This window comes from Tripterygium wilfordii, chromosome 14 (genome assembly GCF_013401445.1).
Source record: "Tripterygium wilfordii isolate XIE 37 chromosome 14, ASM1340144v1, whole genome shotgun sequence".
Lineage (NCBI taxonomy): Eukaryota > Viridiplantae > Streptophyta > Magnoliopsida > Celastrales > Celastraceae > Tripterygium > Tripterygium wilfordii.
The window spans coordinates 2,053,556-2,174,420 of NC_052245.1; the positions used below are offsets into that span (position 1 = coordinate 2,053,556).

Sequence of the window (120,865 nt, forward strand, 5' to 3'; positions counted from 1 at the left end):
CGACAGACGTACAGTCATGTTACAATATTTATTATGTATTCAGGACTAAAGGGGAGTTTTGGGTGATGATGAACAGCTCTTCGTTTTTGTTATTGGTTTGGTAGTTGGTGATTCTTGGTGTTCCTTTGTGTATTGACTGCCTTTGGGAAGTAACACTACGGTTGTCTGGATTTGTGCAGTGTTGATTGTAATTGGTAGAGAGTCTCAATCCTGAGTGTTTGTCAGTGCTAGTGTTTGTAATAATCTGTCCTTGTAATTTTGTCTAGTTGTTTCGAAGTCTCAGCATAGTCGTCTGAAAGATTGTGTGTGTCTATAAGGTGTTTGTTAAAAGTCCCCACTGAATTGCATCAGCTGGGGACCCTTTTCTTTTGAGTCTAAAAAGCTAATCTCTTTACCAAAGATGATGGATGGGCTTTTAAAAGCAAAAAAAAGAAAAAGATGGTGTGAGGCATGACGACCCATATATATCAAACCAACACATCGTGCTGGCCACTTAGAACCCTAAATAACCACTAATGACTAAACACCTTTTTGAGAGATTCTTCATATATGACCATATGACCCAACCCCAATGGCCGTCCTAAGATTCTAAAGGACCCATTTAGATTACGACCTCTTACTTGTTTATTTTAAATGTTTGAATTTAATCCTCTTTTTTAAGCTCTTGAGCTGATATCACCTTGTTGCACTAAATACATACCAAACCCATCCACATTTTGGACAAACATTTAAAATTATAAGTTTAATTAATTGTAATTGATTGATTAATAAGGTATTTTATACCAACCAATCCATCTCGATGATATTATAAATAATTAGTGCCCTTTTGTCTTTTAACATAGAAACCGTAGTCATTACTCTTTGGATATGTACTGGATAAATTCATGGACCATTTTTTCTTAATTATACGTCAAATATAATCAAGACAAGTTTGCATGACACCGCCATTCAATTTGGACCTCTAAATCTACATTTTCAAATGGTTCATATGTTTTATTTATCAACCAACAAATCTTGTCTTCAAAAAAACAAAAACAACAAATCCTATCGTTTCATTAAACTATATAGGTTTCGTTTTGTAGAACATTTGAAATGCTAGTATATATGCTATCTAAAATACATTTATTGTTTAGTTTAATTATTACTAGTACTATTAATGCCGTTCAAAATAATGTGGCAAATTATACACAGAAACATTGTGCAATTAAGCATAAAACATAATCAACAAATTATCAAATTCTTCAATATTTCAATCAATTTACGGACACGTTCAATCAAGAAATATGTTCAACACTAAAAAAAATAAAAATTTTGTATGTAACTATAATTTCTAAAATATTATATATATATATATATATAATATTAGAAGAAAAAACATGATGGGATTGAAGGTTGATCTATTCAATCAATTTTCCATAATATCCAAAATAATCACAAAATGGTAATAATCAAGAACTATTGTTGAAAATAATAATGAAAATCAATTTACTTCATCGCCTATCCAAAATCAAGCTACTCTTTTCCTTGCTATCCATCCTTGATCCCTCCCCCCATGCACGTGCCAAAAAACACATCACACGTGCGAATCACCCCCATCAAGGTCTCCATGCACTAGCCCAAACCACCGGCTGGTCCTTCCACGACAAGAATATTCCGGCGGTATCCGTGGTTGACTGTGTCATTGACCAACCCTCCTTATACCTTCTCAACAAGGCGTGTACATCATCACAAATCTCGTCACTAAACGCCGCAGGACTAAACCCACCTCCAAGCAACCTCCTCGCCCAGCGCGTGGCGCATTCTCGCCTTTCGATCGAATCAGACGGTTGACACGCCACCAAGTCAACGATCGCCCTCCCGGCACCTCTCTCAAGCATCAACCGTTCGTTACTCGCCCTCGGAAAACTCTCATCCAACGACTCAAAATAAACCCTGAAAAATCTCAAACAGTCCTGAAATCCATTAACAAACTCCAGCCCATCAACGCCCACATCAAGATCGGCCTCTTCTTCAACAACGGTCACGATCCTCGGATTCAATCTCCTAAAATTCGAGATCAAATAATCTCGTCTATCATCAACGGCCGTGATTGAATGCAGTGTCCCCACACAATTAATCGCTAGGGCTTCATCATCCCTAACATCCAAATCCCCAAAATTCAAATCAGACAAATCCCCAAAATGATTCACGACATTGAACTTGAAAGGAACCCCCATAAGCCTCGCGAATTTCTCCATTCTACTCCCGATCTCCTTCATTACTTTACCAGATCCCACAACGGCGTCGTTTTTGGTAACGACGACCGTCGTTAGCCTCAAATGTGGGGTTTCGTCGGAACGAGTCGCTAGGGATTCGAGAAGAGTAGGCCATTGAGTGCAGTATGTGTTACTGAAATCGATTATGTGGAGCTTGTTTTCTCCTTCGAAGGATTCGATGATTGCGCCGTTGGATGCTACGTGACCGAATGTAGTCCAAGGGCTTACCTCTTGGAATTTGAGTACTGTCTTCCTTGTTGATTCAAAGGAGCAGGTTTTGTCCGACGCTGAGGATAGAGTGTTGTAGCATCGGAGGCCGGAGTCGGTCATGCGACTGAACAAGGCCTGGAGGAAGTAGGAGGTGAGTTTCTGTTCGGTGTCGCCGTAAGGGGAGCTTAATTCGTTGAGCATCCACATGAGTTGTTGGAGTTTGATGCTGTTCTTTTCCGCGATTGCTCGTGCGGTTTCTAGAAGGATATCGGAAGCCCACTTGCCGGAGAAGTCGAAGGAGAATGGTGTACTGTCAAGTGTGGTGGTGGTGGTGGGAGTGGAGGAGTCAAAGGCATGATGTGAGTGGTGAGAGCGAGAGGGAGTGGGAGTGCTTGTGGTGGTAGTGGTGGGGGTGGTTTGGTGATGATAAGGATAGACGTTGTAGTGTCTAGAAGAAGACGAGGAGAAGTCTTCTTCATCCATGAAAAAGTTGAAGCATTCTTCGTCTTCTTGTATATGGTGGTTATGCTGTTGTCTGGAGGATCTAGAGCTGCTGGAGGTTCTGCTGGTGGAGTTATTGAAAGACAATTGATCAGACTGCTGTTGGTTTTGCTGTTGAAGATTACTAACTAATCTAAACAAGGTATCCATCTAACCCCACATCAATTCAATATACTTTGTATAAGAAATAAGAATATTGGTTGTGGATGGGATTGGGAAGGGTTTCAAGAGATAGATATGGAGGGTTGCTGGTGTTTTTTAAAAGAGGATCTTGAGGTTGGATTTTAGTTGTTTTTTAGAAACATTAGAGAGAGAGATAGAGAGGGGAGCGTATGTTGTGTTTGTGTGTTATTGGGAATACTTCATGTTGGGTAAAAAAAAAAAGAAAGAAAGTACATGCATTTCTTTTGTTGTAACCGATGAGGGGAGGGGGGAATAGAATACTTCTCTTTATGAAGGTGTGGTGTGTTTCTTTCTAATAATCTTAAGGAAGGAAATGAGTGATAAAAATTTCAGATGTTGAGTGGTACAGAGAAATGGAATAGTTATCTGACAAAAGATGAAAAAGAGTTCAGAAAAGGATATCAAGGTCCAGATCACTAATGGGTTAGTGGGTGTTGCTTTTCATATACTTATAGTGTGAGAGAAAGAGAGAAAGGGGGAGAGAGATAGAATGTTATAGGTTTTAGTGGGAGCAGGCGTGCCAAATGGGTTTGAGAGAGAGAAAGAGAGAGACAGAGGGAGACATGAGTAGTAAGTAAAGCTGCCGGCGTGTGAATCGCCATCATCATCAAATTCCCACTTCCAACACAAACCCAATTCACAATTTCACATTCCATTGCCTCCTAATCCCTCTCCAAACTCTGCCAAAATTATTCACACTTTTGTTTCCTTTTCTATACTATATTCACATATTCCCATGTAACTATATGTTTATTCCATTTCTATAATGTATATATATTCTTCTTCCCAAAATTCTAGGGCATGCTCTCCATCTCTCACTTTTTCTCCCACTTCACTTACATATAAATATAATAGTTTATGATCACCACCACCCACTCATCATTATAACTACTACATACACACACCAAAACCAGGCCATTTCTGAAGATTGCCTATACCCATATAGATAGCTCATCGCTCTCTCTCTCTCCTCCATCCATGCATATATATGCAACTTGATCCCCACTACAAATCATTCTATATGCCCACTTGACTAAACTGATCACTATATGTTTGGTTTGTGTTTATCATTATTGCATTGCACCCACACAAGTCCTTGCATGCCCAGTTACCCTCTATTGTCTTCACCTTGTTGTCCTCAACTTCAATCATAATTAGAAGAAAATAAAAACATAAATTTTTAGTCCTTTTGTTGTCTAGGCATGCCTATTAAATTCTTTAGTCTTAGTTCATCAGCAAATCTATGATATCTCTCTCCACTTCTTCCAAAGCATATGCATGGCATGGCAAATTGCACTTTCTCCAAGTTTATAGTTGATATGATCACAAAGGTGTGTTGTCGGTAGACATATTCATTAACGGTTTGATATTGTTGTCCTTTTTTTTTCTTCATCAATCATTAGCAGAATTCCATGTTTGGACTCAAATGTCTCTTGTCTTGTTAAGGAGTTAAGGCAGTTCTTTGTTTTGTTTATTGGAAACCATCATTGCAGACAGGAATATACGGGGGGTATTAATGCCACTTCAACGGTAGTGTACATAGAAAGGGCAGTTTGGTCACTCAATTCCCAAGAAGACACACTCCCAACTTTCTTGTTTTATTTAACTATAAATCAAAGAAGACAAAAGAGTATTTTATTGTAAGAATATTAATATAGATGAAATGTCACTCCTCAACCATTATAGAAAAAGTAGTTTCTTTTGGGTTGTGAGAGTGATAGCAGATTGTTATGCCTTGAGACGGAGTCTTATAAAGACTAAAGATGTAATAGGATATTTGATGAATCTCTCTAGGGTTAAATTGTATGTTTTTGGTAGGTCTTGAATTCAATTTTCATTGGAAGTAATACTCTTGTGATTACGTGTTGGACTTTGACCCAACTTATTTTGTCGTCTAATGAAAAATTTATGTGTACGTGGATCTGACGGCTTGGGTTTAGTCTCATATCAAATATCCAAATGACAAATTTGTATAATACTATCATTCTCGATTACTAAAAAAATGTCTTATAACCAGTAGCCAGTTCTTATCACTTGCACAATTCTCCCCTCCATGAAAAAATGGTCGTCTAGAGAAGAACTCCATCCTCTTGGTCAATAAAAAATATGTGTAAAAAAGAAAACCCTTGGAATTAAGAAGTTTAATTATGTTTATGAATAGTCATATATATATATAAAGCACTCCACCATTGACTACACGTCATTAGTGGACGTGGTATTTTGTCGTTTACTATGCCATATTAAATATTAAACAATACTTTAAATTAATTTTAAAAAAACACCATTTATAAAAAAAGAATAAAGAAAAGAAGAGGCTGACTGGTTGGTCTGACTAGGCAATGATGTAAAAAGAGTATTAATTAATTAAAGTCGCTCAACTTTGTTAACACGGAACCATGCCTTTCACCTTTAATTTTCAGCAACTAATCTCTCTTTAATTAATTAGAGTGAAATGAGATCACCAGACATCTGGGATTAATTTAGATTTTGAAGAGTTGTTAACCAATTAAAACTTCTCTTTAATTATGATTGCCGTGGAGGATAATATATATATATATATATATATATATAGAGAGAGAGAGAGAGAGAGAGAGAGAGAGAGAGAGAGAGAGAGAGAGAGAGAGCATTTTCCTTTCCTTATATACACTTAAATTAAACTGTAGCGGATTAATTAAGATAGAGATGGCTGGCTGGCTGGCTAAATCTCTATACGGTCAGTGGAATCCATATCTTTCAACTGACTTGGCTATTTGTCCTACTATATGTAATCGTCACGTCAAAAAGAAAAATAATTAACATTGTTTTTATTAACAAATAATTGTTTCTTTCAACTTCACCCTTAGTTTAATTTATTTTCTTATCATATGTTGCGTCCCAATTTTTTTTTTTGGCTACCATCTTTTGCATCTGGACTGGACGGTACACAAAGGCAAAATAGACATATGGACCATGATCGTATATGTGCCACATGGGCTGCACATTTTAAGACGTTATTCAGGTGAGGAAGCCCAATGGGCCGGGTGTTCGTTTGAAAAATAGGCTTTAAGTGCCACGGCCCCATGATCGACTCCGCTCCACAAGCCAGTGCTTCATTGGGCGTCCATCCAGTGCAGCCTGATGTGATCATGTAATATATGTCCCTTGACCCTTGGTGCTTGAACAGGGTCGGGTCTTGCCTTGGTAACCCGGGAATTCTTCATCCCGACATGTTCATTGACAGCTGAGCAGCTTTAAATTCAGACCGTAAATTCAGCATGCTACATGCTTGCAACAAGACAGACCGGGGTTGTAGCTCATGCAGAAAATAACGTCGAAATTGTTGGGTGTAGAACTCGAACGTACGACCTCGATCCCTCATTTGCTAAGAGTTATCACAATCAACTTTACCATCTTCACTAAATCTTGTTTGTTAGAAGACATCTCTTCCCACTACCACATTGACTTACCAAACATTGCAAAAGCTGCATGCAAGAGATGCATCTGGTTATTAGTGTCGTGCGTATTTGCCAAAATTCCATAGTTTATTAACTTTATTGGCTTCCGACGCAACTCATACTTGATGATAGATGATTTAACACAACTTAAACGATTTTTTTTAATCTTGAACATCTCATGGTTTAATTGGTGATGCGTAATTTAATAATTATATAGATATTTATTTATTTCCTATCAATTTTTAATAAATGACCCTAAGAAGAATTTTCAGGACGCTGCTCTCAAATCCTGTCACCTTTGCCCTTTCCTGTGAATCTCTCACTCAGCCATTGCCAACAACCTCCAAAAAGGGGAAATTTTCTCCTAACCAATTTTATCCCTCGAATTGAACAATTTTAAACTAAGACTACTATTATCATCCTAAATCAATCGATTTTTTTTGAAAAATATGAAAGTCATGAATTGAAAATATTTTCTTTGTCTCGATTGACATTTGTCCCAATTCACCTCTCTCCCTATTCTCCTCAAATTCAAATTTAGTAGTCACATGTAACCACATCAACGATAAGAGCTAAAAGAGAAAAATTTAAATTTAGTAGTCGCATGCAACCACATCAATGACAAGAATTAAAAGAGAAAAATTAAAAATTAAAAATTAAAAATTTCCTTTATCCATGAAAGAGAATTGGATGAGATTTATATTGATTTAGCTATATCCAATCTAAATCCTTTTTTTTTTTCCAACTCGAAAAGCAAAATAAAAATGTATTTAATAATGAGATTAAGACAAAAGGCTTACATAAAGGCCACGCTTTAAAAAAAAAAGAAAAAGAAAACTTAGTGGACATGACGTATATGCTATCTATTATTGCATCATCAGACCAATTACTACTACTCACAAGCGCACAAAGACGGCTCTATCACGGTCAAGTAAAACCCTACCACGTGTCATATTTTAGGGAATTATTAGATCATCTGTGTTTTCACTGGTGCGTGTTGCACACTGAATATCCTTCGAAAGTGCGATTAGCATCACCCAATCGTTTTCGTCCTCCGAGTTTCTCTCATTCCACTAATATTAATAATCCCAAATTTCCATTTTTGTTTAATCGGGTCGGTAGCTTCTCAATCTTGACCGTCCACGACACCCTGCTCCTGGTCTCTACTTGTGGTTTAGATTAATTTTGATGCCGGAGGCTGTTTGTCTAATTACTTGGAAATATTGGGGTTGTTTTAATAATCGCCCACAGTAATTTTGGTTTTTTTTTTTTTTCAATTTATTTGTTTTTATTATGCAACACAAGTAATGGTGGATACGGTAATCAGCAGCGAGAGAAGGGAAGGGAGGGATTTGCAGGGATCAATAGAAGGCAAAGTCTCCCACCCGTCTCTCTCTCTCCCTCTTTACCTTTCTCTGTGATTCGTAGATCTCTTTTCTTCAATGGGTTTGTGGGAAGCTTTTCTCAATTGGCTTAGGAGGTCAGCTCCTCCTCTCTTCTGTCTCTCTTTAACTTTATATTTCGATTTTTTCATTTGGTGTGGTACATATCAGTAATTGATTCCAAGTATTTTTTTTTAAAAAAATTTTGAATGAGAAAGGAAGATGCTTTAGCTTCCTTTCTTCGAATGTGTTCTTCATTTAGCGTAGTTTTGTGAAGTTATCTGTGTTGCGATGCTTATTAGTTGTGTAAATCATGGCTTTTTTCTGGATTATTTCTTGTTGGTTTTGTTTCATTTTGTATTTTCTTTCGAGAATTAGACGAAGGGTTTCTATGAAGACTATTTTTTTTTTGCTTTCCTTGATTTTTGTCTATTGTTTTATTTGTTTGTCTTTCGAATGGAAATTTACTTACAATGAGCTGTGGTTTGGAAAAGTGTTTGAATCCTTTGTTTGCTGGCATGAGTCTTATGATTGTTGTGCCGATGGCATTACAATTTTCCTTGTACAATGGTCATAAATACGATGATATGAATCTTATCACTATGGAAATGGGGGTTGAGTAACTTGGAAGAGGAAGAAAATAGACAGAAATGGGGATGGGGATGGAGAAGGAGAATAGCTTTCTGGATATTGAAGATCGAGGTCTATGGAATCCCCACATGAATGTCAATGTTTTACGATGCTATACTGAGGATGATATCCTTGTATCTATGTGGATATGCATTTGGGATAGTATCATGGTCAAGTGACTACTCAATGTTTGGAATATGCTAGGGTTTCACCTTTGAATGGTAGAAAACATTGGCCATTTTCTAAAGGTGAATTTTGTGTTTAAGTTTGACGGCATGTGATACCCATTTTGGATTTTATGAAAAACATATTGGCAGATTATGTGGGTACTCACATTGCCACCTTTAGGATATAACTATTTTGGCATTAAGTGTCACGTCTTATTGATCTGATCATGTTTGTATTAATTATTTGATGGATTCCTAGTTAGGTAGTTTAAATGCTGAGGTTGTCGTCTTTGTCACCCAGTCACATAAGAGTACAGGAACTATAATTGTCGTATCTAAGTCACTGTGAAAGACATCAATATCTTTTGTCATCATTGGGGTGACCGGAAATTTGTAGGTAGAAATAAGTAATGGATGACGTATGATTAATGAAGTGTTCAGTTTTTAATTGGATTATCTGATGATAGAATCTATGCAATGGATTACAAACAATTTTCACTGTGGATTCATGGAATTACCCTAAATAGTTGTCAGTAAGGCTTAGATGATGTCGATGACCATTCAGAAGAGTTGGACTTCTCATCAAGTTATCTTTTTGGAATTACTTTCCCCATGGATTTTTTGTTTGAGGATTGAGCTAGTTTTGATAGAAATCCTGCAGTGAGCACGCATTTTCAGTTGAATCTTCACCTAATATAATACCATTTATCACGTGGTGCCCTCTCATTGCGCTGACTGAATATATGATGCATGGTAATTGGGAATTTTATCAAAGGAACCACTTAAAAGTTGTATCTTTCAATTTTTTTACAATGACACTGTGCATCAATTTCTATCAATCCATTAGAGTTCTCCTTGGAATTTGCCTTGAAAGCAAAGAGTAGGAAATGGGTGATAAATACATGACAAGTTTTAATTAGACAAGATAAATGGGAAATCCTTGGCATTGTCACTGCACGGAAACTGCTTCATGCATACATTTATTCTTTTAGGTTTTTTTACCTGCTGCTTTGATGGATTAGCAAATTGAACGGCATATTTTATTTGCTTTTCATACTTGAATGCAGCCTCTTTTTCAAGCAAGAAATGGAATTATCCTTGATTGGACTTCAGAATGCTGGGAAAACCTCACTTGTGAACGTTGTTGCAGTAAGTAAATAGTCTCCAAACCATGTACTAGAATACAGTCCTTTTTTGCAGTTCTTTGGGCTGATATCTTTAATTTATCATTGTCTGTTTTTCAGACCGGTGGATATAGTGAAGATATGATTCCTACAGTGAGTTAGCTTTTCTCACCTTATGGTTTATACTTTATAGAGTTATTTTTTAAGATATTCTTTTGCTAATTGAATATCATTACTACCCTGGTTGGTCATTATATTTTTGCATTTATCTACTCGTAAAATTAAATAAATGTTGTTGCTTTTTATATGCTGTTTTCAGGTAGGATTCAATATGAGGAAAGTAACCAAAGGAAATGTTACAATAAAGTTATGGGATCTTGGTGGTCAACCCAGGTTTCGCAGCATGTGGGAGCGATACTGTCGTGCCGTTTCTGCTATTGTGTATGCAAAAGTTTCCCTTATCTGTTTTATACTGACAGCAAACTCTATCTGGTCCCTTTTTACAGCTTCCAGAAAAGATATATTAAGTTACTATACTCTATCTACAGCCATGTTATGTTTTGATTGCCAGTGTTATAGCGCCCTCAAGGGCTCAATCTTGACGCACCTGGATTGCGCTTTGCCAGTAAAATTTGCAAATGTTTTGTTTAACTTGTATTTCATTCTTGTGATGACTTATCAAGTTGTTAAAACTTTGATGCAGCTATGTGGTTGATGCTGCTGATCACGAAAACTTGAGTATCTCAAAGAGTGAGCTTCATGATTTGCTGAGCAAACCTTCGCTGAGTGGTATTCCCTTGTTAGTGCTAGGTAACAAGATCGACAAGCCAGGAGCTCTGTCTAAAGTGGCTTTGACTGAGGCAATGTAAGATCCATTTAACTATGCATCAAGACTTCCTTGATCAATTTCACTCTTTTTTTTTTCCTGACGGTCGATTGGAATTGAACCTGGTTTGAGCAGTATTTTTTTCTTCCTTACCGAAAATATCTTGTGCTCTGCAGGGGACTCAAGTCAATTACTGACAGAGAAGTTTGCTGCTTTATGATCTCATGCAAGAACTCTACCAATATTGATGCGGTTATTGATTGGCTTGTGAAGCATTCAAAATCAAAGGGCTGAGAGGACTGTTATCCTGTGACTGTATTTCTGTGTCATAATATCTTATTTAACTTGGTTGCTGATTTACATACTTCTTTGCTGGGATAGATCCTGTACAGTAGGTAATTCTGTTTCTCAGTGAGAATGTGAGGTTTTTTCGTGGTTTTAACATTTCATGTATGCTGCTGCTGCTGCTGCTGTTTTGTTTTATTTTCCTTTTTGGTTTAGAGGAGCTATGCCTCGCTGGTAAAGACCGAATCTAGCTTTGGTAGCGGACGGATCTTTATCGCCAGCAGAAAGCACTCTAAAGTACTCTCATTTGCTAGCTTGTTGCCGTTTGTTTTGGCTTCCCTCTGTTGATATGATTCTATCCAAACCGCTAATTTAGAACTGATGGGGATACATAGTTCATTCTGGTTTGCTTGAATCTCATGTTCGTACAGTATATCAAACGTATTTACTTTACAAGAGTAAATGTTTCTTTCAATTTTCTTGATGGATTACAACTTGATGGATTGTAAGTTCTATTGGCTTAGTCATGAACTAGCCAATTAGTCCTACTTCCGCAACGCGTTAGAATAGTACATGCTAGTTCAGAGTTTCACTTGAGCTAGAACTACTGCATTTTATTTGTTTCTTCTGTGAAACATCTTTGACATACCCCATCTCTGCTCCGTTGGTGTGCTCTGCCGTATATATTCGTTAGCTCAAGAAGAATCCATGAGCTCGAAATTTTGGTTCACCAATCACAGCAAGATCTTTCAATCTTTCATTATGAATGTCATCTTCATATGCACCGAAGCCTCAAAACAAACTATTTTCCTTCACCAACAAATTATGGAAAGAAATTTGTCAGCAACAATATGCTATCAATATATGTGTGTGTGTGTATCTATGCACTACTGGAAGTTCTCCTACCATTTTTCGCAGTTCGAAAAGGCGTCCATAATCTTCACCTCTTCTCTTGTATTTCTCTGTCTGCATTGAGCTTCTGAAGTTTACTCATGTCTAAAGTTGTAAGGTTGAACCGAACAATAATGAATATCGTAATTCAGAAAAATTTTCAAATTGTAATAGATAGAGCTTGAAACAAAAACTCTCTCTTTGGGGATAATGTCTGAGAAAGCTGCTACGGTTGTTATTGCTTGAAAGTCAAAAACAAATTTACTACTCAATGAAATAAAAAGCAACAAAACATATTACTAAAGAAATCTTAAATTAATATCTTTGAAGGTTCTTTGCATTCCACGGCCTCCTCTCTCCTGGTTTCTCGCGGTCTGCAAGTTTGTAAGTCTCGTTAAATAATATTTTAATTACTCGGTAAGGACCTTCCCATGTTTCTTCGAGCTTGCTTGGGTGCTGTCCAGGTGCTTCAGCTTTTCGGAGTACCCAATCACCGAGATTGAACTTTTTTTCTTGGACTTCTTTGTTGTAGTATCGAGTAGTTCTTTGTTTGTAGGCTGCCGTTCTAATCCTGGTCTCTTCTCGGGCCTCTTCTAACAAGTCTAAGTTGTTTAGGAGAAGCTTACTATTTTCTCTCTTTGAATAGTCCTCGATCCGAAGTTTCTGAAGTTTACTTATGTCCAATTCAATGGCGGCCAATTTTTTCTTCGCGTGCTCAATCTTATTCCTAACTTTCAATTGTTGCTTCCTGAACCCATCTGTCTTGTCATTTATTTCCTAAAACACACATACAAGAATCAATGGTGAGGATCAAAATTTTCATTCCAAATGAGTTTCAAGAAAAGGAATTTAACTTTACTTTTATTTGGCCTTGAATGAGCTTTTTAGAACCCAAAGAGTTCCAAATCTTTCCCTTCACAGGAGCATCAGCAATTGCCTTTTCCCTCTCACATTCAGCCTGTTTGATCTCTTTGAGGAATTTACTATATACTTCTTCATCATTAATCCAGCATTCCTTCTCGTCGTACAACCAGCTAATCTGCTCCCAGAAAACCCGAAAAGTTTCATGTTTAGCAACTAATGGTAGTCAATGTAGCTAATTAGCAAAATCATCTGTATAGTGTCATCAGTAATGTTTAATCTTACTCTTCTGTCAAGATCTTCCAATGGAGCATCCATACTGGTAGCTCCTCTGCGCTGCATTGCACCGACCTGTCTTAAGAGTGCCTTCTCCTCGGCCAAGTTTCTCGCTCCATGTATCATTCGAGAATGCAATCGCTGAACTCATTTCAGTATTTCAGAAGCACCCAGTATCATATAAAAACTCAAAACTGAAAGAAAATGGAGAGTGTGATTAATTGAAAGTAATGTTGATGGATTCTTACATGGATATTAGGCTGTTCCTCCAATGTTCCTGGATCAATCCCTCCACCTTGGTATGCATGGTTTGTGAAACACATCTTATCTAGACCTAATTTGAGTTTATTCATTTCCACGCTTGCTAAGATTACTCTTTCCCTGTTACTCCAAGCCTGGTTCTCCAGGTTTCTCAACCGTGAAAATGCATCGTTCCGATCACGCTGTTCGCAAATCCCAGAAATTATATATTGTCAAAAGAATCAAAGAATGTCAATTAAATTCGTTAGAACGTGAGGAAGAGTACAATGTAATGCAGCAGTACCATTCTTTCTTTAATCTCTCCGGCGATCTGTGATTGTTCATGATCCATCTGTTCAATCAGCTTTACGGCTTCTTTGATTTTGGCTTGTAAAGTTTGATCAGAAACAGCCTTTGCAGAATCATCAAGTTGAAGCCCCTGACTGCAATCTTGAGTTACATTTTCTATTGCCCGAGGAGTTTCCATTGAATCAGGCTCTGCAACTTCCATGACTGTCATTAAAAGTACAATAAATTGGAGAATTTAACAAGCAAGGAGCAAGATTAGTTCAAACTACAAACATGAAATCATAAAAAAAAATTGACAAGTGGTGATCAAGCCACTTGCATCCCAAGAAAGCCAAGTCAAATCATCCCCCAACAACTACAGTTGTTGTCTACTTCAACCTAAATATTCAATGTATGGTATTTTAATAATGTGTTTCATACTTCCTCCCCCAAGTTGAAACTTGAAAGGCTGTTTTAAAACCAAAACGTACCGGCTGGTTCGATCGATCGAACTGGATAATAAACTCCTCACCGGTGTAATTACACAAAAATATCGGGGTTATGTCGTGCCGGTCAACGCCAATTTTTGACCAATGTTTCAAACGATAATTCGTTTTGGGCCTTTTTGATGGACCCTTCAAGGCTTCAACATACAAGCTCAAGTAGTAGTAATATTGCAGGTCATCCAGAGACCCGAGCCCTTTTCGGAGGCCCAAGCCATTGGACGTAATTAGAATCAAAATGAAGAAGTAAAAAGCCCAATGAACCACAATGGCAAGCAGGCCATGCAACGCCCAGCTGGCCCATATTTCATTTATAATCGAAAACAGGCTATGGAAATTGGAATTCCTAGTTTGATGAAAACATGTCAATATCTAAGGTTTCTTGTATGTCAAGTCTCAAGATCAGAAATTCATGAAATCAACCGACCCAGTTTTTTTTTTTTTTTTTTTAGCGGTGACTCGGTTGATAATCGATTGAGTTAAACATATGTATGTCCAATATTCGATTCCAATGAGAAACAAATTTCTCAATGGTATTTAAAAAATAGTCTCAAGATCAGTGCAAGCTAAGCAGACACAACAAGATCAGGATGCATAAGAGGGTGATTCTTTGTTATTTTCGTTCTTGGTGTGAGAGGACATGCATAAGTGCATGTAAATTGGGTTGTAACTCCCCTTGACCATTCCCTTAGCTGTTTTAGAGAGTTGTAATCTCATTGGAGGGGTTTCGACCCATCTTGGATGTAGGTTATGTAGACCTACAATCTATGACAAGACCAAATCACTCGAGATCCAAGATAATATATTTAGAAACTTCGAATTTTAATTTTGAAATTTATACAATTTACCAAAATTAGATAACTAAAAATCAAACCTCTTTGAATGTTCAAATAAACACAAAATCAGAATTTTTTTTATAAATACCATTGACCTTATTGTTAATTTGTTATCAATTTTTTTGACTTTTTTGAGTTTTTTTCCATTTTTAAAAAAAAAATCATAAATGTTATTGATTTTCCTTGAATCTTGATCCTATTTGTCGCGGGCGGTAGGCTGGCGATGAATGATTTTTTAATTAATGATTTTTTTTTTGTTTTAAATAATATTCCCATTATTGTCGTCCATATAATATTTACCAAAATAAAAGGATCGCAGTGTTCTCCCTCCTCTTCTCTTCTCTCCCTCTGTGAATCCTTTCCCTTCAAAAGTCTACAAAGATCCTCTCCATCGGTCGATCGAGTCATTTGTAACTCCATCAATGGCTGCTATGCTGCGTAAATTGAAGAAATTTCTCTCATTCAGGTCCACCTCAAAAGCTGATCCCAATCGTGCTCAAGCCACCGCCGAACCCGACGATAATGTCGGTTCATCCGCGTTGCGCCGCGCACGTTCATCGGCTTCCACTTCCTCCTTCACATCTCGTCTCTCCCGCAGCTTCAGCCTCCTGCCCTCTAAGGTCGGTTTCCTTCATTATTTTTTGTAATCTGGCTTTTTTGTGTGTTTTTGCTTACTAATTTGGGATTTTTTTTTCTCGCGGAAGATATTTCTTTTTACTGTCGGCGTTTGATTGTTTTTCACCGCGAGAGTTGCGTGATTGCGTTCCCGCGAATTTTTCACGCCCGCCAGTTCTTTACACGCTTTCCAAAATACCCGCGGAGCCGGAATTGTTTACCATACTACGGGTTTGCCCGTTTGGAGGGTTGGGGTATTGGGTTAGGAGGTGTTGAGATTTTTATATATAATCTGTCCCAACAGTCCCGAAACCCTACATGTTCATGGAAAAGTTTTATACTTTTTTTCTTTCTGTCGTTATTGTTTGACATCAGACAATTTTAGGCATGGTTGTTCAAGTTGCGGGAAAAAAGGTCAAAAAAAATGCCTTTTGTTGTTTTTGCTTAATAGTGCTTTAACTTGAAAACAGTATTCTTTTACTTTACTGCTTTATGCTTATGCTATGATTGTAAGCATCTTTTTATATTGTTCTTAGGGTGGTTGGGTTGGACTTTGTGGAAAAGATATCAATTTTGGGTTAATTTGCTGAACTGTATATCTAACACGTTTTCCATATTTGGTTTAGAGAACAACATGCATTATAGGTTTAGGGTCACTTCTTTCACAAATTTTATTGTTTGTTGAAGAATCGTATTCATTACGGGACCCTACTTTTTGTCATCTTCTTGAATTCTAGAAGTTGTCAACGTTTAGATCTGTGTAGCATATATACAGCTGTAGAAGCCGTAAGCCTTCAACCAACCCCGATTACTAAAAATAGAGCGACTTAATTAAATTAGCATTTCTTTTTACCATTCACTATGCAGCTGGTTTTTCCCAAAATCGAACTTTGATGTTGAGAGATCATATGTATTGATGTAAAGATCATTTGAAGTTGTTTTTTGCTTCAAATTGTAATTCTGAATATAAAGTTCTTAAGTAGTAACTAGTAACATATACTTTGTTGTCAGACATGTGATCTGTATTATTGGCATTACTATTGTTCGATATTGTGAATCACGAGTTCACAACCAACAGAGAAAGGGTCTCCGATTAAATTGATTAATCCAATCTTGCTGGCTGTAGTATAAATTGCAATAAAACCATATTTTTGCTGTACAGCTTGCTGCTGCTGCTTCCGAATGGTATGAGACTCATTGTTGCTTGCTTTGCTCACCAGTCACATTGTTTTGGAGTCTATTATGTCAATTAAATTTGCTTGTTTGGATGGCTGTCTGCTGCCTACTTTTTTTTTACCCTCTTAATAATCTGATGACACAATTGTATATTTAAGGAATTGACTTGATTTCTCTTCTCTAGTCTGTTGAGCTATCTAGTTCTTTTTAAGAAGTTTTGTTATGTTTGCATAAACTATTTAGAAAATCAGTTTTTTGAAGGTTGTTGCAGCATTAAATTTTCTGCAAATCTCTTGTGGTTACAGAAAATATGTGCTATATGCTTGAGGACCCTGAGATCAGGACATGGCGAAGCTATTTTCACCGCTGAGTGTTCCCACACATACCACTTCAATTGCATCACGGAGAACATTGTACATGGAAATCTCCGGTGTCCCATTTGTCGAGCTGAATGGAAAGAGATCCCATTTCAAGCCCCTTCTAATGTGCCTGACCTGCGACATAATAACTTTGGGCGGGCTGGAGTGTCTCCCTATAATGGCTCTCCTGTAGATGTCTATGCTTCTGGAGCCCGTCATGACCCGTTACCATCAAATCCACCCCACCTAGAGCCTGATATCTTCTCAGATGATGAAGCACTCCCAACTATCACTGCAGCCCCCGACTCAAGCTGCAACTCTCGGGCTATTACTCTTAAGGCCTTTCCAGAATATGAAGCTGTTTCTACTTCAGATTTTGTATCTAAGTTTGCTGTTCTTGTGCGTATTACGGCACCACCACTTCACAATGATGCTCAGTGCCTCAATCGTGCACCCGTTGACCTTGTCTTGGTGCTGGACCTTAGTGGCAGCATGAGTAGCAAGCTTTCACTTCTCAAGCGGGCTGTCCACTTCATTATACAAAATTTGGGCCCTTCAGATCGACTTTCACTTGTGACATTCTCTTCGACAGCTAAAAGAATTTTGCCCCTCCGAAGAATGTCTGACTCTGGCCGTGAAGATGCCATTAATGCAGTAAATCGTCTTTATTGCTGTGGGGGTACTAATATTGTTGAAGGACTCAAGAAAGGGATTCGGGTTCTGGAAGAAAGGCGTGAACGCAATCCAGTTGCAAGCATTACCCTCCTGTCTGATGGGAAGGACACATACTCCCTTAGTTCCAAAAACCAATGCAACAGTGAGCATAATCTGGATTCTTCAAATCCAAGTCAGAAATTGGATTATGTGAAACTATTGCTTGCTTCCATTTGTTGCAGCAACGCAGCATCCAGAGATGAGTCCCAACAACCAATAATCCCAGTTCACACTTTTGGTTTTGGTTCTCAACATGATTCCACCACAATGCATGCTATAGCTGATGCATCGAGTGGCACATTTTCTTTTATTGAGTCCATTGACATATTACAAGATGCTTTTGCAAGATGCATTGGTGGCTTGCTCAGTGTTGTGGCTCAAGACGTCAGAATCACAATCAAGTCTGTATCACCTGGAGTTAACATTGGATCTATACCTTCAGGAAGATATAAGAGTGAAATTATTGATCAAGGACAGCAAGGTGTTGTTGACATTGAAAATTTATATGCAGATGAGGAGAAAGATTTTCTGATTTATCTTTCTATTCCTGTATCTTCTAATGTTGAAGGCGAGCAAGGGTCAAAACCCTTGTCTTTGCTGGATTTGTGCTGTTCACACAAAAGTTGTGTTTCCATGGAGACGGTACAGGTGGAAGGTGAGAGAGTTCATATATTACGACCCTCGTTTTTATCTCCTATGGACAAGATAGTATGCTTAGAGGTTGATCGGCAGAAAAATCGTCTCTTGGTGGCAGAAGCTATTGCAAATGCACAAGCAATGGCTGAATTGAGAGATTTAGATGGTGCTCAGGCTGTGCTGGCAGAGCAGAGATCAGCCCTATCAACTTCAGCATCAGCGCAAGCAGGGGATGCTCTCTGCAATTGGCTTGAAGCTGAGCTACGAGAAATTCAAGAAAGGATGACAAGTGTCCAATTGTATGAGCAAACAGGGCGTGCATATGCACTTTCAGGGTTGAGCTCACACTCCTGGCAGCGAGCCACAACTAGGGGTCAGACTGTCATTATTAGTGGGCATGGTGGGAACTCAAATACAAACACAACAACAAGCTATGAAACACCTTCTATGGTTAGCATGGTGTCAAAGTCACAGGTTATCAACCTTGCACATGGTGCGCAATCACGTCGACTGAACAAGTCGAGCAGCTTGAGTCAAACATGTTAGATAAAGGTTTAATTTCACATGAGTAGGCCAATTTTTTCGTTGGGGAATTTAACATGGGGTTGAAGGGTTCAATCCAATCACAGTTAGCCTTTTGCTCTTTTTAAGCTGGTTATTTACTGCTTTTAATGTTGATTCTTTTGGGGTGGTTTATATTGTGCCTAGGTTGAATATTACCAGAAAATGTTATTTTGGTCTGTGCAAGGAGAATCAACTCAAAGCGTCATACAATTGTGGGGATCTTTACGACTTATAGCCGACTGTTTTGGGTTCAATCCTTTCGTGGGTGAAATGAAATAAATGCAGATAGTTTACCAAAATATGGATATTATATACACTGCTTGTAGAACAATAGTTGCACTCTCTTTTTAATGCATCAACATAGTTTTTATGTTGATTACAATGTCTATGAACAGAGTTGTTAGCAACCCTGTGCTTGCTTGGTTTTTGTTTCAACATATATATTGTCTAAAAACAGCGCAAGCTTGACGATGAGCGAAGGGAAAGAATGGGTGGCTTAGATCAACCCCAAGAAGCTAATTCAGGCCTTAGTACCAAGGCTTGGTATCATTCACATCAGAGCTCCATCAGCTACAAAAAGTTGAAGCGTGGCAGGAGTGCGTCAAGTATACCAGCATCAATGCTCCACCGAAGCCTCCATTGCAGGCCAAATAACCAGGGAGTGGCAGGGACTATCCAAGACGTCCAAGAGCTCTAGGCAGGATTCTAGTGGAAGAAGCCATCCAGGAAACACAAAAATAGAGAACCAAAAACATTCACAGAACTACTTCAGCACCTCAGGAGCCAATCATCTTTGAGAATATGGAGGTTTTGTGTAAATTTTGACATATGAAATGTCATGAACACTCATTTTGTGCGTTGTAGTTGAAACTTTTTTCAATATTTTGTTAATCTCTTTTGACATGACCGACGTACCTAATGACTTTAACGGTCATTTTGTGATATCTGGGATTTGGGAAATTTCCTATTTTAGATGGTTGATATTGTGAGAAATGAAAATTTGGTTCTCCAGTTGTTGTATATCACGCGTCAGCCCTCGAGTAACAACCAACAAACAGTCGAGCAGTCAAGAGAATTGACTGCAATGACAGGGTCAGTCTCGTGGATTCAAGAAATTAAGAAGAGAACGACGCGAAACAAAAGCCGATAACTTGGTTACGCAGGCGGTCAAGAACCTCGGCCTCGGGAGAGGCAATTACAGAGTCAATTGGGGCTTATCCTCTTTCCGTATTCCGTCACTCTTACAGTCGCCCAAAATTTAAAGTACCACCGACCGTCTCTTCTTTCACTGGGGAACGCGCAAGCTTTTAACCGTCTCGTTCAGTCAGTCTCTCTGGCTATGGAGTTGGTTGGGGGCATGGAGAACTGCTATGTATCTCTCCCTCTTCAACTCATCGAAACCCTAGAGTCCACGCGCTCTGGGTCGCTTCCTCAGGTACTATGTCTTGAGCTCCGTAGTAAAATTTGCAAATGTTTTGTTTAACTTGTATTTCATTCTTGTGATGACTTATCAAGTTGTTAAAACTTTGATGCAGCTATGTGGTTGAAGCTGCTGATCACGAAAACTTGAGTATCTCAAAGAGTGAGCTTCATGATTTGCTGAGCAAACCTTCGCTGAGTGGTATTCCCTTGTTAGTGCTAGGTCACAAGATCGACAAGCCAGGAGCTCTGTCTAAAGAGGCTTTGACTGAGGCAATGTAAGATCCGTTTAACTATGAATCAAGACTTCCTTAATCAATTTCACTTTCTTTTTTTTTTCCTGACAGTCGATTCGAATTGAACCTGGTTTGAGCAGTATTTTGTCTTCCTTACCGAAAATATCTTGTGCTTTGCTATGGACTCAAGTCAATTACTGACAGAGAAGTTTGCTGCTTTATGATCTCATGCAAGAACTCTACCAATATTGATTGGCTTGTGAAGCATTCAAAATCAGAGGGCTGAGAGGACTGTTGTCCTGTGACTGTATTCCTGTGTCATAATATCTTATTTAACTTGGTTGCTGATTTGCATACTTCTTTGCTGGGATAGATACTGTACAGTAGGTAATTCTGTTTCTCAGTGAGAATGTGAGGTTTTTTCGTGGTTTTAACATTTCATGTATGCTGCTGCTGCTGCTGCTGTTTTATTTTATTTTCCTTTTTGGTTTAGGGGAGCTATGCCTAGCTGGTGAAGACCGAATCTAGCTTTGGTAGCGGACGGATCTTTATCGCCAGCAGAAAGCACTCTAAAGCTCATTTGCTAGCTTGTTGCCGTTTGTTTTGCCTTCCCTGCAAAACTAGTGGTTTGGAAGAATCCATTTCAGCTACTCTCAGATTTGAACGAGGAAGGAAGAAACAGTTTCTAAGAGTTCAAATTGCTCTCTGTTGATATGATTCTATCGAAACCGCTAATTTAGAACTGATGGGGATATATAGTTCATTCTGGTTTTGCTTGAATCTCATATTCGTACAGTATATAAACGTATTTTACTTTACAAGAGTAAATGTTTCTTTCAATTTTCTTGATGGATTGTAAGTTCTATTAACTTAGTCATGAACTAGCCAATCCTACTTCCACAACGCGTTAGAAAAGTACATGTTCACTAGTTCAGAGTTTCACTTGAGCTCGAACTACTGCATTTTATTTGTTTCTTCTGTGAAACATCTTTCACATACCCCATCTCTGCTCCGTGGGTGTGCTCTGCCGTATATATTCGTTAGCTCCAGAAGAATCCATGAGCCCGAAATTTTGGTTCACCATTCAGTGCATGATATTTCAATCTTTGATTATGAATGTCGTCATCTTCATAAGCACCGAAGCCTCAAAACAAACTATTTTCCTTCACCAACAAATTATGGAAAGAAATTTGTCAGCAACAATATGCTATCAATATATATGTGTATCTAAGCACTACTGGAAGTTCTCCAACCATGTACAACAAAATAGATCACTCAGATATATTTTTCAAGTTTTTAGCATACCATATATCAGTGAAAAATTCATTTATAACATTCACTTCAATGTCTTCTTGACCTTTGTTTACAAGATCATGTTCTTCTTCTTTTTTTATTTCATTTATATCAATATCATCCTGACAATAATACATATGCTATTAATCAAAATAATTATTAAAAAAATAAAAATTGATATATTTACCTTATCACTAAAACCACTTGATAATCTTAGTTCTTCACCCCATAATTGACTTTACGGAAATGAAACTAGTGAAGTTTTTCTAGAGGCTTCAAGTTAGAAAGTAAATAGCAAAATTCTCTCCCTCTCTGAGTTAGATAATACTCGATGCATTGGGCTGCTTTGAAAGGTATGGGACATATCCAGTTTCTAAAGCCACATAGGCAAAAGCCATTGTTAGTGTACATATCGAATCACATAGCAAGATGTAGAGAAGAGGCATCAACATTTGTACTTGGTTTTCAATCTATTCATCAGCCAGTAGAAAATCTAGATTTCATTCAGCTGGAGACAAGAAAATGAGTAAGTTATATACATATAAATAGAGTTAACATTTTTTATGTTCTCTCTTCAATCTATTTTTTATTTTTATAATCCATGGCTTTTCCTGTTTTCTAGTGTTTACGTCTTTAATTTATTGTAGTTTTGACCAAAAAATAAAGGAAAATTGACACATAACATCATGGTTGGTTGGCTAGACTAACCTGAACTCTTAGTATATGACCTCTCTCGTTGTAATAAGATCGAAGAAAGCTTAAATTTTGGCCAGAGAACCCTGAATCATTTAGAGAAGTTTTAAAGGACTACACAACAAGATAAAAATGGTAACAGAAATCACCTGAAAAACCATGACAATGTCATTAAATTTGGAAGAAAAAATGTTTATTGGATCAGTTTGGCAAACAAACAGTGTTGCAGGTAATTTTAACATGTAAAAAGTTAAATTGACAAGATAATGGATAAAATTATTAACTCTTATGATGACAAAGTTTAACCATAGAGGATCTCTTCATCCAAAGGGATTGGGAGATATTTGTCACTAGAACGAACAAGAGCAAGGGGAGCAGGGGCATGATCAAAGCAAAGTCACACTTAGTCTCTACCGTTCATATTTCTTTTTGAAATATATATATATATATATATATATATATTCGTTTCGAACAAGATGACGGCATGACATGTAGGTTCTAGTAGAATATAATTGATCACCAACACCCTGGTGTGCTTTCTTTACAGTTAATACAATTTCGAAGACAATTGTCTTTTCAATAGGAAGTATGTATAGTAAAAATAAGGGGTTTAAATAGCAATGTCGTATAACATTTACCAAAATAGAAGGATCGCAGTGTTCTCCCTCCTCCTCTTCTTCTCTCCTTCTGTGAATTATTTCCCTTCAAAGGTCTACAAAGATGCTCTCCATCGGCCGATCGAGTCATTTGTAACTCCATCAATGGCTGCTATGCTGCGTAAATTGAAGAAATTTCTCTCATTCTGGTCCACCTCCAAAGCTGATCCCAATCGCGCTCAAGACACCGCCGAACCCGACGATAACGTCGGTTCATCCGTGTTGCGCCGCGCACGTTCATCGGCTTCCACTTCCTCCTTCACATCTCGCCTCTCCCGCAGCTTCAGCCACCTGCCCTCTAAGGTCGGTTTCCTTCATTATTTTTTGTAATCTGGCTTTTTGTGCGTTTTTGCTTACTAATTTGGGATTTTTTTTTTCTCGCGGAAGATATTTATTTTTACTGTCGGCGTTTGATTGATTTTCACCGCGAGAGTTGCGTGATTGCACTCCCGCGAATTTTTCACACCCGCCAGTTCTTTACTCGCTTCCCAAAATACTACCTGTCCGCACTCGTCCACCACGGAGCCGGAATTGTTTACCATACATGTTCATGGAAAAGTTTTATGCTTTTTTTTCTTTCTGCCGTTACAGTTTGACATCAGACAATTTTAGGCATGATTGTTCGAGTTGCGGGGAAAAAGATCAAAAAAAGATGCCTTTTGTTGTTTTTGCTTAATAGTGCTTTGACTTGAAAACAGTATTCTTTTACATTGCTGCTTTATGCTATGATTGTAAGCATCTTTTTGGAAATTGATAAACAAACCCCCCTATTTTAAACCCCTCCCCCTAGGTTGTCACTATTTGTCTTGTCATGTCATGTCTTTTCATCATGTCTCATCTCATATACATACATATATATATATATATAGATATATACATACACACATATAGGACAGAGAATATATATATACATTTATTAATTTAAATGTTTTGATTAAGATTATTTGTTTGCTTTTTTTAATTATCATAATTTTGTAAGACATAGATAATAATTTATTCAAGTACATGAATAAAAGCTTCAGATGAAGATTTGATGAATCCATATGAGTGCATGTACGCATCTAATCGTTCCGCATACGGAGTCGCCCATGCAGCTGCACAAGTATGTCTACAGTGAACCCATTCGGGTGTGATGGGAGGCATTGGATAATTCCTTGTCAAACCAACTTTGACGTAGTGATTACCATTTACGTGCCCTATAGCAATGGCAACGCGTAGATAGGGTGATGGAGGAGCTGTACGTAGTGGTAGATATGTCCAACTCTCTGCATGATGAAGAACATGCAATATCACATTGTATGCAGAAGCAATCAATAGACCCATATCTGGCATTGTCATCCAATGCTCAAATGCCGAACCCACCAATATCTGATCTATAAATGATGATGATATATCCCAATTTGTGTCCAGTTTGTTGAACCCACTCGATCATCGATTGTCGCGATTTGAACACTTGGTCAGTTTGAAATTCACATCTATCGTTAACTTCGATATTATTAACCATCTCGTCCGCATGTTCGTCTTCTTGCTTTATTTCGACTGAGATAAAATCACCCTACAAACAATATAATTTACACTGAGTATTTACAAAAAAACAACAATATAATTTACATCAGTATATGTATTTACCTGTTCACTTGAACAACTTGACAAGTGGTAGTCGAAAATATCACTAAAGTAATCCATATCCACAATAGGTTCACTCTTTTTTTATCTCAACAACAGACTACTTTAAGACTCTCTCTCGTTTTTTTCTCACACACTACTGCTATCTCTTGCAGCTTCTTTAAATGCTCTGCAAACTCTTCTCAATTTATAGCCATATATGTACACATGTATAGTCAGAGAATATATTCTCTGTCCTATACAGAGAATATATATTGAGTTGGAGTCCATGAGAGAGTGGTGGATTGAATACATGAACGGTCAAAAAAAGGGGCTGGCGAGTTTTACGATGCAAGGACCACTAAGCAAAATGTGATGTTTTTTTACAATTTCAAACCATTGAAAAGTCATTCAACGGATGAGATTGGAAAAAGTCATTAAAGTAGTCTAGAGAAGGTAGGAGGGTTGAAAGAGGGGGGTTGGGATAGTGCTTCCCCATCTTTTTATATTGTTTAGAGCACCTCCAACGGTGCATTTGCTCTTGGGCCAACAAAATGCCTTGAAAATTGTGCATGTGTGATGTGACAAGGAATGGAAAACTTTTCTCTACAATGATAGCTCCATTTGTTCCCATTTTTTTGGAGGAAAAGTCGTTGGCATGGGTAAAGTATCATGAAAAGCAAGCCAACACGGGGCAATCCATGCACCCAAACCCCATGCTTGGTCCAACATATTTGAGTCAAGAAAAGTGTATTGTTGTAGAGCAAAGTGTGTCCATGGCCCAATAAATTGTTAAAATCTAGGATCCATGAGTCAACAAACCATGCTCATTGGAAGTGCTCTAGGGTGGTTGGGTTGGACTTTGTGGAAAAGATATCAATTTTGGGTTAATTTGCTGAACTGTAGATCTAACACGTTTTCCATATTTGGTTTAGAGAACATGCATTATAGGTTTTGGGTCAGTTCTTTCATAAAATTTATTGTTTGTTGAAGAATCATATTCATTACGGGACCCTACTTATTGTCATCTTTTTCATTTCTAGAAGTTGTCAACGTTTAGATCAGTGTGGTATATATACAGCTATAGAAGCCGTAAGCCTTCAGCCAACCCCGATTACAAAAAAATAGAGCGACTTAATTAAATTAGCATTTCTTTTTGCCATTCACTATGCGGCTGGTTTTTCCCAAAATCAAACTTTGATTTTGAGAGATCATATGTTTTGACGTAAAGATCATTTGAAGTTGTTTTTTTGCTTCAAATTGTAATGCTTGAATATAAAGTTCTTAGTTGTAACTAGTAACATATACTTCCTTGTCAGACATGTGATCTGTATTATTGGCATTACTATTGTTCGATATTGTGAATCACGAGTTCACAAGCAACGGAGAAAGGGTCTCCGATTAAATTGATTAATCCAATCTTACTGGCTGTAGTATGAATTGCAATAAAACCATATTTTTGCTGTACAGCTTGCTGCTGCTTCCGAATGGTATGAGACTCATTGTTGCTTGCTTTGCTCACCAGTTACATTGTTTTGGAGTCTATTATGTCAATTAAATTTGCTTGTTTGGATGGCTGTCCGCTGCCTACTTTTTTTTTTTCTTTTTTTCTTCTCCTTTTAATAATCTGATGACACAATTCTATATTTAAGGAATTGACTTGATTTCTCTTCTCTAGTCTGTTGAGCTATCTAGTGCTTTTTAAGAAGTTTTGTTATGTTTGCATAAACTATTTAGAAAATCAGTTTTTTGAAGGTTGTTACAGCATTAAATTTTCTGCAAATCTCTTGTGGTTACAGAAAACATGTGTTATATGCTTGAGGACCCTTAGATCAGGACATGGCGAAGCTATTTTCACCGCTGAGTGTTCCCACACATACCACTTCAATTGCATCATGGAGAACATTGTACATGGAAATCTCCGGTGTCCCATTTGTCGAGCTGAATGGAAAGAGATCCCGTTTCAAGCCACTTCTAATGTGCCCGACCTGCGACAAAATAACTTTGGGCGGGCTAGAGTGTCTCCCTATAATGGCTCTCCTGTAGATGTCTATGCTTTTGGATCCTGTCATGACCCATTACCATCAAATCCACCCCACCTAGAGCCTGATATCTTCTCAGATGATGAAGCACTCCCAACTATCACTGCAGCCCCTGACTCAAGCTGCAACTCTCGGTCTATTACTCTTAAGGCCTTTCCAGAATATGAAGCTGTTTCTACTTCAGATTTTGTATCTAAGTTTGCTGTTCTTGTGCGTGTTACGGCACCACCACTTCACAATGATGCTCAGTGCCTCAATCGTGCACCCGTTGACCTTGTCTTGGTGCTGGACCTTAGTGGCAGCATGAGTAGCAAGCTTTCACTTCTCAGGCAGGCAGTCCACTTCATTATACAAAATTTGGGCCCTTCAGATCGACTTTCACTTGTGACATTCTCTTCAACAGCTAAAAGAATTGTGCCCCTCCGAAGAATGTATGACTCTGGCCGTGAAGATGCCATTAATGCAGTAAATTGTCTTTTTTGCTGTGGGGGTACTAATATTGTTGAAGGACTCAAGAAAGGGATTCGGGTTCTGGAAGAAAGGCGTGAACGCAATCCAGTTGCAAGCATTACCCTCTTGTCTGATGGGAAGGACACATACTCCCTTAGTTCCAAAAACCAATGCAACAGTGAGCATAATCCGGATTCTTCAAATCCAAGTCAGAAATTGGATTATGTGAAACTATTGCTTGCTTCCATTTGTTGCAGCAACGCAGCATCCAGAGATGAGCCCCAACAACCAATAATCCCAGTTCACACTTTTGGTTTTGGTTCTCAACATGATTCCACCACAATGCATGCTATAGCCGATGCATCGGGTGGCACATTTTCTTTTATTGAGTCCATTGACATATTACAAGATGCTTTTGCAAGATGCATTGGTGGCTTGCTCAGTGTTGTGGCTCAAGACCTCAGAATCACAATCAAGTCTGTAGCACCTGGAGTTAACCTTGGATCTATACCTTCTATTCCTGTATCTTCTGATGTTGAAGGCGAGCAAAGGTCAAAACCCTTGTCTTTGCTGGATTTGTGTTGTTCACACAAAAGTTGTGTGTCCATGGAGACGGTACAGGTGGAAGGTGAGAGAGTTCATATATTGCGACCTGCGTTTTTATCTCCTATGGACAAGGTAGTATGCTTGGAGGTTGATCGGCAGAAAAATCGTCTCTTGGTGGCGGAAGCTATTGCAAATGCACAAGCAATGGCTGAATTGAGAGATTTAAATGGTGCTCAGGCTATGCTGGCAGAGCAGAGATCAGCCCTATCAACTTCAGCATCAGCCCAAGCAGGGGATGCTCTCTGCAATTGGCTTGAAGCTGAGCTACGAGAAATTCAAGAAAGGATGACAAGTGTCCAATTGTATGAGCAAACAGGGCGTGCATATGCACTTTCAGGGTTGAGCTCACACTCCAGGCAGCGAGCCACAACTAGGGGTCAGACGGACTCAAATACAAACACAACAACAAGCTATGAAACACCGTCTATGGTTAGCATGGTGTCAAAGTCACAGGTTCTCAACCTTGCACATGGTGCGCAACCACGTCTACTTAACAAGTCCAGCAGCTTGAGTCAAACGTGCTAGATAAAGGTTTAATTTCACCTGAGTCGGCCAATTTTTTCGTTGGGGAATTTAACATGGGGCAGAGGGGTTCAATTCAATCACAGTTAGCCTTTTGCTCTTTTTAAGCTGGTTATTTACTGCTTTTAATGTTGATTCTTTTGGGGTGGTTTATATTGTGCCTAGGTTGAATATTACCAGAAAATGTTATTTGGTCTGTGCAAGGAGAATCAACTCAAAGCTTCATACAATTGTGGGGATCTTTACGACTTATAGCCGACTGTTTTGGGTTCAATCCATTCTTGGGTGAAATGAAATAAATGCGGATAGTTTACCGGAATATGGATATTGTACACTGCTTGTTAAACAATAGTTGCACTCTCTTATTAATGCATCAATATAGTTTTTGTGTTGATTACAATGTCTATGAACAGAGTTGTTAGCAACCCTGTGCTTGCTTGGTTTTTGTTTCAACATATATATTGTCTAAAAACAGAGCAAGCTTAACGATGAGCGAAGGGAAAGAATGGGTGGTTTAGATCAACCCCAGGAAGCTAATTCAGGCCTTAGTACCAAGGCTTGGTATCATTCACATCAGAGCTCCATCAGCGACAAAAAGTTGAAGCGTGGCAGGAGTGCGTTAAGTATACCAGCATCAACGCTCCACCGAAGCCTCCATTGCAGGCCAAATAACCAGGGAGTGGCAGGGACTATCTAAGACGTCCAAGAGCTCTAGGCAGGATTCTAGTGGAAGAAGCCATCCAGGAAACACAAAAATAGAGAACCAAAAACATTCACAGAACTACTTCAGCACCTCAGGAGCCAATCATCTTTGAGAATATGGAGGTTTTGTGTAAACTTTGACATATGAAATGTCATGAACACTCATTTTGTGCCTTGTAGTTGAAACTTTTTTCAATATTTTGCTAATCTCTTTTGACATGACCGACGTACCTAATGACTTTAACGGTCATTTTGTTATATCTGGGATTTGGGAAATTTCCTATTTTAGATGGTTGATGTTGTGAGAAATGAAAACTTGGTTCTCCAGTTGTTGCATATCACGCGTCAGCCCTAGAGTAACAACTAACAAACAGTCAAGCAGTAAAGAGAATTGACTGAGAATGGGAGATAGCCTGGTTGATCAGGTTGTCTGTCCAGAACCTTGAGATCCAGGGTTCAAGGTCGTGGGTTCTATTCTCATCGGGGGGTTTGGGATTTGGGTAGTTTTCCATCCGCTGTGGTGCACTGATGGGCATGGCTTAGCGCGTGTGTGGCCTGTGGCCTTTCAAAAAAAAAAAAGTAAAGAGAATTGAGTCTCGTGGATTCAAGAAATTGACGAGCGACCCGAAACAAAAGGGTGCTTGGGGGCTGCCGTAGTTCCCGCTGTAGCACATTTGAGGTAATAAAAAAATTTTATTTATTTTTTAAAAATTATACATGTGTAGTATTCCGTCTAACGAATCCAATGATATATTTTTTGTTTGAAACAAAAATCAAATTCATCGCGATCGAAACATCAAATGTTTTGAGTTTATATTCAACGGTTTAGAATTGTTATGCATTTTTCATGTTAAATTTGATTTTTGTTTCGAACAAAAAATATGTCGTTAGAATCGTTACTCCGAATACTACACATATATAATTTTTCAAAATAAAAATAAAAATATTTTCAATGCCAAAATGATGTTACAGCGGGGCTGCTGTAATAATTTTACAGCAGCCCCCTAAAATCCGAAACAAAGCCGATAACTTGCTGACGCAGGCGATCAAGAACCTCGGCCTCGGGAGAGGCAATTACAGAGTCAATTGGGGCTTATCCTCTTTCCGTATTCCGTCACTCTTACAGTCGGCCAAAATTTAAACTACCACCGACCGTCTCTTCTTTCACTAGGGAACGCGCAAGCTTTTACCCGTCTCGTTCAGTCAGTCTCTCTGGCTATGAAGTTCGACGTGAGCCATGTTGGGGGCGTAGAGAACTGCTATGTATCTCTCCCTCTTCAACTCATCCAAACCCTAGAGTCCACGCGCTCTGGGTCGCTTCCTCAGGTACTATGTCTTGAGCTCCGTAGTCTATCTAATGATGGCAAGTGGGTCATGGCTTGGTCCGGTGCAACGTCCTCTTCGTCCGCGATTGAGGTACGCAAAGTCATTACTCAATTCCACTCAAAGAAATCATACTTCTCTCCGTTGTAGATTTCCTGTTCTGGCGTTTATGTCATAGCCTCAGAATCAAAATTGGTATTGAAATCAAGATGAATGGCTGCTTAGTAGGAATCAGATATGTGACTTTTGGGTTTAGAATTACATAGTTATGGGTGTCGGATAACCCTTTTGATTGGAGTAGGAATGTTGTCGTTCAGTAGTTTTGTGATAAGAATTTCTTAAAATTGATTAGCCCAGAGCTCTGATAAAAGCTCTGGAAGTAATCAATATTATGTCAATATCTTGGTGCTTCCCAGAGACCTAGCATGGAAATTTTCCTGTTTGATAGAATAATGGGGAATAAGATATTGTGTTTTACAAATTGTTTGAAAGAAAATAACCCATGACCATTGGCATTTATATTTAGATATCAAATGACTGTATGCATTCCATGAAAGAAGCATTTTGAGCATTGGTACATTATCCTTAAGCATCCTGACTTTTTTCCCCACCATTGCCTTATCATCAATCACGCCGACCTTTGGATTAAATCAGTAACCTATGCATTAGGACAATCTTTACAACATGAATGTTTTGTGTTGATGGATTTGCCTGATGCATTGTTTTTTTTTTTGAATAGAAAAATTTATTCAAACACCAAAGGGGTGCAACCCACAACTACAACAAGGATGAGTAGTTAATAAGATCAAAAACATTTCTAGGGAAAGACAGACTCCAGAATTTTAGACAAGCAAACCAATTTACAATAAACAAGTCTAGGGAGGATTCCTTATTTTCGAAGATTCTGTTGTTCCTTTCTTTCCAAATCAGCCACATAACTGACATAGGAATGAGTTGAAAGAAATTCTTTTGGTGCTTGTCTTTTCCAATAGAAGCCCACGCAAGTAGCTCTTTTTCTACAGTATTGTGAGAGACCCACCATAGCCCCAACATCTTCCAAACATTTTCCCAGACCTTTCTGGACCAGTGGCATCGTAGGAACAGGTGATTAATAGACTCCGAATCTGCTTTACACAAATAGCATCTATTCACAAGAGAGAAGCCCCTCCTTTGCAGTTTGTCTTGAGTTAAGATTCTCTGCCAAACAACCTCCCAGCTAAAGAAGATAACTCTAGGAGGAGCCTTAGACTTCCATAACCAGAGCCATGGGAAACGATTGTTACCAAGGTGCATGTGGTTCTTTAGAAGCTCTTTATAAAAGGAACTCACCGTGAACAACTTACTGTTTTCCAACTTCCAGCAGATTTTGTCTTCTTTGGTGGGATAGGTTTTTGCACCATAAACCAACTGCCAGAACCTAGTAAACATTTCCACTTCCCAATCTTGGGCCTCACGAGTAAAGGTGATGTTCCAAGAAGTATCTCTATCATGAGTTTGAAGCAACTGTAAGATGGAGGCCCCCTTTTGTGTAGCTAGACAGTGAAGATTCGGGAACAAATCCTTTAAAGAAGTGTCTCCAATCCAGACGTCATTCCAGAAGCTTATAGAGTTTCCTTTACCAGCTTGATAATAAGTCAAAGCAAGCCAGACCTCCCAACCCTTTCTAATGAATTTCCACAAGCTGCATCCATGAGGGTCTCTACTCTGCTTAGTACACCAACCACTATGCTCAAGGCTATACTTACAAGCGATGATTCTCCTCCATAATTGATTCCTACTGGTGGCAAATCTCCATAACCATTTGCCTAGTAAGGCTTTGTTATGCCTGATGCATTGTGGGAGATCATCTGCCTGTTTGCTGACTGGCATGCAGGTTGCTCGACAGTTTGCGGAATGCATTTCCTTGCCAGATCATATGACTGTTCAAGTGCGAGCTATTTCTAATGTTTCGAAAGCGACTCTAGTCACCATAGAACCCCATAGTGAAGATGATTGGGAAGTTTTGGAGCTAAATGCCGAGCATGCTGAGGCAGCTATATTGAAGCAGGTACTCAACTAATATCGAGCAAGTGTGATTGTTTCCTTATTTTATTTCTTAGATCACTATGACTGGATATCTTTAATGTAATGAATTATGTGCTTATTTTAGATGGAAGTGTATCGACTACAGTATGCTCTATATTCTTAGATAAATTCCTGAAGGAGTCTGTAATGAGGATACCATCTGTGTCTGAGAGTATGTAATGCACCATCCCTTCTCTTTTTTTTTAATCCTCTACATTGCAGAGTAGCCTTCTTGATGATCTGGGAGGAATTATGGAGGAGGGGGTCTATAGTTTGCTGACTTCTTTTGGCATGAGTTTCTATAATTAATAGTGAAAGGATGGTGGGACTTGGTGGTTCCTTAGGTATTTTCACATCTACATCTACTTATGACAAGGACATACAACAAGCACACTTGGAATCCTGTTATCTCAATTTACTGTACCATTACTTATAGCTATTTAATAGCGACAGCTGCTAATTCTCAGTTTAACATGAGTTATGATGGGAAAGGGCCAGAAGAAATTTTGTCGTAAAAGTTTCTCAAAAAGAGGTTTGCTAGTGAGCGTTGATTTAGAGTTGACAAATGATTATATGAAGCTTTAGGGAATTAAGAAAGGACACATCCAGGTTTGGCTTTTTGAGTGAAATATTAAAGAATAGGGGAAGAAGAGACATGCAGGCAAACATGTGGCCTAGTGGTAAAGTAACATGGTGCAATCTAGAGGTCACACGTTCAATTCCTGTAAATAGACCCTCTACATATTATGTGGGGGTAAGATCTGCGTACATCTTACTTGTACTCGATCCAGCCCATTGTGGGAGCCTTGTACTCGAGAGAAATAGGGAGAGAGAAAGGGGAGGGGTTTGATTTGAAAAACATGTCATTTAAACTGAATAATCAACTTGATACTCAAAATTATTAATTTTGTATTCATCAGAACAATAATGAAATGTATTAAGTGCGTAGGTTTATTATAGACTTTGATGGTCCTCATTGTGATTTGAAAGGCCACTGACATGATATTTAGATAGTATGTGTACGTTTGTATGTATGTATCCCTTTTCCATATTTATTTTCTGTTGTGCTTTCTGGTGATTCCAAAGGAGTTTTCCTATTCATGTGCAAGAATCAATGTCTGACTTTCAATTTTTGTTTATAACTTGAACCATCTTTTAATGAAATAGGTTCGCGTTGTTCATGAAGGAATGAGATTTCCTTTGTGGTTGCATGGCAGCACTATTGCTACATTCCTTGTGGTTTCGACCTTTCCCAAGAACGCGGTGGGTAAGATTTTTTCAGTTACTTCTTATTTATGCTATTATTATTTGATACTAGTTCAGCTGAGCTTTAATAATGTTCATGGTAGTTCTTTGGAGAGCTTTTACTATTTTCCATCCAGAATTAACCAACATTGTCAATTCAGTGTTTTTTTCCACTAATGAGGCATAAGGATCATGCATATATATTATCATTATTATCGTCTCTTATAACCATGAGTTATGCTTTTGTCTATGTTGAAGGCATATGGTGGTTGCAATTTCAATTATTTATGATTAGAAATGTTGTTACTCTTAGAATGAGAAGCTAGCCTTATAAAATTGAAGATCAATTGTAGTCATCACTCCCAAAGGAGACCGTGACTGTTCGTGGTTATTCGTCTAAGGTAGAGATGGCTTGGGTGTGAGCACTCTGGTATGAAAATAAACAGCATTCGTTTGGGAGATGTGAAGAAGAGAAGAGGAAGGCTGAAAAAGACATGGATGTAAGTTGTAACTAATGAAGAAGGATATTAATGAAATCGGAATGGTGAAAAGTTTGGTTTATACTAGGCTAAATGGAGCAAGAGAATCCAAGTGTCGGACTTTGAACAACTTTTATTATGGATTAATTTAGCTGACCCCAAATAGTTGGAATTAAGGCTTTGATGATGATGATGTACCCTTAGAATGCTAGTTATTGTGGAAAAGATTTCTGTGGTTGATGCACTGGTGAATGAGTTGTTTGGCTCCCTTTTGTTGCTTTTAATTCTATTTAATGCAGCAATATGCTATTTTTCCTCAAAGCTTAGCATCTACAGAACTTGCATCATATAGAGTCAGTTCTATATAATGTGTCGGAAATTCTACTTTGCAAAACTTATATGAATATTATTGTGCATATGGGTTGTAATTCACAAAAAGATGACACTTTTATCTCTTAGTGAAACTGATTTGTTACTTTGGTTCTCAGTGCAACTTGGGCCAGGAAGTGAATTTGCAGTTGCCCCAAAGAGACGGATGGAAAAGGTGAACAAATGTGAAGATTCTTTGGTTCAATATTCTAATGAAAAACATCAAACCTCAAAGGCACTATTGCGTGTTCAAGATTCAGACAGAAGATTCATTCACAAAAGTGATGTCAAAGGTGTTGAACTGGGTGTTGTGCTCACGACTGTTGTATATGTTCATCCAGAAACAGCTAAAAAATATTCTTTGGATTCTCTTCAGTTGGTTTCTATAGTGCCAAGATTATCTTCAAAAGAGAGCATAAAGAATAACTACAATGATGTCTCGAGAACAAAAGGCAATTCAACTCCAAAGGAAGCTGACAATGAACCTTTAACTGGCAATAAGGAATCTCGTCAAGTAATTGTTCGCATATTAGTTTCAGATTCAGTGGCTAAAGGACATGTAATGATAGCTCAACCTCTTCGTCTTTACTTGAGAGCAGGCCTCCACTCATGTATGTTAATTCTTCTAGGCATCTAATGAATTAATCTTGCTCTGAATTCCTTTCTCAACTTTTTTTGCTTTGTGGTTATGTGAATCTAGATGATTTAAATTGCTTTCATATGACCATTTATGGAGAAGTTATTACTTATTATGTCCATAGATGATTGGTTGTAGTTCATAGAATTTGTCATCCTAGTCCATTTAAATTGCTTTCATATGACCATTTATGGAGAAGTTATTACGTTCATATGATTGGTTGTAGTTCATAGAATTTGTCATCCTAGTCCATTTATAAAGATGGGTTTTAAGTTGAGAACATGCACATGCCTGCAGGGGTTTTCTTAAAGGATTGCAACATCCATTTAAAGAAGGATGTCACTTTGCTTTCACTTTGTCCTTGCCACTTTAAGTTGTCTGGGGATAGCAAGGCTCTTGAGAAGAGTGGTTTAGAAATTCTTGAAAACCGTAAGTCTGGAAGCATTATTCAACAACATAGGATGGATGTTGTAAATTGGTCTGTCCATGACAAGGTCTTGGCTGCTCTTGCTTATGATTCTCCTTGTGAAAAGAATGACGAGACAGAATTCCAGCAGGAGAACAGGAAAGGCTTACAGCATCTTCTACATGCTTGGTTTCTTGCACAGCTTGATGCTATTAGCTCATATCCAGGATTTTCTGATTCATTAATTGTGGGAAATGAAACTTTGATTCAATTTGAAGTGAGGGGATGTGACTTTGGCAGTTCTGCGAAAGTACAAGTGTCATCTGATTCTAACAGTTTGATAAACAGAAACAAGACCAGCGAAGAGCCAGTTGAACTTTTGTTTGTTATGACTTTTCCTGAGGATTTACAGCCTGGTGGACAAGTTGTTGGTTACAAGTTTACGTTTGGAAGAAACAATGATAAGTTACAAGGTCTAGATTTGTTGGCTGAAAAGTTGAAATTTGGTGAGCCTATCTCCCTCTATACTGTCAAAGATAGAAAACCTGCCAAAAGCTTTGGTTCAAATATATCCTCCTTGAACTGGATGGGGACTTCTCCCTCTGATGTGATTAATAGTAGGTACTTTTTCTGTAAAATATTTTGCAACTTGATGCTACGTGTCAGAGGCAGCTCTGTCACTTTAAACATTTAGTGCATTGTCATGAATTGTTAAATTATTTTGACTTGCTATGGCTTATGCAGATGCAGACACACACAAGAAAAGTAAAAATCCATGCATCTCTTTAAAATGATCTAAACAATGTTACTATTTTTACTGACTATGACTTAAGTTCCTTGACATACTATTTTGCCTCTATGCAGGAATAATGGTCCTGTTATCTCCTTCATCTGGGATGTGGTTCAGTACTTACAACCTTCCACTCCCTGGACATGTTTTGATATATGGACCTCCTGTGAGTTTGTCTCTATAGTTTTGGAGATTTCATCTCAGCAGTACATAAAGATTCGTAGTGGAATGCATATGTGAAAAGATTCATGCTCTTTCTTTATTTTTGTATTCATCGTTTTGACTTTGTAATTTTATATTATTGCATCATGCATTAGGCAATAGCTTTTGTTTATTGCTCAAAATCTGTATTTATGAAAGTGTTATAATTTTTCTTTGTTCAGTAGTTCTGTACTTGTAAATTTTTTTTTAGAAAATCTGCCAATGTATGTGTGGGACTGCAATACAAGTGTTCTTTTTCAGATGTCACTTACATCTACTGCTAAAGTTTTGTACATGGGGAACACGTCTCCAGTATTCCACCTTCAGAACAAAAACCTTCTTGTTTATGTGTTAGTGTGTTTTGCTCAAATGCACAATTAAGCTTGCAGGATGACATATGTAGTGAATTTTCATATCCACTCCACTTCAGTTACCAAATTTTATTGATTTCCTTGCAAATTTTTTTCATCTTTGGATGGGACAGCCAGAGATTAGCTGAACGTTGAGATTAAATATTAACATTGTAACTTTTTCCCTGTAGACATGATTGGTTACGGCAGTTAGCATTTCTTTGTTACAATCAGTGCATATAATGTATAATTCAGCATATTTGTTTGACTGCTAAAATGGTACATTTCTGTGTCAGGGTTCTGGAAAGACTGTATTAGCAAGAGCAGTAGCAAAATCCCTTGAAGAACATGATGACGTCTTAGCACACACGTATGATTTAATTCATTTTCAATTTCTTTCCTCTAGAACATTTAGATGACAGGCTGACCATTTCTAAGTTGGTCTGTTGTTACTTCTCCTGAATTAGTTTGTAATTACAAGGAATTATACGAATGAAATTCGTACGAATTTTAAGTTGTTTCTGTATCTGCAGAGTTTTTGTTGGTTGTTCTCAACTGGCTTCAGAAAAAGCCTCCACTGTGCGTCAGACACTTTCTAGTCATATATCTGAAGCTTTGGATCATGCGCCTGCTCTTGTCATCTTTGATAACCTTGATAGCATTCTTTCATCCTCCTCTGATGCAGAAGGATCTCAGCCTTCTACCTCGGTCACTGTGCTTACAGAATTTCTCACGGATATTATGGATGAATATGCGGTAATAACTATCTCATGCAGGTGCTTATATATTCCTTGCAAGTTAAAATAGTAGCATGAAACTTTTGTCTTCTGTTGGTCTTGTGTGTATGTTCACTATCGGGAGTACAGTTTAATCTGATCAGTTCTGTGGATTTTTAACGGTATTTCCTCCCCCCCCAACATCCTTTGCTCCTGTGTTGTTTTTCCCCTTGAAAATAAAAATCTATTTCCTAGTTTTCTTAAAGGAAAATTTATTTTCATGAGGTATTCATGTCCTATTTTTTTAGGTAAGTTTATTGGGAGATTACAGATACAATTTTGTACTGCCATCTTTTAGCTGGTTAGTAGGTTTATTGGTTCACTATACAGGAAAAGAGAAAAAGTTTATGTGGAATCGGTCCCATTGCCTTCATAGCTTCTGTGCAGTCCCTCGAGAAGATTCCACAGTCACTATGCTCTTCAGGTTTGTTACTCTTTTTGGATATAATTGAATCACCTCCTGTACTATCACTCTTACCTGAAATGATTGGCAGCTGGATTTGTATTTTCTCTTCTTTATTCTGATACTGGATTTGTGTATTTGGTTATCATCAGGAAGGTTTGACTTTCATGTACAACTGCCTGCTCCTGCTGCCTCAGAACGTGCAGCTATATTAAAGCACGAAGTGCAAAGGCGTTCGTTACAATGTTCAGATGGCATCCTGCGGGATGTAGCTTCCGAATGTGATGGATATGATGCGTATGATCTGGTACTTGTTTGAAGTATTAATGCCTTTTCCAAATAAAGTATTAGGTAGTTTAATTCGTAAAACTTATTCTTCAATGTAAACGTTGATGTCCATCTTATATTTCTAATTGTTTCGATCATCCTTTGGCTTGACTCCTTTAACTCTGCGCTCCATCAAATGGGATAAGGACTATACCGGGGCACTTTGGCCCACCATTTTTTGTTTGTGAACTCGCACATTCTTTTCTTACAATTTTCAATCTTGGATTAAGTGCAAAATCTGATGACGTGGTGGGACAACATTGCGTGCTGAGTAATATTGTGAACCATGTGGAGAACATGGGAAGAAGCTAAGTCCAATAGGATGAGCAATGAACCTCTTTATATATATTTTTTTATTTTTCATGAAGGTCATTTTTGTGAAACAATTGCTAAAATCGTCTGAAGTAGGGAGCTGGTTAATGAGTTGATAGGAGTGCATGATAACAAATTATTTTCTCAGTTGGGATACCCAAAGCAAAACTTCCAGGGATGATATATCCCAGATACTAAAATATCCTGTTCAGCACAGTGTCATAAAACTTAATTATTGCTATTTAAAAGAAATCTTGAAATGCATAAGATGTATCAATGCCGTTTTAATGTTGCTGTTTGATTAGAAACCTGACCACCTTGATTACTTGATAGAATTCTATGTTGTAATCGGATTTTGTTTAAGTAGTCTGGAACTGTGAATAAAATTATCACTGCCAACACTTGTATTCTAAGCATTACCAAGTATCTGCTGGCTTTGGTGTGTTAGTAAGACGGATATGTTCTCTTTTTTCCCTTTTGAAGGAGGAGTTTTTTTTTACTCATCATCAGCCCTTCACCTTATCATAATATAGGTAAATTTATATTAGCTTCACGATGACTTAGAATTGGAATAAAGTTTCATTCTTGCATTTCTTGTTTGTATGATCATCTTTATATATACTATGATGGCCATTAGTTTGGTTGTAGGTTTTAAATTCTAGTGAGTTCGTTTATCTCAAAACTTTGAATCTGTTGTGATATGTGAATATTTCATGGAAAAAAAGAGTTCATACCAATATTGCTTTTCTTACCAGTTATAAATGGGAACTTAGAGTTTTAAATACTGAAGAAAATTCATATTTCAGGAAATATTGGTTGATAGAGCTGTTCATTCTGCTGTTGGTAGATTTTTACCTTTCCGTCATGGTTTTGAAAAGCAAGAGAGGCCCACATTAGTGAGGGATGATTTTACTCGGGCAATGCATGAGTTCCTTCCAGTTGCTATGCGTGACATTACCAAAACTGCTTCTGAAGGTGGTCGCTCTGGATGGGATGATGTTGGTGGCCTGAATGACATTCGGAATACAATTAAGGAGGTGTGTTTTGTTTTCTCGTCCTCCTTGGTCAGCAACAATACTTTTGAACTAGTATTCGAATCTAGTTTGTGCTAATTGTAAATTTGTGTCCAGTTCACAATATAATACTGGTATTACATTTTTTTAATCTTTCTACAGTCATCCTTTATGTTTTAAGGGGAAAGAAGCTGAAAATTGTGGCACATCTTTCATATCTTTAGATCTTAATTCAATGTGATTATACTATTTATGAGCTGCTATTTATTTATTTCCTGATCCATGCTGCTACTTAATTAGTTTATTGATGGTTTGTATCTGGACTATAAATATGTTTCTAGTAGGTTTCTTCCCTCCCCTGCCCCCTTCTTCCTACTGATGCTGTCTATCATTATATAACATGTTAATTTTTCCTTGTACTTGGTCCGAAGATTTTTCCAGTTGTTAACTCACATATCGATGTCAGATGATTGAATTGCCGTCAAAGTTTCCTAATATCTTTGCTCAAGCTCCTCTAAGATTGCGGTCAAATGTTCTTTTATATGGTCCTCCTGGTTGTGGCAAGACTCACATTGTTGGTGCTGCTGCTGCCGCTTGTTCACTGCGATTTATATCAGTGAAAGGCCCAGAGCTGTTGAACAAATACATTGGTGCTTCTGAACAAGCTGTAAGTTGCTATTGACTTTTCATTCCTTCCACATTGCATTCTTTAGAGATGATGTTTCTTGAATATCTGAGTTATTTGGAGAGCCTAGTGAGCTGTGTGGTGTTTGATTTGTGTTATTTATCTTAGTTATGATGCTTCAAAAAGTACTGAAATTTAATTATTCTCGTTTTACTGGGTTGAGAGTTTGTGATAAAACTTCTTTTTAGCTTAGAATTTGTATTCATCAATGTGCCTCGGGGATCACTTAATGTTTCCTGGCATTTTGAGAAATAAAAATGTAAATACTTACTTCTGACAGTTTTTTTTGGGGGGTATCAGGCCAGCTGACAGCAGTTCACTTGTTTGAGAGAAGTTTTGGAGCCAAATTTCACAAAAGGTTGATTCTGGAAATAAATCCTAGAATAAGTTTGACTCATCCTTAGATTGTGCAATTTGATTTACCCTAAAATTGAGCAAAGCCAAACTTAGTCAACCACATTCATTTTGAAGTAGGTCCCGCTGAAACATAAATAAATAAGGAAAAAAAAGGAGGTTTCGTATCATTTTTGAGAAAACAAGAAATGAATAATTGTCTTGGTCTATTAATTTCCTTCAAAATACTATTGATTGGAATTGGATTTCTTCAACTCCGTGGGAGCAATCTATGAAAATGTCATAGGTACCAAATTCATCGGAGGTTATACATTGCTGGAGCCAAATGCATATCTATAGGCGCGTGTGTGTATCCCAAAAAATTATAGTAAATCATTGGCTTTCATATCTGAATCATTGTTCTAGTTAAGCTCTTGATAGATTTAATTGTATGTGGATATGCATAGTGTGGCGCTTTACACTTAATGCCAATTTTTATTCTTGTAGGTTCGAGATATATTCTCAAAAGCAGCTAATGCAGCACCATGCCTTCTATTCTTTGATGAATTCGATTCTATAGCCCCAAAGCGAGGGCATGACAATACTGGGGTAACTGATCGGGTTGTTAATCAAGTAAGCTTCGTTTGCTTTATGTCTTACTGTTGCCCTAATATCAAGGTTGGATAACCTTTCTTCTTCTTTTCTTTTTAGTTCCTAACCGAACTTGATGGAGTTGAAGTTTTGACTGGTGTATTTGTGTTTGCTGCAACAAGGTTAGTTTTTATTTGAAGCAGTATGCTATTATTTGAAGAAATATTTTCATATTATAAGTGTTTTTTTATATCATGAAGAGATAAACAACTTTGTCTGCATTTGAAATTGTTGTTTTGTGATTGTTATTCCTTAAAATATCTAAAACCAGCACCTTTTTCTAGTATCAGTCATGTTAGAGAAGGTGATGGAGTAGTAACTAGTTAGTATTTTACAGAAAATGAAGAGTGCCTTAGCACATTACATGCATGCAGGTAAGGTTGTAGTCTCTTTGTTTTATGATATACCACGGTAATGACATTGATGATTACACACTTTTACAACCAAAAAGATGTACAGTGATGATCTACTAGAAAGAATTTACTATGTATAAGAGTAGAACACCTGTTCATGCAGGAATTTTGAGGATTGATACCACATCAAATCAATGAAACTACTAGTCAATGCTATGTAGTCATGCCAAGTGGTTTTTTAAATGGATAAGAATCAATAACCAAGTATGGCATGGTGAAGAATGTTTAATGAGTTCTTCTAAATTGTTTTGACGTGTCTTCTCATGATGGCTTGTACTCTTGGGAAGCCAGATCTCTAATATTTGAAAAGCATATGACGTCATAAAATTCTTCTATAATTTATGTTGTCCTAATGTGGTAATATTTTTTCTATATCACATGGTATATCATATTGGATCTTTTGACATGAGTTGGACTTGGTATTTTGATTAAGCAGTAGACCTGATTTACTTGATGCTGCTCTGCTGAGACCTGGTAGGCTCGATCGCCTTCTTTTCTGTGATTTCCCATCTCCACGTGAGAGGTTTGACATCCTGACAGTTCTCTCTAGAAAGGTTAGCTACACAGCAGATATGTTTATTCATGTGTTCCGTATCATTCCTGTGTATGTGCTTGACAATCGCATAAAAATTTGCTAATGCACGAAACACCAATAAATCACAGACTTAGTTAAGTGAAGACAACTGTAGTTAATTGATTTGGATAATATCTTGCATCACACGCTTCTTATATTTTACATTTATTTTCCAAATTCTAAGTTTGTGCATACTTTGTATCTTTTTATTGATTTAGTGTACTGTGGAACACTGTTTAGCACTTTCACAAATGAACTACTACTGATTAGTTCTCCCGTTTGCTGAAATATTGTTGTGAGTTGTGGCCACCGTTTCTAATGGAAACACCATGAAGTGGATCTTGTGTGTGTGGCTCAATTCACTGATGATAAACATTACGACTTCTCCTGTGCTACTGACTGATGAGAAAAAGAAAGTGCAACTAGCTCCAATTTTGGTTAATATATTTTTTTTACCAGATACAATTGGCCGGAGATGTCGATTTGGATGCGATAGCTAGTATGACAGAAGGATTTAGTGGTGCTGACCTCCAAGCTCTTCTCTCGGATGGACAGCTTGCTGCAGTTCACAAGTTCCTGAACAGTGCGGATAACAATGAACCTGGGAAAATGCCAGTCATAACTGACACCCTTTTGAAATCTATTGCTTACAAGGCTAGACCATCAGTTTCAGAAGCAGAGAAGCAGAGATTATATAGCATTTACAACCAGTTCCTGGATTCAAAGAGATCAGTTGCTACACAGGTCTCTTCATATCCCCCACCCCCCACGAATCTTTTGTTCTTTAATGTTTCCTTTGCTAGCAAATTTGTCTGTTCTTTAGCATGTTGCTACTTACGAGCTGTTTATTTTCCTTCTCCTGCAGTCGAGGGATGCGAAAGGCAAGAGGGCAACTCTAGCATAACAAATAGTGACGAAACTTAAGCCACGCCAGAGGAGGTGTTCCAGATTTTGTATGTGCTGAATTCTTCTTCTAGATCCAGATCTATTCTTGTTGCACATTCATACTTACATCAATGCAAGTAGTTATTGATATTCACACCATTGCAAATAGTCGTTAAACTTATTCATGCATTCTATTACTATTTAGTGGATATTTAGCGGCAAGTCTCTCAAGCTACTACTTCAACAATGGTTAAATTGGCCATGTAATGGGAATGGACGTGAGAATGATGATTGTGAATGTTTGGTATGTTAGAATGAGAGTCGAAATAAAACAAACCTGAAACCACTAAGCTCTTGAGGGCAGTGGTTTTTTTGATCTGTAAAAGTTATTTAATTGAAGTATAATACATGGTTCTATTTATTTTCTATTTTGTCATGATTTATGGATATGCCATGTCTTCTTCATGAATGAGATGTCAACCTTGTATCAAGTCGAGTGGTCTAGGTAATCACTGTGCAAATCAGTCATAGTCAAGTTTGAAGTCTTGACCATTTTTGGGTTTGATGTGTCAAGTCCGGTAGGCTGGTTCATTGTTCATAGATTCTTATGTATGTTTTGAAATTTGATGGGTCTCCTAATATTTTATCATATATATACTTCGAGTTGGCGTAAACCTGGGTTAATGAAAGATTTTTCAGGTTTCAACTAGGTTATCAAATGTTGAAACATTTTAACTTGGAAATCATAAATTTTAAATTTGTTTCAATTTAATGACGGCAGATTTTTTTAACTTTTAGGCATTTCAACGTGCTTACGTGACGTGTTGAAATCAACATCTAGATTAAGTATCAATCCAGATTAGTACAAAAACAACTGTGTAAAAACTATTATTTCTGAAAATCTGTTACATATAATACCAAAAAATAAAAAAAAAAACAAGAAGTAAACAAAAAAAAATTTGGAGAGGAGACAAAATTAAATGACAAAGGTGGCTTTGAAGTTTCAACAGCAGGCTAGTTTGAGTGAAGGCGAATTGGAACGCCAAGTTCTGGAGCAGGAACCATGTCACCGATGACTTTCTCATTTGGAAACACAAGATCCCACTTGAACTTTGTCACAACATTGTGAATGAAAGTTAGAATCACAACTCTTGCATACTCTTTCCCAGGGCACATTCTTGGTCCTCCTCCGAATGGAACAAATGTGTAGGGTACATTTCCGTCTTCAAACCTCGTAGGATCGAACTTTTCTGGGTTAGGGAAGTACTCAGGGTTCTTGTTTGTTGAACTAACTGTCCAATAAAGCTGCACAGAGACATAAAATTTACAGTGAGAACTTCACAACATGAATTTTTTGACTGACGATGAATGTGATACAGTTCTAGTTGTTGTTAGTTACCTTCCAGCCTTTAGGAATAGTGAAACCAGCATATGTTATGTCAGTTATGGCTTCTCTATACATTCCTTGCAGAGGTGCTATTAGTCTCATGGTCTCACTTGCTACATTCCATGTGTATTTCATCTTCTGCAGGTGATCCCAATCAAGAACTCCCTTAAAGTCTTCAGATGATTTGATCTCCATTTGCTCTGCAACAAAAGGATCCAAATTTAGTTCCACATGACAGAGAAAAACAAGAATTGTATTCATCAAGATTATGTTGAGTTGATAAATGATAAATTACCAGAGAGGATCTTCTGATATACGTCGGGTCTTTCTCCGATGAATTTCATTGCAAATGTAAGTGCTGTGGCTGTTGTGCTATAACCAGCTGAAATCAATCCCATGATTGCCTCAGCAATAGCAGCTGGGGATTTGAACTTGCCTTCCTGACCTGCTCTAATCATGTATGAAAGTATATCTTGCATCTGAGCACCACTTGCCATGGCATCTGTCTTCTCCTTGATTACCTGTTGAATCTCCTCTCGGATTGCCGCGGCTGCCTTTTTTGCTTTATAAAATGCTGTCCCTGGAATGTTCCATCCCATTGTGTGGAATCCATCTGTCAGTTCATCAAATTTTCCAACGAGTCTAGCTACTCTGTCCGGATCATTCACTCCCATGAACAATTGACAAGCCAAGCCCAAGGTATAAGTTTTTGTGATGGAATATACCACAACTTGTTCTTTTCCTTCCCAATGTGTCTTCAAGTGAAGCTTGGTGAGCATATCAATCTTGTCCAAGTACCTCATCACTGCTTCTGGTTTGAGGAAACCGGTGGAACGCAGCGCGCCTTGCTTCCCCGCAGCCTCTTGTGGAGCTGGAGCAGGCTCAGGAGCAGCCTGTTGAGGCTTGTTGGAATAGAAGAGCCTCTGCATTGAGTGTGGGTGCCAAACCTTGACAAGTTTTTGCTCATTAGTGAACATAAACTTGTTACCAGCTGGTCCACATAACACAGCAGTTTTTTCACCAAATATACTGGTCTTGAACACCTGTGATGAGTACCTTTTCATTCTCTCTCCAACAAAGTTCTCTGGTTTGTTGTATAGGAATGGAATTGTTTCGCCGATTATCGGCCATCCTAAGCTCCCTGGTGGAAGCTTTTTGGCACCAGATATGCGTCTGTAAAGAAAGTAACAGGACACAATGAAGATCACTGCAGGTACCAGAACTTGAGGATCCATGGAGAGGGCTTGATTTAAAGGGAAACCCACTAATTGTTGTTGTCTATCAGAACCCAAATGAAGAGAATATATATAGAGGGTTCAGGGAATGACCAATAAATACAGTCAATCTCTCAATGTTCATGCGTGATAAGAAAAAGGTTCAACATTCAAAGATGGCTCTCCTGGTCTATTGAGCACAACAGGATAAATATATTATAATAGAATGAAATCAACAACCAAATGGATTGTTAATTGACTGGAAAGTATTGAGAGAGACCAACTTGAATTGATTACCAACTTTGTGTGCTGCAACTTCTGGGTGTCTCACTATTAGGTTTGATTTTATACGCCGCCATAAATGACCATGACACCTCTACTCATCCTGTTGATCAATTCAATTAGAGTGACTGTCTGTTCTAATTGACGACTTTGTAGTATCGTAGCAAGAAAGATTGTAGGGTAACCCGATTTAAACTGTTGCATGTTGTTTATCGATCTAGATCTAAACTCGGGCCTCATATTCGTGCGCACGGAAGTTTTTACCTTATGAAAATTTCTTATTTAACGACATAATAAGTTGGGTCAAAACTCATCGCGTGAATGAATACCTACTACCTCGCCCGTATTAATGTGTGTTCTCTGTCAAACTAAGATGTTAAAATTTTTTCAGGAGAATTATGTACTTTTTTTTTTCTTCCTTCTTTTTACGAAGAACAATATTATACTAATTTACTCTTTGGAGATTCGATATAAACTTAAACTCGGCGCCGTCAGGCCTGCGCACACAGAAGTTTCTCACATGACAACAGGGTAAGTGGGTCAAAATCCAATGCGTAGCCACAAGAGTATTGCTCGCAGTGAGAATCAAACACAGGAGCTTTAGAGTCCATTCAATTTGACCCCAGAGAAATTCACCAATTAGGCTATCATCCTAGTGGTTAGAGAATTATATACCTTTTGTACTTCTTCTCACCAATCTAATTAAATATGTTACAGTCAAATAATTTACAGGTCTAATACTTCTTCTTCATGCTTGCAAATGACCGTCATTACACTGACCACTGATTTTCCTGTAAAATTATTACATCCTCCTTGTGTCTTTTACTGTACAAGTTGAATTGACTTCCAGCGTCAATTCTGTTATTGGGCTTCCTGCTTTGGGCCACTATTTTCCCGTTTGAGCGTTTAATTTATCTTCTCAAGTGGGTCTTACGTCTTTTACGGCATTACGCCATCATCAACCGTTATTGGGCTTCTTCTTTGGGCCAGTATTCTCGGGTTTGAGACTTGAGCCTCCAACTCCAAGACCATCTTAATGGACTACGGAAGAATGGGCCAAGTGTATAAAGATATTACGGCTTTGCATTTGGGCTTATTAGTAAGGCCCCCAACTTGTAATTTTCTTTCTGGAAGACATCTGCCGGATCTGATAGTTTACTTGGTTCTTCGGCTTTGACTAGTAGTTTCGTTTTTCAGTATCAACACCAGGCTTGCTTTTAGCGACATAACCATAGTTTTTTGGTTCATCGGAAAATTCGAAATGGATCAAACAACGCCCTTATCGTCGAATCTATAGCCTTTTCAAAGCCATCAGCGAGCAATCAAGCATGGTCAAGCAGGAGAGCGCGGTTCGCACCGTTCTAGAACCACTGGCTCACTTTGACCTATCGTCAACCCAAACCCAAACGTCGATCCGATCTCTTGCGGTCTCCACAGTCTCCAATTCGCAGACCCTAATTTATGTCGGTACCGAGTCAGGTTCGCTTCTTTTGCTATCCTCAAACCCTGAGGACACAAGCAAGGAGGAGCCCGCTCCCGATGTGCCCCAAAAGAACAAGCCTGGTCCAGGAACCGTTTCGTTTATACGGAGTGTTTCAGTAGGCGAGTCATCGGTGGAGTCCGTGATCGTACTTCGCGAGATTGGGAAAGTTCTAGTGCTTTGCGATGGCTACTTGCATTTGGTGGATGCTCTTTTGGGGCAATCGGTGAAGAGATTGAGTTCGGTGAAGGGAGTAAGTGCCATTGCAAAGAGAGTGCGAAGCAGTGAAACGGAGAGTTCGAATTTATGGGAGACTTTCGATATTGCAAAGGATAATTCTTATTCAAGTACTAGCCAGCGTATTTTGCAGAAATTGGGGGGCGGAATTAGGGCAAACGGAACTATAGTTAAAGAACATGTGCAGCAAAGTGAAGGCAATTATGTTTTCTCAATTGTGATTGGTAAAAGATTGCTTTTGATAGAGCTTGTTTTGGGCAATAGAGCTGGGAAGAGTGACCGAGAAGTTGATGATGTGGATTCGGCTTTTGTAATTTTGAAGGAAATTCAATGCATTGATGGGGTTAAGTCAATGGTTTGGCTTAACGATTCTGTAATTGTTGGTACATCAAACGGCTATAGCTTGTTTTCTTGTGTAACTGGACAAAGTGGAGTGATATTTTCGTTACCGGATGTTTCAAGTCATACGCTGCTTAAATTGTTGTGGAAGGAGAGGAAGGTGCTACTGTTGGTGGACAATGTAGGGGTGGTTGTGGATAGTCATGGACAACCGATTGGTGGAAGCTTGGTTTTCTACATGACTCCAAATTCAATTGGTGAATTGTCTTTATATGCCATAGTTGTGGGGGATGGGAAGATGGAGTTGTATCATAAGAAATCAGGGAATACTATTCAAACAATTACTTTTGGTGGGGAAGGAGTTGGGCCATGTATTGTTGCTGATGAAGAAGATGGGGGTGGGAAGCTTGTTGTGGTGGCTACGGCTACCAAGGTATGTGAAGCATGTTGTTGAACTGTGCTAGTATTCTTTTTAAACACCTATATGCATATGTCTAGTTATATATTTTTTTAAAAAAAATTGATTATTTTACGTTTTGAAAGGAAGCAGTTTATATGCATCAAATAGAGACACCCAGGGGTTGCAACCATGTTACAAGATATTTCACGTTACACAAAAAACTAATATAATATACTGGCAGGACAACATCATTTCTATTACTTAGCCACTATACCCATGAGATAAATCACTTAGAATACTTGTGCACCTACAAGGAAACACGAAAGTAAAATTCTGGTACGTCAGAACCATGTTTGACATACATAGTATAGTATCAGTATGTCGGAACCTTGTTTTACACAATGACCTTTAATATCAAGGTAAAGTAGGGTTTTCATTACTTGAGCTGAGTTTGAGTATGCCCGAACCATAATGAATGCTTTATTGTTTCATTCTTATATTTCTTTGCCTAAATATTTTGATTTGACTGCTCAAATTGTGGGGATATTATGTAACATGTGATTATAAGTCTTGGACTCTCAGGAAACAAATTCTGTAATCCTGGGTTATTGCAAAAGATTTTTTTTTAAGCAAGGGCTATGGTGGCCTAGTCGTTGGGTTTCTTGGTTGCAACCTAGAGGTCGTAAGTTTATATCACTGACAGCCTTTTCCCAGTTGATGGGGCTGCATAAAATTTACCTTCTTGGACTCACTGACATTGACAGAGCCTCTGCCCTTCTCTTTCATTCTTTCTTTTCCCAGTCGTTGTTGCAATAGATCTTTGAAACTAGCTGTACTTTCCAATTCTTATTTGTTTGAGGATATATTCTACAGCTGATTTTTTTTGTTCATATTTTCAGCATAATTTGGTGTATTTATATTCTCACTTAAGGGAGGATTGTAATATGTTTGTCCACAATCCGCATGCTTATGTTAAATTGAGCATTGATGAATGGTTCTGTTTCGTTATGAGCATTGCCAGGTTATTTGCTATCGGAAAGTACCTTCTGAAGAACAAATCAAAGATCTTTTAAGAAAGAAAGACTTTAAGGAAGCCATCTCCCTGGTTCAGGAGCTTGAGTGTGAAGGTGAAATGTCAAAAGAAATGCTCTCCTTTGTCCATGCCCAAGTGGGATACCTTTTGCTTTTTGACTTGCATTTTGAAGAAGCAGTGGACCACTTCCTGCAGTCCGAAACAATGCAGCCTTCTGAAGTGTTTCCTTTTATAATGCGAGACCCCAGTCGCTGGTCGCTGCTGGTATAACTTTTGCATGCTCATGTTTGTGATTTTTAGGTTTCCTCATCTTCTACTGCTTCTTACAATGCTTAGAAAGAAGTTTTTATTCTCTATTGCTCCTAGGTTATGCTATCATAACTTGTGAGGAGGATTGAGTGGGACTAGTGGTGGCAGTAGGCAAAATAGAAGTGGCTCATAGAGTCATAATGGATGAGAAACTTAGTTTTAGTTTCCATTTAGTCGATTTTCTTAAAACAAAAACTGTCAGTCTCTTGATGATTATTTTGGTTACTTGCCCTAGCTTTAGAGATACAATTTCCCCCTTGTTGACCGCTCTTTGGTTTATCAAGTCTGTGGTTTGTTTTTGAACATGGGGCCACTTCCTATATCCAATTAGGCCACTCATTCTCTACCTCTGGGTCGTGTATCGTAGGTAATAAACTGGATAAATGATTTGCTGACTGCCAAAGGTTGCCAGTGGGGTTTGAACTTGGGATGAGTATGGGAGCCCAAGTTGTGCTCCCACAAAACTGATCCTTGGTGAGTTTATGAGTTTGTTATTCAAATAATAACCTTGAGGGGCCTTGGTAGTTCTTGCCAAAGTTTAAGAATTTCTAAATTCTAAACAATTTTCCAGAGGAGTAACTAAAGGGTATAGTATGCTAGAAAGCAGAATAATTTCTAAAGTTGTTTCATTGGGTTGAACTTGCTTTCAGGTTCCTAGAAACCGGTATTGGGGTTTGCATCCTCCCCCTGCTCCTCTTGAAGATGTTGTGGATGATGGCTTAATGGCAATACAGAGAGCTATTTTCCTCAAAAAAGCAGGCGTCGAAACTGCAGTAGATGATGAGTTTCTATTGAATCCACCAAATAGAGCTGAATTACTGGAGCTGGCAATCAAAAACATTATTAGGTATCTACAGTACTACGATTGCAGATAATGGTTGGTTTGTTGTGGCTCTCATTGAACCCGGCTGTCTGTCCTATTAATTTTCTACAGGTATCTAAAAGTCTCTCGTGAGACAGAATTGACTTCTTCGGTGAGGGAAGGGGTTGACACACTTTTAATGTACCTCTATAGAGCGCTAAATCTCGTTGATGATATGGAGAAGCTAGCTTCATCAGGAAACAGTTGTGTTGTGGTATGTGCAAGTTTCCTTTTTAAAAAAGGTTTTTATCATTCTATAGTCATAGAAAATTTGACTTCTGGATTATGTTTGAACTTTATGCCATAATGGTCGGTATGGGAGATGATACCGATATGGGATACGTCACTGAAGTACATATGCTAGAAAATTTGAATTTAATATTGGCGAGTCTGGATGGAAATAATATGAGGATGATCGAGAATGATTTATTGGAGATTTTGTTTTTCTTTTCGTTTTTAAGTTTTTAAGAGGGAGGTAACTTGGGTACAAATGATGCTTTGTATGTTAATGCTCGAGTTATAATGACTTTAGAGAAGTGCGGAATCTGGATCTGAAGCTAATGGTGCTGGTTGACTCCTCTACTCTTAGATTTCATCATTCCTTTCCTGGATTCAAGCATTAAAAAAAGAAAAATTTGCAAGCCCAAGGAAATAATGAGATTTTTTTAATGTTGACCGGAAGATACACATGATTAACGCCTTAATATCGGAAAAAAAGGGAGTATTTGGTGAAAATGATCTAGATTTTCGGCTAAATTCGATGGAATTGTTCTCTGAAAACATACGATTGACGGTCTTTGATCTTTATTGACTGGTTTAATTACTTCATATGAATACATTTAAACAAATAGTATTTTGCTGAGGCTAAGTTCCAAAATCCCACGAGTTCAAAAGAAGACGATATAGTAATATTGGGGGTTGGATCCAAATATCATTTTTTGTTTGTAGAAATCTTATTTTAGCCTATTATTTGGTGATGAATAAAATAGTCTAGTAGGCCTCAAGTCAGTAACCAGTGGAATCTTAGTATTCCAATGCATTGCAAAACAGAGAGGCTGTTGTCAGGAGCTTGCTTGAAGGATGACCCTACAACTTGCATGGGCGGTGCAGGAGGAGTTGGAAACGTTGTTAGATGACTCTGGACATTTACGGACGCTTGCTTTCCTCTATTCATGTAAAGGGAGGAGCTCAAAGGCTCTTTCCATTTGGCGAATTTTGGCAAGAAACTATTCATCTGGTCTATGGAAAGACCCTGCTTTGGGGACTGGCCTACAGGATGGCAATACAAATGTTCTATCTGGTAGGGATGTTGCTGCAGCCGAGGCATCAAAAATTCTGGAGGAGTCATCTGATCAGGATTTGGTTTTGCAACATCTTGGATGGGTATGCAGTATTTATTCTAGGGTTTGGTAATTTTCACTTAGTTATGATTTATAAAGGCGGTTTATGTTGTGAATCCAGTGGCTGATTAGGAACTTGGTGCTTTCTTGATAGATTGCGGACATTAACCCGGTACTAGCGGTAAAAATTTTGACATCAGAGAAGAGATTGATTCAACTTTCCCCTGGTAAGACTCAGGCTTCACCATAAATTTGTGTTTTTGTCCTTTTTCTTATTATTTTCGTTGGAATTTTTGTCTGGCTCATCGTTTATAGTTATTAAGCTACTTCTCCAAAGTGTGGTATCTTTTGGGTATATTATTATATGCTTGTAAAGCCCTAGACTTTGATATGTGGATTACTCTAAATGTTGCTATTACAGCCTTCAAACATCTTAGTTGATCTTCACTCGTATGTTTCCTGTCCAAATCAGTCACGGAGTTGTTCATATATTCAACTTTAGATGCAATATGCTCATATATGCTAATCACTGAGCTTTTTTCTCTCCAAACTTGATTATGCTTTTACAAATACATTCCCGTTTGTTATGGTTATCATTTGAAATATTCTGGAGATGTGTGATCCAAGTAGAAAATTGAGATGAAATATACTTCCTCACTTTCTGTAATTTTGTTTCAAGTTTTGTGTTGTTCTAATTTGTTATAAATTTGCCATTCCAGATGAAGTCGTTGCAGCCATCGACTCTAAAAAGGTTGAAATTCTACAGAGGTATATTCATCATATATCCTATAATACATCCCATTACCCATTTATAACCACACGTTTCAAGATTATGTTAGGGGCTATCTGATTTTCCTTTTGGTTTGATAATTTGTCCCTGTTATTTTTAGATTTTATTGGCTTCTTCATACTCTAGACTTTTTTATTCTTTTATTTTCTCTAAGGTTTTCCCTGCTCTACAGTTTTGTGTATTTTGGCACTTTTTTTTAATGATTTTACTTAAAGGAACAATTCATAAATGAAAATAGTTGTTACGCTAATGTCGCTTGCTGAGAAGTTTCTCTTCAAATGCTTTAATGTTCACTTCTAGTTGATAAAATTGTCACATTTGATTTTGTTTTTAGTCGATGAACGTTGTGTTAAGCTTTCTTGTATGCTCAGGTACCTCCAGTGGTTGATTGAAGATCAAGACTCAAATGACACTCAGTTGCATACGTTATATGCACTCTCACTTGCCAAATCAGCAGTTGAATCCTTTGAAGCAGACACCATATCTCAAGACGCTGGAGGAAACTCTATTTTTCAGTGTCCTGTACGGGAAAGATTGCAGATATTCTTACAGTCTTCAGACTTGTATGATCCAGAAGAGGTGCTTGACTTGATTGAAGGATCAGAATTATGGTTAGAAAAGGTTTGTGTAATTCCTTTATTACTTTGATAGTTTGATTTTGAATCTGTTTATTTTACTGTAGTAGAACAGCTGACATTTTATGCCTTCATTAAATGAATTATGTGTCATTTATTGCTTATGTGCTATCCAGTGAGAATGGATGATGTTGATGCCTTTTTTACCTTTAGATTCCTTAGTACTTCATTATCTTACTGCACGTTGAATTGGTGGTTTGACAGGCTATACTTTACCGGAAATCAGGGCAAGAGACGTTGGTTCTTCAAATATTGGCCTTGTAAGTGGGAACCAATTCCAATGTAGGATGTTTAATCGTCATACGTTGCGATGGTGAAGTCTTCTCAAGTGATATATTTATTTTTGTTCCCTTTTAAAATTGTCATATCATTGTGATGTTTTAATAATATGGGAAGGTATGTCCTCAACTATTATCATACTCTACATGTATCAACAATTGCACCAAGCACATAAATGGATGATTGCTTTCTTATTGAACATTTATATGCGAGACAAGTTGATTTCTAGTAAATGAAAAGTGATACAATGGTCTCTCAGGAAGTTAGAGGACAGTGAAGCTGCTGAGCAATATTGTGCAGAGATTGGCAGACCAGATGCCTATATGCAGTTAGTTTCCTTATTATTTTCTCTATTTCTCTTCCTTCTGAATTCCTTCTTCCAGCTTTCTATAGTTTGTTTGTGATCTTTTCAGGTTGCTTGACATGTATTTAGATCCGCAAAATGGTAAGGAGCCTATGTTTAAAGCTGCAGTTCGCCTTCTCCACAATCATGGAGAATCACTCGATCCATTGCAAGTTCTAGAGGTATGTGCTTTCTCTCTCTTAGAAACATACCATAGCTTTATCGTATGTGTCATTAAGCTAAGTCATACAGTGCCTGTGCCACAAAAGATGAACATTTTTATGCTGTTTGTAAAATATGTTTTTGTCGAACATACAAATTACAAAGCATTGTGTATTTCATTATGTTGACTTGCTAGTGTGCATAGAACAACTATTGGATGATTTTCATTGCCTTTATAGTTATTCAATAAGTGCATTAAGTTCGATCATTATAAACTCATATTTATGCAGCTATAAGAGAGGGAACTTATCCACCGACGATTGCATTTGAGAGCTACTAAAACACATCCTAGTAGGTACAGGAAACCTAGTGGCGGCATATCACACGTGTTATAAAAAGCTATAGCCGATTTGTATCATAGTTTACCTCAAGGAAATTTAGAAGGAAATCCATCTGGCTGTGTACTGATACTTTAAGAAGATATTATTCACTTCCTGTTTAAGTTCTAAAAATACCATTGATTCTCTAACAAGAGACCCAAATCATGTGTCTAGGTTGGCTGCTATTTTGTGTTGGAACTCTGTGTGTTTAGCTTAATTTTCAAATATTACTTTCATGGCCCCAGAATGCTTAATGAGAAGTCTCATATTTGGTGCTGCAGACCTTGTCCCCAGATATGCCTCTTCAGCTCGCCTCAGATACGATATTAAGAATGTTTAGGGCTCGGATCCATCATCATCGTCAAGGACAAGTAAGATCTACTCTCTCTCTCTGTCCCATTCTCTTCCCCCAATAAGATTTCTTATCTTGACAAGTTCATGTAATACTCTCTCCCCCCTCCCCCCCCCCCCCCCCAAGACTCTCCCCACTCTGTATGCATTGATCGCACAAAAGTCGACTACCTTTGCAACATCTTATAGAGAGTATTGTTCTTCTTGGCCAAAGCAACCTATTGAATTCATTTTTCTCTGTCCAAAAAGTATCAAAGAACAACTTTTAGTATTGCTATGATTATGGTTATAGCTAAAATAAGTATATATAATGCTAAACAACCAGGGACAAAATTGGAAGATCAAAGTCTACGAAGAGTCCAAATAAATTTCCTAACTGATCATCTATAAATCTCAATTTTTACATAGATCTCTAATTCTTAACATCTATTATGAAAACTAAGGAATACTTGATAGAACTGGACAAATAACTCAAATGGACACCAATTGAAGAGTGGACATTCTTTCCATCTAATAAGGCACTTTTATAATTTATATTAACATTGGTTAATTTTGTAGATTGTGCACAATTTATCCCATGCTATTGATGTTGACACAAGGCTAGCAAGAATGGAGGAAAGATCACGACACGTACAGATAAATGATGAGAGCCTATGTGATTCTTGCCATGCTCGCCTTGGAACTAAATTGTTTGCTATGTACCCAGATGATACTGTCGTCTGTTACAAGGTCATCACTATCCTCTTTATCTCACTTTATTTTTTTCACGTTGTCTTTGTATGCTTCAGCTGGGTCTTTTTATTGGTTTGCCAACTGACTGAGCGTTTTACTACTAAATGTGATCAAGAAGTTGCCCTTGTATTTTCCGTAATCGATCAAAAGAGAGAGAAGAAAAGGGAGAGATTGAATATGACTGTTCTTTTTTCTTTCCTTTTTGCAGTGTTTCCGTCGTCAGGGCGAGTCCACTTCTGTTACCGGCCACGACTTCAGGCGAGATATCTTATTCAAACCAGGTTGGCTCGTGACCAGATAGGCCATAGATACTCATGGAAGTTGAGATTATAACATGTATCCATGCCACTTCCTGCAATCCTGTCCGCGCAGTAACTATTGATGTTCATCTTCTACTCCAACTGAGAATGAGCATGTCTTGAATGTAATTGTCGTGCAGTTTTGGTTTAGGCTTGTTTCTCAACCAGGTGAGTGTGTGTAATATTTTCTGATTATGCCAGTGACAGATAGAGCCATTTTAAGATTTTACAAGAAATTTTCCTAATAATTATATCTGATATGTAAAAATTAAAGGTTTGTTGTGGAATCGTTACCATGCCGTTAACATTAAAGAAATTGCATTTATAGTCACCGATTTTCTTGCCTCCACCGTCTCCTCTACTCCTCTCCGTCGTTGGCTGTCACCATTGTCAGTTTCTATGTGCAAGGTCTGGCTTCATAAGGGAAACTATAGAGATAGAGAGTAAAGGGAAGAAGGAGAAACAAAGGAAGGAGGGAACAGATATGTGGTAGGGCCAGTTGGGGTATTGGGCTTGTTTGGGAATGTTGTGAGGTGCGGTGTGGTGCTCTGAATTGTAAAACTATGATGTTGTGAGGTGAGTTTGAACGCAAAAAGCTGTTTGGCGCATCACTTTTAAAACTGTGGTGCGGTGAGGTGCTGTGAGGTGAGTTTGATGTATCTAAATTACGGTTATATTAGATGACTAATAACATTAATATAAAATCACTTAAGGTTTACATTGTACATTAATCTAAAATAAAATAATTGACTTAATTTGATTATGTAGGACAATTCAACGTATATTGTAAACGTTTGGGAGTGTTGTGAGGTGTGGTGAGGTGCTGTGAGGTAAAAAGCTGTGGTGATGTGAGGTGAGTTAGAACGCAAAAGCTGTTTGGTGTGTCACAAAAAACTGTGATGCTGTGAGGTGTGTTGCAACTGAACACAGTTGCAACACACTACCAAACTCATACATTATTAGATAGAAGTTTTTTTTGTGATTTTTGGGTGCCTTTAGTCAACTTTGAGGTGTAAATAGTCTTCATCTTTCCTAATAATTATATCTGATATGTAAAAATAAAAGGTTTGGTGTGGAATCATTACCATGCCGTTAACATTAGAGAAATTACATTTATAATCACTCTTATTAGTCCACCTTCATTGTTGGAAAATAAATGGATTTAATCAGACCGAATCATTGAAACGGCAACTGTATTTACAGGATAGTGAGTTTTTTTTTTTTTGGGATTCGAACTCTGATTATTAGGTTGACACGTCGTCCTTATAACTTCAACTAATGATTCAGGAGATATTCTCCTTGCATTAAATAATTAACAATAACTAGACGAAAACATTGTTGAAAATAACTTGGCTGGGTAAAAATGATTTTGTCAAAAAATTACCCGTTGGAGGACTGTGGGAGGGCACGAATGACTGGGCCTGTATTGTTTTTGGGCTGAGCTTTGTTTGAAACGTACATCATACGTGGGCTTAGTTGGCTTGCCAATTGTGGTTTACTTGATAGAGGGCCTTTTTAAAGACGGGCTTTTTGGGCCTACATCTTTCCTCGTTTTTGTCTTGTTGGCCCTTTTCTTCCTCTCTTCTACAACATATCCTTACACTTAAAAGAACCAAAAAAAAATCAAAAAGGCAAAACGAATGTGAGAGGAAAGAGGGGAGCTTCGCAGTGGAAGCGAACGAAGATAGAAGAGAAGGCCCGACCCTCACAGCTCGATTGATCCGTCGTCTCCCTCTAAATCCACTCGATTTCTTCTCTCTCTGGTCGCGGAGTTCCATTTATAGGTGCGTAATTTATCATCTTTTCTCTTTTCTTCAAAAGGGTTGAATTTCGATGATCAATTTTGTAGCTCGATATAGTAGGGTTTTGTGTTAGTATATTTATTATGGACGTATTGCTGCTGCTTTTGGGTACCTGGGACCATCTGAACTTGTTAATTGATTGGCTGTTGTTGGATTGTTTCGATAGAAAGATATCATTGATAAGCATACACACATGTCGGGGATATTACCTGGGGAGTCCTCGCATCAGGTTCAGGGAAGGTCTGAGGGCAGTGGGTATTCGAGGAACAGTCTTGACAGGGAGCCAGAGGAAGTGGGTCGATGGTATTTTTCGAGGAAGGAGATTGAAGAGAGCTCCCCTTCGAGAAGAGATGGTATAGACCTGAAGAAAGAGACTTTTAAGTTACTGAAATAGTGAAATTCAATCTTTTTTATCAGAATTTTGTATGGGCCTGTTGTATTCATGGGTCTATTGTATTAGAATCTCAAGTTTAGAGTGCTTGTTCTTGGTATAAAGATCACTAAGTGTTGCTGACCTTCCTCTGTGAGACTAGTCTAAGCTTTTGGTATTTTTTACGTTGCACGAGTGACTCAATCTTGAAATTCTGGGAGAACAATATGTCAATTGTCATTCTTTTATGTTCTTTTCTTGCAGGACTTCGGAATTTTCAAGTTTGTGTTTTTCGTTGTGAACTAAAGTTACTTGAATGGATGGGATGGAATATATATTGTCCGATTATACAGTTGAAGATGTCAGTTGGCTTTGCTCCCTATCTGAGAGTGAGCTCGTATGTGCTCGATCCTTTTGTACATCTTATGGATATATATGTGCAAGTAACTATCTCATCATTGTTTTCTATGGCAGCATGTGCTTCCCTTACTCATCACAACCATTTAGCATATTATGTTTATCATGCTAGAGGGATAACATTGGGTGTAAATGCTGTGTAGGATTTCCTGATTAGCATAAAGCTACTTGTCCTTCAACGCGCAAAAATGGTCGGCCGTGGGGAACTAGCCATGAAATTTGATCTAAAGATGCTTCGAGCTCTTGGTATGTATTATTGCATGGTCTAACAGAGTCGTTTATATGTTTCACTCTTTATTTAGAACCTAATATGACTTCAGCTATATAAATTGATAGTGTTTGTGTCACATTGCTTATTATGGTAAGTTTTTCATATTCTATTGGTAAGGAATTTTTCTGATATGGATGACTTCTAGTGGATCTAGGTAAAATATTCAAAGTAATTGTGATCATATTTGATACCCTGAATTATCAGTCTTTTGTTTTTATTTGTCTCAAGAATGGACAACTTGGATAGGTGCATCTTGTAAGCTGTTTACTTCTGCATGGCATGTAATTTTATTCCACGTCTCTCTAGTTAATTTTTCGGGTTTCTGTAGGTGCGCAACTCTTTATTTCCTTTTCTTTTTGCCCCTTTTGGTTTTGTGGACAAAAGAGCTCTTTGGTTGCCTTAGATTTCATTTAGGGATATCTTCTCTGAGTAAAACTAGGTTACCATGTCAGCATCTCAATCAGTTGCATTGGTCACTATTATTTTGTCTTACGCAAAACCACAAACTCTCCTTCTACTTAACCAGTCAATCTGATTTTGGTATTTTGGTTGTCAAAGTTTCGCTCTGGTTCTAATTATTGAGTACATTTTTGCAGGGCTCATTTTGATGGAACATCTTAAAGGAAAGCTTGAAGATTTGTCACTTGTTCCGGACTTGCCCCAACCTAGTTTATTTATGGATGGCTGCAATTTACTGAAATCTAAGCTTGAGGGAATTATGAGCATGGAAGAGCTAAAGGCTTGTATCATTGATGATTCACAAAAAAAATGGGCAAAAAGGTTGGTTGAAGCTTCATGATATTGTAATAAATATCGAATAAATGGAAAAGTTCTGAATATAATGCCTTGCCTGTCAATTTTCAGTGGATATTTTATACCAAACCTTGAGCATTTTTTTGTCTAGGCCTTTTGGTTTAAAATCATTAGAATCATTCATTCAGAACCCAAAAACTTCCTTATAGAAATGTGGCATCTCTCATTCTGTTTCATACTTGATACTTTTTTGACCTATTGGACTACCTTGTTTATGAAAGATTATATGCATTCAGTTTGGATAATTTTATGATACAATTTGTATCTGTATGTGTTCATATGTTAATACATAGGGACATTCATTTAGACTAAATTTTGCATCGTATTTTTGATATTGAAGGATGGTCATTTGTTGGTAATAAGTTCAAGGTTTTTTTTTCTGGTAGAGTATTGTGTATAGTTCCCCTAAAAAACATTATGTATACCTTACTTGTAGGATAGTCATTGGTTGGTGATAGATTTGAGGTTTTCTGCATGGCCCCTTTTTTATTGGTCTTTTAATTTCATTTTTCCTGTATGCTGCACTTGTAAATATATACTAGTAGTTAAGAAGTTGAATGTTAATATTTTCTTGGTCCGGTTCTGATATTACAACAATGTATGTCCCAACTCATTCATCTCACATTCCTAGCATCAAATGGCATTTTTTCACTTGTAGAGTGTTCAATGGAACTCTTTTTAACTTTACCGGTATTTAAATGCTTTTTAAGCATGTATTTTCATGCATTTATCTATATGATATACTCATATTTTTGAGTGTCTTCAATCTCCTATTCTCATCTCTCTCGCTCTCTCTATATACACACACACACACACACACACACACACACTTGCAAGCTTCAATGACTAATTGGTAACTTTGTGTGAAGGCCACGTGAAGAATCCGTGATAGGTTAGAGAATAGCGGAATATGAGATCCCAATGTGAGGCTGCTCCTTGGAATCTTAGATACCAAAGTTCCATATTCCATCCAACATTTTCAACCATCTTGCTGCTATAGGCCTTGCAATCCTCATGGGGAGCTCTTTGTTCTGCTGCCATTGACACTATCAAAAGAAGGTTAGATAAAGACATTTGCAGCATAACTGTTTGTGTGATTGTGATCCCTCTCTTTTCCTATGTAGTCTTTTGTTATTTCAAGCTCGTCTTGTTGTTTCAGCTTTGCAGCTACTTAATCTTTTTTGCTGGTTTCTCTTTTCTTTCATTCTTATACTGATAGGTTCTTGTGTAAAATCATTGTACTCTAAATTAATGAGCTTCTGGTAAATTCTATCAATATCTTTCCAAAATCCCTATTTTTCAGATTATAGTGTCAATCTTTTAAAATCTACATTTTCAAAACTGCTCCACTATTGCATTTTTAAAGTTTCATAGCAGTGTAGTGGAGACTGAAAGGTGATAATTCTTTGAGCTTGAAGAATGGAAATTGATTCCAATATTTTGGGCTGGGCCCGATGATTTCGGCCTATCTTGCTCAGCCCAAATATAATTGTTTGAACTGGATCTTTTACTGGGTGGGCTCGCTGGTCAAGAGCTTGCTTGTACGTCAATGCCAGAATCTTTGTGATAGGGATCTAGAGAGATGACTTTTAGTACTACATGTTTTGATAAAATTGAAATATATATATATGATCATGGAGGTGTCATGGGATTCCTGAGGGGACAAAAGATAGAAGGATGATGCAAGAAACCAGTAACTACTCTACTCTTTATATATACATAAAAGAAAATCCTCACCTTTCTCAGGTGAGGGACACCATTCATTTAATGTAAGTGTAAGTGTGGTCTTCGTACGTGATGGGATTCAAGCGTGAATGGTGTTAGATGGATTCATTTTAAATAAAGTGTAGGATCTCGCATCTAGAAACTTTATATGTATATATATATATATATCATTTGCTCTTGTCGAGGATGATGCTTGTTTGCTTTGTGACCAACCAACGCATGGCAATAAAGGGTCCATGGGGTCCCTCCTGTCTTACTCCATAAAGATTTCAAAGATAGCATCGGCTCTTCTGTCCATTTATGTCAACTCATAATATGTGTTCTTTTAGTTGCATGTGCAACCATTTTAGAAGAAATTCATTAGCAGATCGAAGAGGTTATGAATGAAAGAATGGTCAGTCCACTATACGAAATACCCAAATTTTTCTACAAAAAAGTCAAACTCATCATGCCATCATCATTACACTCCACCCCTCCCTAATCCATGCTTTGAAACCCTCCAAATTAAAAGTAAAAGCATTAACATCAAGAAAATTAAAGATGTAACAGATTTACCAAACAATATAATCAAAGATACTCCACCTTGTCCATTTTTCTTCCCCACACACCTCCATAATTTTTAATACTCCATATTGTTTTGTTATGTACATATAGTTTAACAACGGTGCTAGTCGGCCCAAAATTATGGTAGCCCAAATAACCCAAATCTAGGTGGCAGTATGACTCAACTGATGATTGTACAAGTGAGAGAAAATTGAAATTCAAAAACTTTCATTCTCTTATCTCATGGATGGTCAGAGACGGAGAGACCCCTACCTTCTCTCTCTCCTTCCATCTTTCTTATTTTCACGGTGAAAACAAAAATCAATCATCCAACCACCAATCATGGCTGTCGACACACCGATCTGATTTTTTTTTCAATATGAACTAAGAACAATGAAATTAATAATTCTGCTGATTTATATCAACGAAATAATTTATTCCATTGATTTTATCAATGGATTTGGGCTATTCTATTGATTTTATCAATGGATTTGGGCTATTCCATTGATAAAATCAATGGATTGGGGATATTCCATTGATTTTATCAGAGAAGCAAATTGAATATTTTAGAGGAAAACAAAATAAATTCAAAAAAATAGAATGAGAAAGAATTGTTTATTTGGTATGGCTCCTTCATCGTACAAAGATCCTCCTGCAACCAAACCCACATATAGCACACAATGGATTCTCACCCATACCCTTGACCCATTCAAGTGGATTAGTTAGGAAGAACTCATCTCTGCTTTAGAGTTTGCTGTGGCGCATGTGAGCAACAGCTAACTCTCTTTCCCCTTCTTTCTTCTCTCCCCGCTTCCACCACTGGCCGACGACAACTCTGATGTCCGGCAACGTTTGGTGTCGGTGTTGGTCCCAAAATGATTAGACAATAATCATGAACACAATCCAGCCCTCATCAACCGGATATAGTAGCAAGATTGACCAGAAAATCCAAAGGAATTTGCCATGGAGCCGGACCTTCGAACGTCAGATCCAGCAACCTCCGACGTTGCCTTTGCAAACGGGCACCACCACTGGACTCCCCGTATTGAGGAGCACCTAGCCCAACCATCTATCGGTAGGAACAACCACCGGAGGTGCTTGACCCATGTTGTGACCCAGCCACCGACAGTGAGAGGAAGAGAAAGGAGAGAGAGAGAGAGAGAGTGAGTATGTGTATGAGGGGGAGGGGAGAGAGTGAATATTTGTGTGAAATTTTCAAATTTCAAATTTTATCCACATAGGATGCTGATATGGACATGCCAACTAGATTTGGGTTCCTTTGGGTTATCAAATTTTGGGCTTTTTGTCATTTTCCATAGTTTAATGGTCCCGTGGATTGCTCTAAGTGGCAGGACGGATCTTGGTTTGTATGGGTTAATAATTCTACGTATTTGGATTTGATTCCGTGTTTGAAATTATATTTATGGTTGAACTGAAACATGTATTGAGATGTACCACTATTGTTTCTGGAGTTGACTATGCAAGATGGATCCCCATGTGCGCCAACTCTTGAATGGGTTATTTGTCACCAAAAATAGAAAAAGGTATTGCACGTGCAGTACACCATAAAAGCACATTATGAGTCATAGATAAACAAGCTTGACTTGTATGAAATGAAAAATTGTCTTTGAACTATTGCAATGGCTTGTGCATGAAAGCTTGATTTTATTGGATTATACATTGACAATTAGATTGAAGAGTATAATATGTGCACACAAGCCATACAAGAAAATCTTATCGTATCTATAACTTAATTAAGATTATAACACAATGTCGGTTAAAGCTATACTATGAATAATTAGTCACATTTAATTAGTAGATAATGGGGGTTTTAATTTATTGTTAACTAAAAGATTTGCTTAAGCAACAAGTCACAAGTCACTCACTCATGATATATGTTAATAACCCACATATATTCTATTTGAAATTGATTAGTATTCCCTCGATGAGATCATGTCTATAAAAAGTTTGAAAAAAAAATCATAGTTAATTATAATTAGATGGGCCTAATGACTTTGTGTTAAGAGCTTTCGAGGTCAATTTCATCACATCAATTTCATTGATTTTGATTTGTTCTTCATGTCAAGCCTGCAGGCAGGATCTTACATTTGTAATCAAGAGAAGATCTTGGTGACAATGCTTCAATTCACTCACATTTTTCCTTTCTTTTTCTTGCAAGGAAAAGAAATAAAGCTACCTAGCTAGGGTTGATAAATAAGTGTATTTTCTACTCCATAAAAGTGTTAAGAGACATATATATATATACACATACATCTTTTTGTCAACTACAGAATTATTTTATGTTTTCAGTTGCCTCATGATCTGAACAAAATATTTTCTTTGCTGTAATATATATATATAGACACACACACACACACACCAGTCATAATCCTTATCCTTTGACTGAAAATGGCGGGAACATATCAACACAATAACTTTTGCTTTAAGAGGTTTCCTAATTCTGGACATGTAAAATCTGTAGCATTGGTATGTTCCTATTTCTCCTGGAACTCAAGTCTACAAATTATTAAAAAAAAAATGATATTATATGTTTCCTTATGTTTGCGAGGACAAGCATGCAAATGGGGCCATTTCCTGATTTTACTCTTCCTAATCGCATTTTCTTTGCTTCAGAGATTTACATTTGCAAGTGAGAATCTACACAATTCGCACTGCAATATGGTCTGATGTTCTGGGGTGATCTTGCTTTGGTATGTACCTCTTTTATTTTATAAATTGCTTTGCAAAGTACTTGCCCTTAGCCCCATCTAGTCATATAGGTACCTTAATTGTTTCTGCAATGTGTTGTGCTTACATCATTTCAAAGAGACTTGTGTAAGTTTATTTCGAAGGAATTAAGATTAAGAAACCTGCTGTTTGAGCTTTTGATTGTCATCATTCCTATTACTCCTCAGGTCTTAGACAGGCGTATGATTTGATTATTGGATATCAGATTGCATGGATAGAGGTGGCCCTTGTGGCATTATTGACACAAAATTAATCTATCTTAGAAATTTAAAGCTCACTGCAAATCATTTTTTTTTTTTAATAACAACCCTGACCATGGTTTAAATCAATGTTGTTGTCTTAATGCCTCCTAAACTAATATTACCTTAAATGGAATTTTTTACTTTATTGACTGATTTTGCCAACAACCCTCTGTCAAGGTTATTAAGACATTTACTTGATTGGCGGTATCAGAGTTCGAATCCTCCATACACCCCGCTTACTTTTAAAAAAAATCATATATCATTGCTCTCACCAATTCTATAACGATAAAATCGTTTCATTGCAACGATAATGTTACGAATCCCACATTGCATAGGATATGGATTGGTATTACCCTTTAAAAAGAGGTCCCCTCTCCTTGCTTAATAGGTCATTTTTAAGTGAGTGGATGAATCCTGTAACAATTTTTACTAGTTACTAACCATTTTAACCCATTCAAATAAAGGATGGCATAAAGAAATGGTCATTTAACACAAGGTATATATTAATTATAGTTTTTCTTCTAAGTTCACATGATGCTTGGAAGAAAAAAGAAAGGTTAACACTAAGTTTAACTTTCATAAGTTTTTTTTTAAAAAAAATGAGCTATATATGATTCAACAAAACTATAACTAACAAAACGTTCATTCAGTTAGTGGTTTAACTGCCCTGCCGAAAAGAAGAAATACTGATGAATTGAAAAAAAAGTAGAAGAAAATAATAGATTGCAAAGGTTGGCATTCCAATAAAGGACAAACTTTATAATTTATTAAAGATATATATACACGATGGTCATGTAATATTATATATAGCCACATGCAGTCATAAGATCGATCGGTGGTTAACCCAAACAGAAAAAGGCAAAATCTGATAATAATTTAATTAATTTTTTAAAAAAGGCATGGTCAAAAAAATATGTGGGAAGCTGACATCATTATGATTCAAGGTATGGCTCATAAATATAATAAAACAAATTAATTAAAGATCATATATATAGCTTCTAGTATAAACAAAAGGGAGAACTTGGAAAGGTTTGGAGAGAATATAATTAATAGTAATTAAGAAAGTATTTTGCTATCTTTTATTAGTACATTATCCTACAAATCTATTTATTTTTTTGATAAAAGTGATTTCTTAAGACAAGATTATAAATGTGAAGATATGGTTTTTTTTGTCTATGTTTACGGCTAGTCCTAAAATATTAATCCAGCCTGGGGGTCAATTTAGCAATTAATACAAATCATACGGAATTAATAGAAAATATAAACAATATTTGAGGTATTTGTGCAATACAACTACATATTCATATATATCATAGAAAATTATATGCATACATAGAACAAAATTGGGTATGACACTAATCACTAGATGATCATCGTATAGCTAGATAAGATACAAGAATTAATATAAGACCTAGCTAATTTGATTTTGACATGAAATTTAATTAGGTGAAGAAAATTTGAATTTTTTTTTGTATGTGATGACTATATATATAGATACAACTTATCTTATCAATTTTTTTTTTTTTGAAAAGGAGAGGAGGTTTCATTAATCAAAGTCAGCAAACCACAAATAGAGCTAAGTCGAACCCACTTATCTCATTAAACAATAGTGGCTGGTATGAAAAGTTATAGATGTGATACATGTGGTTAAGTGTCCTTTATTGGATATGGGGAAAAATGGATTAGAGATAATGATTTGGGCTTCAATTTTTCATACTTTCAATCGAAATTCGAAAAAGTTAGTTTCTCGATAAATAAAATTAAGTTTGAGGCTTCACGGTTGTTAGAAAATTCAGCTTAAAACACTATAAATTAATATTATCCGTTTTGAGCTAAAATCCAACACAACTTTGTTCATATTGTAATCATCGTCATTGATTCTTAGGCCAAGAAAACACATTGATTGTGTGAGAGAGAATTGATATTTGATTATATGTTGCCAATATGATGTGGGATAAAGTCTTAACATTTCTCCGCACTTGTGGGCACTGGGTTATGCTAGACTCAACAAGTGAACAGGTAGAGGACATATCCAAATGCACTGAGTCTTAGCTCTGATACCATGTTAGAAAATTCAGGCCAAAGTGCCAAACACTATAAACAATATTGTCTGCTTGGGTCAAAGATCCGCACATCTTTGTTCTTATTAGGTCATCGTCATTGGCTTTTAGGTCCAAAAAACATGTTCATTGTGTGAGAGGAATTGAACCTTTAATCATATGTCACTTGATAGAGTTATGCTAACCCGATATGGTGATATGTGACACAGTCTTTACAAAAGATGGTCGTGATTCTCTCTTATGTAAAAGCTTCTACTTGGGGTCTAGTGGTGTACTTGCAAATCCAGGGAGGATCAAAAGTTTTGAAAGAAAAAAAAGAGGAGAATTGCATAATTTCTTCTATGTTGGGTCCCCCTAATGCATGCTTTTGAATTTAATACTTTTTGTGATTTCTCTACAACATTTTTATACTCGTCCCCTCCTTTTCTATACCAAACCCAAAGAACGAAAGAAAGAAAGGCTGTTGAAAGCATGTGTTGTGTAGGGTTGACCAGTACTCACAATGCCATAAAGAATGTTTAGTTTCCATTGTTTGAGAAAACATGCATGCATGTTTTTTCTTTGGAAGACAATGATTGCTTCACCTAATTTACCTACCAACGGAAACTTTGTTTGTCTTCTCTGTTTGGGACACTAAGGAATGCATTTGTAGGAATTAATAACGAATTTTAGCGACACTTGCTTATTCCTTTTTTGGTATTGGTAGCTAGGATTGATTTTATTGATCTAATTAAGGAGACATTTAATGTGAATTGCATGCACCGAGGAAACACTTACATCTTATTATCACAGTTGTTGTGTTGGGCATACGATTCAAGTGATTTTGTGGGTTCCACATATCTCATATGATATATATGAAATTTTGTGCTTAAAATTCAACCAACAACTGGAATAACTGAGATATGAATTGTTGATTATTGTCAACCAAAAAAAAGCAAAATTTAAAAAAAATAAAAGAAAAAATATATGGTAAATGATTTTTTGTCGGCGCGCAGAAGATATAAAGACTAAAGCGAGCCTCTTTTAGGTAGGGTCCACACCAGATTGTGTTGCCATAACTGACTGCCCTCTCTTGGTATTCTTGGCTTGGTTGTATTTGTATATAATCACCATCACCCAACCCTTATGCAGTTGTGCTCCCTCCCTCCCTAAACCCCCCTCCCTTTGTTTACCCAATTTTGCCGTGTGATTATCTTCTTCTTTCACTTGACTCCTTTTCTGTGTGTTTTTGTCCTACGAAAATTATAAATATGACCAATCTAGGCCTTTGTCTCTTCCTAGGAAGGGCATAGGTACCCTACAAACACAATTAAAGGGGGCCAGTTTGTCCATAACTATTGAGAGTGTTAGTGGGTGGGAGGGGACACGTGGCAGGATGAAGGAGAGTGGGAGGAAACAAGGTGCACCCTCACCTTGTGCTGCATGTAAGCTACTTAGGAGGAGGTGTGCCCAAGATTGTGTTTTTCCTCCTTATTTTCCAGCTGATGAGCCCCACAAGTTTGCCAATGTTCACAAGGTCTTTGGTGCAAGCAATGTCAACAAGATGCTACAGGTTAGTTAATCAACTGGCTCTTCTGTCTGTGTGTTTTGGTTAATTAGCGCAAAAATTTTGGTTGAGATTGTGGAGTTGACTGTGTTAAATACAGAAAGTCGCAAGTTGAACTCCCACGCGTCAACAGTTACGACGTTATTTCCTTGCATGTTTGGCTCATGGGAAATTTTGTGGAGTTAACTCTCGTTTGTAGGTTTTGGCTTGATTTTATCTGCCGCCAACGTGCTGAGTTGAAGGCCGAAGTTTAGAGTTGCCCATCTGTACAGTGGGCATGTTGGGATTCTGGGTTACCATTTTTTTTTTGGGTTAATTGAAACTTATCCCTGAAGCTAAAGGCCCAAAATCAATTGTGCAATTTGCAGGAATTGCCGGTGCACCAGCGAGGAGACGCCGTTAGTAGTATGGTCTATGAAGCCAACGCCAGGATTCGTGACCCAGTTTACGGGTGCAGAGTGCAGACAGCAACATTTCCTCATCATGGGTGGGCCTGGCTAGCCCAAGCAATAGTGGGTCACCCTCCTCCAGGCTCATGGGTTCATATGGAAAGTCCATTTTTGAGATGGACTTTGTGGACCAGGCCAATTTGGGAGATTCAATGTGGTCATGATAGCTTTTTTGAAAAGTCATGCCCCAGCCCTACTATATATATACATATATGATGATATATCTAGATTAGTGGATTGTCTTAAGTTTTTTTTTTTTTTTTAATTATACTTGATTTGCTATACACCCACATGAATGTCTTAGTGGTGGTGGTGTGTGTATATATATATATATATATATATATATATATATATATATATATATATATATATATATATATATATAAATATATACTTTTGTAAGAGGTCTTTTGATCTTGACACATATAAATATATACTTTTGTAAGAGATTTTTTGATATTAACTATGTTGTAAATATGACTTTTAAGTTTATATATAGTGAGTAATATAGGGGTACATGGAATTGCGGGGTCTTCCATGTCACTCGGCAGGGGCGGACCTAAGGCAAAGACTATGAGGTCACAATTGACCCCATTAAAAAAAAAATTCATATACTTGCTTATGAATATTACATATAACATATTTCATACATCTTAGGGTTGGAATGTTAAATGTGTCATAACTCATAAGAAATTTTAAAAGGCCCAATAAATGAACTTAATCTAAGCTTGTAAATTATTAGTACTCTATTTTAAAAACCCATAAATTATCTTTTGTTAGAGCTCTTAGTATTGTATTTTCAATTATTACTCACCTTTCTCCAATAATATTTTTGCCAATATTTTTTATTTTTAGTGTTGTTTTCCATACCTTTGAAGAAATAATTTATAAGCAATAAATTTTTTTTTTTCAGAGGTGGTGTTCTCAGACTCCACGAATATTTTTTCGCTTCTTGTATAAACCCAACCCCAACCACTTGGGAGACTAGGTCTGCCCTTGTCACTTAGGATTTATCAGTCAGTTGTTCGAATTGACGATTGAATTGAAAATTGATATAGTGGATTATTTTCGCATTTTAGGTGTTTTTCTTTCAAAAAAGGGTGATTTTAGGGCATATTCCAAAGTTTACCACCAATTGTGGAGCTTTGTGTCAAATTACCACATCATCATGAATTTTTTGAAGCCAATATGTATAGAACTATCCTAACCACATTAAGATGAATTGAATTGTGTAGATTCACAGCAGGCCTTCCATGCCTTATTAGCAAGCAAAAGAGTTTTGATTTCTAGGTTTGCTTAGCAAGAGAGGAACCCAAATCCACCACCAAATGTTGATAGCAGCAGCATTTGGATTGCTTAGCAACAGAGCTATAAACTTGACACTGAAACTGCATTTCAGATTAGCAAATGATACATGGCCTTATCAACCCAGTAGATTGGTCATCAATCATAAGACTTCAAAGATAATAGCCTTGATTTCAATCATACTAAGCTATCAAATTTTTCTGCAGTTCTTTGCAGATGACATGTATGGTAAAATGTGAACAGAAAATTCAATTCCCAGTTTTCTCCATTGTCAACAACAAGCACTACATACATTACATACATATCACAAATTTAGTACAAACAAGCTTCCCATCACTCCACCTCTACCTGCCATCAACTGAAACCTCTTCTTCTTCCCTCCTCAGCTTCTCTACTCCCATCTCTGCCATCATAATAAAAAACAATAGCAACAATTAGACATCTTTACTTGATCTATTTGCATTTCAAATTCAGAATTCGTACATAGAAGCAATTAATCGAATTTACCTTAGAATTTGCAGTCAGACATCCTTGGCAATAAGTTCACCATTAACAAGCTCTCTGTAGGCTGCAATAGGCCATGAAAACCCTCTGAAGACCAACCTGGAAGCCAGTGGCACGTCAATAATGATCTCCTTCATGGTTGGCTTCTTATCATCTCTAATAGCAATCAAGTAACTCCTCCCAACCCATCCAATCCACCCAGCAATGTAAAGGAACAGAATTCCGGGCGTGATAAACTCTCCCCAATGCCTTTGGTCACCACTCACAATCAAGTGAGGCAACCCATCAGACCCACATAGCAATCCATACTTCCCATAATTCTCGAACCTCTTCGAGGTCTTCTCCATAGTTGCCTTGATTGCCAGAGCCGGTGCACTATCTGGGGCATAAAGCTTTAATGAAGATTCGAGCTTTTTGAGCTCCTGCTTCTCACGCTTGGCGAATTGCTTGGACTCCTTGCAGGGTGTGAGGCCGGAGATCTCAGCGACTGCGGGGAGTGGGGCGGAGAGGAGGACGGAGGAGAGTGCAAGAGCAGCAGAGAATGCCTGGAGTGGGTTTGATGTGGAGGTTTTTTCAGAGGATTGAGTGGCTGAGCAGAGGATGGTGGGTTTGGCTGATTTTGGGGTCAATTGAGACCCAATTTTGGGCTTCAAAATGGGCTTAGAAAGATTAGATGGAATTGTGAGAGACATCTTGATCTTCTTCTTCTTCTGAAGTGTGAAGCAGAGAACACAGAGGGAGGAGAGAATGGTTTTAGATCCTGTGAAAGAAGGATTAGTGGTGGAGAGGGAGGATAAGGTGGAAGAACCAGAGAGGCTGAGTTGGAGGGTTGTTATTGGTTGTGAGTATGTTAGATGGACTCCGTCTATCCCATCTCTGTTTTGGATAAGAGATTGATACATTATTGGCCGGTGTGTTCGTGTGCTTTCCATGAACCTATTTTCATATGGTCTCTCACTACTATCTCCATTTTTACATATGTTAATTTTCTATCCTGGAGGTTAATTGTAATTTGTATATTATGCGGGAAGTGGAAACGAAAATCAGAAGGTCTCAAGATTCCAAATGTCAACAATATATTTATGACTACGCGTTAAGTTTTATCCCAACTTATTCAATCACTAGATAAGGGCAAGACTGAAGAAAGATTGTGCTAAATTTGATACATTGCTTCTTATCTATTCAATCACAAGAGAAGATCTCAATTTTCATCTACATTGTCTAAATATAGGGGCATAAGAAATGGTTCAAATATATATATTCCTCACTTTAGGTGGCTCAGCCATTGCAAAACTAGAGCATCCCCATTACGTTTTACAATGAAGACATGCCATACATGCAAACTCAAAATGAAAACTAATAGAAGCAGTTTCCAGGGTCTCAAAGTGCCAGTCGCACAAGGAAATCACAAAACATCTCAGAAATCCTTCAAAAATGGTTATCATGAGAATGCTTCCTGTGCTCCCTATCAGCATAGGCACCCCGAGCCATCCGGTGTCCATCTTCTATGGTATCATGATTATTTGGAAGGTAATTGTGTCGTTTCTTTCCCTCCAACTGCCTATCAGCTGGGCTCCCAACTTTCCTCTTTCGGCTGTTAAGCATAGGGGAAGCATCATCTATCATTTCTCCCTCTTCTGCATTTTCAGTTTCAAGACCCCTTGATGACTGCCCTTTCCTGCCAACATGGATTCCATCTCCAATTTCTCCATGGTCCTTAGTGCCTTCTGAATTCCCAGTTTTACTCCAGCTCTGCCTTCCCTCCCTCTTGACCTCGGCTGCCAATTCAACCCCCTCTTCTAGCTCCCTTTCAATGAGATCATCCTCATCCATAACATCTTTTTTCCGAGTTGTTTCCCCACGAGACTTCCTCCTTTTCTCAAGCGCTGCCTTCACCTTATCCTTGTTAAACATTTTAATAGCATCCTTTGGGGACTGGCCAGGTGGGCCTTCCCAGAGATCCAAGTTTCTTCCAACCACACTATTGGACTTGCGAGATGTCCCATCATCCCTCCAATCTCCCACTTCAACATCATTTCGGCCCCCAGTTCTTTCTTGATCTTCACCCCTCATTCGCTCTGCCCCAGGTTTGGACCTATTTGGATATTCTCTCACGTTCTCCTTGTGAGACAAATGCTCAGGGTGCTGATCATCTTTAGTCTCCGAATCCAACTTGTGATCAGTAATAACACTTCCCATTTCAGTGCTCCCATTATCATTACTTTGATTGTGTGAGGTTCTTGGTGGCACCCCATGGTTGTCTGAAGTTGCCGGTCGTGATGATAGTTGCTTTGAGGCCTGTTCCTCATTCCCAACAGGAGCTTTTGCTGTGGCCCTATGACCTTGCCCACCACCGGCACTCCCTTCTGCTTCACTCCCCTGAGAAGGGGGAACTTTGTTTTGCTCATAAAGCTCCAGCATCTGATTACTAACCTCTGCAACAAATAATAAGCACAAGGATTAATGCCACAAGGATAAGCACAAAGTACACGTCATTGGCAGCAACACACATGGCACTCTTAACTATTAACAGTCAGTTTCTGGTACATGAGATGACCTTGACCATCCACAATAATGTTTCCTGCTACCCTACATCTTTTCATATGATGTTATCCTTTCAATTGGGTTACATCAGATACTAATAACCCCCGAAAGGAAAAGATAGCAACAATCCGTTATTTGGGTGTAAAAGACCCAAGTCAGTCCCATAAGTCAATCCACAAGCGAACAAGCAATGCAGCATTAGTGCCATGGGGCTGTTTAAATTCTGTTCCAGCAGATATATAAGTTCTCTATTATAAAATAAGGGGCAGGACACCGACCCTCCAATTGGCGTGGGGTGACATCAAATTCTTGCCACCAGACCTTCTCACCATCCGATGGAAGCTTCACTTTGAGGAACTTGGCAGCAAGGAAAATGGCACCTGCCGCTATGTGATGGGGCTTAAATTGCAGGCAGAGCGATGTCCTCAGTCTGCAAGCCGCTTTCCATTGTGTGAAGAAGAATAAAGAAGAGAGAGCACTAAACTAAAATTATGTGAAACCTGAAAAGAATATGATAAGCATACCCATCATTGACAAAGTTCCATGCTACTTGAGCAAGGGCATTCTGCGCAACCTTAAATTTCTTTATTGCTTCAACAAGGGGCTTATAAGGGTGATGGACATTGAGGTCAAAACCAAGAGTTGCAAGTACAACCCTCTCGCCAATTAAAATAAGTTCTTTTTGCTGCTCATATACTTCCTGCAAGTATAATGTGGATAAATGAGTAACTTACAGGCACAAAAATAACACAAACAAGAAAAATATAAACATACATAATCTGACGTTGGAGATAATTTACCAATGACGTAGCTGCTCTAGGAAAGTAGATTCCGAGCTAGAACATTTGATTCAAGGTGAAAGATAAAAAGGGAAGAGAAGGGGGAGGGGCATATTCAGATAAAAGAAAAGGAGGAAGCATTCCACTGAAAATAGTAGCCTACAAGTTGCACATTTATATTAAGTGAGTTGAATGAGCATAAGACATCATTCATCAGGTTGATAAAGTACAGGACTAGAATATCCTTTTACATGCAAATTGCTGCTCATGGTTAGGTTAAAACTTTCAAAAGGGAAAATAAAGAGGGACGGCAGGTTACATTGTCATGGAAAAGGAAGTGTCGAAGATAGAACCCTCACTACACAAGAAAAGAGGAGGAATAGGCTGCGGACAAGTGGGGCAAACGTTCAACACGGTGCACGCCATCCTACAAACAAACTGACAAAAGAACCATTGCTAAAAGAACACCTTTTGTTTGATCCTTTGGGCCGCCGCTGGATCCTTTTTGTTTATAATCTCGTAAGAGACAACAATAACATCTTTTAATGGACGAGGAGTCTCTTCTACCTTGCCAGCAAGAAACATACAGACAGTAGCAATGGTCTGTGGAGCAAACAAATATTGTTAGCAACATAATGATAAATTATCAATTCTACCTGACTTATTTTGTTTTTGCTAGAAGCGTTCAGGTATAAATACATGGTTATATGCACATTAATAAAGAAGGCCTGACATATAACACGTTGAAACCACGAAATAGCATATTCACAATGCAAAGGTAAAACATTGGACACATGCGGTCCCATAAGTAGCAGTATCAAAAACATTGTACATTGAATTAACCTCAAGTAAATGGAAAAGGACAAAATGCAGAAAATTTAGTACAAAGATATGAGTCATGCAGTTAAAGCATTTCAAATGATTACCAAAATCTTTTCCATTTTTCATACATCAATAAATTCATAAGAAAAAGTATCCCTCGCATAAAGAACATAAATCACAGGGCTAATGCTGTTCCCACTGGAAGAGGTTCTGCATGAAACACTTTTTTGTCCATGTCAGAGAATTGTTACTTATTTGCAAATATATCAAGCATGAGATCTATGTTCACATTGACAGATCATCATGGGTACTGATTGCAAACAAGTCGATCTCTTTTTTTTTTTTTAGTTCAAATATATCAAGCTCATAAAAACTGCTCTAGCAACAAGTGCATCACATTCACAGAACAGTGACAAAAACTTACAAACAGAAGAAAGTCTTGACACCAAAAGGACACACCATTTATAATGTATCCTACAAAATGCTGAAACTGAATCCAAAACTTAAATTCTAATGTATCCAATACAAGCCAGTCATTGAGCTTTCTACGAACACAGAAATATCATGACTAAATCAAACATCTACAATTTTTTGTTGTTGATAGATTTTCTAAATATAGTGCATTTATTCCAACACCATGTATAGATGGATAGGCCAAGACCGCAGATGAACTGCCCTACAAAAATAAGGCAAAATACATTGGCTTTTCGGTGGACAAATTATACAAAGTACACTAGTGGTTTTGGAAGGAGCTGTTTACTGGTTAAGTTTGGCATCTATGATCTTACACAAACAGCACCCTTTGAAATGTCCATGCTATTTAAATCTTCTGTCATTCTAATGGCTTAAAAAAAAGGTTTTCTAATGGCAATAATTAGCAGTAAAAACTCACTCTTCTGTCATTCTTTGCATGTGATTGACGAATGAAGAACCGGTGACAAAAGATTATTGCCGTTGCAATTGTTACCTGGGGCCTGCATTAGAAATGGTTATGTTGAAATTCCTCCAGAGAGACAAATTTTCAAAATAACATGAAATTCAAAAATCATTCAAATTCATAAGCTCTATGCTTCTCCCTAATAAGCATTGACAAAGCCCCTCAATATTTTGTACACAGGTTGCTTGCAAGAGCAGCTAAAAGTAGATAAAAAGTTAAGAACATAAAAAAGTATATGGTAGCAAAGCAAGGAAGTAAATTTCAAGGGACCAAGCCAAAATAAATTCCATGGAGGTAAAATCAGTAAGAAGCCCATAGGCTTTGGCAACTTATTTAGCATAATAAGAGGTACATGTACGGCCAAAAAAAAAACGATTTGGTCTTATCTGTTATACACCAATCACAAGAACAACATACTTATCCTACATAGTACTAAGTAGAAGACAATAATAACACAATCCAGTCCATTGGAATCCAACTCCCTTCCAATCCAATGTTCAAAATGAAGCTTCCGGCTACTTTAGGGGAATCTCCAAGAACAATACGCATTGAGAGTCCTAAAATATATATTTTTACCTTAAGATCCAACTGGCAATAATCAATAGAGTACCAGCTTGGAATAACCATGGAAAGATAGAAGTATTCAACCAGGGCATATACATTGAGGATTATGGGGTTTAAGATCATTGATGCATTAGTGTACAACCGGTACCTCAGCTGTGGTTTAAATTAAAATTGCACTTATTATTTTTCCTTTGATTTGGTTATGAAAGAAAGAGTTGGATCTACAAGAATAAGTTTGCCATAATTGTCAAGAAGCAATAAGATGGGCTCTTCATGGGTTCTTTCAACTGTTAAATTATAGAAATGGGCTATGCAATAACATACAAATCTAGGCTTTGTTTGCAGTGGTACGATGAGAGGGTAAAATCTACCATGTTGTAACCAGAGTTAACTTTCAAGACTACCTAGTTCGTTGTAAACAGTAAATTGGACAGCCATAGCATGTCAATCTTTTCGTTTAACCAAGTAGATTATAAAACATATATTAAACATCAAACCTTTTGGAAGAGAACCAACTAGCACACTATATCTCCGAAATCAATAGCTTATGTAGATTGTTGAGGCATATACCCGCAATCCCCAAAATAGGACATTTCGAAAAGCTCATGAAGGGTAACAAAATTAGTTCACAAAAAAATAGTGACCAATACATATATGCACCCTTCTTTTGTACGCAATACATATATGTACGTATATGTATTGACATCTCAGACATTATCAAATAACTAAAAAAAAAACAAAAACAAAAACAAAAGGGGAAAAAAACTGAAAGTGAAATGAATAGATCTCTAAATACAAAATCTATTACCGCTCAACAATTTAAAATAATTTTAAATAAATAAAGGAAATTTTCAGGACTCACACTTTTAACCTCATGCCCAAATCCTGCAAGAAGGTGCAGTAGGACTTGCGAAAGTAAGTCTCTTTCTTCAGGTCTATACCATCTCTTCTCGAAGGGGAGCTCTCTTCAATCTCCTTCCTAGAAAAATACCATCGACCCACTTCCTCTGGCTCCCTGTCAATACTGTTCCTCGAATACCCACTGCCTTCAGACCCTCCCTGAACCTGATGCGAGGACTCCCCAAGTAATATCCCCGACATGTGTGTATGCTTATCAATGATATCTTTCTATCGAAACAATCCAACAACAGCCAATCAATTAACAAGTTCAGATGGTCCCAGGTACCCAAAAGCAGCAGCAATACGTCCATAATAAATATATCAACACAAAACCCTAATATATCGGACTACAAAATTGATCATCGAAATTTAACCCCTTTGAAGAAAAGAGAAAAGATGATAAATTACGCACCTATAAATGGAACTGCGCGACCAGAGAGAGAAGAAATCGCGTGGATTTAGAGAGAGACGACGAATTAATCGAGCTGTGAGGGTCGGGCTATCTCTTCTATCTTCGTTCGCTTCTACTGCGAAGCTCCCCTCTTTCCTCTCGCATTCGTTTTGCCTTTTTGAATTTTTTTTTTTTTTTTTTGGTTCTTTAAGTGTATGGATATGTTGTAGAAGAGAGGAAGAAAAGGGCCAACAAGACAAAAACGAGGAAAGATGTAGGCCCAAAAAGCCCGTCTTCAAAAAGGCCCTTTATCAAGTAAACCACAATTGGCATTCGTGCCCAAAAACAATACAGGCCCAGTCATTCGTGCCCTCCCGCAGTCCTCCAACGGGTAATTTTTTGACAAAATCATTTTTACCCGCTCAAGTTATTTTCAACAATGTTTCCGTCTTGTTATTGTTAATTATTTCATGTAAGGAGAATATCCCCCGAATCATTAGTTGAAGTTGTAAGGATGACGTTTTAACCTAATAATCAGAGTTCGAATCCAAAAAAAAAAACTCACCATCCGTTTAATACAGTTGTCGTTTCAATGATTCAGTCTGATTAAATCTATTTATTTTCCAATAATGAAGGTGGACTAATAAGAGTGATTATAAATGCAATTTCTTTAATGTTAACGGCATGGTAACGATTCCAAAACAAACCTTTTATTTTTACATATCAGATATAATTATTAGGAAAATTTCTTGTAAAATCTTAAAATGGCTCTACCTGTCACTGGCATAATCAGAAAATATTACACACACTCACCTGGTTGAGAAACAAGCCTAAACCAAAACTGCACGACAATTACATTCAAGACATGCTCATTCTCAGTTGGAGTAGAAGATGAACATCAATAGTTACTGCGCGGACAGGATTGCAGGAAGTGGCATGGATACATGTTATAATCTCAACTTCCATGAGTATCTATGGCCTATCTGGTCACGAGCCAACCTGGTTTGAATAAGATATCTCGCCTGAAGTCATGGCCAGTAACAGAAGTGGACTCAACCTGACGACGGAAACACTGCAAAAAGGAAAGAGAAAAAAAACAGTACATTCAATCTCTCTCCTTTCTTTTCTTTTCTTTTCTTTTTCTTTTGAGCGATTACGGAAAATACAAGGGCAACTTATTGATCACATTTAGTAGTAAAACGCTCAGTCAGTTGGCAAACCAATAAAAAGACCCAGCTGAAGCATACAAAGACAACGTGAAAAAAATAAAGTGAGATACAGAGGATAGTGATGACCTTGTAACAGACGACAGTATCATCTGGGTACATAGCAAACAATTTAGTTCCAAGGCGAGCATGGCAAGAATCACATAGGCTATCATCATTTATCTGTACGTGTCGTGATCTTTCCTCCATTCTTGCTAGCCGTGTGTCCACATCAATAGCATGGGATAAATTGTGCATGATCTACAAAATTAACCAATATGTCATATAAATTATAAAAGTGCCTTATTAGATGGAAAGAATGTCCACCCTTCAATTGGTGTCCATTTGAGTTATTTGTCCAGTTCTATCAAGTATTCCTTAGTTTTCATAATAGATGTTAAGAATTAGAGATCTATGTAAAAATTGAGATTTATAGATGATCAGTTAGGAAATTTATTTGGACTCTTCGTAGACTTTGATCTTCCAATTTTGTCCCTGGTTGTTTAGCATTATATATACTTATTTTAGCTATAACCATAATCATAGCAATACTAAAAGTTGTTCTTTGATACTTTTTGGACAGAGAAAAATGAATTCAATAGGTTGCTTTGGCCAAGAAGAACAATACTCTCTATAAGATGTTGCAAAGGTAGTCGACTTTTGTGCGATCAATGCATACAGAGTGGGGAGAGTCTTGGGGGGGGGAGAGTATTACATGAACTTGTCAAGATAAGTAATCTTATTGGGGGAAGAGAATGGGACAGAGAGAGAGAGTAGATCTTACTTGTCCTTGACGATGATGATGGATCCGAGCCCTAAACATTCTTAATATCGTATCTGAGGCGAGCTGAAGAGGCATATCTGGGGACAAGGTCTGCAGCACCAAATATGAGACTTCTCATTAAGCATTCTGGGGCCATGAAAGTAATATTTGAAAATTAAGCTAAACACACAGAGTTCCAACACAAAATAGCAGCCAACCTAGTCACATGATTTGGGTCTCTTGTTAGAGAGTCAATGATATTTTTAGAACTTAAACAGGAAGTGAATAATATCTTCTTAAAGTATCAGTACACAGCCAGGTGGATTTCCTTCTAACTTTCCTTGAGGTAAACTATGATACAAATCGGGTATAGCTTTTTATAACACGTGTGATATGCCGCCACTAGGATTCCTGTACCTACTAGGATGTGTTTTAGTAGCTCTCAAATGCAATCGTCGGTGGATAAGTTCCCTCTCTTATAGCTGCATAAATATGAGTTTATAATGATCGAACTTAATGCACTTATTGAATAACTATAAAGGCAATGAAAATCATCCAATAGTTGAGATCTCCTCCGTCCTCCTCTCCACCCCACTCCCCGCCGTCGCTGAAATCTCCGTCCTCACACCCTGCAAGGAGTCCGATCGAGCAATTCGCCAAGCGTGAGAAGCAGGAGCTCAAAAAGCTCGAATCTTCATTAAAGCTTTATGCCCCAGATAGTGCACCGGCTCTGGCAATCAAGGCAACTATGGAGAAGACCTCGAAGAGGTTCGAGAATTATGGGAAGTATGGATTGCTATGTGGGTCTGATGGGTTGCCTCACTTGATTGTGAGTGGTGACCAAAGGCATTGGGGAGAGTTTATCACGCCCGGAATTCTGTTCCTTTACATTGCTGGGTGGATTGGATGGGTTGGGAGGAGTTACTTGATTGCTATTAGAGATGATAAGAAGCCAACCATGAAGGAGATCATTATTGACGTGCCACTGGCTTCCAGGTTGGTCTTCAGAGGGTTTTCATGGCCTATTGCAGCCTACAGAGAGCTTGTTAATGGTGAACTTATTGCCAAGGATGTCTGACTGCAAATTCTAAGGTAAATTCGATTAATTGCTTCTATGTACGAATTCTGAATTTGAAATGCAAATAGATCAAGTAAAGATGTCTAATTGTTTTTGATTATGGTGGCAGAGATGGGAGTAGAGAAGCTGAGGAGGGAAGAAGAAGAGGTTTGAGTTGATGGCAGGTAGAGGTGGAGTGATGGGAAGCTTGTTTGTACTAAATTTGTGATATGTATGTAATGTATGTAGTGCTTCATGTTGACAATGGAGAAAACTGGGAATTGAATTTTCTGTTCACATTTTACCATACATGTCATCTGCAAAGAACTGCAGAAAAATTTGATAGCTTAGTATGATTGAAATCAAGGCTATTATCTTTGAAGTCTTATGATTGATGACCAATCTACTGGGATGATAAAGCCATGTCTCATTTGCTAATCTGAAATGCAGTTTCAGTGTCAAGTTTATAGCTCTGTTGCTGAGCAATCCAAATGCTGCTGCTATTAGAGGTTGTGCGCTAACCCCATCTCCCCCCCCCCCCCTCAACATTTGGTGGTGGATTTGGGTTCCTCTCTTGCTAAGCAAACCTAGACATCAAAACTCTTTTGCTTGCTAATAAGGCATGGAAGGCCTGCTGTGAATCTACACAATTCAGTTCATCTTAATGTGGTTAGGATAGTTCTATACATATTGGCTTCAAAAAATTCATGATGATGTGGTAATTTGACACAAAGCTCCACAATTGGTGGTAAACTTTGGAATATGCCCTAAAATCACCCTTTTTTGAAAGAAAAACACCTAAAATGCGAAAATAATCCACTATATCAATTTTCAATTCAGTTGTCAATTCGAACAACTGACTGATAAATCCCGAGTGACAAGGGCAGACCTAGTCTCCCAAGTGGTTGGGGTTGGGTTTATAGAAGAAGCGAAAAAATATTCGTGGAGTTTGAGAGCAGTACCTCTGAATTTTTTTTTTGTTGCTTATTAATTATTCCTTCAAAGGTATGGAAAACAACGCTAAAAATAAAAAATGTTGGTAAAATATTATAGGAGAAAGGTGAGTAATAATTGAAAATACAATACTAAGAACTCTAACAAAAGATAATTTATGGGTTTTTAAAATAGAGTACTAACAATTTACAAGTTTAGATTAAGTTCATTTATTGGGCCTTTTAAAATGTCTTATGAGTTATGACACATTTAACATTCTAACTCTAAGATGTATGAAATATGTTATATGTAATATTCATAAGCAAGTATATGAATTTTTTTTTTTAATGGGGTCAATTGTGACTCCATAGTCTTTGCCTTAGGTCCGCCCCTGTCGGGTGACATGGAAGACCCCGCAATTCCATGTACCCCTATATTACTCATTATATATAAACTTAAAAGTCATATTTACAACATAGTTAATATCAAAAAATCTCTTACAAAAGTAAATATTTATATGTGTATTTAGTTAAGATCAAAAGACCTCTTACAAAAGTATATATTTATATATATATATATACACACCACCACCACCACTAAGACATTCATGTGGGTGTATAGCAAATCAAGTATAATTTAAAAAAAAAAAAAAAAACTTAAGACAATCCACTAATCTAGATATATCATCATATATGTATATATATAGTAGGGCTGGGGCATGACTTTTCAAAAAAGCTATCATGACCACATTGAATCTCCCAAGTTGGCCTGGTCCACAAAGTCCATCTCAAAAATGGGCTTTCCATGTGAACCCATGAGCCTGGAGGAGGGCGACCCACTATTGCTTGGGCTAGCCAGGCCCACCCCATGATGAGGAAATGTTGCTGTCTGCCTCATCTTGAGATGCACCACCTCAGCTTGCACCAGGGCCAATTGGGTCTGGAGCGCATCGATTTGTTGTTGTAGAGATGATATTGCACCGGCGCACCCGTAGACTGGGTCACGAATCCTGGCGTTGGCTTCATAGACCATACTACTAACGGCGTCTCCTCGCTGGTGCACCGGCAATTCCTGCAAATTCCACAATTGATTTTGGGCTTTTAGCTTCAGGGATAAGTTTCAATTAACCCGAAAAAAAATAAAATGGTAACCGAGAATCCCAACATGTCCACCGTACAGATGGGCAACTCTAAACGTTGGCCGTCAACTTATCACGTTGGCGGCAGATAAAATCAGGCCGAAACTCCAAAAAAGAGTTAACTCCACAAAATTTTCCAAACATGCAAGGAAATAACGCCGTAACTATTGACGCGTGGGAGTTCAACTTGCGACTTCCCGTATTTAACACAGTCAACTTCACAATCTCAACCAAAATTTTTGTATTAACTAACCAAAACACACAGACAGAAGAGCCGGTTAATTAACTAACCTGTAGCATCTTGTTGACGTTGCTTGCACCAAAGACCTTGTGAACATTGGCAAACTTGTGGGGCTCATCAGCTGGAAAATAAGGAGAAAAAACACAATCTTGGGCACACCTCCTCCTAAGTAGCTTACATGCTGCACAAGGTGAGGGTGCACCTTGTTTCCTCCCACTCTCCTTCATCTTGCCACGTGTCCCCTCCCACCCACTAACACTCTCAATAGTTATGGACAAACTGACCCCCTTTAATTGTGTTTGTAGGGTACCTATGCCCTTACTAAGAAAAGACAAAGGCATAGATTGGTCATATTTATAATTTTCGTAGGACAAAAACACACAGAAAAGGAGTCAAGTGAAAGAAGAAGATAATCTCAGCAAAATTGGATAAACAAAGGGAAGGGGGGTTTAGGGAGAGAGGGTTGCGTGATGGTGATTATATACAAATACAACCAAGCCAAGAAGACCAAGAGAGGGCAGTCAGTTATGGCATCGCAATCTGGTGTGGGCCCTACCTAAAAGAGGCTCTCTTTAGTCTTTATATCTTCCGCCGACAAAAAATCATCTACCATATATTTTTTCTTTTATTTTTTTGTAATTTTGCCTTTGAATTTGTTGGCAGTAATCAGCAATTCCTATCTCAGCTATTCCAGTTGTTGATTGAGTTTTAAGCACAAAATTTCATATATATCATATGGGATATGTGGAGCCCACAAAATCACTTGAATGGAGATACCAAACTGCTCAGATCCTTATGATTTTCTATTGGATAATATAATGTATAAGATGACAAGTGTCTCCTCGGTGCATGCAATTCACACTAAATGTCACTTGAAATGTCTCCTTAATTAGATCAATAAAATCAATCCTAGCTACCAATACCCAAAAAAGGAATTAGCAAGTGTCGCCAAAATTCGGTATTAATTCCTACAAATGCATTCCTTGGTGTCCCAAACAGAGAAACAAACAAAGTTTCCGTTGGTAGATAAATTAGGTGAAGCAATCATTGTTTTGCAAAGAAAAACATGCATGCATGTTTTCTCAAACATGCCTGCCGCGCAACTGAATTTAGGTAGTAATTATGGTCAAAACAATGGAAACTAAACATTCTTAATGGCATTGTGAGTGCTGGTCAACCCCACACAACACATGCTTTCGACAGACTTTCTTTGGGTTGGTATAGAAAAGGAGGGGAAGAGTATAAAAATGTTGTAGAGAAATCACAAAAAGTATTGAATTCAAAAGCATGCATTAGGGGGACCCAACATAGAAGAAATTATGCAATTCTCCTCTTTTTTTTTCTTTCAAAACTTTTGATCCTCCCTAGATTTGCAAGTAGACCATTAGACCCCAAGTAGAAGCTTTTACATAAGAGAGAATCACGACCATCTTTTGTAAAGACTTTATCACATATCGTCATATCGGGTTAGCATAACTCTATCGAGTGACATATAATTAAATGTTCAGTCCCTCTCACACAATGAACGTATTTTTTGGGTTTAAGAATCAATGGCGATGACCTAATAAGAACAAAGTCGCGGATCTTTGACCCAAGCAGACAATATTGTTTGTAGTGTTTGGACTGGATTTTCTAACATAGTATCAGAGCTAAGACTCGGCCCATTTGGACATATCCTCTACCTGTCCACTTGTTGGATATAGCATAACCCAGTGCCCACAAGTGTAGAGAAATGTTAAGACTTTATCCCACATCATATTGACAACATATAATCAAATATCAATTCCCTCTCACACAATCAATGTGTTTTCTTGACCTAAGAATTAATGACGATGATGCAAGATGAACAAAGTGGTGTTGGATTTTAGCTCAAAACGGATAATATTAATTTATAGTGTTTTAAGCCGAATTTTCTACCAATCATGAAGTCTCCAACTTAATTTTATTTATCGAGAAACTAACTTTATCGAAATTCGATTGGAAGTTTGAAAAATTGAAGCCCAAATCATTATCTCTAATCCAATTTTCCCTATCTCCAATAAAGAACAACACTTAACCACATGTATTACATCGATAACTTTTCATACTAGCCACTATTGTTTAATGAGTTAAGTGGGTTCGACTTAGCTCTATTTATGGTTTGCTGACTTTGATTAATGAAACCTCCTCTCTTTTTTTTAAAAAAAAATTGATAAGATAAGTTGTATCTATATATAGTCAGCACATACAAAAAAAAAAATTCAAATTTTCTTCATCTAAATTTCATGTCAAAATCAAATTAGCTAGGTCTTATATTAAAACTTTCCAATGAGGGGCTTATCCTTAATTTTTCCTATAAGTTTCTATGATATATATGAATATGTGGTTGTGTTGCACAAATACCTCAAATATTGTTTATATTTTCTATTAATTCCATATGATTTGTATTAATTGCTAAATTGACCCCTAGGCTGGATTAATATTTTAGGACAAGCCGTAGACATAGACAAAAAAAAATAAATACCATATCTTCACATTTATAATCTTGTCTTAAGAAATCACTTTTATCAAAAAAAAAATAAATTGTAGGATAATGTACTGATAAAAGATAGCAAAATACTTTCTTAATTACTATTAATTATATTCTCTCCAAACTTTTCCAAGTTCTCCCTTTTGTTTATACTAAAAGCTATATATATGATCTTTAATTTGTTTTATTATATTTATGAGCCATACCTTGAATCATAATGATGTCAGCTTCCCACATATTTTTTTGACCATGCCTTTTTTAAAAAATTAATTAAATTATTATCAGATTTTGCGTTTTTCTGTTTGGGTTAACCACCGATCGATCTTATGACTGCATGTGGCTATATATATCAACAAAATATTACATGATCATCGTGTATATCTATCTTTAATAGATTATAAAGTTTGTCCTTTATTGGAATGCCAACCTTTGCAATCTATTCTTTTCTTCTACTTTCTTTTTAAAAATTTATCAGTATTTCTTCTTTTTGGTAGGGCAGTTAAACCACTAACTGAATGAACGTTTTGTTAGTTATAGTTTTGTTGAATCATATATAGCTCATTTAAAAAAAAAAATTTTATGAAAGTTAAAATTAGTGTTAACCTTTCTTTTTTCTTCCAAGCATGATGTGAACTTAGAAGAAGAACTATAATGATTTGACAACTGTGATTTTGAAGGTAAATTAATAAAAAAATTCCAAGTTCCAATGGTTAATTTCATCATTGGTTTAGTAAATTAAACAACCGAAAGGAAAAGGTTAAATAATTAATATATACCTTGTGTTAAATAAACATTTCTTTATGCTATCCTTTATTTGAATGGGTTAAAATGGTTAGTAACTAGTAAAAATTGTTACAGGATCCATACACTCACTTAAAAAAGGACCTATTAAGCGAGGAGAGGGAACTCCTTTTAAAGGGTAATACCAATTCATATCCTATGCGATGTGGGATTCGTAACATTATCGTTGCAATGAAAATTTTTTACCATTATAGAATTGGTGAGAGCAATGATATATGTTTTTTTTTAAAAAAATTAAGCGGGGGTGTATGGAGGATTCGGACTCTGATACCACCAATCAAGTAAATGTCTTAATAACCTCGACAGGGGGTTGTTGGCAAAGTCAGTCAATAAAGTAAAATTTCCATTTAAGATAATATTAGTTTAGGAGGAATTAAGACAACAACATTGCTTTAAACCATGGTCAGGGTAGTTATTAAAAATCATAGTTTAGTATTAGAATAATAAAGAAATTAAAAATAGAAAAAGAAGTGAATGGTGACATTGATTATGGAATGCATAGTGACATAGTGAGGACTAAAAGAATTCAATAAAATAACATGAAAATGAGGAAAAGCATGAAAATATAATTTTAAAAAAATAGCCAAGCAGACAAAGCAAAAGTTATTGTGTTGATATGTTCCCGCCATTTTCAGTCAAAGGATAAGGATTATGACTGGTGTGTGTGTGTGTGTATATATATATATATTACACCAAAGAAAATATTTTGTTCAGATCATGAAGCAACTGAAAACATAAAATAATTCTGTAGTTGACAAAAAGATGTATGTGTATATATATATATGTCTCTTAACACTTCTATGGAGTAGAAAATACACTTACTTATCAACCCTACGTAGCTTTATTTCTTTTCCTTGCAAGAAAAAGAAAGGAAAAATGGGAGTGAATTGAAGCATTGTCACCAAGATCTTCTCTTGATTACAAATGTAAGATCCTGCCTGCAGGCTTGACATGAAGAACAAATCAAAATCATAGAAATTGATGTGATGAAATTGACCTCGAAAGCTCTTAACACAAAGTCATTAGGCCCATCTAATTATAATTAACTATGATTTTTTTTTCAAACTTTTTATAGACATGATCTCATGGAGGGAATACTAATTAATCAATTTGAAATAGAATATTATATGTGGGTTATTAATATATATCATGAGTGAGTGGCTTGTGACTTGTTGCTTAAGCAAATCTTTTAGGTAACAATAAATTAAAACCCCATTATCTACTAATTAAATGTGATTAATTATTCATAGTATAGCTTTAACCGACATTGTGTTATGATCTTAATTAAGTTATAGATACGATAAGATTTTCTTGTATGGCTTGTGTGCACATATTATACTCTTCAATCTCATTGTCAATGTATAATCCAATAAAATCAAGCTTTCATGCACAAGCCATTGCAATAGTTCAAAGACAATTTTTCATTTCATACAAGTCAAGCTTGTTTATCTATGACTAATAGTGTGCTTTATGGTGTAGTGCACGTGCAATACCTTTTGTATTTTTGGTGACGAATAACCCATTCAAGAGTTGGCGCACATGGGGATCCATCCTGCATAGTCAACTCCAGAAACAGTAGTGGTACATCTCAATACATGTTTCGGTTGAACCATAAATATATTTTCAAACACGGAATCAAATCCAAATACGTAGAATTATTAACCCACACAAACCAAGATCCGTCCTGCCATTTAGAGTAGTCCACGGGACCATTAAACTATATGTACATAACCAAAGAATTTGGAGTACTAAAAATTATGGAGGTGTGTGGGGGAAGAAAAATGGACAAGGTGGAGTATCTTTGATTATATTGTTTGGTAAATCTGTTACATCTTTAATTTTCTTGATGTTAATGCTTTTACTTTTAATTTGGAGGGTTTCAAAGCATGGACTAGGGAGGGGTGGAGTGTAATGATGATGGCATGATGAGTTTGACTTTCTTGTAGAAAAATTTGGGTATTTCGTATAGTGGACTGACCATTCTTTCATTCATAACCTCTTCGATCTGCTAATGAATTTCTTCTAAAATGGTTGCACATGCAACTAAAAGAACACATATTATGAGTTGACATAAATGGACAGGAGCCGATGCTATCTTTGAAATCTTTATGGAGTAAGACAGGAGGGACCCCATGGACCCTTTATTGCCATGCGTTGGTTGGTCACAAAGCAAACAAGCATCATCCTCGACAAGAGCAAATGATATATATATATAAAGTTTCTCAGGTACGGGATACTACACTTTATTTAAAGTGAATCCATCAAACACCATTCACCAAGCTTGAGTCCCATCACACGTATGAAGACCACACTTACACTTACATATTAAATGAATGGTGTCTCTCACCTGAGAAAGGTGAGGATTTTCTTTTATGTATATATAAAGAGTAGAGTAGTTACTGGTTTCTTGCATCATCCTTCTATCTTTTGTCCCCTCAGGAATCCCATGAAACCTCCATTATCATATATATATATATATATTTCAATTTTATCAAAACATGTAGTACTAAAAGTCATCTCTCTAGATCCCTATCACAAAGATTCTGGCATTGACGTACAAGCAAGCTCTTGACCAGCGAGCCCACCCAGTAAAAGATCCAGTTCAAACAATTATATTTGGGAAAACTTTAGTCACACCCCACTTTTTACTAAAGACACCCCGTCAACTGAGTTTTACAAGGGATGATCAACTCAAATTGGGGTGTCTTTAGTAAAAGGTGGGGTGTGACTAAAGTTTTCCTTATATTTGGGCTGAGCAAGATAGGCCGAAATCATCGGGCCCAGCCCAAAATATTGGAATCAATTTCCATCTTTCAAGCTCAAAGAATTATCACCTTTCAGTCTCCACTACACTGCTATGAAACTTTAAAAATGCAATAGTGGAGCAGTTTTGAAAATGTAGATCTTAAAAGATTGACACTATAATCTGGAAAATAGGGATTTTGGAAAGATATTGATAAAAATTACCAGAAGCTCATTAATTTAGAGTACGATGATTTTACACAAGAACCTAATAGTATAAGAATGAAAGAAAAGAGAAACAGCAAAAAAAATTAAGTAGCTGCAAAGCTGAAACAAGAAGACGAGCTTGAAATAACAAAAGACTACATAGGAAAAGAGAGGTATCACAATCACACAAACAGCTATGCTGCAAATGTCTTTATCTAACCTTCTTTTGATAGTGTCAATGGCAGCAGAACAAAGAGCTCCCCATGAGGATTGCAAGGCCTATAGCAGCAAGATGGTTGAAAATGTTGGATGGAATATGGAGCTTTGGTATCTAAGATTCCAAGGAGCAGCCTCACATTGGGATCTCATATTCCGCTATTCTCTAATCTATCACGGATTCTTCACGTGGCCTTCACACAAAGTTACCAATTAGTCATTGAAGCTTGCAAGTGTGTGTGTGTGTGTGTGTCTATATATATATATATAGAGAGAGAGAGAGAGCGAGAGAGAGAGAGAGAGAGTGACAGAGAGAGATGAGAATACGAGATTGAAGACACTCAAAAATATAAGTATATCATATAGATAAATGCATGAAAATACATGCTTAAAAAGCATGAGTTCCATTGAACACTCTAGAAGTGAAAAAATGCCATTTGATGCTAGGAATGTGAGATGAATGAGTTGTGACATACATGTTGTAATACCAGAACCGGACCAAGAAAATATTAACATTCAACTTCTTAACTACTAGTATATATTTACAAGTGCAGCATACAGGATAAATGAAATTAAAAGACCAATAAAAAAGGGGCCATGCAGAAAACCTCAAATCTATTACCAACCAATGACTATCCTACAAGTATGGTATACATAATGTTTTTTAGGGGAACTATACACAATACTCTACCCGAAAGAAAACCTGGAACTTATTACCAACAAATGATTATCCTTCAATATAAAAAATAAGATGAAAAATTTAGTCTAAATGAATGTCCCTATGTATTAACATATGAACACATACAACACAAATTGTATCATAAAATTATCCAAACTGAATGCATATAATCTTTCATAAACAAGGTAGTCCAATAGGGAAAAAAAAGTATCAAGTATGAAACAGAATGAGAGATGCCACATTTCTATAAGGAATTTTTTTGGGTTCTGAATGAATGATTCTAATGATTTTAAACCAAAAGGCCTAGACAAAAAAATGCTCAAGGTTTGTTATAAAATATCCACTGAAAATTGACAGGCAAGGCATTATATTCAGAACTTTTCCATTTATTCGATATTTATTAGGATATCATGAAGCTTCAACCAACCTTTTTGCCCATTTTTTTTGTGAATCATCAATGATACAAGCCTTTAGCTCTTCTATGCTCATAATTCCCTCAAGCTCAGATTTCAGTAAATTGCAGCCATCCATAAATAAACTAGGTTGGGGCAAGTCTGGAACAAGTGACAAATCTTCAAGCTTTCCTTTAAGATGTTCCATCAAAATGAGCCCTGCAAAAATGTACTCAATAGTTAGAACCAGCGCGAAACTTTGACAACCAAAATACCAAAATCAGATTGACTGGTTAAGTAAAAGGAGAGTTTGTGGTTTTGCATAAGACAAAATAAAAGTGACCAATGCAACTGATTGAGATGCTGACATGGTAACCTAGTTTTACTCAGAGAAGATATCCCTAAATGAAATCTAAAGCAACCAAGGAGCTCTTTTGTCCACAAAACCAAAAGGGGCAAAAAGAAAAGGAAATAAAGAGTTGCGCACCTACAGAAACCTGAAAAATTAACTAGAGAGACATGGATTAAAATTACATGCCATGCAGAAGTAAACAGCTTACAAGATGCACCTATCCAACTTGTCCATTCTTGAGACAAATAAAAACAAAAGACTGATAATTCAGGGTATCAAATATGATCACAATTACTTTGAATATTTTACCTAGATCCACCAGAAGTCATCCATATCAGAAAAATTCCTTACCAATAGAATATGAAAAACTTACCATAATAAGCAATGTGACACAAACACTATCAATTTATATAGCTGAAGTCATATTAGGTTCTAAATAAAGAGTGAAACACATAAATGACTCTGCTAGACCATGCGATAATACATACCAAGAGCTCGAAGCATCTTCAGATCAAATTTCATGGCTAGTTCCCCACGGCCGACCATTTTTGCGCGATGAAGGACAAGTAGCTTTATGCTAATCAGGAAATCCTACACAGCATTTACACCCAATGTTATCCCTCTAGCATGATAAACTTAATATGCTAAGTGGTTGTGATGAGTAAGGGAAGCACATGCTGCCATAGAAAACAATGATGAGATGGTTACTTGCACATATATATCCATAAGATGTACACAAGGATCGAGCACATACAAGCTCACTCTCAGATAGGGAGCAAAGCCAACTGACATCTTCAAGTGTATTATCGGACAATATATATTCCATCCCATCCATTCAAGTAGCTTTAGTTCACAACTGAAAACACACACTTGAAAATTCCGAAGTCCTGCAAGAAAGGAACATAAAAGAATGACAATTGACATATTGTTCTCCCAGAATTTCAAGATTGAGTCACTCGTGCAACGTACAAAATACCAAAAAGCTTAGACTAGTCTCACAGAGGAAGGTCAACAACACTTAGTGATCTTTATACCAAGAACAAGCACTCTAAACTTGAGATTCTGATAAAAAAGATTGAATTTCAGAAACTCAAATTTGTCTGACAAATTTCAATTCCTCTATAAACAAAATCCTAAAAAAAAAAAAACATGGTTAGGTTTTGAAACTTACCGATTCGCAATGCTTTGTTATCCACACAGGAGGCAGAGCAGGCTTCGCGCGAGAGAGACAAATAGAGACCGAACTCGAATAGCCAACAGCCACAAACCAGACGGAAACAAGTCGAAGAAGAGAGTGTTAAGCTTTACAGGAAGAAAGTGGTTTTGGTTCGACATCCGCAGTGCGCAGTGCATCGCATAACCTAGATTGTGTTCTTCCTCTCGAAGAAGAGTCTGGTCTACATGGCTATATGCTTCACGGATGTGGGCTGAGGATATGTCTTCAGTTGTTGGGCCTCTTCTTTGTAGCCTTTGGGCTTAGGAAAGTTTTAGTCACATCTTAAATTTTAGGAAAACTTTAGTCACACCCCACTTTTTACTAAAGACACCCCGTCAACTGAGTTTTACAAGGGATGGTCAACTCAAATTGGGGTGTTTTTAGTAAAAGGTGGGGTGTGATTAAAGTTTTCCTAAATTTTATCAAGCATACCCCTTGTTAAAGCTACCCTTAAAATTTCAAAGGAAAATGACAAAGAGCCCAAACTTTTGGTGGCCCAAAGATCCCAAATCTATGTGGCTCCTAGTGGCATTGTCATGTCACATGACATGTCATGATCCAAGGTGTAAAGTTTTTAAATTTTGAAATTTGAAAAGCTCTCACAAATATTCATTTTCTTTTCTCTCACCCTCATACTCACGTTCTCTCTCCTCCTCTCTATTTTTTCTCTCTTTCTCCCCCATTGCCGGAAACGAAGGTCCACCATCCGGCAACCGATGATGGCGGCCGACCTGTCGATCTGAAGCGTAGGAGCACCATGACTCATCCCTAGTCGTCATTTGCTGCCAACAGTCGCCTATTTCGCCGGAATCTTACCTTAAAGTCGTGGGCAATGAAACTTTTGGAACCCGATCCGGCCACCATAGGCAACCCCTCCGCTAACCACCACCACCATTGAACTTGTCTTGTCGAACTCTACATGTTTCAGCCCTTGGACTGCTTGAATAGTCGTCGAAAAGTGAAACCCTTTTGTGACCCGGTTGTAACCTATTTTTGGAGCATTGAACTGTATATTTTTTGTGGAGTGGATTTTATTTTGGATTTTATTAATTTTAATGCCATTCAGCTGCTTTTAATCTCATACAAATTATTATTCCATTTTTTTATGATTATTCCACTATTTTTAATTATCAAGCAAATTGTTATTCCACTGTTTTAATATCAAACAGATCATTATTCCATTGATTTTGATGTCATTACACTGATTTTGATCCTTGAATACAAATCGCATCTCAACAACTATTATATGCTCTTACATTTTGTTAAATGTTCCATGATTTTTTAACTTGGGAATCGCTAATTCCATTCATAAAAATTAATGGAATAGTTCAAATCCACTAATAAAATCAATGGAATAACCCAAATCCACTGATACAAATTAATGAAAGTTTCTTCAAGAGATATATTCTATCGATTTTTAACAATGGATTTAACTGTTTCACTAGTTCAAAACAATTAATTTAATTGTTCCACTGGTTCAAAATAATGAATTTATATATTCCATTGATTCAAAACAATTAATTTAGTTATTCCACTGGTTCAAAACAATGAATTTAGTTGTTCCACTGGTTCAGAACTGTATTTAATCTCAAGTAGATTGATTGATAAAAATTAAAGGAATAGTCGAAATCCACTAATAAAATCAATGGAAGAGCCCAAGTCCATTGATATAAAGTTTTTGTTCAATAACTATATTTCTTACAATAAAATCATTGGGATGATTCAATGGAACAACATACGAAATCAATGGAATAACCAGATGTCTCAAAAAAAACAATGGAATAACTATTTCGGTGATTATTCCGGCCGTCCAATGGCTGAAACCTGTAGAGCTCAACAAGACGAGTCCAACGGTGGTGGTGCTTCTCGAAGAGGTGGCCTATGGTGGTCAGATCGAGCTTCGAAAGTTTTGTTTTGCCACGACTTCAAACTCAGATTCCGGTGAAATAGGCGGCTGTTGGCGACAAACGAAGGCTGAGGGTGAGTCATAACGCTCCGGCGCTTCAGTTTGATGGGTCGGCGTATCAGATCGGTGGCCGGAGGGTAGACTTTGGGTTCAGGCAAAGAGGGAGAAAAGAGAGCGAGAAAAAGAGAGAGAAAAAGAGGGGAAGAGAGAGAACGTCAGAATGTAGAGGAGATGTAAGAGTGGGTATTTGTTTGAAAATTTTAAAATTTTCTCACTCATTAACCTAGTCATCAGTCCAGTCACCATACCACCTAGATTTGGGTTCTTTTGGGCTCTTTTGGGCTCCTATATTTTGGGCTACCTAGCATTGTTGAATTTCAAAACTTTTATAAAGACACCGAAAGTACATGAAATCTCAAACATTTTAGAAACACACCCCAAGCATAAAACATATTACAGAAACAGGGGATAGTGGTCCCTTGAGCTCGGTGAGGGATTCGTGTAACTCCTAGTAGGTACAAGAAGAACCCAATTAATTGAACTGTTGAACAAACCTGCAATTTTAGATATCACCGTTGCGCACAGAGAAGTAGCCCTCGACTATACCGACGAGGTTGGGTATTGAACCTGCAAAACAGAAGAAAAGGGATGGTAAAGAGTCTGAAGATCATTAACCAACCAAGAGGTAGAAAGCAAATCAACCACCCAACCTCCATCCCATCTCCCTGTCGTTAATAGAGGTCCTCCAATAGCTTGAAACAGATCCAGCATCTAGAAAGAAAGAGTGGAACCCAGTCACCCACCAACACCACCATGACACAAGCAAGCCCTCCAACCTCACCACAAGCAGGCCCTCCAATCTTCGGAAACAGGGCTTTTAGGTAGATGTCTAGTTGCTCCTAAGCTAAGCAAGCACTGAGGCAAGAAAGAGTCCCAAAGAAACACTCAAATCGAAGATTTATTGATTTGACGGGATCGGCCATTACCGGTGGATGCGGCATTCTTCCAAGACATTGTGATTTTGGGGTGTGAAGAGCCTAACCCTAAAAAATGTCATGGTCAACGTAAAGTCAACGGATGTCGGGGTATGTATAGTAAATTTTAGGGGTGACTAAATTTTCCCTTGGAGTTATTATTTGCAAGCACTGGGCTTTCTTTTGATTCTGTTCGGGCCTTTCACATAACCCAGCAATTGGTCTTTAAATTCAAAATAAATATTCTATTATTTCTTTAGTCATATCAATTTGTACGTTGGTACAGTGCTCTTTGTTACAGCACCATAAGACCTATCTAGCCGTTGTAATTATTTTCCCTTTTGAATGAATATACAATTTGAATCATCTTCTTCCTCAGTCTCTCTCTCCTCCTTCATCTCTTCACCATTTCTGATCAGTTGGTCGCCGGAATTTGCTTAGGTGTCAATTATTAATTGTCTATTTGGTCCATAAGGTATCCCCACTTCTCTGTACATTTGAATTAGCCACCTTTGGACCAAGGCCACTTTGTCCCTTAGCCTGCATTATTCTACAGAAGTTACATCCTACAGAGATGCAAACAAGTGGAGAAGAGATTAAAATGCTTGAATAAAATTGCGCAAAAAAAAATTCCTTAATGGACAACTATAAGAATCTTTGATTGATGAACTAATCTCACTTGATGACTGATTAAATGAATTAAAGAATTCAGAAGCTGAACAACACAGCTGGATTAGTCCTTGCAGATAATGTGGACACCACAAGAAATGCAGTCTAGCAGCTAAAACAATGGACTCCTTGTCAGCAGTGATTTATATATAGGACTATTGGTAACAGATCTAAATATAGATGTTCTCTTCTGGTGCAACCGTTCTCTCAGATGACGGATTCTTGCGTCGACTCTAGCAGAGATGCCAATGTGAGTCATCTTCTGGGAGTTTCTTTGTTCCCTCAACCACATATGCTTCTCAGTAACATCTTTCTTGCAGTGCTTCATTTCTTGGATTATATGGTTGTCCATCGGATAGAAAATGCGTTGAATGACAATGTGCAGGAAGTATGGTAGAAGAGCAACAACTACTACAAGCAATGTAACAAGCCAATATATCGGTGCAGGTCCAATACCTTCTGAGAGTAGGTGATATCCTCCTTTGGAGGATCTCAGCGGGAATGCACCGTAGGCAAACAAGAAGATGTACCATAAGAAAATGCTACCCCATACGAAAACATGTTGGATCCAAGTGAAGTGAGTGATAATTAGAGCAATTTGGCAGTTGACGGTCCAGATTACACAAGTATATGTAATAGCACCAAGGTGAGTTAAGTCTGCAACATTGCCGTCCTCTCTGAAAGCAGCAGGGGAAAGAATGTAAATGTTTGCGAGGAATATGACCAGAGATGCAACGATGCCATTCAATATCCAACCGATGATGCGCTCCCATGTGAAGTATATGTTCTTCTGGCCTTGTTGATAAAGGGCTGGAAACTAATATTTCAGAGAAAATGGGTGAATGAGAAACTATAAGCGATACATAGTTGTACGGAGCCAGTACTGTTTATTTGAGTGTATACCTGGAGGCAAACATCCGAAGAAAGATCCTGCTCGAAGACTCCCAGTGATATAACAGGTAAGGATGTCAATAACACATTGAACATCACCAAATACCAATCATCATATAAGACATCCCCTGAGAAACTTGTGTACAGCTCATTGTAAAACAATGTGAGGCCAAATGCTATGTTCTTATATACGAAGTACAGAACCTACACCAAGAAACACAAAACAACTAATTAATCCAAACGAAAATGGGGATCAAATATATTATTCGTTCACAGATGGTAAAGTAAACGTTTACCATCTTCGAGATTCTCTTGTAGCACCAGTGTCCATGAACTATAAGTAATCTTTCCAAATATCGAAATTGAGGCAATGAGAAGTCACTGGCCATAACTGCCTACAAAGATTGCGTGAAAATTCTTCGTATATTAAACTATATTTCTTTTTCTGTACACAAAATTTGGGAATATGTGAGAGAAAAATTGAAGTAGCAGTTTGAACCTGCGGGATCTCATGTGAAAATGATGTCTTGAAGATGAAAAACTATGACAAGGCTTACCTGCATTCCTTCCATGCCACTGATTCCAACACCAATGTCAGCTTCTTGAATCATGCCAACATCATTCGCCCCATCTCCAACTGCTAAAGTTGTCCTTCCAGTGTGTTCCTTTACCAATCGTGTAATCTGGAAGCGCGACATTTGTGTAACAGTAGTGTGAGATTAATTGATCACGGAACAGGAATGATGCTTCAACGTCTAATATTTAAAAATTAAAATTTCAAACTTAATGCTATGTTCATAAGTCAGTTAGTAGGAAACGAAATGTAGGCCTTACCAAAGCTTTCTGCTTTGGAGACACCCGACAGCAAATGACAGAAGAACATTTGACAGCTAGCTGTAAGAATTGGTTCTTTACATCACTTCGCAATCCAATTTCAAGAGCTTTTCCATCTATTACCAATGCAAATGGTTCATTTTTGTGGTCTTCATCACACATCACTTGGTAAGAACTTTCAATTTGCTGTAATATGTCCTCTTTCATAGCCTGAAAACTAGAAAAGAAGAGAACCTATCATTGCCAACTCATTTATCGTGGACGTTAAAAATAGCATATGCTTTAACCAATAAGTATCCAATTCCTATAAAATGGTTAGACTGACATGCTTAGTACTTGTGAATAAATGTTCAGAAACCTACTAGAGAATGTAAAAAGTATTGGGCTCGGAATTTTTTTTCTGAATGGGAAAGACTTTTATTCAAACCCTAAACCTGGGGCCCGGAATTGTTATGACAAAACATATTTTCTCAGTTATGAAAATGGAGCATGAATGCAAATAACTACTAGAGTAATTTGTCACCTTTATTCGGTTGTTAGACTCGGATTCTTTGCTCAAACTTATACAGATTTGCTTCATGTCCTGCCGAAGTAAGCTGCAACCAAACCTGCATATTCACAAGAAAACCAAAAAAGAAACATGCTTCTGCTATCACCCAGTTAATTTTACACTCCTTTATTTTCATTTTCTTCTGTAACATTGTACTACTCATATGTTGAGTTAAGTAACACTGAAATGATTGCAAGCCTTACCCGACATTAATTGCAGTTTCCTTCTTGTCACCAGTGAGCAGCCATATTTTCAGCCCCGCTTGAGCAAGTTTATCAATGCACTCTGGGACCTGAATTAAGTTGAAGAAAGTATGTCAGTCAAAGGTAAAATAGCTCATATGTATACTCCTGGCGTTGCAAGTTACACATTGTGGCTGCTCTTAATGTGTCAATGTATACTCTACCTATAACCCCAGTACCTTCAATTGGCAGTGATAAAGTAAAATACAGTCTTAAAGGTTTGTAGTTGATATGTGCATAGAGCACAGAATCATTCTTAGGATTGAATGATTAAACTTCCAGATTTCAGTCATTTCTTAAGAGAGACACACGGAGAGGTTGGTAGACTAACCCCTTTTTGTAACTTGTCTTCCACTGCAGCAACTCCTAATAAAAGTAAGTCCCTTTCAACCGTTTCTGTTACTTTTTCGAGCAGTTCTTCTCTTTCAGGACCTATTGTAGTTTTTGCTTGTGTAAATATTGCATTCCAATTTTCATACTCAGCAACCTCAAGTTTTCGATAAGCAAAGGCCAAGGTACGCAATCCGTCTTCTGCGTAATTTGAGAGATGTGAAGTTGTTGCCTCTTCATATATCCTGCCTTTATCCGCAAGCCTATCAAAGATAATGCTGGAAAGGAAACCAATAGAAAATACGAGATCAGAATTCAAAAGGTCTGAATGCTTTTCTGAACAATCGTTGAAAGTGAGCAATCCGAAATGGAATGATGAGACAGTATTTGTAACTGCACTATGCGATTGTAGTATTTCACACAAACAGCTTAATCTGAGTTGTTGTCAATCATACCTGTCAGCACCTTTGCAAAGGAGGAGGATTTCTCCATCTTCATTGCTGACTATTACAGACATTCTCTTTCGAGAACTGCTAAACTCCAACAAATTTAAAAGCTTGTATTCCCTGAATAAAGCTTAGATATCAAAATTCAGTATTACAATGTAAAATAACAGCATGAAAATATTAGGGGCATTCAAAGAATCACTCCAAAAGACACATAATTACATGAAGATTACCTCTCTACTTGCTTGCCAGAGCTAGGGTCAAGCTCCTTAACAGCCATCACAGATTGGGATCGTCGACAAAACTGGAAACCCAATTCCTGTGAAGCAATCAAGAAAGCCACTTCTTCCGGTGACTCTGCCTCGTACTTTAGCTTGTCGGTCTGTCCATCTTCAATGGGTATGCCGGTGTGACATAGAGACATGACTCTGAAGAACATTGTTATGTCACACAAGTTTGATCTATATACCCACTTTTTGTTCACGAGTCTGTCATCCCTGAAGTTAAAACCCTTGATAACAGATTTTTTCCCCACATCAGAGATTCTCAAGTTTCCTGTACTTAAGATATCCATATTTTCTTTGCTACCTAGCATGGCCTTTTTGGTGTTAGTATCACCCACAGAGAACTCAAACATTTCCAAACTTTGGCTTGTTGTATCAGATTCATCAACGCTGAATCGATAGGCCTCAACATCAAAGTTCATTCTTTTAGATGCAGCAAGATCAATTTCAGTTATATCTCCCCCATATGAAACTCCTGCAATTGAGCACTTCCTGAACTCCATCTGGTTACATGTCAAAGTCCCCGTTTTATCTGACAAAATCATTTCTACCTGACCAAGTTCTTCATTCAAGTTTGACGTTCTGGCTCTACCTGACTTGCCCGTCTCTTCATCATACAACTTTATATCTTTGTTGATGAACATGGCCTGTAGAACTTTAACAACTTCAATGGAGACATAAAGAGAAATAGGGATCAAGTAGCCATACAATATAAGGGCTCTTATGAACTGCAGGATTGCTGAAACCAACGGATTAGCCGGATTGAACAAAGGATCATCATCCTCCAAAACAAGGTACCACCATTTACCCATTTTAGTTTTTATAACCACAGTGCAGCCAATGGCAGAGACCAAAGAAATCAACACCAGCATTGAGAATAGAAGGTAGATAACTTTGTCCATTTTCCTTTCAATCCGACTACGTTTAGATGGAGACTGCGTGGAGTTTCGAACAACTTTTGTGTCATGCCCACTAAATATAACTACACCATAAATGTAATCAGTATTTTGAAGTTTTGAATCTCTTAAAAGCACTTGAGCAGGGCATAAGGGATAAGATTCATTGCCAAACTCTAGATTCCCCACAAAAGTGTACAGATTTGGATTTGGGTCCTCACACCTCACAGTGGCTTTAAAATTACCGAAATCTTCATCTTCTTTTAGGCAAAGTGTGGATTCCAAGCTTCTTTTAATTTTCAGATTTGTCTCTCCATCAAGATTCATGGTCTCTACATAACAAACACCATCCTCATAGCTGGAAGATAAAAGAAGGAGATCACTTGGAAAATACTCGTTCTTGTTAACTTTAACAACATCTCCTACCGACACTTCTCTCCACAGCTTATCTACAAATGTGCTGTTTCCTGAATGAGCCTTAACAGTTCTAGAATTTACACTCAAATCCTGCAAACAAGGTTTAGGAACAAATTTTAAAACAACATTCATCTATATCGATCATTCTACAGAAGTACAATCGCTTTTGAACCCAATAATAAAAAAAATTTCTTACTTCCAAAGTATTCTCAATGTAACAATTCTTACCTATTTCAACAATATTTTCTCATGTCAGGGATTGTAATAACATTTCAAAGGGGTTAAATTATCTTAAAATTAAAGAAACAAACATTAGCATAAAGTTCGACACCAGGGAAACATATTCATGTCAGAATAGCACAACCATGTAGACCAATGTCCGTGTTGCAGTTCATCTATAGGCACTTGCCATCACAGGCAGCAGGACAGTATCTATCTTCTTGACAGATTAGAGTATGGTTTCATAGTGAAAAATTAAAATATGCAAGTAATCCAAATGCAAACATATGTAAAACCCAAAATAGATTTACACTAAGACTAAAAGCATGTTAGAATCTTGCAGCAAAATGTGGAAAACCATAGTGAATTGTGGTTGACTCAATATTACTAGTTTCATTTCATGGTGGAAGATATACTAACACAACATTCTAAAGAAATATGAGTGTTGATAACTGATAACGTAAGAAGAACAAATACAATAAGTGTTTTTTCATTCTATAAATTACCTGGAAGAACCTTTGCCAATCCTCTACAGCCTCTTTCAGCATGCTAATCCCCACCACAAAAACCAATGGAGCAATCATACTAACTGGAGAGAAAGGGGTCCAAGAAGTGACGGACAACACTGCCGCCAAGAGAAAATAAAGATTGGCTACTCTTCGGAACTGCTCAAAGAGAGCTTTGGGAAGAAAAGTCACAACATTGTACTTGGTTGAGGAAACATAGTTATTGGGGTACTTGTATGGTTTCTTCTGGTGAAGTTGAGGCTCATTGCAGAAAACCACCCTTGAGAATCCTGGCTGTCCAAAAGGCTCCTGAACTGAAGCAGGATCAGATATGCAAGGTCGAAAACATGAGAAAGAATACAGATTGCTCCATCTCAGCTTTCCTCTCTTTGATGACTCTTCCATCACCATAAGATCTCAAATTTTCATCAACCAAAAGAGAGAGGCAGCTTTCTCCCAATCAGATCATATTAAGAACTGAAAATTCAAGCTGACTTTTGTAGTATAGTAGCTAAACAATGAGAGCTTTTCTTCAACATACAACTGTGGAAACCAAACAACAGAACACATAGAAAAGGAATCAATCATTGAATCTAGCTGAAGGTACTCAATAATGTTTTTTTCCTTGACAGTCCCTTTATGGTTCGTTACTCTGAACTGGTCATTGCTGTTTGAGAGACTTCCTATGCAAAAAGTTTGGCCTTTTTTGGATCCAGCAGGCCTGCCATAAGCAATGCCGCCTTTCTATATATCTGAACCAAACTTTCCTTTCACTAAAAGTATGCATCAAAATAGGGAGAAGCACATGGTAACTGCTAGTTTAAACCAAGACTGCTAATATTGTTTTACATAGCCATGCTGCACTATTTCTCCTCCTGTGATCAAACACTAAAATTATTCAATTGAAAGAATCAATAATGCTTTTAATAATACTAAGCAGCACTGTGCCTAACAAATTCATTCATAAAAGCAGAGGATCAGTAGAAGAAAAAAAAACTAAACTACACTGATAAAGAATTAAACAGAACCAGTAAATCAGATATTTTGTCAATCTTGCCCGATTCCTACTGGATTAAAGAACTGAAATTCATGTATTTGGATGTGGGAGAAAGCACAACGTATATTATAAAAGTCAACCAAATCATTTATTACATTAAAATTAATATATTGCCATTTGTAACAACCGATATGGTATTCTGTAGACTTACAGAGAACATAAACGTCATACCATAGAACCTTCCATTGTTTGTTTATTATTATAAAGTTCTGTCTTGTTTGAATGCTGTATTATACTAGAACATGGGGTATCCTTTAAGCTGTCTAGAATTTCTTTTAAATGATTGTTTTAAATTTCTGTAACAGATCAGAATCATTTGTGGAAAGAAAAAAAGTATATATCTTGGATTGCCGGCACGATGTATGGAGATTGAAGGGTTGCTTACAAGATTTTCTGTGTGAAGAAAATGGGGATTTTAGTTGTGCCTTTTTTTGTCAGCATAACAATGAAACTGGCTTTTAACCAGATACCCATTGGCCTTTAGTCATTAGAAGGACCCACCCTCATTGGAAATATAATTATCTGTTGTTCCCAATCCGGAGAATTTATGAACAAGTCGAAGGGTGGTTGTTCATTTATTGTTGGGATTTGTGTATATTTGATGTCACCTCCACAGTGCCCAGTAGCTTTGCATGGATGAACCTTACCAAATAAATAAGCTGAAATCAATGTGCATTGAAAGCACTGAACTGCTTTTTCTGAACTGCACAAGACTGGACCTTGTATACATCAACATCTATGGGACCCTGTATTGATCATCCAAATGAACTTTCTAACCAGATTTTTCTATCTAGAACAGCAGAACTATAAGCATTTTCTTTCACAAAATACTAAATTTACAGTCCAAAAAACTCATTTTTCACAGAATAAGTTCGGCAGCAGTAAATCTTTTAACAGATTAAAAGCAGAACTGCAGACCACTTTGATAAACCTCTGACCATTCAACAGCCAACTCAAAAGAGAGGGGAGTGGGCTATGATGACTTGCCTTAAGAATTATGATGTGAGTAATTTGAAAACAGTTACAATCACATTGCTTTAGAAATCTACTATGGCAGATAAGAAAGCCCAGACTAACAAAAGAAAAGGTTCAAAAACTTTCTTTTTTTGAATTATATTGCTGGACATCACTTTTGTAATTCATGCTCGAAACAACTAAAATATCGAAAAACCCAAATGAAGGAATTCGTGTGAAGCTACGTATTAGTCCACTTTCTTCTCTTTTTTTCATTATGGACTGAAGTGAAAACTTTACCCGCTCAATATTCTTTCTGACAATGGAGGAAGGAACTGAGACCAGAAATTACCGTGATCGGACTGTAAGGTGGCATCGCTACCAGAATCACCAAACACAACCTTGGGTCTAGCATAGCGGATTGCCATGCTCTTATTAAACTCTGATGATGATGGATCCTTGACCAACCAAGAAGCAGGAAGCTTGAGATATCTGCTGTAAAGTGCCAGTGCAATGACTGGTTTTATTGTCCTGCTTGCGTCAATAAGCCATGGGAAGTTAGAAAGTTGCTCTCTCCCAACGTCTTTTGTAAACATTAAACTGAAAGAAGGAAGCTCATAAAGAAAAACTCTAGTTGTGAGATCCAGTTCAACTAGCTCTGAATCAAATTATCACCAAAATTAAGAAACAAGTTAACCCATTTCCTTTTCTTTTTTTTGGTTTTGCCTTGTAAGTACAGGCCATGTGACTCCAACCTAACTCTTCTCTAGCAAGATTAGGCTCCATGGATCCCTTTTCTAAGTTTCTTGTGCCACTGCAATCATCCATCAGCAAATTACAAACACAATAACATTCTTTTCTTCTCTGCTGAAAAAACCGACTTCATAACCAGAGGTTAGGAGCTTTTAGTTCCCAAAACATTGTTACTTAGTGAATTATCCCTAGCAACAAACCCAGAATTGACATATTTCATAGAAAACAGAGGTAGTCTGGTACATAGGGTTATCATTTTGTCTACTTTTGTTCAAAATAATATATATATATATATATATACATATAGAACACCATGCTAAGCAAACTGGAGTCAAAAATGAAGAAAAAATAGCACAACATTTTAAAGAAAGAGAGGATAATGTAAAACCTTCCATTCAAATTCAGAACTTTACTCCACCATAGAACAGCCGGAATGAAATTCTTTTCCAGTCTGCTTGCATCAATCAAAAGCACATTTAGATCGGGCAGACAGGAGCTCTTTATGTAAGGTGTCTCAGAAACCCAAGGCATTGCAGCTGATCTCTGAATAGCATTCAACACATCTAGATTAAAATATGAATTTAATCTTTTCGAGCAATCTTCAGCTGCTGCAATAGCATGGTGGCCTAAGTCAACCCCGATAAGTTGCTCAACTTTACCCTGCACCACATGCAAAATCTATTACATGTGCACATAGATCACTTTCCTTCATTCATAATCTTATATCAGCAGAAATTCATATCGTCATGTTGTCAGTGTCCATTCCTTTTCTTTCTTTTTCTTTCTAAGTAGAGAATTTTAAATTTTCACCACCACCCCCTCAAAAGAATAAAGATAAAAAAACAAATCGGCCAAAAATGCCTATACTCTAACAGGAAAAACAGAATGTAAAATAGATCAAACCAACCTTGACAATCACATTTGGAGACACATATATGAACTTGCCCAAGGACTGGAGGACATCGTGCATAATGAAAGGCACTACTTCCTCAAAATCGGATACATCATAATGCGTCCCAGAAATTGCACTTCTAACTCTCTCTTTAACTTCCTCCTGCCTATATTTTCGGGCAATAACATCAATACCTAAGGCAAGGAAATGGAAATGCAATAAACATACTGAACATTCAATAGCTTACCCACGAATTTCAAGGTTTGAATGTGGAAACAATACTTTCAACTTATAAAAAGATACTTTATCTTCATTCCCTTGAGGGATAAAGAAATGAAAGGAAACCAGATCTGGATATCTGCATTTTAAACAAGCAAAAAATAAATTGAGGAAAGTGCTGAGCTGAATCTATATATATCCAGAATTCACAACATTAGTGTACTATTCACACGCAGAAAGGAACACGCATATCAGAGGACATGAGAATGAATCAAATGATTTGAGATGCAATCAAATGATAACTTACAGCGAGTGAACCAAATATTTTAATACGAATTCAAAATAAAAGCCAAGCAGTTAGAATCGGTAGGCCAACTAGATAGCAAACAGAATGCAGCAGAAGAACAGATTAAATATATTCAATGCTTCAAGCTAATGGCAGAGTGCTCCAAGGGACAAGATTGATGTCAACCAATAAAACTATCAGAAGTTAAGTGCTTAATGAAAATACAATATACAGACTGTTGAACAATATTAATGTACCACCAACTCAGAGCGGCATGAACCGAAAGGATTTCAAGAGATCTGTGATCAAATGTCTCCGTTCAAGAATCTTCCAAATGTTACTTATAACCCCTAAAAACCATTGAAATGCCAAATTTATTAATGATATGCATAAGGATTGAGAAATTTTCAAAGAATACTACAGCTAATACTTCAAATACTTGGCAATTTGCATATCAGATGATAATCCAGAGTCATTTTTATTACTTTGGAAACTCTACATTTAGAGTTTTGGCATATGTTAACCACAGAGTAAACATACATGAAACAGATTCACCTTTGATTCACAGCTAGAAGCAAAGGAACTAATTAACAGAAAACCCTAATCCTTTCACTATATATGAAGACCCCTAAACCTATGTATGCCAATAGAACTAAAAACAAACCTTGAACTTGAGAGAGTTGAGTTAGCAAGAACGGCAAGCAGTCGAAGGTCTAAAGTTTCCATCCATGACACAATATGCACCATCCCATCCTCTCTCTCATCACTCTTGATGAATCTGGAAGTTAACTATAAGCACCAAACACCAAAATTAACCTCATATATTTTCACACAAAGAAACATTGAAAGTTCGCTTCTTTTTTTTTCTTTCATGTTTTGATTCTAGAAAAAAGTATAAGGTCGACTTACCGGAGAGGAAGAAGAATTGGGTTGGAATTGCACCCATTTCCTAAAAGGATCGGAGGGGTCACGGACATGGGTGACGGGTCGGAGCTGCAGCAACCCGAAGGCTACTATGAGTCCAAAAGCAAGAACCTGGAATATAGGTCGTGGATTCGGAGCCGGATCGAGTCCAGGGCGGCGCGGCCGGAGAGGGGGCGGGTTGTCCGCTACTGTAGCCGTTGATCTTCTGTGAGCGGTGGAAGACCAAGACATCTCCACTTCCAGACTCACCAAACAACCAAGAGATCAACTCTTTTTTTTTTGTTTAATGGACAAATAATGGCTAAATAGTAAATAGAGGGAGAAAACAACAAAAGGAAAAATTTAAAATCCTGGAGGCATTCCTTTAATTCCCCATAAACCCAGACCACGGCCTCACCACCAGGTTCGCCACACCAAAACCTATATAATCTGCTGCCTCCTCCCCGTAACTTTCCTTCCGTCTATGCGCCTCAGCTCTGTCTCTGTAGTAACTCACTGTTTTCGCTTCCCCGTAGAAGAAGAAAAAGACCAGTCCTTGCGGTCTGTGGAAGCCACCACAACATGTGATGTGGGTTCATCTATATTTCTTCTCAGTTGTTTCAGTTCACTCCCACTCTTCCGTATTCGCTTCAGTCAAATTCTCGACCGAGAAAAAAAAACTTGCGATCGTTTGTTTTGATTGAGAATGTGCAGGTCTAGGATATGCGTGAAGAATTAGCCCAAATACGTTGCCGATGATAGACTGCGAGACTGCTTTTCGCAGAACGGGGAAATAACTGACACCATGCTCATGCGTGGCTATTGGGTACCAAGCAATCTGCTACATTCTTCTGAGCAATTTTCTCTTTCTATTTACCTTTGTATATTTCTATAGTGAAAATAGTGAAGTGAATACTGGTTGATGATGCAACTTTCCTTTAGTTGATTGTATAATTACAGATTTCCTGAATATCCAGTCTATTTCTATGCTCTCCCAATAGGGCAGTACCCACACCCCAGCATTATTATAGTTACATACACTGCATCACATGTGAATCATCTGCTTTTCGTCGAAGACTCACCTCTAATTTCTCAACCTTTTCAGACAACATGAAGAGGCCTTATACAAGAAAAATATAACCTGATTGATAAATTTTACATAGAAGACAAGTTTGGTTTTCTTTGCTCTGCCTCCACGGTCACTACTCACCATCATCGCCAGACGAAAGGTTTGATGACACAGATGACTCGGGGGTTGTACTTGATACTTTCTGTGGCTGAGATTGACTCTTGAAACTCGGAGAAAACAATGACTGTGGTGCCGTTGGTGCTTCATTGGTTGGACGCCCTTGACCTTGAGCCTCTTCAGCAAGTCGCCTCAAAAGGTTCATGACAGTAGGGAGAAACCTTGATGAAATGGATAGCAGTCCAGCCAACTGCTAACACAGAAGAGTGGAGAGAAAAAATGAGACTTAACCATTTAAGTGTATAGAGATTCCAAATCATGCAAAGCTACTGTCAACAAGAATTGTGAAGAGCTGAAGATAGCTCTAAAAAAGCAACCACCAAATCAGCACACTCCATTATTCAACACTAAGTTATTCCGGTGATTTAAAAGAACAAATGGCTTCAGAAAATGCCAATTCAACCAAATTAATAGCATTAACATCTTAAACTAATCATATAATAATCAAGTGACAGAGCCAGGGTGCTAAGGTTAATAAAGCTCCACATGCTTTGCAGTCCAGGGCTACTTTGGAAAGCCATTTTCCTCTACTGCTTGTACTGATATTTAATTCTAGGGAAAAAAGTGCTGAAATGTGTTTCTAGAACAGCCACTCGTGCAACATGCAAAGGATAATGCCAAAAATACAAACTGAAAATGTGACAATTTGAAAATACATCAAGGGCAAACATCAATATGCGTTAGCAATGCCCATCAAATAAAGGGAAAGCTAATATGCAAAGAAAATTTAGTTTCCTTACAGGGCCATGCCGAAACTCCCCAGCAATGTCCATCTGTACCCATAAAGCTTTTGAAAGCAGATATGCAACAAAGAGAACCAAGAGATAAAGCGGATTCCTGTTTTATTAGCACATGAAAATCAACAAACAAAGTAATTGATCAGGGAAAGAACAAAATAAATAACTAAGGGTAATCATATGGTGAATCGTAGAAAAAGGTAAGATTTTACTTTAAAAGCATCATAAATTCATTAAAGCCGAGGATGAGCATAGCCGCAATAGCCCATGGAGGAGGTAACCAATTGTTACTTTGTCTATGAGCCTCCTGAAGAAAACAAACAGTAAAATTCAGAAAGGAAGGACATGGTGCTGCGCCATAAGAGCAAGGAAACTATGAATGATAAACCTGTGCAGCAATAGCTTGGGTGACAGTATACTCAGTCTCTGTTTGAAACTGCCTCCACAAGGATTTGCACTGTACTGGCGTTATTAGTGTGTCCTTCGGAGAAACCTAGCTCATATTTTTTCGTTAATGGGAAATCAATTGGATAAGAAATATAGAGATTTAAACACACAGAAATTAACAATACTCAATCATACCTCCTCCCATGTGCTTGAGGCAAGGGGGCCAGTATGAGTTCTTATGCTTCGATCTTGAGATGATTGAACAGCAATAGATCCATCCATAAGCAAAGAAATAAGTAAATTCTCAATTTTGTCCGGCCTCTCATCCAAGCGTATGGCAGCCATAACAGATAAAAGTCTAAGAGACTGCAATTAAAGAACAACGGGAGAAATTAACATTATAATACAGTAAGAATATCCTGTTATTCATTCATCAAAAGATTTTGCAAACTACCGCATTGCGTGCATTCCTTGTAATTGCTCTAATGTCTTCATTTCCGGTCCAAAGCCTTGGCATTGAATCATTGTCGTGACTAAAAATTGTCAAGAACCTGATGTATGTTCCAGAAATTAATCAACAATTATGGTAGACTTACGAAGTTTCCTGCTAGGTGATGGTAAAACTAAATCAATAATGCATTCCACAAATCAGTTCTCTACCTCTCCTTCATGCGGATCAGAACATTTCCAGCTTCTTCCCTGGCTTTTCTCTCCACCACATTTCTTGCATGGGTCCTCAAACTCTGAACCATTCTATCAATTGTAGAGTCGTCCAACTCAAAACCAACCATAGAAGCTGAAAATGCTGATACAGCATTTTCAGTTTCACGATGAAGAAGCCGTCTAATTGAAGCCCATGTGTCACTCCCACCAGCTTCGAGTAGTGAACCCACAGGTTCAGTTAAAGCTGCAGAGAGCCGCTCCTGAATCGTACAAATATTGAGTTATTTAACTGTTAAAACACGTATAGAGCTTGAAAATAAGTTATCTTCAGAGAGTAAATTAAAGTCGATGATACTTAATCAACTTAAAAAAGTTACCTCGTGTTTGGCTATGATTTCGGACAACTTTGCACTGCGCACGGAAGAAGCATGTGCGTCAATGTCACGAATAAGTTTTTCCGGAACCTTTGAAGCATCCCAAGAGGCTTGTCGTATGGCAGCATCTGTGAGTTATGTATGCCCCTTTTTAGGTAAGTAAATTACTAGAAAAGATGTTTTAAACTTCTAACTAGGTACAAGTATATCAAGTAAATGTAAGGATTGGGTCTACTAGCAAGTGATTGAATATGTTGGCATAGTTCTCATAATTTTTGAACGAAACCACAGTTTATTACTTATCATAGAGCGTGACTATTCTTGGAGCACAAGTCATAGTCAAACAAAAAGTATTTTACTTTGGACCCTGATCATGTAAATATAGAGTATATAGTAGCCGCTCACATCCTGCGAAGGGCCATTTGGCACTCGATCAATGTTTGCCATCACTAATTTCTCAATCGTCCACGTCATAACTCAGATGATAAAGCAACCTCCACTTACCGAAAGCTACAATCACTTGTATTTTCTTCTCAAAAGTGGAATGTTTGCCATCACTAATTTCTCAACGTTATAAATCACACAATAAAGCAACCTACACTTACCGAAAGTTTCAATCACTTGTATTTTCTCCTCAAAAGTGGAATATCCCCAAGGTAGGGCCTCCTCAGACCACCCCTGAGGAAAAAATTCTAACTACTAGCAGACACTGGCAAATGTTAGAATCTAAATTCCAGGTGCATATATTATTTTCTTCATCATATTGCAGCGAGGAGGCAATTTTCCTCTTTCAACGATAGGAACTTCAGACATTACAGAAGTGCCCCAGTGTGGCATAGAAACAAGTGGAACAAAAAGGAGCAAGCACTGTCCCTCAACCCAGGGGTCAGGCTCAGAAAACCTTCTTTCTTTCTTCGTTTTTTATAAACTGTTGCAGATTTTTCTCTCTCGAACTTACACAATACCTCAAGGGTCTTGGTGACTGGAAGTGAGCATCTCTCTTAGGCAGCAAATAGCAGCTTAATACTTTTGCAGTCTAGAAGAGGACAGGTTTTATATCCCAAGGGAAAATCTCAAACAAGTTTCATTAAGATAGCTGTGAGACTGGATATGCACGGTCAGGAAAAGCTTTCTATTGGCTGGACAAGGTGTCAAATGCATTCAAAAGCTTGTACACTAAATCACATCTGGCTAACATTAATGAAACCAGTAGCAATAGTAGACAGATGTATTGGCTGCAGGCATCAACTAATTTTAATAAAGTAACACTTTTCTAATGCTTTACAAAAGAAGTTGAGAGGAACAATTCTATCTCAAGCACAAGATAAACAAATCAAGAAGACAAGCACAGAGATTAATACTCATTATACCTGTGCATCCCCGGTCAAATTCAAGCATACAAGACTGCCTACAGCTACGAACAGAAGCAGCAAATCCTTCTCCTCTGTTCAGTAACTGTTCCAGTCTAGTCTTAAAATTTTCGAACCCTCTAGAACGCAGATGTCCCAATAGGGTAGTATAAGCAGGATACACAAACTGCACAGTAACCAACAGGTCAATTCAATCAACTAATAAATAAGCTAGTGGGTGAAAATTAAACATGTAGCAAAACAATTCATTTTATTGCACATCAAAGTAACTTACAATGACTTGATTGCTACTCTCTTAACAAGCACATAAAATTATAGTAAATACGCATTTTGATGAGGATCAGAGGTGTCTTTCCTCTTTCTCTCTCTCTCACACACACACACAGCAGCAGTGTCCACCGGCAAAAAAAGGAAGAAAGATCATTAATGCCATATCAAGTGCCATGCTAAACCAGACATGCAACCGAATCGTGAACACAAGTCTTAGAATACAAGCTAACATCACAATGATATGGTCCGTAAGCCATACATCTAGTGCTTTTGATATCAAATGCTGCCGATTCATACCTCGGCAGCATAAGTCTAAGTAAAGATGCATTTTGATTAGGGTTGCTACTTGCTAGTACAATACTCAAATTAGGAGGCGTCCTTTCTTTTTTTACACACACACACAGAGCATCCACATCCACATACAAACAAAAAACACAGAAGAAAAAAACATGATTTCCATATCAATTGCCATGCTAAACCACCAACGCAACCAAATCAAGACTAAAAACATTACAATACAAGCACATAAGCCTTACATCCAGTGCTTTTGTTATCAAATGCTGCCGTTTTGCATTTCGTACACCGTCATCAAAGTAGATTGCCTCCATGTCATATCTGTGGAAAACGAATTTTTACTTTAATGAATGACATCAGAAATTCACAATCAAGATGGACAAATAGTTTGTCCCTAGACTCTAGTTAAAAAATATTAAAAGCTATTCATCTAAAGACATTAACAATCATTAGGACATTTATAGCAGAAACTAGGCACTTGGACTGTTGGATTTCGCTAAAACGTGAGAGATGCAAGCGGTGAAGATTATCACTTCAATATTTCTCAAATGATGACTGATGAGATATGAAATTTAGCAACTAAAAGCAGATATAACATAATTGAACTTTTGATGCTTGGGTTAAACTCTATAACTGCAGAAGAAGCATTCATACATAAAAGGTTGACATACCATAAAATGCAAAATGCACCAGATAAAAAAAGAGAACTTATGACAAGGTAGATCAGAGCATCAACAGGAACTAACATCTGTACAAGTGTACTTACTCTGCAACATAGGTTTCTAAGATTGAACTGAGCTTTTTCCCAAAACCAGATACTGTCCCAGCTTGTACAGCTTCCTCCAATGACAACCAAGCCTAATTGTAGAAATTTACTTAGCAACACCTGATCATAAATTTTTTAACCAGATACATTTTCCGTGGAAAAAGATAGAACCAAAAGAAGTACCTCATCAAACGCCAGGTGTTTGAGCTTCTCATTAGCAATTTCTTCACAACGAATAGTTGCAACCATCACCTGATAAAAGAAAATTGGAAATTTACATTTAGTTTGAAAAGCAACACAATTACTGCTTTACATGCAGAATCATAAGATAAACCTTGTGTGCAGGAAGATCCAGGTCCTTATTCTCCTTTATAACTTTCCAAATCTGTTGTGCGCTAAAAGAAAATCCTGAAGCAGGTATAACACCCCGTCTATCACCAGCAAGTCCTCCTGGAGATATAGAATGGAAAAATCGTTGCCTCAGTTCAGCAACCTGTGAAAGGAGTCGCACGAGTAAATACTTATCATAAACATTAAGGATTGATAAAAATCGGTGTAAATGTTATGAACTTATGATCCGTCAAAAAAATTTAAGTCCAATAAGCGGGATGAACCATGAACTTATAAGACAAAAGGTATTCAACAGACACATTCTACAACAATCTCAGTGCGTCAAAACCATGATAATAATGCAAATTATGAGGTTATATAAGTTGCTGCTTTCTCAAAAGGGCCTACCTGCTCTTTAAACTGCATTTCCTTCTCTTCATAGCTAGACAAAGCAGTGACCTCCACCTTCATGTTCAAGATCAGACATCAAAACAGAAGCTTGTAACTGTCAAGTAACACAAAGATACACCTCCAAAAACACTAAATTAAAGAGAGGTGGAATAACATGAAATATGTCAATGCCTGATCTCCTAAGGACATCTCCCACTGTCCATGAAGCTATGGGCTGAAGCATAGTTACAGCTAGGATTACACCAGTTGTGCATAAATATTCCAAGAATTTTTTTTTTAAAAAAAGTAGAGTGGGATAGAATATTTCTTACATTGAAAAATTCCCTCAGAGGAGTATTTTTGTGAAGTTCGGGCTTGGGAACTGCATCCCATATCTGAAGAAATGATGACAATTAAAGAAAACGAAATGATAAGTTTTTACCTACTTATGATAAAAATGTGTATAGAAAGTACCTTTTGAATATCTTCTCTTAGAATTGGCTCCAAATACTCTAATGGGGTCTGCATGATTAATAAAAATAATACATAGATTTAATGTGGAAGAAAAGGTATTATTAATAAAAACAATACCTATATTTAATAGGGAAGAAAATGCATTACAAGGTTGAAATGAGTGACACTAAAAAGCATCTTGTAATAAATTTAATGAGGTAAGTCCGGACCTTTGTTTTATCACGTATAACAAACAACAGCTTTGTTTTACGGGGACTAAACAAGCGCATCATAACCTGCACATGGAATATAAAGTAATGCATCATCATGTACAATAAAATTACAGAGACATATTGATCAGAGACGAGTGCTAATGGTACCTGAAAAACGGTTTTTAAAAGAGGCTTGTTGGCAGCCTGCTCCCGACCAATATCATGGCACCACCTGTGCGTGATATTCAAAAATATATTTAAAATCTAAACATGAACAGATTCCAAAACATGAGCAGTAGAAAAGCGTGTTAAGACCACTTTTAGCTTCATCTAACTACATATTCCTTTTAAGAGAATGAATAGATCACCAAGTAAAGCCTCATTGATCTGACAACATCCAGATTATTCAAGATGCACCATAAAACTAAACAAAGACCATTTGATTCAATAAGAAAAATGACAAGAAAACCATCAGTCATTCTGTTCCAGTTTCATCGAACTAAGTAACAAAAAAAACATTCAATACAATCTGGAGGATCTCATTACTCAGACATTTAGATCATGGATACTGTTTATAGAGAAAAGTTTGCCGTACTGTAACATCGTCCGGTCAGATTATTTATTTGCCATAAAAATTGTAGGAAGAAGATAAATTGGCCAACCATTTCCATGTCATATCAATTCCCAGTCTTTGGCCAAGACCACCTAGCCAACCTTCTCTAATCACATATATTAGTGTTGCTAAATATACAGGCATTGAGCTTCACAAATTATGTGAAAAAATTACATATCCATAAAATCAAACGGAGTTAACTCTTACATGATAATATGGAGTAATGTACTTCAGCAGAGACCTGACTATACCCTGGCATGGTAATTTTGTGAAAGGATACTATATATTCAACTTACATCAATCTCAAACCAGGCTCAGGAGTTCGTAATTGAAACAAACATAGTGATCTGCCCACCCAGAGCACGGGACAAGGCCACCCTTACATCCAACCAGATGCAAGCAATGACCATGTTCGTCAACAAAAGAAAAGATTGGAAAATATTATCTAGAGTAAATTTTATAAACTCACATGTTTATAAGTACAATATCAGCAACTGCCAAAGCAAAAAGCGCACTTTGTTTTTCAAATGCAGTGTCTTCCTGAAATTGAAAAAGTGAACGAGCGGTTAAATTCCTGGGAAAAGCATGAAGCAGTGCCACAACTGACCATCCACACAAAGTTTAGCGGACTTTTTAAAGCCAAATCCTGAATACACATGAACAAGCAAGCAACCATCAGGAAAATATACGTGCAGACACACAAACAGTACTACTTATGATGCAATTTAGTGCTTCAAAAAATAGTAAAATGTCCCAACTTCAATAGATGCCACTATTATTGTCAATATTTCTTTATTATCATCATTATTATTGCGAAATTAAGTTAGTCACATTCTTTTTGAATGACTAAATGAAAAATAACTTCAGGAGAATATTAATATAAACGGGAATTGAGAAACTTAAATGTCACAATTAAGTCTCCAGTACACGTGAACGTTATTCACATCCACAAACATCATAAAGGACAAAGAGAATAACTTCCAGGCAATGCCATTGACTTCTGCCAAACCTTTCCAACATACCAAGTTACCAACATTACCCAAACCAAGTTGCTCTCCACTAAAGTAGTCTACCCAGAAAATATTAAGAATATGGTCCATGATATCCTCTCTCTTTTATACATGAGCCACCATAGAAGTACATTGACCATCATCAACAAAAATTCTAGTTAAGTGAATTCACATCAAGGAGTAACAAATTCAAATCTACCCACCTCTCCTAACCTGAAACTTGAATGCAACTAATGGAAGTAGTGCAAAAGAGCAACCATAATCATATCAAAGAGTGAGTGTGCATAAGTATTGAGTAAGGGATACACTATACTCCTCCTTAATAAAACCAGGCCTACATTTTGTCCTATAATTTCTTTGTCGAGACTCAAGAAACTAAATTATCAATATAAAGCTGATTACCTCGCCTCTTTCCCTCCCATCGGTACCCTCCAAATCCACAGCAACTGTGAATGGCTCAATCCCAAGACACTTTGCTATCCAAATTCCTTTTGTTGTTTGACTCCTGCAATGTACTTCGATTATTTTTATGTCAACTATATAACAAAGTAAACACAAAAGTAGAAAAGGCAGTATTTAGAAACACAAATAAACATGAAGGGACAAAATCATTAAAATAATTAACCTTCCTTTATATGCATCCATCTCCCTAAAATTGGTGTGGAAGAGATGATTCAATAACGTGCTTTTTCCTGTGCATAAATGAGCAAAAGAAAAGAGGGACATTTACTCGGAGCATTAGGTAACAGAAACTGATTGCTTAAATGAGCAACCTAAAGCACCCCATCAACAGGCACAATCAACTCGAGCTTAAGCAAATAAAGAAAAGCATAAGAAAAACAGCTTGTAAAGAATGCACATAAGGATCGAAACTTCAAAGTGCTCGAATTCTACTTCAAACAACGGACGATAATCAAGTTCGAGTCTTTAGATTAACCAGAAAAGAAAAACTACCGCTACTCTGAGGACCCATGACGGCGACGACGGCATAGGAGAGACCACAGTTGATGAAGCCGGTAGTCCTCGTAAAATTTTCGAGGCCCTCGACATTGAACTGCCCGTTGCCGTCGATAAGTTGCGTGGGGCAGTCTTCCGCCATTGTATTTGTCCACAATTAAAGCAAACAAACAAGCTAGGGTTTCTGCAACCAGGGAATTTAGTCTGGTTAGAGTGAAGCGAGAATTACTCTAATGTCTTATTATTATACTGTAAAAAAATAAGAACCTTGGGGTTTGTGAGAGTACGGGGGAATACAGTGAAAGCGAGAGAGGAGTTTTTATGCGAAGAAGTGGACAACAAGAAAGGAAGAGAATCAGAAACCCGATGAGTAAGAAAGAAGCAAAGGCGAGGATGAAGACAAGAGTTCTTCGGGTCTTCTTTTGCCCACTCAGGTCCCGTGTAGTCAAATTCAAATTAGCTGGTGATGCGTTTTTGAATTGTGTGAAGATTATTCTGATTTTTATTTCATTTCTTAATGATTGTAATAATTTATTTATATTGATGGTAAGATCCCAGGTAATCCTGATTATTAATAATAATGAAAACTTTAATTTAATATATAAAAAATGAGGACTTTATTTTGTCAAAGCCCAATACTGCGATCCAAAGTACCAAGTTTGATCCAAAGCCCAATGCTGTGAATTAAAGCCCAATGCTGTGATCCAAAGTACCTTGACAATTATAGCCGTAAATTGGACCTATAAGTATGCACAGATGTCTGAAATCTCATTACCCAAACAGGTATCGGCACACAGATCATGAACATGGAGAAACTACAGAGCTGTTTCATTGCAATCAGTCAAAGGAAGAATTTAAGCTAATAAAACTGACTACTGCATATGCCTCTGTATCAAAATGGTCTGTTTTCTGGGGTAGTGAAGTGACAGAGTAGTAGGACTTGGGTTTGTTTTGCTTGACAACCCCCCCAAATATTTTCTTCACCATGTGAAACTATTGATACATGTCAGAGGAAGAAAATGAAGGAAAGAATCCATGTGGGTTTATACTTTATGGAGATGATGAGAGAGTAGTGAATCAAACAGGGCAATCTGACTCCAAACCACTCACAAAAAGAGAGAACAACAGGGAAAGAGATAGAATATAGAAAGAAAAGCTGGAATGGGCACTGTATAGCCAGTATAGGGATTAATCTCTAATGACTAATCTCTCTCTGTCATACTTATTGATCTGCATAAAGAAGAAAAAACTAGAGAGGCAACTTTGGTGGTACAGTGGTGCACCCTTTTGTCAGCAAAATACAGCAAGGCTACACAGATTAGCCAACATATAATGACCTCTCTCAATCTTTCACTCTTTCTTCTTCTGAATTCTTGGTGGAAAATAAAGAGAAAGAAGAAGAAGGAAGAGGACCCATCTTTTGTTTTGGTCTACAGCTTCGTAATTATAGAATCTGAAGTCTGAACTAAGCCATCCTTCAGAGTTCAGATTTCCTTTGACCGGTCTCCTTTGAACGGTCTGAGAAGTACTGTTTGCTTGTGTAACACAAACTCTTCCTTATTCTCGTCGGTTGCGTTGAAAGGCGCGTGGCTTTTGTTCACTCTCAATAGACCGTGAATAAGTGGTGCAGATTTGATGCAAAGTTCCACACAACTTGTAAATGTATACTAGCCAGCCATATAGATTTCTCACTTCTCAAATAGAATTAGATGCTTCAGAGGAGGAGACCCAGATGGAATTAAAACAATTAACTTCATTGGAAGTTTTTGTTATATTGAACAAATAGCCTGGACTCCTGAGTCCTGATCATAAGAATTGAAGTCCAAAATGGACAATTATGTGCAGCCCAGATGGGATTAATTATTAATGGAGAGTTTCTAATTGGTCTATGTTGGATATTATGATCATTTTGAAGATGATTGGTTCTTGCTATGGGAAGCCAAAGCAAGGATGGAATTAGCAAGCTTGTTAATGGCATCAACTAAGCTATTCATGCCTTGCCTGTTGATCTCATTCTTGGATTCTTCAATCTCGAGTCTTCTCTCATGGAGACTAAGGAGATCTCTCTGTCTTCTTTCTTGTCTCTCATCACAAGCCTCAATTGCTTCTGCTATTATGGAAGCACTTTTGGAGATTGCACTTCCCACTTCATGACTTGATGAGCTTGTATTTGATGTCCCACTTGTTCCTCCCTCTCCCTCTCCTCTTCCTCTTCTCCTTCTCTTTGCTGGTGAGTCTGAATACTCACTTGTATCAGATTCTGAGCCTTCACACATCTCCAAAACATGAAAATTATTGAACCAAAATCAATCAATACTACTGAAAATTTATGACGTACACTCGTTAACACAGGAAGAAACAGAGAAGAGAAAGTACCTACTGTGGGCAATGATTGATGAGGATGATAAGTGAGAGGAGCAGCTGGTTGTGCTATTGGTGGTTGTTGTGGTGGTGGTGGTGGTGGTGGAGGAGGTGGAGGTGGTATGGGTAACAATGGAATTGAACATGAGACTTGATGAGGTTGCAATAGAGGAGGCAATGAGGGTTGAACAACATAACAAATGTTGGGATTAGAAGCTGATGACCCACCACCACCACCTTTCTTCTCCACCACCTCCACCAAAGCCTGATATATCTGAGGCAACATATTGCTAGGCAAGTTCTTTTCTTTCCTCTCATTCTTCTCAAGTTTCCAATAAGACTCTTCAACACTAACAGTACTATTTCCATCTCCTCCTGATCTTTGAGCTATTCTTCTCTCATAATCTCTCACTTTCTTATAAGCCCTCATGAGATTGTCCCACTTGTCATTGCATTGGTTTTGGCTCCTCAAACACCCTTTCCTGCAACAATAATCCTCAACCCACTTCCATCTCAACTCTGTTGGCTTGCTTGATCTCTCTGCTTGACTACTCTCTCCACTTCTCTTCATTCGTCTCTCATCGTCCATCTTCTTTGCCTCTATTAACACCATTGTTTCACTCACTGTCCAGTTCCCTTTCCTGTAGTCCCTCACTACACTGCCACCACTACTGCCACATTGATCAGCCATTATCAAGTGCATGTAACTCTCCCTAGCTAAACGAGAGAGGAGGGAGGGAGAGAGTAGAAAGTGAAGTGTATGTCTAAAGAAGATTGAGGAGGGCCATGAAAAAATTAAAGTTCACGGGGTCCAAGAGTACTAATCTTTATCTATTTCTCTCCTGCTCTCTTTTAGGAGACTTGGATCTGATGGAGTCAAATCTGGAGAAGTTTTGATAATTTAGACAAAAGACAACCAATGTGGGTCTACCTAAACAAAATCTCAGTCTCTCTCTCTCTCTCTCAACAAACATATCATTCAAAGACAAACAACTACTGTATATAGGTTCAGTGGGGTTTTCATGGTTTGGATTGGATAGTGTTTGCATCCAAAATTGATAACAAGAGAAGGAATCAAAGATATACTCGCAACAAACATGTCATTCAAAGACAAGAACAACTATATAGGTTTAGTGGGGTTTGGATTGGATAGTCCTTGCATATCCAAAATTGATAACAAGAGACGTATAATTAAGCATCCTTCCTTTAGTGAGGAGGTCCAACTTGATTTTTGCACTTGCTAGCCTTAAAATCTTCAAACATCTTGAGAATATATACAACGTAGAAAATCTATAACTACTATTGGAAGCACTAGTACTACTACTTATTCTCCCACAAAAATTAAAACACAGTGAGGGAAAACTATGTACTATGTGAGAGAGAGGTGGGAGTAGAGAGTAATCAAGCATACCATTATAAGAAAAGCCCAAGCAAATCCATTCAAACTGACATATCAACAAAACCCAAAAATTTCACAGAGAGAGAAAGTGATCAGTGAGAGATGGAGGGAGGGAGAGAAAAAGAAGAGAGAGAGAGAGAGAGAGTGCGTGAAAGATGACTACCACTGGCCACATTCGTGGTTTAGGGCACCAATCCTCACACCCCTCCCCTTTTAAAGCATAACGTCGTACATTTATATAGTTAATCAATCAAACCAAAGTTTTTATGGTTTGTCAGCTATACTTTTAGAAGGGCATGCATTTGACTTGAGTTCCAGAGAAAAGCAACTTTCTTAACAGTCGTCAAAGATC

General features: G+C 37.5%; 17 protein-coding genes and 2 pseudogenes across 28 annotated transcripts; 8 read left to right on the forward strand and 11 right to left on the reverse strand.

Annotated features, from left to right (window-relative positions):
* Positions 1 to 1,382: 1,382 nt before the first annotated feature.
* On the reverse strand, positions 1,383 to 5,014 carry LOC120014480 (protein SHORT-ROOT-like). The gene has a single exon (XM_038866444.1). The coding sequence runs from the start codon at positions 3,114 to 3,116 to the stop codon at positions 1,596 to 1,598; it is 1,521 nt and encodes a 506-aa protein (XP_038722372.1). The 5' UTR covers positions 3,117 to 5,014; the 3' UTR covers positions 1,383 to 1,595.
* A 2,865-nt stretch (positions 5,015 to 7,879) lies between these two features.
* LOC120014594 (ADP-ribosylation factor-like protein 8a) lies at positions 7,880 to 11,412 on the forward strand. The gene is made up of 6 exons (XM_038866585.1): positions 7,880 to 8,063; positions 9,830 to 9,911; positions 10,007 to 10,039; positions 10,206 to 10,327; positions 10,590 to 10,751; positions 10,889 to 11,412. Exons 1-6 carry the CDS (start codon positions 8,026 to 8,028, stop codon positions 11,004 to 11,006), a joined length of 555 nt encoding a protein of 184 aa, XP_038722513.1. The 5' UTR covers positions 7,880 to 8,025; the 3' UTR covers positions 11,007 to 11,412.
* A 3,749-nt stretch (positions 11,413 to 15,161) lies between these two features.
* LOC120015033 (E3 ubiquitin-protein ligase WAV3-like) lies at positions 15,162 to 19,361 on the forward strand. 2 transcript variants are annotated; one of them, XM_038867218.1, is made up of 2 exons: positions 15,162 to 15,512; positions 16,989 to 19,361. In XM_038867218.1, the coding sequence occupies exons 1-2, from the start codon at positions 15,315 to 15,317 to the stop codon at positions 18,936 to 18,938; spliced, it is 2,148 nt and encodes a 715-aa protein (XP_038723146.1). In that variant the 5' UTR covers positions 15,162 to 15,314; the 3' UTR covers positions 18,939 to 19,361. The 2 variants fall into 2 exon arrangements, with proteins under 2 accessions (XP_038723146.1, XP_038723147.1); XM_038867219.1 differs by lacking the exon at positions 15,162 to 15,512 and adding an exon at positions 16,307 to 16,692.
* Positions 19,362 to 23,049: 3,688 nt separating this feature from the next.
* LOC120015130 (E3 ubiquitin-protein ligase WAV3-like) lies at positions 23,050 to 28,793 on the forward strand. The gene is made up of 2 exons (XM_038867354.1): positions 23,050 to 23,556; positions 26,658 to 28,793. Exons 1-2 carry the CDS (start codon positions 23,218 to 23,220, stop codon positions 28,479 to 28,481), a joined length of 2,163 nt encoding a protein of 720 aa, XP_038723282.1. The 5' UTR covers positions 23,050 to 23,217; the 3' UTR covers positions 28,482 to 28,793.
* Positions 28,794 to 30,215: 1,422 nt separating this feature from the next.
* On the forward strand, positions 30,216 to 45,191 carry LOC120014773 (peroxisome biogenesis protein 1). 3 transcript variants are annotated; one of them, XM_038866831.1, is made up of 18 exons: positions 30,216 to 30,596; positions 32,377 to 32,550; positions 33,735 to 33,834; positions 34,780 to 35,271; positions 35,595 to 36,320; positions 36,568 to 36,659; positions 37,341 to 37,414; positions 37,578 to 37,800; positions 38,151 to 38,244; positions 38,376 to 38,530; positions 39,669 to 39,899; positions 40,342 to 40,542; positions 41,401 to 41,526; positions 41,605 to 41,666; positions 42,394 to 42,511; positions 42,991 to 43,275; positions 43,397 to 43,484; positions 44,948 to 45,191. In XM_038866831.1, the coding sequence occupies exons 1-17, from the start codon at positions 30,399 to 30,401 to the stop codon at positions 43,433 to 43,435; spliced, it is 3,390 nt and encodes a 1,129-aa protein (XP_038722759.1). In that variant the 5' UTR covers positions 30,216 to 30,398; the 3' UTR covers positions 43,436 to 43,484; positions 44,948 to 45,191. The 3 variants fall into 3 exon arrangements, with proteins under 3 accessions (XP_038722759.1, XP_038722758.1, XP_038722760.1); XM_038866830.1 differs by lacking the exon at positions 30,216 to 30,596 and adding an exon at positions 32,653 to 32,739 and having other exon boundaries at positions 32,416 to 32,550; XM_038866832.1 differs by lacking the exon at positions 30,216 to 30,596 and adding an exon at positions 32,653 to 32,739 and having other exon boundaries at positions 32,416 to 32,550; positions 33,735 to 33,830.
* On the reverse strand, positions 44,276 to 46,135 carry LOC120014774 (beta-amyrin 28-monooxygenase-like). The gene is made up of 3 exons (XM_038866833.1): positions 45,099 to 46,135; positions 44,816 to 45,003; positions 44,276 to 44,721 (listed from the first exon to the last, which is right to left on the reverse strand). Exons 1-3 carry the CDS (start codon positions 46,036 to 46,038, stop codon positions 44,431 to 44,433), a joined length of 1,419 nt encoding a protein of 472 aa, XP_038722761.1. The 5' UTR covers positions 46,039 to 46,135; the 3' UTR covers positions 44,276 to 44,430.
* Positions 46,136 to 47,484: 1,349 nt separating this feature from the next.
* LOC120015015 (vacuolar sorting protein 3) lies at positions 47,485 to 56,601 on the forward strand. Its single transcript, XM_038867194.1, has 14 exons — positions 47,485 to 48,788; positions 49,777 to 50,052; positions 50,748 to 50,944; positions 51,032 to 51,173; positions 52,070 to 52,342; positions 52,454 to 52,526; positions 53,019 to 53,067; positions 53,461 to 53,710; positions 53,929 to 53,984; positions 54,263 to 54,331; positions 54,417 to 54,528; positions 55,170 to 55,259; positions 55,798 to 55,968; positions 56,180 to 56,601. The coding sequence occupies exons 1-14, from the start codon at positions 47,628 to 47,630 to the stop codon at positions 56,270 to 56,272; spliced, it is 3,012 nt and encodes a 1,003-aa protein (XP_038723122.1). The 5' UTR covers positions 47,485 to 47,627; the 3' UTR covers positions 56,273 to 56,601.
* A 1,270-nt stretch (positions 56,602 to 57,871) lies between these two features.
* On the forward strand, positions 57,872 to 61,223 carry LOC120014653. Of its 2 annotated transcripts, XM_038866665.1 has the most exons (6): positions 57,872 to 58,054; positions 58,239 to 58,425; positions 58,707 to 58,839; positions 59,003 to 59,105; positions 59,727 to 59,910; positions 60,813 to 61,223. In XM_038866665.1, exons 3-6 carry the CDS (start codon positions 58,759 to 58,761, stop codon positions 60,838 to 60,840), a joined length of 396 nt encoding a protein of 131 aa, XP_038722593.1. In that variant the 5' UTR covers positions 57,872 to 58,054; positions 58,239 to 58,425; positions 58,707 to 58,758; the 3' UTR covers positions 60,841 to 61,223. The 2 variants fall into 2 exon arrangements, with proteins under 2 accessions (XP_038722593.1, XP_038722592.1); XM_038866664.1 differs by lacking the exon at positions 58,239 to 58,425 and having other exon boundaries at positions 57,876 to 58,054.
* Positions 61,224 to 68,511: 7,288 nt separating this feature from the next.
* Positions 68,512 to 69,521, forward strand: LOC120015716 (annotated as a pseudogene).
* Positions 69,522 to 70,706: 1,185 nt separating this feature from the next.
* LOC120014563 (photosystem I reaction center subunit III, chloroplastic-like) lies at positions 70,707 to 72,003 on the reverse strand. The gene is made up of 2 exons (XM_038866544.1): positions 71,069 to 72,003; positions 70,707 to 70,964 (listed from the first exon to the last, which is right to left on the reverse strand). The coding sequence occupies exon 1, from the start codon at positions 71,995 to 71,997 to the stop codon at positions 71,083 to 71,085; it is 915 nt and encodes a 304-aa protein (XP_038722472.1). The 5' UTR covers positions 71,998 to 72,003; the 3' UTR covers positions 70,707 to 70,964; positions 71,069 to 71,082.
* Positions 72,004 to 72,244: 241 nt separating this feature from the next.
* Positions 72,245 to 78,195, reverse strand: LOC120015190 (cyclin-T1-4-like). The gene is made up of 7 exons (XM_038867465.1): positions 78,024 to 78,195; positions 77,574 to 77,839; positions 76,103 to 76,184; positions 74,857 to 74,991; positions 74,134 to 74,309; positions 73,888 to 74,039; positions 72,245 to 73,500 (listed from the first exon to the last, which is right to left on the reverse strand). Exons 2-7 carry the CDS (start codon positions 77,810 to 77,812, stop codon positions 72,494 to 72,496), a joined length of 1,791 nt encoding a protein of 596 aa, XP_038723393.1. The 5' UTR covers positions 77,813 to 77,839; positions 78,024 to 78,195; the 3' UTR covers positions 72,245 to 72,493.
* A 519-nt stretch (positions 78,196 to 78,714) lies between these two features.
* Positions 78,715 to 80,490, reverse strand: LOC120015563 (vacuolar sorting protein 3-like). Of its 3 annotated transcripts, XR_005471789.1 has the most exons (4): positions 80,388 to 80,490; positions 79,992 to 80,081; positions 79,298 to 79,468; positions 78,715 to 79,074 (listed from the first exon to the last, which is right to left on the reverse strand). XR_005471789.1 is itself a non-coding variant. In XM_038868044.1 (3 exons), exons 1-3 carry the CDS (start codon positions 80,064 to 80,066, stop codon positions 78,982 to 78,984), a joined length of 339 nt encoding a protein of 112 aa, XP_038723972.1. In that variant the 5' UTR covers positions 80,067 to 80,162; the 3' UTR covers positions 78,715 to 78,981. The 3 variants fall into 3 exon arrangements, 2 of the variants coding, with proteins under 2 accessions (XP_038723972.1, XP_038723971.1); XM_038868044.1 differs by lacking the exon at positions 80,388 to 80,490 and having other exon boundaries at positions 79,992 to 80,162; XM_038868043.1 differs by lacking the exons at positions 78,715 to 79,074; positions 80,388 to 80,490 and having other exon boundaries at positions 79,141 to 79,468; positions 79,992 to 80,186.
* Positions 80,491 to 80,495: 5 nt separating this feature from the next.
* LOC120015133 lies at positions 80,496 to 81,415 on the forward strand (annotated as a pseudogene).
* Positions 81,416 to 82,460: 1,045 nt separating this feature from the next.
* LOC120014532 (LOB domain-containing protein 4-like) lies at positions 82,461 to 83,799 on the reverse strand. Its single transcript, XM_038866510.1, has 2 exons — positions 83,390 to 83,799; positions 82,461 to 83,031 (listed from the first exon to the last, which is right to left on the reverse strand). Exons 1-2 carry the CDS (start codon positions 83,678 to 83,680, stop codon positions 82,699 to 82,701), a joined length of 624 nt encoding a protein of 207 aa, XP_038722438.1. The 5' UTR covers positions 83,681 to 83,799; the 3' UTR covers positions 82,461 to 82,698.
* Positions 83,800 to 89,574: 5,775 nt separating this feature from the next.
* LOC120014622 lies at positions 89,575 to 92,636 on the reverse strand. The gene is made up of 5 exons (XM_038866627.1): positions 92,409 to 92,636; positions 91,992 to 92,124; positions 91,726 to 91,828; positions 90,921 to 91,104; positions 89,575 to 90,008 (listed from the first exon to the last, which is right to left on the reverse strand). Exons 2-5 carry the CDS (start codon positions 92,070 to 92,072, stop codon positions 89,981 to 89,983), a joined length of 396 nt encoding a protein of 131 aa, XP_038722555.1. The 5' UTR covers positions 92,073 to 92,124; positions 92,409 to 92,636; the 3' UTR covers positions 89,575 to 89,980.
* Positions 92,637 to 95,920: 3,284 nt separating this feature from the next.
* On the reverse strand, positions 95,921 to 103,503 carry LOC120014345 (probable phospholipid-transporting ATPase 4). The gene is made up of 11 exons (XM_038866268.1): positions 101,618 to 103,503; positions 99,529 to 100,982; positions 99,305 to 99,415; positions 98,851 to 99,127; positions 98,481 to 98,569; positions 98,251 to 98,335; positions 97,728 to 97,937; positions 97,451 to 97,576; positions 97,190 to 97,288; positions 96,906 to 97,097; positions 95,921 to 96,819 (listed from the first exon to the last, which is right to left on the reverse strand). The coding sequence occupies exons 1-11, from the start codon at positions 102,026 to 102,028 to the stop codon at positions 96,115 to 96,117; spliced, it is 3,759 nt and encodes a 1,252-aa protein (XP_038722196.1). The 5' UTR covers positions 102,029 to 103,503; the 3' UTR covers positions 95,921 to 96,114.
* A 244-nt stretch (positions 103,504 to 103,747) lies between these two features.
* LOC120014347 lies at positions 103,748 to 107,439 on the reverse strand. 3 transcript variants are annotated; one of them, XM_038866276.1, is made up of 6 exons: positions 106,688 to 107,439; positions 106,443 to 106,567; positions 105,521 to 105,631; positions 105,289 to 105,439; positions 104,770 to 105,041; positions 103,748 to 104,159 (listed from the first exon to the last, which is right to left on the reverse strand). In XM_038866276.1, exons 1-6 carry the CDS (start codon positions 106,931 to 106,933, stop codon positions 103,925 to 103,927), a joined length of 1,140 nt encoding a protein of 379 aa, XP_038722204.1. In that variant the 5' UTR covers positions 106,934 to 107,439; the 3' UTR covers positions 103,748 to 103,924. The 3 variants fall into 3 exon arrangements, with proteins under 3 accessions (XP_038722204.1, XP_038722203.1, XP_038722205.1); XM_038866275.1 differs by having other exon boundaries at positions 103,762 to 104,228; XM_038866277.1 differs by lacking the exon at positions 103,748 to 104,159 and adding an exon at positions 104,259 to 104,442.
* Positions 107,440 to 107,597: 158 nt separating this feature from the next.
* On the reverse strand, positions 107,598 to 117,237 carry LOC120014346 (protein ROOT HAIR DEFECTIVE 3 homolog 2-like). Of its 4 annotated transcripts, none has more exons than XM_038866274.1 (23): positions 117,117 to 117,237; positions 116,751 to 116,937; positions 116,422 to 116,488; positions 116,199 to 116,301; positions 115,256 to 115,326; positions 114,342 to 114,405; positions 114,192 to 114,257; positions 113,983 to 114,030; positions 113,841 to 113,903; positions 113,527 to 113,583; positions 113,123 to 113,281; positions 112,972 to 113,040; positions 112,789 to 112,880; positions 112,265 to 112,343; positions 111,459 to 111,624; positions 110,092 to 110,216; positions 109,712 to 109,974; positions 109,506 to 109,602; positions 109,247 to 109,417; positions 109,053 to 109,157; positions 108,877 to 108,971; positions 108,668 to 108,764; positions 107,598 to 108,117 (listed from the first exon to the last, which is right to left on the reverse strand). In XM_038866274.1, the coding sequence occupies exons 2-23, from the start codon at positions 116,893 to 116,895 to the stop codon at positions 107,884 to 107,886; spliced, it is 2,436 nt and encodes an 811-aa protein (XP_038722202.1). In that variant the 5' UTR covers positions 116,896 to 116,937; positions 117,117 to 117,237; the 3' UTR covers positions 107,598 to 107,883. The 4 variants fall into 4 exon arrangements, with proteins under 4 accessions (XP_038722202.1, XP_038722200.1, XP_038722199.1 ...); XM_038866272.1 differs by having other exon boundaries at positions 117,051 to 117,209; XM_038866271.1 differs by having other exon boundaries at positions 117,021 to 117,205.
* A 1,309-nt stretch (positions 117,238 to 118,546) lies between these two features.
* LOC120014418 (WASH complex subunit 1-like) lies at positions 118,547 to 119,805 on the reverse strand. Its single transcript, XM_038866364.1, has 2 exons — positions 119,130 to 119,805; positions 118,547 to 119,013 (listed from the first exon to the last, which is right to left on the reverse strand). The coding sequence occupies exons 1-2, from the start codon at positions 119,803 to 119,805 to the stop codon at positions 118,658 to 118,660; spliced, it is 1,032 nt and encodes a 343-aa protein (XP_038722292.1). The 3' UTR covers positions 118,547 to 118,657.
* Positions 119,806 to 120,865: the final 1,060 nt, after the last annotated feature.

Bases quoted from the DNA above. Each gene is read 5' to 3' on its own strand.
- LOC120014480 (XM_038866444.1), bottom strand. From the start codon at position 3,116: ATGGATACCTTGTTTAGATTAGTTAGTAATCTTCAACAGCAAAACCAA.
- LOC120014594 (XM_038866585.1), top strand. From the start codon at position 8,026: ATGGGTTTGTGGGAAGCTTTTCTCAATTGGCTTAGGAG. The intron at 8,064-9,829 runs GTCAGCTCCTCC...ACTTGAATGCAG, and splicing joins TTTCTCAATTGGCTTAGGAG to CCTCTTTTTCAAGCAAGAAA. The intron at 10,040-10,205 runs GTGAGTTAGCTT...TGCTGTTTTCAG, and splicing joins GTGAAGATATGATTCCTACA to GTAGGATTCAATATGAGGAA.
- LOC120015033 (XM_038867218.1), top strand. From the start codon at position 15,315: ATGGCTGCTATGCTGCGTAAATTGAAGAAATTTCTCTCATTCAGGTCC. The intron at 15,513-16,988 runs GTCGGTTTCCTT...TTGTGGTTACAG, and splicing joins TCAGCCTCCTGCCCTCTAAG to AAAATATGTGCTATATGCTT.
- LOC120015130 (XM_038867354.1), top strand. From the start codon at position 23,218: ATGTCGTATAACATTTACCAAAATAGAAGGATCGCAGTGTTCTCCCTC. The intron at 23,557-26,657 runs GTCGGTTTCCTT...TTGTGGTTACAG, and splicing joins TCAGCCACCTGCCCTCTAAG to AAAACATGTGTTATATGCTT.
- LOC120014773 (XM_038866831.1), top strand. From the start codon at position 30,399: ATGAAGTTCGACGTGAGCCATGTTGGGGGCGTAGAGAACTGCTATGTA. The intron at 30,597-32,376 runs GTACGCAAAGTC...ACTGGCATGCAG, and splicing joins CCTCTTCGTCCGCGATTGAG to GTTGCTCGACAGTTTGCGGA. The intron at 36,660-37,340 runs GTGAGTTTGTCT...TTTCTGTGTCAG, and splicing joins TTTTGATATATGGACCTCCT to GGTTCTGGAAAGACTGTATT.
- LOC120014774 (XM_038866833.1), bottom strand. From the start codon at position 46,038: ATGGATCCTCAAGTTCTGGTACCTGCAGTGATCTTCATTGTGTCCTGT. The intron at 45,004-45,098 runs GTAATTTATCAT...CTTTTGTTGCAG, and splicing joins ATATCAGAAGATCCTCTCTG to AGCAAATGGAGATCAAATCA. The intron at 44,722-44,815 runs GTAACTAACAAC...GTCTCTGTGCAG, and splicing joins CTATTCCTAAAGGCTGGAAG to CTTTATTGGACAGTTAGTTC.
- LOC120015015 (XM_038867194.1), top strand. From the start codon at position 47,628: ATGGTCAAGCAGGAGAGCGCGGTTCGCACCGTTCTAGAACCACTGGCT. The intron at 50,053-50,747 runs GTATAACTTTTG...ACTTGCTTTCAG, and splicing joins CCAGTCGCTGGTCGCTGCTG to GTTCCTAGAAACCGGTATTG. The intron at 50,945-51,031 runs GTATCTACAGTA...AATTTTCTACAG, and splicing joins GCAATCAAAAACATTATTAG to GTATCTAAAAGTCTCTCGTG.
- LOC120014653 (XM_038866665.1), top strand. From the start codon at position 58,759: ATGGATGGGATGGAATATATATTGTCCGATTATACAGTTGAAGATGTC. The intron at 58,840-59,002 runs GTATGTGCTCGA...AATGCTGTGTAG, and splicing joins CCCTATCTGAGAGTGAGCTC to GATTTCCTGATTAGCATAAA. The intron at 59,911-60,812 runs GTTGGTTGAAGC...CTTTGTGTGAAG, and splicing joins CAAAAAAAATGGGCAAAAAG to GCCACGTGAAGAATCCGTGA.
- LOC120014563 (XM_038866544.1), bottom strand. From the start codon at position 71,997: ATGGAAAGCACACGAACACACCGGCCAATAATGTATCAATCTCTTATC.
- LOC120015190 (XM_038867465.1), bottom strand. From the start codon at position 77,812: ATGTCGGGGATATTACTTGGGGAGTCCTCGCATCAGGTTCAGGGAGGG. The intron at 74,992-76,102 runs GTGAGTTTTTAC...TTTGCTCCACAG, and splicing joins ATGCAAAGAATGACAGAAGA to ACCATTGCTACTGTCTGTAT. The intron at 74,310-74,856 runs GTGTTCTTTTAG...TTATACTTGCAG, and splicing joins CCCAAAGGATCAAACAAAAG to GAAGTATATGAGCAGCAAAA.
- LOC120015563 (XM_038868043.1), bottom strand. From the start codon at position 80,066: ATGCCTCTTCAGCTCGCCTCAGATACGATATTAAGAATGTTTAGGGCT. The intron at 79,469-79,991 runs GTAAGATCTACT...TTAATTTTGTAG, and splicing joins ATCATCATCGTCAAGGACAA to ATCATGCACAATTTATCCCA.
- LOC120014532 (XM_038866510.1), bottom strand. From the start codon at position 83,680: ATGCCTTTGTCTTTTCTTAGTAAGGGCATAGGTACCCTACAAACACAA. The intron at 83,032-83,389 runs GTTAGTTAATTA...TGGAATTTGCAG, and splicing joins ACGTCAACAAGATGCTACAG to GAATTGCCGGTGCACCAGCG.
- LOC120014622 (XM_038866627.1), bottom strand. From the start codon at position 92,072: ATGGATGGGATGGAATATATATTGTCCGATAATACACTTGAAGATGTC. The intron at 91,829-91,991 runs GTATGTGCTCGA...AATGCTGTGTAG, and splicing joins CCCTATCTGAGAGTGAGCTT to GATTTCCTGATTAGCATAAA. The intron at 90,009-90,920 runs GTTGGTTGAAGC...CTTTGTGTGAAG, and splicing joins CAAAAAAAATGGGCAAAAAG to GCCACGTGAAGAATCCGTGA.
- LOC120014345 (XM_038866268.1), bottom strand. From the start codon at position 102,028: ATGGTGATGGAAGAGTCATCAAAGAGAGGAAAGCTGAGATGGAGCAAT. The intron at 100,983-101,617 runs GTAATTTATAGA...CCTTGTTTGCAG, and splicing joins ATTGGCAAAGGTTCTTCCAG to GATTTGAGTGTAAATTCTAG. The intron at 97,938-98,250 runs GTGACAAATTAC...TCTAGTTTTCAG, and splicing joins AGTCTAACAACCGAATAAAG to GCTATGAAAGAGGACATATT.
- LOC120014347 (XM_038866275.1), bottom strand. From the start codon at position 106,933: ATGTCTTGGTCTTCCACCGCTCACAGAAGATCAACGGCTACAGTAGCG. The intron at 105,440-105,520 runs GTAAGCTATTGA...CCGAAAATATAG, and splicing joins TCAAACCTTGAAATTCGTGG to GCAGGAGGAAGTTAAAGAGA. The intron at 104,229-104,769 runs GTTTTACATTAT...TCCTTCTTTCAG, and splicing joins GTTCTGAATTTGAATGGAAG to TTTAATGTTTACAAAAGACG.
- LOC120014346 (XM_038866274.1), bottom strand. From the start codon at position 116,895: ATGGCGGAAGACTGCCCCACGCAACTTATCGACGGCAACGGGCAGTTC. The intron at 112,344-112,788 runs GTAAGTACACTT...CGTTTTCCACAG, and splicing joins TTAGAAACCTATGTTGCAGA to ATATGACATGGAGGCAATCT. The intron at 111,625-112,264 runs GTAAGGCTTATG...GTTACTGTGCAG, and splicing joins TGATAACAAAAGCACTGGAT to TTTGTGTATCCTGCTTATAC.
- LOC120014418 (XM_038866364.1), bottom strand. From the start codon at position 119,805: ATGGCTGATCAATGTGGCAGTAGTGGTGGCAGTGTAGTGAGGGACTAC. The intron at 119,014-119,129 runs GTACTTTCTCTT...GTGAAGGCTCAG, and splicing joins TCAATCATTGCCCACAGTAG to AATCTGATACAAGTGAGTAT.